The sequence below is a fragment of the Synchiropus splendidus genome, chromosome 13 (genome assembly GCF_027744825.2).
Source record: "Synchiropus splendidus isolate RoL2022-P1 chromosome 13, RoL_Sspl_1.0, whole genome shotgun sequence".
Taxonomy (NCBI): domain Eukaryota; kingdom Metazoa; phylum Chordata; class Actinopteri; order Syngnathiformes; family Callionymidae; genus Synchiropus; species Synchiropus splendidus.
This window is the reverse complement of record NC_071346.1, coordinates 7,734,888-7,879,066: the sequence shown is the minus strand read 5'-3', so window position 1 is coordinate 7,879,066 and position 144,179 is coordinate 7,734,888. Positions and strand designations below refer to the sequence as shown.

Genomic DNA, 144,179 nt, shown 5'->3' with positions numbered 1-144,179 from the left:
CTGAGCCATGAAATGTTTTTATCAGCGCACCACTGTGCACATATTTGAAACAGTTCCATCAAATTAATACAATATACAATACAATTGTATCATAAATAATAGCAATGTTAATGCAGATAAACTGTTAATAGCTGCGTCTTGCGACATGTAAGATGAAAATATTTCATATTTCAAACGTGCCGGCTCTGTTTTTAAGTCAAATGAATGGATGTTTGTTTTGTACTTGCTGAAAAAAAAACATTATTTATCATGACATGAATTAATGAAAACATCAAATGAAGTTATTAATCCCTTCATAGAGATGTTGGGTTCAGTTTTGTGCCTCAGCAGAGCGATTAATAGAGCCAGAGAGTATAAGTGGCCTCATTGGCTGTTTGACCTTTACAGTGTAATTGGCACTTTACACAGGGAATTAAAAAAAAAAAGGTCCAGCTGAATAGAAACCCATTTCCTTGTTACAAGAAACAATAACCTCAGATAGTGTCTCTGACAAGAAATCAAAACCCCCACGTTTGGAAAATGGATTGATATCCGAGCCTATTTTCTTTTTCGGATATGAGCTCAGTGAGAGAACATTGCAGATGGTTCCCAAGCTTTTTGGTGAGTCATCCTGTTTGTATTAAAAAAAAGACAATGGTGCATGTGACATGGCTAAAGCATGTTACCTCCTGCAGCCATGCTGAACTAACAAATGCAATATTGCTGTGTTTGGCCAAAAATCTGCAGTAAGAGCTTCGGACTGGTGAAAACTGTCTGTGATCCACTCATCCACTTTATTTCTCAGAAGCGGCATTACCTACTGTACACTGTATAAAACACACGGAAGAGGAAAATAGAGAGTGAACTCACCACTGGATTCCTGTCTGTATTCTGTAGTTGTTTCCATTGAGTTACACTTTGTGACTGCACGCTGTAATAGCATGTTTTTATGCATGAATGCATTCACTTAAAAAGTCAGGGTGTATTTTAAGGCGTGACTGTCCACTGCTTGCAAACCTTTAACCGTGGGCCTGTGCCGGCACTGTTATCACCAGTTAAATGTTTCTCCCTAAATATGCCCATGACAAACATCATCAGCATCACTGACACCACCATCACCAGAGTAAGTGCAAGACACCCAATGGGTGTGATTCAACATCATTAGAGAACATGAGGGCATTAGACACGGGACATTACACTGCACCATGCCGCCTACAAATGATCCGGAAAACTAGATACCATCTCTTGACTTGTCATCTCTCACTTACCAAATCCTGTGGAAAAAAAAGGGTGGTAATGGCAAGAGAGTGTGTGTGTGTGTGTGTGTGTGAGATGTGAACCGGTGCTGTTGGGCGGCAGATGATTTGATTCCAGATGGACATGGTGCTACCCTGAGGTATCAGCTCATCAGATTATAGTGAAGAAAAAATATGGCAGATTGATCAACATTCATAATTATGAGTGTGTTCAGTCTGAGGGGAACATTTCTAGACATGTTTCCCTGAAAGCTGAAGGGCAAGTCCCTGTCCTGCCTCATTGAAATTGGAGTGTTAGAAAAAAAAAAAAATAATAAATTAAAAAAAAAAAAAAAAAAAAAAAAAAAAAAAAAAAAAAAATATATATATATATATATATATATATATATATATATATATATATATATATATATATATATTTTTTTTTTTTTTTTTTCTTTTTTCTAATACTCCAATTTCAATTTCAATTTGGAAAACAAAATGAATAATACGACTGTTGCTTCAAAGAGTACATGTGGACATGACTAACCCCTGCTGCCTCTTGTTCCAGACTGAATTTAGTGTTGTCAAAAAAACAGAGGTAAAAAAAAATAAAAAAAAAAAAAAAATAAAATATATATATATATATATATTTTTTTTTCTTTTTTTTTTTTTCTTTTTTTACAGAGGTAAAAAAAAAAAAATATATATATATATATATATATATATTTTTTTACCTCTGTTTTTTTGACAACACTAAATTCAGTCTGGAACAAGAGGCAGCAGGGGTTACTCATGTCCACATGCACTCTTTGAAGCAACAGTCTTATCCTTCATTTTGTTTTCCATCAAAAAATATCCCACACAGCTTTTGCCAGAGGTGTTTTGTGTCTTAAAAGACTGTAGTAACTGTGCTCAGGGTCTTAAACGCTGACCCGCCCTCCCACTGGATGCGACGCCTTTGAAATCGACGAAATGTTGGAGATTGTTATTTTCAGAAAGGCTTTATCTAGGGGGCAGGGTTCTCTGTGTGAACTGATCCAGCTCAGGCAGTCAAACGTGCATGAGCGGTGCTTATGTGAGCGTGACTGTGTGCGTGTGTGAACAGTGGCTTTTAAATTCTGCGACGACATACTAAAGTATGTAACCCCTCTCTGACCGACCATATCAAGGTGATGGTCATATCCCATCCTGCTAGTATCATCACCTCTTGTGACCCACTTCTGGCTGGATGAATTCACTTCTCTTTGTGCCTCCTTTACATATCTCCCCTACATTTTTCTCTTTCTTTCCTCCTCTTGCTTGCGTCTCTCAGCTTCTGTCAAAGCTTCGCCCTTTTTAAAAAAAAAAAATCCCACATTTCCATTAACACCTTCTCAGTGGTTGTTCTGCCACATTGAGATGTGTCCATTTCCACACTTTAGACGGCGGAACACAATAATGGACAGTTTCAAAAAATCAGAAATTGAGTGAAAAATTGGAAGAGGAGCAGCGATTGTTTGGGACCCATTTGGTCGTATCGGCTTCACTTAAATCCATTTGCACATCATTTCTACTTAAAAGCTGGAGACAACATCACTGAAGGCGCCACACCGACTGGAGCTGCTATAATTTACATGTTTCTTGGATGTTGTTGGATATATATATATATATATATATATATATATATATATATATATAACCAATTGACTCTTATGTAACTGTTGACTGGATTCACGGTATTTTTTGTTAATGCTGCCCAGCTCTGCTGTTTAGATCTACTTTGTTGGACGAGATATTGATCTTGCCTCAGGCGATGGTGAAGTCAGCTGAGTGACTGCCTCCTCTGGACACCCTCCATTCTTGATATTTGGCTGATAGGCCATGGTATCTCCAGAGGGATCAACGGTCCCCTGAACTCATTTGAAGGCCCAGGTAGTGTCCTTTCTTGTTGTCGGCAGCCACTGACTTCCATTTTCCGCACCTTTGGAGAGGCCTTTGATTGCCTGTCTATGTGCCTTCGCTCACACTCCCATCTCTCTGAGTGGCCTGGATATTGAGCTGGTTACAAATCCACCTGCAGCCGATTTCACTGGCCTTATTCTTTGCATCCTTGATGTTGTTCTTTAGTGGTGGATTGGCGTGCTTCAGTTTCCTGGGGCTCACAGTGCTCCTCCTTTGCAACCTCCCAAAGGCACAATGCTGTGAACGGGCCTGAGGGAGGTTTGTCTGTCTGCATAGTCCAAACTGTGTGCTGGCAACCTGTCCAGGGTGTCCCCCATCTCTTTCCCTGAGTAGATGGGATGGGACCTTTGTAAGTGCAGGAGTTCCTGCTCCACTGATCACACTGATGCACAAGACACGTGGCAGCTAGGATGATAACAACAACAACAAACATGGAGGAATCCCTGAACAAAAGCAAAGAAAAGCTTCTGTTTGCTTTTCTTCATGGATGTTTTTCACTACACAATGGCCAGGGTTTCCACTACTCTGAATGGACTTGAAATTCTTATAAAATTGAAATTCTGAAACAAATATTTTCAAGACATTAAAAGAGCTTCTGTTTAAATAAAAACTTGAATATAGCCACCATCGTTGTTTAAATGTTTGTATGGGTCCATCATTTGATTCAGAATTATACCAAATGTATTCAAATTGAAAAATGTGGCTTCTTGTGGCAAATATTCTTATACCATTAAACTGTGATTAATTGAGATTAATTCATCACAAATTCTCTTAGATTTTTTTAAAATCAAATCTCACCCCTAGTAAATATCCAAAAAGGTTTGAGGTAGCATTTTAAACCAACTCCTAAATCAGTCCAAATTCTGGCAGCCTGTTTCTCTTTTCCACAGTACACATATTTGTAACTGCCATGTTTTCTTTGGAGAAAAAGTACGATAAACAGAATAGTCCAATGCACAAGGTGGCAGGAATCATTTAATGGAATTTACAGATGCAGTACAACAGTACCATTACAATGCTGTCACACCCGAACGTTCGGTGGTAAAATATTACATGAAAATAAATATGTTATTATCACAAAATGGGATATAGTACATACGATTGTGTATAAATAGTCGCAGTAATAACTACTTAAAGATTTTAAAGCTTCGTAATAACTGGGTTTTGAGTGAAATATTCTTTCCTGACTAAAACACACTATTATTTATATATATATATATATATATATATATATATATATATATATATATATATATATATATATATATATATATATATATATATATATACTGCATCTCTTTTCATACATTTTATTTTGCCTCATTTTGTTAATTCGAAGTACCTTAATTTCAAACAAAATCTTAAACCTGAAAATCTTTTGCGTTAAACTTTTCATAAAAACAAATATTCTTATTTCCCACAACAAAAATTAAAATATAAATAATAATAATACAGACAGGATGTAACATAATTGAATCTTACAGTCTTTCCTGAGGGAAAATTCCTCATGTAATTGTTTCTCTTTGGTTGACCATCCAGTTGAAAACAGTTGGAGCGTAGCATTGAACGCACAACAGCACTCTGCAGTGGGATGAATTAACCTTTCAGAGTAATAGAACCATTACAAGCATGGATGGGTTCTATGCCTGCGCTGTCCAGAGACTGTTTGCGTGCCTTCACAGACACGAAGACTCCTTGGGGTAAACATGGAGGCTTCCCTTTGGTTAGCTCTTGTTCCAGATTACTGGGTGTTTTATTAATGCTATGGTAATCTGGTTTTCCATCCGCTCGGTCCCCTGTCCCTCCTGAAAAAGAGAAATGTTCAAAAATACACCCATTGATTTACATGGCTCCAGAGACCTGCAGACGGCTTCTGCTGCATCTTCTGAATATGTAGAAATCGAAACGGAAACTGTGTTTAGAACTAAGATGAAGCACTCTTTGAGGGCATAGTCGTCATTCATGAAGCTACTTTTGGTTTTGGATGAATGTGTTTCCATTATTTCAGTACATAGAGCATGTGTCAAACTGAAGGCCAGGGGGCCAACCGAAGCTCACCAGGTCATTTTATGCGGCCTGCTGGAGTTTTAAACACTGGGTAGCTCAAAATAAATTCAATTCTGATCTAAAGCACGTTGAATAGTTTGTCTTTCGACAGGAGGTTTTCTAGCTTGTGGAGATCTTACATTGATCTTAAACTTATGGAATACTTGTAATTTCCAACCTCCTTAGTAGACGTCGCTGTTACTGAAATGCACGGTTTGAGGAGCTCTGTTTTGCAATTCACACGTTGTTGCGTGTAGAACGAAAGGAAGGCCAGGCCATGGCTTACCTAACCCCAACCTCTGTCTTACGTGACTGGCGTCAGGATATGCGACGGAAACATTTGAAAAATATACTTAAAGCATCCGCACAACTTTAACAAATGAGTCACTTACAACTCTCCATGTTGGAGAGAGATGGATAATCTGCTGAAACACTGCTGACCGAAAACTAGCTTGTGTTGAACTGCTCAATAGCCCAAGGTTATAAAGAATTGAATTCCCCATCGCAGCACTTGGATGATACCATATTTTGCCAAGCATTCTACCATCAAATATAAAAAGCCTGACACTTTGCTGCCTTGTTTTCATTCAGGCTGAAAAAAATAACGCTCAAATTAAACATTCTCTTTGTGGCCCTCTGTAATATGTTATCTTCCTCTTATTACGTCTAACTCTACTCCTCAGTTGCCTTCACCTGAAGGAGACGGCCCATGAAATATTAATTCGCATGCGTCCCTGTGAGTATGTGCTCAGCATTCTCACAAGCGCCCGCGTGTACTTGTGTGCTCTGCCTGCTAATGACTCATGTTTTCCTGACCTTCTGGTCTTCTCTGACTCGTATTTGTTTTGTCTACCAGCACATACCATCCCGATCCCTTTCATATATTTATACACCTCCCGGCAAATTGAAAATTTGAATCATCCCTTTCTATTTCTCTTTTCACCGCCTACTAGAAGTGATGCGGATCATTCTGTCGCAGTTTTTCATTCAAAATTACTTACTACTTATTACTTATTCGGCTGCTCATGAGGTGATTGAGTGGTCAAGTTGTGATGGGCGGGTGGAGCATCATGAAACCTCATTTTGGGAGTTCGGTACGGGACGCTCTTGGTTTAAAAATTGTGAGGTTTAAAGCTCAAAGCCAGTGATTACGAAGCAGAGAGAGCCACAGAGTTGGCTCTGAATATTGCGCACAAAGCTTCATGAAGCTTCATGATTAGGGTGCTTTCACACTGGGGGTTCTGTCTCGAGACAAGGCTCTTTCGGCTCAGAAGTCCAAGATGTGAACACAAGCCAGTCGGGTTTTGGCTGCGGACCTGATCCCCGCTGGAGAGCTGCACCTCGTCTCCGGAAACTCTCAGCGGGTTGCTCAGCGGGTGGTGAGCTTCTTGTCTCAGGTGACTCGGTGCTAGACGCCGGAAACTAGGTGTACAGTGCGACTCCACACAAACAAGCTAACAAGCCGGGCAGTAAAGGGTCTGATCGCTGTCAGACTCAGACCACCCGAGACAGAACCCATAGTGTGAAAAGCCCCTTAGACAACGGATGAGTAAAAATGGCTTTGGTATGTATCTTGTTGCAGCTGTTTGTATTTCCATTCCCCACATCTGCATCACCAAATCGATATCGGGGTTCTGCCCTGTGCTTCAGCAGCATTGGGTCCCACCTGGATTTAGACCCCAAGTGCTGGGATTTCAGCTGTTTTTGTCGACTTCATTTACAATGATTTAGCATAGATCGCATAAAATATTAGCTTCTGCTGTGATGCGACCAAAAGAAGCTGACATCTAGTCCAAACCACATGTACACAGAACTAGACAATATTTAAAACTAAAGCAGGAAGTCATTAGAAGCCAGTCAAGTGTTCCTTCGACCTTATAGAACGACTGCGAGCAGATGCTCATTCTCGGTGCAAAGAAAATGGCATTGTGAGCAGCATTACATTATCATGCCGTAGCATCTCCACCAAGAGACCAGTGCAGCATTGGAGAAAATGTCACCTGTCACATTAGATGATAATTGTGCCAAGATGCAGGCGGTGAAGGCAGAGGCCCCGCTAAGCTTTAGCACTCTAATCTCCAATGTGGCTCTATTAGATATGCACAAATTGCTCGGAACATTTTGGAAATGTCCCCCCCTGCATGAAACATGAAGCCATTACTTTACGCAGTTCAACACTGAATCGAAGGATATTTCTTGGCAGTTGCACTCTTTCTGTTTATTTGTGACGTTTGTATTATTCAAAATAGAAATTATAATCTTTTGTTTGCGGCCAAAAGCAGCTGAGCATGAAATGCAAACTGTTTCTGGTTTGTCTTCCTTGTTAGACAAACACTGTTTTGGAAACACCTGCAATTTAAACAGCAGTTGTTAACCTGAAGCTCGCCACAAGTCCGTGTCATTTTCACAAGGCAGTCCGACCTTTAGAGGATGACAGCTGAACTAACAATGCTGGTGGGACTGGGAGTGTGTGCTCCTTCATGCTCTGCACTTGTGTTCCTTTGATTCTATGTTAGCTTCCTCCTTTTATGTCTTTTCCCTCTTCTTGTTGTAACACACTGGATATAAGTGAAAGCCAAATCTTATAGAGCCCGCGAAACCCAAAACAGCATATAAAGCACACTATTCTACAAAGTCATCAGGAGAGTAAGAAATATTTGACAGATATTGTTTGTTTCATTCCAAACCAACAATTCTATATGAATCTGCAAAAACACCCTGAAGGTGTTTAGTATTCACAGCTCCCTGTACAGTAACTTTGGCTGCTTGTATTGAATAGACAAATTTCCAATTTGCTTCCCGTCTTCCTCGAAACACAACTCTTTATGAAATTGGCTTTTATGCAGTTGGCTGTATGCATGTGTCTTCCAAGTGCTTTATTGAGTAACAACAAGAGACTCTATCGAAGGGGAAAGTTTTAGTTTATGACCAGATGGGTTTTAATCGAGTAATTCTTCAGTTGCAATTTTCATAATGACCTTGAAGTTATAGAACTGACTTACAGAAAGAGTCTTTCTTCTCTCCACTTCTGCTCAATTTTTATTACTTTTTATTTATATTTTATTGATAACCTCGACAATTTGTACAAAGGGTAGTTTTTTTTTTTTTAAATACTTGCACATTGTTGTGGGTCTTTATTTGGAAGGTCAACACGAAGAAGCATTGGAAATGAACAATGAATCAGAGATGTGACAGTTTCATTCCTGGCGCTGTCAGGTTGCTGAACGTTGGACAATAGCTGCAATACTGTTTTGTATTTGTATTTGTTTATATTTAGTATATATATATATATATATATATATATATATACCTCGTCTCGGGAAACTCTCAGCGGGTTGCTCAGCGGGTGGTGAGCTTCTCATCTCAGGTGACTCGGCGCTAGATGCCGGAAACTAGGTGTACAGTGCGACTACACACAGTAAAGGGTCTGATCGCTGTCTGGGCGAACAACATCGTTCAAAAACAACTTCTCAAACTCCCAGAACACTGAGGTGTGCAAATGGGAGCTTCTGGGAAATTGCGCTCCGGTGTATATGTATATATATATACATATATATATATATATATAATATTTAAATTATATTTATGTACATTATATTTCTTATTTATTTATTTATTTTTATTTATCTGATATTTATTTATTTTGGACATATTGTTTTTGTTTTTGGAAACCGGAGGCCTCAGACTGAAATTTCATTACCATAATGCAGCGATATGTTTTTGTGCAATGACAATAAAGAAAGTCTAAGTCTCTAAGTCTAAGTCTAATGTACTTGGATAATTCATTTTGGAGTTCATTTTGAACTATTAAACCCAATGTTATGGACATGTATCTATGCCGTAGATACTTTTAGATAAGGCTCTATAACAGGAAAATGTGGCTGATAATAATATTAATGCTACCTGGTTCTAATCCTTGACAAACAGACAGTGAATGCAAATCAAAAGCAAAGAAATGCAAGTGTGGAGGTTCAGATAAGGACAGTCAATGTTGGTCAAATATGAAGTGATTTGCTGAACGTCCTCCTGCCTTTATCTGCATTGGCAGTTTGTGACGCGCTTCTCTGATAGCGCATTTATCATCCTTTCTAATCTGTCTTTCACTCGAACACGAACATACTTACTCTTCTTTTTTTCCACCACTGTAAGAGCATTTCAACATTTTGAATGAGCTGTTTAGTGTCGAACAAGCAGGGTTAAATCTTTAGCACCGGGTCCATCCTGTCTTCCACATAGGAAGTTCCAGGGGAGCATTTTCCCAGGTTCAAATGTCTATTTGTCTGCAGGAAGTGCTATTCCACAGCTGTTTCTAGTGAGAGAGTATTGGGCAAACAGGGTCATTTCTCTCCTGCACCCTATTGCTCAGGTTGATTCATGAGTGGAAAACCTCAGACCAATGCTCCATATTTAATGCCCCTGAACACCTCCATATCCTCCCTCCTCTCCCACATTATCCCGCATCTGATCCCTCTTAATATCCAATGAATTACCACTTTTACAGCGAGTTCACTTGTGATAGAGTGTATGGGGCGGAGACAGCAGGGTGTGAGGCAGCGAGGAGGAAGGTGCTCATGAATTATGGATACAAATGGAGTGGCCATGCAAGGCTTGAATATGAATCGTCTCCCCTGCAGTCACCTGGCTTGATCTGGGCTCATACTAATACCCCAGAGAGGTGCTCTGAATTTAAACTCTTTCCACTTTCCAGCAGGACATTCATTCTGACCCTGCTAACTCATTGTAGGTCACTTCCCGCCCGTCCTTAAAGTCTGTGTAACCGCTATAGACATAGCTCTAGCCTATGTATTGTACCATGACAAAGCAGGTTTCAAAGACTTGCATGCTTCGCCAGTGTTCTGTTCCATGCAAGGACACTTGTCTTCCTGCTTGTGCAAGGCTGAGAGAATTGGTTGCTTCGAAAATGGAATTTTATACAACAAGATCACGTTACATATTCTGCCATACAGACAGAAACATATTCAAGGACAGGAAAAATGGGTGTTTCCATACATATCAAGCCAAGAGTCCATTTATCCTGCTGTCTCACGGACGTGCTTTCCAAAGACTTTGTTGATCACATACTGGGTGTGCTGATACTGCAGCAAACTATTATGGCGAACGGAAGAAACACCCTCTATAGTGCCGATAATAACAGGAAAAAAAAGATTTGTTCTATACCTTCACACTGACAGTTCTGTTTCTTCAGCATCGTGTTTAGTTTTAATGTTAACAGTCCAAAGCTAGTATGTAAAGGGTGTGAAGATAACCCATTGGTGAGGTGGAGTAGCCTAAAAGTGTTCTGTTAATATCAGAAATATCATGTAAAATGTATAATATGTGCTGCACTGTGGCGTCCTCAGTGGAGCTGAGAATAGCTACTGCAGCAGTAGGTCATCAACTAGAAGAAACATTTCTTTCACCGCTGTAATTGATCTTCCCTTTTGTTCTTGGATATTTTTTTTAGAGAGGGGAATGAGTCACTTCAACAGTTTCAGTCGCTGCTAACCAATATACTGCTCAACCCATACACATACACAGACAAGCTGCTTGTGTACTTCGGAGTTCGGATTAAAAATTGATCTGCAATCTGTTGTGTCTCTGTCGCCGCGGAATTTATTACCGCCAGCCTGCCATGCCAGTGATCTCGACCTGTCGCATAAAACAACAAGCCTTTGTTTGGAGGAGATGGTATGTAAGCAAACAAACGTGCACTCAGCTTCAATATGGGAAGACTCAAAGCAAATATGTAAAGAAATCCAAAGACGAAAAGGACCATGGGATTGATGTCAAAAAGAGTGAGTACAGAGGAAGATGAGGAAATATTCACCTATTGTCAGATGGGAGCTCATGGGAAGCCATTTCTTGTCATAGATGCCACCCCCTTTTTTCCCCTTCTTTCGCCATCCATTCATCCTCCCAAAGCCCTCTGCAAACCTGTCATTTGCCATCAACCGCTTTTAGTCTCAGGCTGTTTCCTCCGACTACAAAGATGCCTACTCCTTCATCGATAACTATATTTAAGACACGTACTGCAGAAGCACAATCAAGTGTTAATGCTATGGAATTGTAATGAAATGAGGTGGATCATATGGTCTTTTCGATGGATTTTACAGGACGAAAAAAACCCTTGGAGTGCTGTTTATTCCCTACTTTCTTTCTTTAATAATTGTAGCCTTCATATGTATTCTACTGAAATCACATTCTCTCTTTAAACAATGCGCTGACCTACATTACATTTTTCTCTTGCTGTCCTAAAAAGCTTATTGTTCATGTCACAAAAGGCCCTTCAATCGCAATAAATGTGTATTTACTTTACCTAATATCTTGTAGTTCTCTGGTGAGTAAAGGGAAAAGGTTACACTGCATTAATCCCATAATGAGAATATTCTATCAAGACTGCCGGGGGACATTAACCGGATCATTGTCTTGCTCAAGGACGTCACGGAAGGGCTGGGGGAATCTGTGACCTCCCTGTTGTTTCACAGCGATTCGAGTTTAAGTTGTTGCATTTGAAATTTTGAAAGGTAATAAAGAAAATGCATACAGCCACACAAACTGATACCTTGTGCTGTCTGCATCTCAAATTGAGCACAGCATATATCCTCTGATCCCTTCCTGCCTAAAAGTGAAGCTATGCAACATACGAAAATGTATTTGGAATTATTATAGTCAAACATTGCCTGAACCACCGGTTTCCAACATATTACAAATAATTTTCAAGTGAAGCTTGAACACGTCTCGCCCTCTCCACATCTAAAACATACTCTTTCTTCTTGACTTCCATTTCATTTTCAATATGTATTTTGTTTTCAGGCAAGAAAATGCACATTTTTAAGGCCAAGAATTATTGGAAAAAACTGCATCCCGCAATCTCGTGACAATGCCTTCTGTTTTAAATATTGCAAAGGTGCCACTTACAAAGTAGCATTGTTGAAATATATTTTCTAGTTCCAGTAGATGTGTGTGGTTTGCAGGTCAGTAGATATTGACCCCCACGCAGGAATATTTTAGCGTGCTCTGTTCTGGTAATTTAGCCAAGATAATGATATCAGACAAAACATTTATTTCTCTTGGTTGTGTTACACAAACAGTCAACACTCATTTTGTGGATAATTACTTTTGCCTACACTCATAAGAGCGTGTACGTGCTGAAAATAAAGGGTCGGCAGGAGACAATGCTGCCACACAGAACGCTCTAAAATACCTTGAAAATACAGAAACAATGGAAGCAAACTAGACTGGTGCACATTGCTCTGGTTTGTAATTTTTCCTGGCATTTCAGTTCTACTTGCATTTGTTCTCTTGACTATTGTGTTTTAAGCTGTAATAACTGGTGAGTCTTTTTGTGGCTTGCTTTGAAAATATTCAACCCAGTTCAGGAAATCTTAATCTCAAGTGAATATTTATATATATATTTATATACGTGTCTTACAGTGTGTTTTGGTAAATATGTCACTCGCTTCAACAAGTGTCAGCCACTATCGATGAGCGACTGCAGAATGTTCCTGAGTCTCTTAGATCTGCTTTTGCAATAAAAGTGCGTCACAAATGTATGTTGACATGGAATAATCTTCATCACAAGCATTTTCCACGCTCCCAGCGGATCGCCTGGGCATGCTTTTGATTTCTTTGATGAAAAGATTGGAGCTCTTTTGGTTTGTATTGTTGTGACAAATCGATCTGCCGCGGCTTGCTGCCTTACATCTGTTGCTTATCTCCTAAAACAAGGGCGTGGGGAAATGTGATCATGCGCTAATATGTATTAACGCATGGAAATGTTATGGGATTATTTGCAAACTCATTGGTCGACTTTTATTATGGCTGTATCGCGTCTATGGAGCAAATAAACACACATATATATATGACTCACGTGCTGAATGGTGGCTTATTATATTTGAACTTTCACTCATAGCATTGATCTACACCTTCATCCTATTACATATCCATATGACTTTCACACTCCTGTATACTGCATTATGTAATAAACACAAAGAGCTTGCCCCTAACCATGTTTCTGGTCCCTCCATGTCTTGTCAATAAAGGTTATTAATTCAAATCTCCCAGCTCTAGTCACCAAACTGTCTGAACAAATTGTCGGCTTGCCACAACAAAAGCTTCCAAGCGATGTGTGTGTGGTTGAATTCTACACTTTCGGGAAGACGACTGCGCTGGAAAATGGAGGAAATATATTTGGCACTCAACAGGCACAGCAAGTGTAGGGAAAGGGCATTCTGTTGGGAGGGTTTTAATAATATATGAACAAAAGATTTCCCCCTACTTTTTGGTTTATTTGACGTGAAAGCTGATAGTTGTTCTTAATATTCATAGGAACTGAGCAGAAATCACAACTAAACCTGGGTTTTCATAAGTGCAGGCGATATTTATTTTTCATAAAGAGAAGAACTACTATACAAATTGGTCCATGTTTTGCTTTGAAAGCAAACATCATGCAACTCTTTTCTACTCAATTCATTTCAGCTTGTGAAAGAAAGACTTATATAATATATCTTTTTCAATAAGCAAAAAAAATGATATTGATCCTGTTCTGTGAAGATCAAAAACCTGGCACAGTAATAGAATCCCATCTTCTTTAGTCCTCGCCAGAGCTGAACCTGCTGCACTAAACACTTCTCTCTTTCCTCCTCATGAAATATGGATCTGTGTACAGGCGAGCACAAATGCTAATCTCCTTGCATATATGTAAGTGTGTGTGAATTTGGGCGCACGTTTTTTTTTTCTTTTTAATTCGAGTGACTTTGCCCGCGAGTGTTTATGTCGTCCTGGCCGAATTAGATTTGGGTTCCGAGGCGAGAAAGGGAAGAGACGCATGGAGGAATTTTGCTGTGAGGCTCATAAATAGTTTAGCCACCCAGAGCAGATTCATCAAGTAGCATAAGGGATAAATCATATTCCTCCCCTTATTCCTCTCCTCCTCCCCCATCTCTCACCCTGAAGAGAAGGATAGATTTAAAGCAGCTGGATGATAATCCTACGACTTCAGAAAACCTAATACCTTGTGACAATCTTGCATTATTTAATATACACCTGTAACTTAGCAATGCACACAGTGTGGCGATGCTATGCATTTTTGTCAGATAATAATGAAATATACTCTGTTCGATGTAGAGAAAATAATACCACCGAATGTTTAGGAGAAGAATAACACTGCCAGATATCTTTTTGGCTGTTTAATTTCCTTTACTTGGCTTTCATTTGATTTTTATTTACTCATTTGCTTTCCTTTGATCTGTTTGTAGGAGGTAATTTGCCGGAAAAATGTACAATGCTGACCTATAATAATGGATGTTGGCCTCTGCCAGGGCTGCTCTTTGTCACCGGTTCTGTTCATTACTTTTATGGACAGAGTTTCTAGGCGCAGCCAGGCGTCGGAGGGGATCCGGTTCGGGAACCACAGAATCTCATCTCTGCTATTTGCGGACGACGTTGTTCTGCTGGCCTCATCGGACCGGGACCTTCAGCATGCGCTGGGGCGGTTTGCAGCCGAGTGTGAAGCGGCCGGGATGAGGATCAGCACCTCCAAATCTGAGGCCATGGTTCTCGACCGGAATAAGGTGGTTTGCTCTCTCCGGGTTGGTGGAGAGTTCTTGCCCCAAGTGGTGGAGTTTAAGTATCTCGGGGTCTCGTTCTGATGCGGTCGCTGGATCAGACCGTCGTGGTGAAGAGGGAGCTGAGTCACAAGACGAAGCTCTCGATTTACCGAACGATCTACATTCCCACCTTCACCTATGGTCACAAGCTTTGGGTCATGACTGAAAGGATGAGATCGCGGATACAAGCGGCTGAGATGAGTTTCCTCCGCAGGGTGGCTGGGCGCACCCTTAGAGATAGGGTGAGGAGTTGGGTCATCCGGGAGGAGCTCGGGGTGGAGCCGCTGCTCCTCCACATCGAGAGGAACCAGCTGAGGTGGCTCGGGCATCTGATCCGGATGCCCCCTGGACGCCTCCCTGGGGAGGTGTTCTGGGCATGTCCTACCAGGAGGAGACCCCGGGGAAGACCCAGGACTCGCTGGAGAGATGATGTCTCTGATCGGGAAGTTTTGGGCTTCCTTGCTCCGAATGCTGCCTCCGCGACCCGACCCCGGATAAGAAGATAAGAAGGCAGAAGAAGGAAGGAAGGGAGGAACATTAAATGTAGTCATGTATTTAAGACTTACTGTTGTCATCACTCGTGTTGTTCTTCCCAAACAAGACTGTGGGACGACATTGCATCTTCTCACATCGACACCCTCTGATGAATGCTCTCACAAAAACCTGCCCAGTTCAGAAGATTGTGATCTGTTTCTATGGATCTTTGGTTGATGTGACAAATATCCTCGTAGGCAGCCACAAGCAACAATTTCCTCCGAATTGAAAGACCCTAAGGCCTTGTCGGCACTGGTGTTATTTGGCTGCTGTGTCCCCCCTCTTGGCCATCCATGAAGGATGAACCTCTCCATATATCAGGCCTGTCTCTTTGGATGGAGCCGGAGCTCCATCACCATGGCAATGGCCGTTTATCCTACACCCCAAGAGACACAGACATTCCTCAGATTGCCTCAGAGAATGGGGTTGTGCGCACGGCAGCGGACTTTAAGGGTTTCAAAGTGTGCATGCTTGTGCGTGTATATGTGCGGTGCCTTGTTCCGCTCGTTGTCGCCTCCATTTGTTGGAATGAATTATAGATCAGGGTCACCATGGGATTTATGATAAAGGCTGAAGAGTCGTCTGGTCACACACCTGAGCCCTATTTTGAAGCGAGAGCAAACAAGTTTCAAACAAAATGATCAGACCACGGCAAGAAAACAAGCCGGGCGTCTTGTGCACATGTCACATGCATTTGAATATCTTTCATCAGTTGGATTTGAAAACCACTTGTCTTCCATCCCAGGTTCTTTTTTTCCCCAAAGCCCCGGTCCTTCATTACCTCACTAGGCTACGTCTCCTATCTTCCTCTCTCGGAGGAGACCTGCCGTGGGTTTTCATTACTCAACAAGTCAATCTTTATCAAGGCATCTGCAGACTCGCACTGTTTTCAATGCACACATACGGCACACAATGTCGTCATCACTGACGCAGTGCCTCAAGATTCTTGGAGAGGGAGCACTGGGTTTCACTTCAGTACTGCCTTTACCTTTCTTTATTCACCTGCTGTCTCTTGAGAATTTACAATGCTGAGTCTTCCTAGGCTTGTAGAAGGATACTGCACTGCTAAGAATGGTTACCACTTAAATGTATTCCCGAGCATTTTTTCCCTTATTTTGGTTATAATATTGTCGTACCTGTGAATTCCCGTTCATGCTCAGCGTTATGTACAGATCCATAACGCTGCACTACGTTCATTTTGTCCTTGTTTCTTCTTGTTTCCACAAAGGTTACGGCCCAAATGGAGCAGTATCACCGGACACTGTGGTGGCAGTGTTGCTGTTACTATCCGATATGTCGCTCATGTGACACAAACAACACGTAACAATGGTGGAAATTCTCCATACTCCAGTTGCGATATATTTAACTGCCTCGCCGGCCCTGCCCCCAATTCGTCTGTCGTGCAAGAGGTACTTTATCAATACTTCTTCCATATTCGCGATGTTTATTTTGTCGTTGTCATAGAATTTTCACGCTAGGCTTCTCCCCCCGGTGGATATAATGTGAACAGCAATACCAACGCAATGAACACACGGAAGTATGGGATCAGGGGGCGGTTTTAAATTGTTTAAAATACATGATTTCGTAAGTAGAAGGAACATAAATGGGCCATTAGAATGAAAACATATACGTGTGATGTGATGTGAAAACAGTATGACTTCAGTTTATTCTGTCCAATTGTATTGGATTAGATTAGATGTCCTTTATATGACGGTTTGCTTGGCTGCACTCGTCCTCGCTGGAGCCTCTGTGGAAGCCAGGGTTGAGTCGGCATCAAAAAAGCAAGTGTGCTTGTGGCTCCGACACAGTCAGGCGGTCACATAGTCGACGTAATGAGTAACAACAAGGTCAAAACCCTGAGCAGAGGGAAGATGTCAAGACTCCTTTTTATGGTGCCACTGCAAGTGACGTGTCGTGTCACCAGACACACACTCTGCGACCTCAGGTTAGTTAGTGTGACCCTCATGGCCCAGTTGTGAGAAAGAAACAGAATATATACATGCATATATCAGAGTGAAAAGATAAATAATATTTTATGTCTTGTCCATTTTATATACACTAACCCTTTGGCAATATAAATATTCATGGATGCCATATACCAGCGATGGTTTTTCTCCAAACCCTTCTGCCATTTATTGATGGAGCGCATCATCATTTAATGCCCACATTATCCTTGACAGTTTTGCCCCCCACAGCTATTACCTCCCTTCCAAGGCGAAATTGTCCTCACTAGTTTTTCCAAACATGAATTGTGCTGCTACTTTCACAAGGGCCAAAAATCCACCCAAGCACTCATCAATTTCCTGTGGCCTTGTTGAATGTCTCTGGAGAAATTGGTGTGCAGCAATGCTGGTGGTTCCCACCGTCGACAGGTTCTTGTTTAGCATTTAGATTGGCTTGATCAACCAGTTAGCCGATACATCCACGCGCGAGTGTGGCTCCGTGCACGTGTGATTCTCATTCTTTCCACATGTGGATGTAGACGCCTGGGTGCACTGGGCAGTTGTTTAAGCCTGTGCACTGGGTGTGTTCTCCTCAGCTTTGTTCTTCGGTCACCGGTCTGGTGTGTGTCCGTGTGTGTGTGAGTGTGTGTTCACGTGTGTGTGATGAGCCATGGCTAACCACTCTTGGTGAATACTTCTGGGCCAAGGTTGGCAATTAGATTTACTGAGGCAGTGAGCCAGGGTCACACAAAGTTAGACGTAAATCATTTAAAAAGAGCCACCGCCATGACAATACCGGTACCACCAGACTCCACCGGGTTCCCCCTCGACATGAGTCATTCATGCATCATTTCTTGCAGCACCATACAATAATACAATGTCATGCAAGAGATATGGATGTGTCTGACCTAAATGTTTTTGTTTGTGTCGGACCTGCACTCCCCCCCCCTCCAGCACTGATGTTAAATAATTCATACTGCCGAGCCAGTAACGCCCAAAATATTTGAAAGAGACTTGCTAAAATTCAGATTGTATTTTCATGACTTCAGTGTACTGTAAAGCACTGTCAGCTTCACCATGGTCCAAAGGTATTTTTATTTCTTAGTTCACATTGTGACGTACAGTTGCAGTAAAACAGTACTAGTTTGTGTGCATGTGCTCATTCATCCTGGCATGTGCAAGTGCATGCGTGAGTTTGAAACGTGCACTGCTTTTCACCTCTCTTTCACCCCGGGTTCAAACAGAGTTCACAGTCTCCCCTACTTCCATTTAATGTGTGTGTGTTAGAGGAAGTGAATGAGAGACACAGGGAGAGTCTCATCCCTTTGCTGCCTACAGTCATCCCAAAAGCTACTTAAGTGCTTACAGAGGTTTGTCTATTCAGAGGCTATTAATGAGCGTGAGTTTGCTTGTGTTGGCAGTTATATTTATGTCTCACTGAATTTTTATGTGTAGGCATATGTACGTAAAACTCCCTAACTGTCTACACTGAGAACTTTGGGGTGATGTTGTTTCCCTGAAGGGTCTGTTGAATAGCCTGCCTCGAATAAAGCCCTTTTTTCCTGTTTCTTTTTACACACTACACATTAAACTTGCCATCTACTCACCATCTGCTATCAGTGTTGAATCCTATTCTGTTTTATCATCAAATTACTGTAAATTAAATCTCAAAGAGTCCTAGACATAGATTTAACCACTACAACTATTTCTACTTACTAAGCATCTATAGCTGCTGGGGTGTGTTCACACGCTTTGATCCCGGGTTAAAACATTCAACATTACGCGGACTGTTTATTGGGTGAGTTTTCGCACTGTTGAACTCTTCGTCATTAATATCAGGTGACTTTTCAAAACTGTCAACAATGCTATGAGCGAAGAGGGTGTTCCTACCTACTTGTCCCTTGATCCCTGAACTTGCTTCACCCATTTTTTTTCAGGTTTACATGTTCACTGGCGCTATTAGAAAACGTTTTGGCTGAGAAGCGTGTTTACTGTACCTTGACACCTCATGGATCAGCAACCAAAATGACACACATTTTCTCAAATGTACGGTGACAGCATGAGAATTAATGCTCTTGTTTGAGTTATGACTGTTTTATTTAGATTTTACGGTAGATATTTAGCATTTGTCTTAATAGTAGATTCACGGTTCAATGAACCTGGTGTTAACATTAGACTTTTCTGATGCTGGTTTGCTTGTGAGAAGTGCTCAGTCATGGACAGTAACTGTCCAAATGTCCACCAGTGTCCACCAATGCCTGTCCAGCGCTGTGATGTACTTACTGTCTCAATGATGGTTACAAAAGCTCTTTGTTCTCACCAACTGGTGCATCAGCTCTTGAAAATAAACGGTGAAATAAATTCACCTTTCATTTGGGCAGTGTTATATACAATCGAATCCGTAGGTGGTGCGCTTACTATTCGAACCGCAGAGCTAAAAATCCATTGTCGTCAGACCCGCAGAGTTGTGTGGAAGTGCTTTGCAGGCAGGATGGGAAAGTAAAGCAGACCTGACAGGCCGTCCTTGGCACTAATGCTACAAATGGCTGCCTTTCTGGAAATATCTTCATCACCACCAAACAAATCTGCTGTCACTCAGCTCCACAAATCTCCTCTTCACTGCCATCTGCACTTCTTCTCCACCTTCATCACGCATCCGCCGACGGTTGAGCTTTTCTTTTGCTCGCTTGTTCTCTTTCAACCGCTGTGCGTGACTGTGCGTACGTGGCCGTGTTTGCCTTCCCATGGTATAAGAGATCATAAATGAGGCTGACGCGTGGCCTTTGCTTGAATTATGAAACTGCTCTCAGCTGTATAATATCACGGCAATAGAACAGAAATCAAACATTAATTGAATCTGGGTTATGACTTTTCCGTGCGCTCACCCTGCTGTCTCTCACTTTCGCTGTCTGTTTCCGCCACTTCTATTTCCTTCTCGTGTCCCTAATGTTTCCTACTTTGGTCCAAATGAAGCACTGCATCTCCCTGTGCCGTCGTGGGGTTCCAAATTCACACATTTCATCTCAGTCACAGGACGTAAAACGCTCTCTCTGCCTCATGTGCACTAGTCTCATCTCATTAATGGACCCTCGGGTGAAATGTCACCTTTTTAACCAGCGTTCTACATGGGCCACTGAATTCCAAATGTTGAAATGCGATTTGCATACAAACGAGTGCCCTTGTGTGACATTAAATGTGGAATTGTAAATGGCTGTCTGACTCTATACAGCTGTGTGAGAACTGACTTTGCAGTACGAGATTTTCCTGAGCTAAATAATAAACCTGGCTGAGTTGTGATCATCATCCTGGTTTTTTAAATGTATTTTTCAGTGACATAAACTCGTAATGGCTATCAAAAATTCAGCAGCAGTGAAGTCATATGTATTTAATAATAGATTGGTCCTCACAAAACGCTGCCGCACACTGGCGCCCGGATATGTAGGTAAAAGGGGGCCATTTTTCTACACTGACCTTTTCCGTGAATACTCGGTGTGGGTCCCGTCTGTGCTCATTTTTAGCAACAGCATTCTCTGGGAAGCCACCGCTGACTGTCAATGAACTCACACGTTTGACCGATACAATAACAACATGTTTGTGTGCATTGTTTGAAACAATAAAGCCAATTTTTGGGGTTGTTCTCACTCACCATGACATATGTGGACACATCATTTTTCTGAGCCTTGTTACTCTCACATCTCGATCACGTGGTTATTCAGAATGCGCCTTGTTATCGTTCACCCATTTGCGCTGTGGAAGAACTCAATTGCTTGTGAACTGTTCTCTCTTTTTTTAAGTGTGCAGTGTGCACTCAAACAGCATGACCACATTTTCAGCAATGGTTCCACTGAATCAGAAATACATTTTTTTCCACTGTTTTATTTGTATTGACTAGAGACTTTCTATGGCTGCAAAGCTTCCCAACATCTCCCACGGCTTCCGAAGTTGCTTGTCTCTTCCTGTCAATTGACTGTCAGACTATCAGACCTTCTTTCTCATGTGCCTGGTTTTTCTTCCTGCCGGGTTCTCTGGAGACGTCTGCTCCCCCGCCTCACTTCTCCAAGTGTCATTTTACACAAAAGACTCTGCGTTTATAAAGAATGTGACTTTGGTATTCAAGTACAAAATTACCCCTTCAGTCATAATCCATTTTTTTATTTTATCAGCCAAGAGATGATGGTATTTAGTGAAGCTAAACATTTAAACATGATGCCCAAAAACAGATGGCGTTCTGTCAAGAAAGTGACAGAATTATATACAGCATGAGTGAATCAATCCGCACATTCTTAACTTCAACTTTTGATGTGTTTCGTAATAAAGAAATGTTTTTTTTTTCACACTAAGACAGATAGTGTACGGTTTGTACTCAGCAGATTTGCTCCTTCATGCTGGCTTCTGGAACATAATCTCTGGATTGATGGCGGGATTTACTGTATATGCTACAGCTGAATTTCAATCTATACCACTCCATCGCACTAGTCTGTTCATGTGACATGACTTTATTACTCATATTTGTCCTGCTTTCAGCCAGAAACATGACATTTAGAAGATTTGTCCTTTCCAATTCTGTAACACACTAACACAAACAGACGCACAATATTGCATCCGCTGTCCAAAGAAGGGGTTTATTTATGTCCCCTCACCGAAGCGATATTTTAAAGACTAATAAAAACAGACTAAGAGACTAATAGAAGCACTTCAAACAAAGAAAGTGCAGATTTAAAGTCGTAGACAGACTGTTCTCCTCAGCAGTACAGCTTGCTACAATCTGTTGTTTTGCCACAGGGATGTTGAGTACAGTTGTCAAGTGAGTAAAATAAATGTACCTGTAGTGTATAAGGTATGAATTTGATCTTTGGAGATTTTATATTCATCTGAAACCCAGTCATATAGTAATAGTAATATAGTGCCTTGATATAAAATGTCAGTTAAGAAAACTATTTAAAAACTAAAATAAGCGTATTTTTTTCATTGTGACGCATTTTTTTTTTACTGTAAGTGTAACAGAAATTCTTTTAGAGTGAAGTTAATATATCCGCTGTAGAAGAGTGAGTGGATTTTCAAGTAGCAAATAGTGATTCACTGATATAGTGAAGTGGTGTCTTGGTCTATTTTTCCTTGAAATACTTGGGTAACAGATTTGCTGAAGCGGCTTTATTTGTGAGGGGAATTGGGGCAAATGTTTCCCTCACACCGCGAAGAGGAGTAGATTAGTGGGGTGTTAACCGCTTAGTTAGCAGCAGTCGTGCTGCTCGGAAGAATGTGTTGGAAACAATTGAGCGGGCTTGTGGGAGAGATTGGGAACAGATTAGAAGGTGACTGGGAAGCAATTTGGAACAGGCAATTTTAGTCCGCAGCAAAGGAAGCGAGGGCACAGTCAAGGTCCCATTGTTTACAGGAAGCCTTTTCAGGGACGATCTGTTATTTTTATTACACTCATACTCATTAGCAGCTTCATTTAAATGCTGGCTTTCTGTCTGTCTTGAAGGGAGCAAACTGAAACTACCAGTTTTTTTGGAACCCCGCAGCTATGGCAGCTTCCTGCGTGCACCATAGTCACTCCTGTGATTACCCCCTAATGTTTTGCCTGCAACGTGATTTTCGTTCTGCAGCTACATCCCAGTGATTATACTTACTGTATATTAAGAGGGTTCTGATTATTATGGAGCTGCAACAACTCTGCTTGTTGTTCTTCTGGCAGCAGGATATGTCAGGCAAATCTGAGTATCATGAAATACTGGGTGCCCGGGTGTGTGAAGCTTGGAACAATGACATCCTTCCAGATCATTTATCCATTGGGCTGTGACATTTTGTGGCCGGACTGGGACAGTGAAGATGAATCGTCCCACAACTACCTACATCCCTGGATGTTGCAGGAGGAGTCAAAGATGAGGAGTGCAGGGGTGAGCCAAATGAATCCCAAAAGGGGAGTGTGTGCAGTTCTAACTTAAAAAAAAAAAAAAAATAAATAAATAAAAAAAAAAAAAAAAAAAAAATATATATATATATATATATATATATATATATAGTAAAAATAGTAAAAATAAATGTTGGGTAATAACACAGAGTATTGATGAGCCAGTGAGGTTTCATGAAACATCGTCCTGATTCTGTGAGGCCACCAAAGAAGAGGAGTGCTGGGGTGAGCCAAATGAATCCCAAAAGGGGAGTGTGAATACAGTGGGTGCAGTTCTAAAAAAAAAAAAAAAAAAAAAAATAGCCGGTAAGGTTTCATGAAACATTGTCCTGATTCTATGAGGCCACAAGATGGCACTGTCTGCTGTAAAATGTTTGTACTAACTCAGTGAAACCTCACATCATGTCCACCACGTGAGGCCCAACATTCATGTCAGGGTTCATGAGTAAGACGATACGTCCGTAAGAGGTAAGACCTGAGTTGAACAAAGTGAAACAGAAGTGAAACAGTAGGTCCCAAGAGAAATTATTTCCCGCCCCCACAGGGGTCAGAGACTATTATAGTTATACTCCATAAATTATATTGCAAAATGTAATAGTTGGTTAACTTTGGAAATGAATTGCGACAACACAAATTTGAGCCGTCTCATCCCCCACAAATGTTGACCATGAATTCGGTTGACATTGTGGGAAGCTTTAAAAGGGCATCTTAGCAGCGACTCACCTGTAATGTCCATCACTATCTTGCCTCTTTCTCTGTCTGGCTGGTGGTATAATTGTCATGTGGGCATCCTCTGCTGCATGGATTTAGTGTCGCGCTTGCCTTAATTTAATTGAAAAGCTGTGAAGGGAAAGGAGGAGGAAAAGGAGCGGGGGGATGAAAAACAGATAAATAAAAAGTGGAACCAATCTTTGCTGGCTGCGCAGAGCGGTGAAATAGCCGTGTGTGGTGAATAATGCATGGGGGAGATGGATAGGTCTGCATGGTTAGAGCCCCAGTCTGCTGCCGCTTCATTACCAAGGTGTTTGTATGCTGATGCAGTGATGTGGGCGCCGCAGCTCTGTGACAGAAAAGTGGCTGCAGAGGCGGCACCCCCTTAAGCATCTCATTGTTTGTCATTAAATGTTTCACTTTTTTCCCCTGTCTTCACCTTAGGCACACGCTTTTGATTTAGAAAATGAAAGCCATAACTAACTCAGCCTTAAACCATCTTCAAAACGTTTTGTCTAAAATACTGCAGACGGGACTCAAAAACTCTCAGACTTTTTTTGAACTCACTGAAATCCACCTGCCGAGTAGGTTTCTGTGGTCCGTGATGAAATGCGCTAAACAATGAACCAGTTTTGTCCTGGTCCAGGAAAATATTTAGAACACTTTTAATCATTGCAAAATAAACCTTTTTCTCATGGTAAGTGGGCTCAGGAGATGAATCCCATTGGTTGACATGGAGATGTTTACAATGCTGTCATGTTTCATTTATACTGTGCAAGCTTTGTTTGTCTGTATGTTGTGCAACATTCCTGTCTTTCTCACCATTCGTTTCTTGACTATACAGCTGAATCCGTTTCAGTTTTGAGGGACACACCTGCCCTTCGAAATTAAGCAATGACTTGAATTAAAATAAATTGGTTTTTGCAAGTCTAGATGATCTTAAAGCAATACAGTGGTGCCTCGGTTCTCGAACGTCTCGGAAATCAAACAAAAATTTCTTTCAAAAATTTTTTTGCTTTGGATTTCGAACGAAAATCCAGAACTGGAAAGCTCCCGAAAAAAGCCGGAAAAAACATAACTGACTTTACTGACTGTTTTTTCTTCATACTGAGATGTAAAACCTTTCCTGTCTCCGCACTGGACCGTGGTAGAGTGTCACAGGGGAGGTGCTGGCTCTCCACACCTCCGAGGCTCCACTCCAGGGTTTGATGTCCTGTTGTGGGCTGGAGCTGGGACAGGGATGAGGCGAGTCTGGGACAGAGCGTGACTTGGTTTATGACTTTGTCACAGCCAAACTGCACAGAAGCGCACATTCAGAGCTGGACACGCACCGGGCACCTCTTCCCTTCTGGAGAGACGTCACTCACTCGGCAACCCCTCCCACATGCAGCGGCCACACACATAGAGGAACAGCGCACCTGCAGCAGACACTCTACATTCACTCCTACAAAAGACTATTTTAAGGCTTGGAACGCATCATTTCTTTTTCCATTCATTGTAATGGGAAAAATCGATTCAGATTTCGAACAATTCACTTCTCGAACGGCCGTCTGGAATGGATTGTGGTCGAGAACTGAGGTACCACTGTACTAGCGATTCAAAAAACAAATCAATATTTGTTATAAATGTCTATATCTCTGTTATATTAAACAGGTATTAGCAAATAAAATACATTTCATTTATGCGTAACATATGGATCTGGATACTTCTTCCCGTTTCCACCAAGCTTACTGATGTGGACCAAACGGAGCAGTATCTCCAGAAAGCGTGGCGGCACTGTTGCGGCTACCAACCGATACAAAGCTGAAATATGTAGTCATACGTTGTCGAAATTCTACGTTCCAGTTGCAATATATTCAATGGCCTCCTCAACCACTGCCTCCCACAACGCTGCCTCTTTTGCCGAAGAAGTATATGATGAATACTTTTTCGTTTTTGAACTGCTCTCCCTGGTGGATACATAGCTTAACAGCAATACCAACATAACATTGTTTGAAACGGATGGGTACAATTTCATAAATAAAGGGAGCATAAATGGGAAGTATTTTATTTCATTATTCTTTCACCATTTTTTTAAGCTAAATGAATGCTGGAATGCTGCTCTGCACAAATCCTATTAGATTCTAGGTTTCTAATAAACTGTCATACACTTTGGAATCATCCCGAATATATTCATGTGGATTAAAAACGAAAGCTCTTTATCTTCGCGTCTCCTCCTTCATCATCATTCAGGTGTCATAACATTCCATGATTTGACTGAAAAAATAGCTGCAACGCATTTGTTAAAAAAACAAAACACCATGAGAACGTACTCTCTGTGGAGTCTTCTGCATATGAAAATACGTGAGGGGGCTGCGATATTGTCACTGTTACAAAAGCCCTCACACCTGCCTACTTCCTCTCACATGAAAGGATATTACAAGCATCTGAATGCAAATTTATGACTCACATCATGGTTGTTTTAATCACCATGGGTGCGAGATCATGCGTTGTGTCTGTCATTCACCATAAACAGAATGATTTTCCCCTAAGAGACTAGTCTGGAAGCAGAAAGTAGGGGTGATGCTAACATGGCGGAGTGGGAAAAGAGCATTGAAGGAAAATTGTGAAGAGCAAGGCCAGTCTTTCATGTGGTGCTGAAAGTGTACGTGACGCTCAGAGTGTATAACACTGGAGCAGCAGGTCTCTTGAAGGCGAGGCCAGTGGCACGCAGCCTCCCGTAATGCATTCCATTTCATTATATTCCACCTCCCAGCCTGCTCTCATCAGTGAATCTGGAGTGCGCTGTCTTCCAGGCTCAACAAGATATAATTACTTTCCTCAACTTGAAGAGCAGAGAGAGAGAGATGGTGGAGGAACCCATGAGGATGGCTAATTATATTTCATTTCAACAGTTGCATGAGTGAAAACAGAAAATCAATAGATTGTTTTTCTCATTGTGATCCGTCAATGCAGATAAAGAGGATGTTTTTCACAAGAAAGGAAAACATTCGCCTCGCCTGGAGAGCTTTTGTGATATGGAGCAAACACTGGAGTCCTTAAATTACGTTCACATCTCTTGGAGTAAAGTGCGTTTTTTCATGTGTAGCAGTATCTGACTGTGGCCTTGAGAGTATGCAGTTTTGGACCACAGTTTCAGGTGGTAAGAGCTAGGAAACACAAGGCTCATGTAGCGCAACTACAGGGGTTGGACAAAATAATGGTAACACCTTAAAGCTTTTCTTTACAGTGTTTCCATTATTTTGTCCAAATGCTTCGGCAAGACTTGCTTCACTTACAGGGTATTCCACCATTTTTTTGTAGAGGACTTCAGTCAGTTTGCAGAGACATTGAGTGAGGATGATCTCTGCCAAGTTTGTGGGTGTGGTTGTTAGCTGGAAAGTGCATCCACAACCTTTACTAATGGCCTCAACTAGTCAAGGGTGGTGACTGAAACAAGTCATGTGTCAACAACAGCTGGGTTTTAAATGTTGGTTGGTTGACGCGTAGAACTACTTTTTCTTATCAGATCTGAGGATTCCCAGTTTCTGCTGAAGTGTCCTTGTACATGAAGCCTAAGCCACATTGTATGATTGTGTATGTATTAATGGTGGGACTTTAGCGCGTTAATTACGATTAATTACAATATTATTACAATTTATTAATTACAACCAAAAACATAATTTAATTTAACAGTTAACTCTCCAGACAACACGGAACCTTAGTAAGTGCAGGAGTTCCTGTCCACGGATCACACTGATGCACAAGACACGTGGCAGCTAGGACGATAACAACAACAACAAACATGGAGGAATCCCTGAACAAAAGCAAACAAAGGCTTCTGTTTCTGTTTCTTTGGGGATGTTTTTCACTACACAATGACCAGGGTTTCCACTACTCTGAATGGACTTGAAATTCTTATAAAATTGAAATTCTTATATAAATATTTTCAAGACATTAAAAGAGCTTTTGTTTCAATATGGTGATATAAAAACTTGAACATAGCCACCATCGTATATTTATTGTGCCGTTGTCAAACGGATGCAAAATGAACAATATCTTGTTGTTTAAATGCATTGTAATATCCAGAAGGATTCCACACCAGCGAGAGTAGGATGTATTCCAACGGGTCTTTAATTCACCACAACACTGAAGATAACTTCTTCACACTTGTTGTACCCCGCGCTCTCACCTCCCACAACCCCTGGCTGACACACCTCTGCAACAACATAGCCAAACAGAACATTGCAGATCAACAATAAAACAAACCATTTAACAGGTATTACAGTATGTATGGGTCCATTTTGATTCACTTTTTAAATCGGATCCCACCCCTTGTATGTACTGAAGTTTAGCACTTTGCCTTTTGGCTCTGCTCCGTATTCCCCACCATAGCTTTAGCGTCGCTCTCTTGTCAACCAAGAAACACAACCTGTTGGATTTCGCTGACAGACAATGGAGATCACCTTTATCCTCCACTGACTCCACTTGTATTGTGTTAACCTAGTGAGTTGCCCCTGTTTTGCTGAAGACGCCTGATGATAAGCTGACGTTCCGTTTCCTACGACTAACTTGGAGCGTGTCGACATCAGGCAGATCAGCGGTCTGTTTATCATGCGGCGCCAGCAGCGATATTCCTGCTCACACACACACACTGGCGCGCACGCACACACACGCACGACCTCAATCAAGGCAAGATTAATTAAAGGCAACATTCTAATTAACGCCATTAAGGAAAGAATAATAGAGAGGCTTGTACACAGGGAGAAGATCTGAGGCGTCCCGTCTGTATGTTTACACGCACGCCAGCCAGTAGGCACTTCACAAAAGGCCAGTCTTTTAATGTAGGCGGCAGGCTGAGTCAATATTCCAGCGTGGAGCACCTTACTTCCGACACTCTTTCTCTCACCACTCGACTCGTGATGACGCCTTTCTGAAGTCGGCGAGTAGCAGACAAAAATGGAGCCAGCTGAGTTGCCATGAGCAACGAGCCCTCATGGTAACCTGGAGTGACTCCATCACCAATAAAATAATGCCTTGGGTGGAGTGTTCAACATGGAGGCCAAGAGGGGAAGCAGCTTTAAAGACAAAACATGCACACCCACACACACACGCACACGCTCCCTATCTGGGATTACAATGTGCTGGGATACCCGGGAGCCAGAGAAACGCTCTCTTCCTTTGATACACTTCTTCACTGAGGTAGGTGCAGGGAGCTCAAACACATATATGCTGACACACACCTGATTTTCTGCTCAGGGCTGCATAAATACGAATCAGGGGTGACAATGGCACGCAGAGTGAAGCACTGTGAATCCTATTTTCATCGTTTACCTGAGGCTAAATGGATTTGGAACACTGTCGGACGGCGGCTCAATCACATGGCTGTGCCCACTTATATGTGAAAAATGATTGAGTTCCAAGTCAGTGTTGCATTCTCTCCACTCCCCACCGCTGACACATGCTCACTTGCTCCCGCTCCCCATCCACTCCAGTCTCCCCAGTCTCCATGGATGCTTTCAAAATATATTGAAAATTCAAATGTTGCATTGACACATTTGCAAAGTTTACATGTTAATTCAGGGCATGCAATGTGTGACCTTCAGTTGTTATTGCTCTTTAATCCCCTTGGAAATGTCAGGTGACGTGTTCCACCACACACTTTTTGTACCACGTTTTAGAGTGTTATCTAACTGTTGATCTTTCAAATAATTTGGACATGTTTTTGAATCCTGACGTTGAAATCACTTGTTCGCAACTAGTGGGTTGTGGTTTAGAATCCAACTTGAGTCAGCTCCGGGTTAGAAATCAACTGAGGTACCGTCTGTGTGGAGTTTCTCCTCGGGCTTCTGCGGGTCTCCGCTGGGCTTTCTGGTTTCCTCCCACAGTATATACGGAGGTGAACTGGTTGTTTCTAGGTGGGAATGGACATCTTAGCTCATCCGTCACTATCTTTCAGTCTGTCAAGCAGCAGCCTGTTCTTACCCCAGAGCAGGTTTACAAACACACTTCTGAGACCATTCCTGGTTTTGGACTGGAATCAGGAAACCTCCTCTGTAAGGTTCTTTTACAGCTGACCCTATTTCATATGTATATAGAAATATGTTATCGTTTCTACCCCTGAAAAAGAGCCATTTGCAGTGAGGTCAGATCAACCAGGTAGCTCTTGACTTACATTATCATCCACAACCTTGTGTGCCATACAGGGCTATGAAGTGAGTGGGAGAGCAAGGTCACTGAGAGAAGTCTGTGTATTAAACTTAAGATGGGTTTACTAAAAAAATGACATTTTTCATAACATTTTAAACTAAAAAACAAAAGACATAATCCTTGACTGTATTTTTTTGTGTGAATGTTCCTTCATTTCTTATGAATACATAACAGGTATTTCAGAATTTCAACCTTACGCTCTCACATCTCATCCATTCTCACACGCTTCTGAAACCGTCTTCAACAAATGTAGTCTGCCACGTGAATGCCTCAACAATAATAGATTTAATAATCACGTCAATATTTCCTCTTCATCAGCCGTAGTGCTCCTGCTTGAAAACCCATTATACGGTGTTTGGTGACTACTGAAGCAGCAGCGTAATCATTTTCAAGCGTTTATTAAGGTTATAAGTCTGAAGCCAGATGCATTAGCCTCTATTTTAATGGCACCTTTTACAGCACAAACAACAAAGTATTGAACGCTGGCCTCACTGAAGCGGTACAGTGTGAGCTGCTCAGTCTGGATCGAAGGTAAGTGTCCAGATTGTTGCAGTTCCAACTTGTCACAGAGAAACACAAATATCTTATCGACTGCTATGTATGTATTTAATAGTGTTTATCCTCAATGTTTTGAGTGTCTTTTTAAAGACTAGTTTATTTTGCGAAGATCTACTAAAGATCTACAAAGTCTGGAATGAAGCTGAATGAAAACAACCACATTTTCACCGCCTGCCTGTTGCTGGATATGTCATTCCCTGCCCCATCCTGTCCTTTGTCATTTCTCTTTCCCCCTTCCTCCTGGGTTCTCTCTCCTGCGTCACGCCCTCTCTTCCTTCAGTCCTCCCTGATGGCTACATGTTTATCCATTATTGATATTCTGACTGGGCTCACTTCCCGCCCCTTTGTCGGCCCACTTTCCCTGAGCCTGCCCTACTTCACCGGAGACCTCATGAGACCCCCGTATAGAAATACAGATGCACGTTTGTGTTTGGTCTGGACAAAAAGTTGTAACATCCTGGAATGTTTATCGAGTTAAGTGTGTATTTGTGAGGGGAAAAGAAAGAAGCAGTGACTGTCCATTGGGAAGCGGTTTTATTCGGAGCACTGACCTGTTTATATTGCATAGATCTCTGAGGAATCAGTTGACTTGCATTCATGTACTCTTTATTGTCATCTCCTCGCTGTGGTTTTCAAAGGTCCGTTTGCCTGTAATTTGTGGTGTTTTGTGATTTCATTCTTATATTCCACACGCACTAAAGTCGCAAAATTGCGTCACGACTTTCATACAAGCCCAGCTGCAAATATGGTGCCCGATGTAGTTACGACTTTACACAAGCAGATGGACGGCAACTTTAACTTCAATCTGAGCAACAACTGCTTCCATCGCACTTTTGGAGTATAAACAGTTTGAAAACCGGTCGCATATACGGCTGTGTTACGTATCACGCAGAGAGCAGGACAGCGAATTTGATTCTGATGATTTTCAGTTATATATGTTGTGAGTCAAGACGCGGAGTGGGACCCAAATGGAGTAATGAAAGTCACAGGAGGCTGGAGCGAGTCAAATACAATAGTTTATTCGCAACAATAAAACCAGAACAGAAAGTGTCACTGAACCAGGCAGAATCAAACAAACTTAAATCTGTAAACAGAGAGACAAAAGCACAATGAACACATATAGTCAATCACAAAACAAACCAAGAAACACGTGGAAACAGATAGAGAAACAAAACACTAACTCAGGCACCAGGGTTTCAGACAGAGTAACCAAAATAAGCAAACAAGCGCACAGAAAGCAAGAACGAACAAAGGAGAGCCAATTTACCACGGGAACAAGAGGAGACAATCTGGCACACGTTGCTGGAGTCCAGGTGTTCTTATACACAAGTGATCAGGGGTCGATTGGCTGCAGCTGTGTGCCACAGGAACAGGAAGAAAGGAGGGAGAAAGCAAAACAGGACTCACGTGACCAAAATAAAAGCGGAATCATGACAGTATACTTTGACAGAGAGTGCTGCTGCTACTGCGTGTAGTGACAGTCCGCCATGGGTCCACAGTCCATGCATACTGGAGCCAATGCTTGGTTGCATAGTGGGAATCAGAAGAAAAAAAAAATAGCAGCAGCTGCGAGAGAGGACACTGAATTCTGAATGTCTGAAACAGTTTCTAATTTCCTTTCCTTGTTGCTCCCGTGTGGTACATGAGTGGAGAATGATGCTGGAGAGACTATCTACATGGCAGATTTAACAATAAAACTGCTATACAGTATGAAGCCGTGTGTCGTGTAAAATTCTGCTTCCAACTGTAAACAAACCAACGGCACTCCGGTGAGTCACTCTGGGAACCACTCGCCGCTTTATTTTTAAAACTGCCATCAACAGACCAGAAATAGAATATCCTCGATTAAGCTGACGTTATTTCATCATTCTAAATGTATTAGAGCAGAGATGAGGCATCACCCAATGAATCATTGTATAATTTAAGTGCCCCTTTATTCAGAAGATTATTTGAGACCTTCACACCCTAAAGTCAGGAGAGCAAACTATTTCCTCGGCTGCATGTGACTGGACGTCATCGATCCAAATATCGATGGCTTCGAGACCGGGGTTTGCGTTGATATCAGATTGATACTGGCAGGATGATATCAGTTCTATAAGTTCAATATTTGACTCATTTTAAACCAGAACCAAACAGAACTTGGGTCAACTGGATACCAACAGCATGCACTGTCTTGCTGGTAGCTGCTTATCCTGTTAGCACTTTCTGCTAAATATGAATAATCTGATGCTAAAGCCGCCCGATGTCGCTGGGTTAATGCTGCCAACGCAACCGAATGTCGTGCTGGACTGTAGACGTAGGACACAGGGAGACATAATATCTATTTGGTCGATGCTTTCGTCTGCGTTGTTTCGACCTGCAAAACCACTTAGCACACTCAGACACACTCTGTCTCACGTTACCCACACCGTTTAACTCCAAAATAAAACACAAAAGCAAGGTTTGAGTGCCAGGATCATTCCTTCTTCTCTGTTCTTTTATGGGAGGTGACAGTGCCACATACAGACCAGGCATGTGTACCACCCCGTCAGAGCTCAACCAACACACTGCACATCCCATATAACACCTTCCATAGTCCTAGCCCTCAAACATTTCAGTGGTTAACACATTCTGTGTAAATATACTGTTTATATCCTAGAACTGTTTTGCCAAGGAACACCAGGATTTAGGCGACGTGCCAGTAGGTATTTTAATAATTATCATTTTAATAATTGATCAATTCAAGCACCACAAAATTAAATTCAGTGTATTAAATCGACGACACCCATCTGCCATTTCCAGCCATGATATTGCGAGTGTGTATTGTCGCTGCCGGCCCATTATTCTGTCAAATTAGAAAAAGTCTTCTCTCATATGCTGGTTGTTCATTAGCACCAGATGCGAGCGAATCTGTGATCCATTCAACAAGAGACATTCCAGTGGAAATGGAGGGCCAGAGACAAACAGACATGCATCCGAGTTATCGGGGCTAACAAGTACAAGGCAGCGGCGGGCTCCCAGCAGTGCTGCCGCCTTTGGAAAATCATTTACGCTCATTGTTATTTCTCCGTCTGCGGAGAGCGAACGTCCTTTCAACCTGCAGCCCAACATCCACATTTGAGCTGATACAAATCTAATAGATAAAGCAGTGAATGGACTCACTCCTATCAAAGTGATGATGCTCTTTCCCCATCCTTCGCACAGCCATCCATACACCTGCAGGAGTGAGCACAATTTATAAGCAAACACACCTCCAAACACCATCCGTTACTCGGAGAGACTAGCAAATAGCTTTGTCGTTGTAAATGTATCATCTTTTTTTTCTCTCTCTCCCTTTACACACCCACAAAAAGATTACATCTGAATGTGAGTGCAGATAAAACTTGGAAAGGAGGGGAAGGGAAGGGAAGATGGGGAAAAGCGACAGCCACCAAAATGAAAACAGGAGATTGCTGATCAACTGGTAACACAGGATGAATATTTAATTCAATCTTTTGTGATGTTTTCTTATCTGAAAACATAACGCTGGTGAGTTAAGAACAGCCACAGTCACAGGGTGTGAGGCAGACTGGAAGGGATTATTGAGAGATGGGACACAAAGGCAGGCAAATCTTAACACCGCAGTATCACAGGAGAGGCTGAAATTACATTTTATCTCGCAGAGATTTACGTTGGAACTGTTGTTTGGACGAAAGAAAGCCTTTTGGCTGCTTCTGTCACTTCAGTATTGATTCTTCTCAACCATCTTTGGAGCGTCGGGCTGTAGATGACCTGCAAGACTGTGAGGGAATCTTGAGTAATCCAAATCATCGCTGCTCCAGGTGAAATGTCCCGCCATTATTATGCCTGTCCTTTCATTGTGTTTGGATTAGGATTGAATAAGGATTATGTCCTCGTGTTAAAGATCATCAGGAGGCAGCAGAGCGTGTCCGAAAGCTGATAACACATTGATGTGCTTTGAAAATAGCACATTAGGAGTTTATTGGCTTTGAGGGCTCAATGCTGGCAGGTGTGTTGCTGTGCACATCTGAACACACACGCCATCTACACCGCCCTGTCTTTGTAATTGCTCCTCTCATTGCCCCAAGCCAGCAGGAGCCAGTGCATAAGCAATATAATAAAGCGTATTATCCCGAATGGTAATGCATCCTGCCTCCTCCAGCTTGATGACAGCTGGAATTGAGCTCGGCATGTTGCAGGACGTGCTACAAACTAAATTCCTCTAGGCAGTTGGGAGTTGTGTGTCACGCCGCTGACCTTCTTCTGACAACTTGTATAATGAGTTCGAGGAAATAGTAACGCGAACGGGTGTTGCTTAGGTTTAGACAATTAGACAATGCGGATGGCATTTCAATGAGTGAACGACTCGGTTCACCTGGCACACTCATTCCTTAATCCGGTGGTCAAACAATGCATACTATGAAAGATGACATTCCATTTATGGTTGTCTTTTATGTGTGTAGTTACACGCTGAAACAGTGCAGCGCAGACCTCCACCAAGCAGCTCATTTAGTAAACGCAATATACAATGAAATATCAGAATCAGAATTTAATTTCCTAGTTGGTGGGGCGCCCACTGACAAATAAATAAATAAATAGAATAACAACAAGACTGTTCACAAATTCAACAGTCTGACGGCCGAGGGGAAGAAGCTGTTCCTGTGACGGGAGGTTCTGGTCTGGATGGACCGTAGCCTCCTGCCAGAGGGAAGAGGAACAAACAGTCCATGACCAGGTTGAGAAGGGTCGGCTCTGATCCCACCTGCACGTCTCTGGGTCCTGGAGACATACAGGTCCTGAAGAGGTGGCAGGCTGCAACCGATCACCTTCTCAGCAGAACGTACGATGCGCTGCAGTCTGCTCTTGTCCCTGGAGGTGGCGCTGTTGTACCAGACAGTGATGGAGGAGGTGAGGATGGACTGGATGATGGCCGTGTAGAACTCCACCAGCAACTTCGTTGGCAGTCGTAGTTTTCGTAGCTGCCTCAGGAAGAACATTCTTTGCTGGGCCTTCCTGATGAGGGACCTGATGGTTGGCTCCCATTTGAGGTCCTCAGTGATGGTGGTTCCTAGGAAGCAGAAGGAGTCTACAATGGAAATAAATGGGTAAACCAGCCAACATGAGAGGGGACGGAGAAACTGTGACTCTCCTGAAGTCTATGACCATCTCCAGAATCTCAACGCTAGCTCATGTGTGAGGTTAGCTCTCTTATAGCAACACATTTTGTCTGTGAAATCACATGAAGTTTGATTTGTTTTCGTGATTTGCTTATGAGGTGTGTAGTGTGAAGCAGCAGCAGTTACTGTAGAAGCCATAAAAATGAATAACAAATCATTAAGAAGCTCTTAATCCAGGTCTGTTCCTGGCCTTCAAATTTTATTTAAACTTTTTTGGAGTCATTCGGCAAACACAAAAACATTATTTCCTTGGCGTGAGCAACTATAGAGCTGCACAATATTATGCAGATGTTGACGCTAGATGAGCTCACATTTTCTCCCCCCCCAAAAATAGCGTCTTCTTTATATCCGTAAAAATTCAAAGAGATCAGCACTTGCATAACTAATGAGTTCACCGCCTGAAAAGTACAATTTGTTTGGGAAATTGCCAGACGTTGCAGATAACTTCACAAGAGATGGAACAAATCAAATGTGGCAAATGAAAGTGCGTGTGAGCGAACGGGGATTATTTAATGATGAGAGCGCTGCAATTACCTCCCATTGAGGTTTAGCCTGTTAGAGGGATAATTATTCAATGAGAATCTCATTTGCATCTCGCGCAGTAATATGTACAAATGTTCACTTCAGAAAATGAAATTGATTTTTCTCCCCGTCCTCACTAAAAGTGCATCCCTGTCCTCTGCGGCAAAATGATGGGTCTGCACGCGGATGGATATATTTGGGTGAATGGATGAGACTCACTCCTGCGGTTCTGGAGCAGAGTTGAACAGTAGCTTTGCTCCGGAGTGTGAGAAGAGAGAGAGACCTCAGTTTGCATTGCAGCACATGGCCGCAGGTGTTTCTGCATGAGCACCACGTATAGCCACATACTTGCAACACATGGATTCGTGTGACTAACCTGAACGCTGAGTTTTTGTTCCATGATAAATCCTATTGAAATTCAACTCGCACACGTCCACACCTGCCCTCTCCCTCGGTTGCTATCTTCAACGTATGAAATCAAGGACCCTGCTTTCATTCACAGTCCCTCCAATTACTGTGGGAGTGAAATAGCATGAAGTGAGTTTAATGACTGCAATCTGAGGGGTGCGGGGGAGAGTGGAGAGCCAGGCTGAGATTGGTTCACATGTGCTGCACAACTGAGCAAATGAAAGGACAAAATAAAGACACGACTGAATCGAAGCAGGACCACAGTTAAAACCAAGGTATATAAAAGACAAAAAAAGACAAAGCCATGAAAGCTATGAGACAGTTTTGGCATGACACTGAATCTGGTTTTCACTCCCATGTTTTCTGTTTTTCATTTTATATTCTCTGAAATAGACAAAAAGAAAATCAAGAACCTCAGTCAAGTGCTGCTGCTCCATTTAAATGCATGGGATCTGGATTAGTAATGTTTCTTCCAACTCCCGTATGAATTTTGTTTTACAATTCTTTTTTTTTTTACATGTCTTTTAAATGCATCTCATCATCACGATTAAATTCTTTCATTTTGTTGCCTTACATACAGTGCGATACATTCTTAATTTAATGTTGTATTTCCTTTTCAATGTGTATTTTACTCTTGTGCCTGTTCAATAGCTTTTATGATCAGTCAGTGTTTGAAGTATGATGATGCTGAACCATTATTCTGCAATGTTCCTTATCAAGGAATAGTTAGAATATATTTTTTTGGGTTGAAAAAAAAAGTTATATATAGTTAGTCGGGAGCATCACAGCATTGCATTCACTTGTGTACATTCTCCTTATTGTTGTTTTTAATGAACTATTTCACTACTCACTAAAAATGGATCATATTGTTTAATAAAAGTCCAGAATGTAGTGAATTCATTTGTATTTCCCACTGTTGCTCGCATCCCATCACACATTTACGGTGTGTCCTTCACTGCCTTGAGTTTATCATTCAGCTGTTTCTTGCACCTCTTTAAAGTCCATAAGACTTGGACATGTTTTTTCAGAGCATGAGCAGAATCAATAAACAACCAGAAGAGTAGAAAGAGTGAGCAACACAGCAGCACAGTTAGTGTGAACATGCACATTGAATATGTGAGCATCAAATGACACTGTACCGACAGTAAAACAGGTGGTTTCATTCTTGCTATACAGTGACTCATTTTCTTTTCCTGGTCAGTGCGAATTGACATGGCATTCAAGCGACCGCCTCATGAACTTGTCAACGTGAACTTATACTCGACAAGGGTGGGAATTTTGAGATCTTCGAGGGGAATATTGAGGACTATCAGCTGATCTCTCTCAAGCTTTTTCTAATGCAGAGCTTAACTGCTTGTGAGCAAAGGTTCGAACCAAGACCTGTTGGGCTCGGCTTGTTGTTGCCTTTTTCATTCATTCACATGCATGTATAGCTAGTGTCATATTCTGACCCGAATCTCTTTAAAACCCCACAAAAGCAGAGGGTGGACTTTTGATTGACGGGGAAGCATCAGTTGATCTTCAAGCATATTTGTGTTGCCTGCAGCTTTCTCCTACCTACCTTGCCAGGCTGACTGGGGGTCAGCTGTGACTGATAGTGCTTGTTCCTGTTTTCGCCTGACAGATGGGCACACGGACCGACTCTGGTGCAGCCTGGAAATGGATTCTTCATGGCTCTGCGTGCTGCCAGAGCCGTTTTTCCCAGCTGTCAGTCACAGGCAGCAAGGCTGACACTATCAGCTGTACCGCTCTCAGCGGTGGTGGTCTTCATTGAACCTCTGCTGGGTCGGAGTCACAGAGGAGAACAGAGTGGTATCACCATGTAGTGGGTGCAGGCGAGAAAATGATGGCAGGGTTTCCGGATATACTTGCAGATTACATTTTATTGAACCTAAATGAAGCAGGGAGGGAGAAATATCCTTGTTTTTTTTTTTTTTGCACAGAGAAGCTGAGCGTTATAAGGCAACATACCGTTATAGTGTGAAGGATTTTGCCTGGTTGGCCGTCCAGGGTAATTAAAATGGCATCAGTCCGAGACCTCTGAGGCACTGACTGTTTCTCTAGATGGCAACATTATGAAAATGGCTTCTGCAGCCTTTGGCCGCGCACCAAGCGCTAAAGATGAAGTACAAAAAGATAATCAATTCTCTTTTGGTCGCGCTCATCTTCCACTCAGGGAGAGGCTTCCCAGCCAAGTTATGACAGCACACAATATTGACGGCCATCTTTCACTCCGCCAGACCAAACTCCTGGCTTGGATCATAAAAGCTTCATTTTTTTCCATGTGTATCCAACGTCTTGTGATGGAGTTTCAACCTGTAAAGCCCCTTATAATGCAATCATAACGTAAAGCTTACTGTTTTTTTGGTGTGGCAGGTTTAAATCTTTGAGCAGAAACAAAAAAAAAAATGATGGGCCGAGAAACCAAAAAAAAACCTGCAGGACAGTGAGTAATACTTGAGTGGTGTTAGTGCCGGAGGAGACAGAATAATTGTGACTCTAAACTTAGTAAATGTGTGCGAGGATCAATGCTTATGCAAACAGAGACTTTTAAACAAGACTGCTCTCAGATTCTGTTTCACAAAGAAACTAAAACTGCTGCGATCAATATCGCGCCCGTCTCTTTGGCCCCTGGTCCTGTTCTGACTCTCGCTGGTGGCTCTCCTTGTGAGGCTCCGTCTGCTTCTCTGCGTGTCTTTGTTGGCTGCACTTGACACCCACTCGCACTCTTTATCGCTGCAGCCGCCGGCTCTCAGCATTTATAGCACCAATGCCAGTTAACATCTTGTCTCTGTCTCCAAGATAAATAAAGGTTCACCTTGGTTAATTATCATCCTTTCTCGTTCCCTCTTAAAACGGTGTGACCACGTCACCGGTTGTTCTGATCAGATGGGCTTGGTTTTACGTGCCTGCGAAATGTAAACACTGAGAAATAATCCTATTTATCATAAACAGTTTCTTTTAAAAGCATGGAAAAGAGACACAAATGAGAGAATGTTAGTAACTGAATAATGTATTCAATGTGTATCCTGTTGACTGCAGTATATGTCCTTGAGTTTGGTTAGTTGAATGAAAGCTACCTTTATAAATAATGACTCCTGAGCGTAGTTTTACACAGTTTCATTGTACCTCAATAATTCTGTCTTGAATAAATATAGTGCAATGATACCAAACACCAAAATAAAGATAAAAATCTCTTACGAAGAGGGACCAATATATATGAAATTCAAGTGATCTATTTTATTTCATGTCTCTGTCTAACTGTACATTTATGTGGTCATATAGCAGGATAGAAAAAGGGGGTAAAGCCCATGTGACATATATATATATATATATATATATATATATATATATATATATATATATATATATATATATATATATATATATATATATATATATATAAAATAAGGTCCTTTATTGCACTCGTATTTATTTCGCGTTAAACCGTGATTTATTAAGATTATTTTTGATAAAATGCAGTTCCTCATATCTGATTTGCCACCACTGTTTTGCGATTACCGTCCATGAGTGGCATTGGGAAACAAAATCCTACTGTCACCAAGTTCCCACGAGTATTGCGCTCATAGTTTGTCCGCCAGAGGGCACTAAATATGCTGCTTTCTCGTCGTCGCCCATCACCACCCAGTGGGAATCATAGTAGTGACAGTGAGGGACCACTTTCATGATTCCTAGGAATCCCTGTGGACACTAGCAGCCAATGTTGCTTTGAATAAAGGACCAGATTGTTCATGCTAAACACAAATTCTTATTCATTCTTATGAGCCCCTGTCCTTCTGAGTGACTCTGCAGAGATGTAGAAAGAGCGGTGTGATGTTTGACTCTGGAGTAAACACTGGTCCAATTTAAAAAAAAAAAACGAAACCAAAAAACTCACCATCTGTGAAAGAAAAAGTGCTGTATTACGCTTTAATGTGTGCTGCTGTACAGTCTGGGTCTTGCTCACATTCTCCTTGGGCTTCTCATTAGCGCCCACTGGCCTCGATCCTCATTATGCTGTGGAGGTCGAACCCCACTGAGACAAAGTCGCCCGAGTCCTTTGTCTGTGCCGCCCCATGCCTGCGTCCTGTTGTCACCTCCGACACTGACGAGAGGTCCTGCGCTCTTTTGTCTGACCAGAAACGCTGATGAAGCCCTCTGCAACACACTCAGTGACTGATCATATATGAAAGCTACTGAAACACACAGCAAGAATCTTCAAGTTTTAAACTAGTCTTGTGGCTCAACTGGACATGTTTGACTAACTAGGGTGAAGTGAGCTGCGTGTTCAATGAGGCAAAAAGGACTTAAGAGCTTAACCAAAAGATCAAACTCCACAGTCCAAAGATCACATTCTATAGTTCTTGTCAACTTTGTTTCCAGTCTGATGCAGCTGGACAGTCACCCTGAGTTGTGAAGGAAATAATAGGGCTGCACATTTTTCCTTGAAGACCATTATTATTCATACAAATGCATCTGAAGCTCTCGCATGTTGGTGATGCATCTTTAAGTGTATATATTATGTATCTCAAATGATAGTTTGGCTCACTAAAATCACGATGATGATGGTATTATGATTTTTTCGGCAGGCTTCCCTCAGTGTCTACATCAGAGCTTTTGGAATGTGAATCATATATGCGAACAAGATCTAATATACTGCAGCAATACATCTCTCTTTGACAACATTTCATAATAGCAAAGCAACTCAGTGCACCACTGTAAAACTGACATTGTTATGAACTCAACAAGCGCGTGATTTATTGGACTGTGTCGCCGGTCTGGTGCTCACACAAACATCTCGCTCAGCTTTGCAGGATCATTTAGGAAGTGCTCCACAGCTATACGCTCGCTCCATTATATGGTACAGACAGACACCTTGACTGCTTTCTGGTGTGTGATGCAGCGCCACATCTGCATTCATCTGCTCTGAAGGAGTAATCAGAGAAGCACTGTTTAGCGTACAAGTACTGCATATGAAATGCTACTTGAAAAAGGAAAAACTCACTTAGCGACGCCTTTAATTTGTAAAGTGCTGGCGTGAGATGGATGCGCTTCCTTCAAGCAGCCTTGTTGTTGTATTCGTCTGAATGGCAGAAAGAGAGTCAGAAGAAAAACACCGTTGTTTTTAAAGTTGTGTTATTTGCTGCCAAGTATGTCCTCGGTTTGAGTGTGTTAAACTACAGTGGAAAAATGCTTCTTAAACATATATAGCATATGGCGAATTGCAAAATTCCATTTAGCAAATTCTCTTCTTCTTTCTCTTTCGGCTTCTCCCTTGAGCGGTCGCCACAGCGGATCATCTTCCTCCATCTCACCCTCTGTTTCCTCTTCTCTCAAATCTACAGACCTCATATCCTCCTTCACCACCTCCATAAATCTCCTCTTTGGTCTTCCTCTCCACCTTCTGCCTGGCAGTTCCAACCTCAACATCTTCCTACCAATGTACTGGCTCTATCTCCTCTGTACATGTCCAAACCATCTCCATCTAGCCTCTCTGACTTGGTCTCCTAAACACCTGACATGTGCTGTCCCTCTGATCTACTGCTTCCTGATCCTATCCTTCCTGCTCACTCCCAGAGAGAACCTCAATCTTTTCCTCAGTGCCACTGTTTCCAAACCATACAACATTGCTGACCTGAAAACCGTTTTGTACACCTTCGCTTTCATCCTTGCTGACAGCCTTTTCTCACACATCACACCTGACACTTTTCTCCAGTTATTCCACCCTGTCTGCACCCGCTTCTTCACCTCTTTGTCACACTCTCCATCGTCCTGGACAGTTGAGCCTCAGAACTCCACCTACTTTATCTCTGCATCCTGTAACTTCACCTGTCCACATACCTCCACCTCTCTAGCTGATCTTCCACTTGCTCCCTGCTCTAACCACAGACCACAATGTCATCTGCAAACATCATAGTCCAAAGGGCTTCTTGTCCAAACTCATCTGTCAACCTGTCCATCACCATGGCAAACAGGAAGGGGCTCAGAGCTGAGCCTTGGTGCAGTCCCACCTCCACCTTGAACCCCACCTGCAGCACACCTCACCACTACATTTAGCATTAGTATGTTGTGCTATTATGAAGACAATGCAAAATTTTCAACAAAAAATTGTGTTTGATGGTAGAGGACAAAAACAAAACAAACAAGAAATTCAAGAAAGTCTGGAAACCTCTTGTCCAGTAGACATGATGATAGATGTTATCATCATTGTGAACTGCAGTAATAACAGCACAGTGGAAATTATGTTGCAAGGAATTGAACAAAACGACTAAATAGATGTGACAAAAGGCAAAGCTCTCAGTTCACCATTTGACCCAACACTCACGGCAAACTTCGGGTAGTGACGGAAAGAACAATCTCCTGGATGCAAGTGAGCGAAATGAGTTTACTCTGCGGAGACTCTCAGTTGGCCTGGGAAGGGCTCTAGGGAGAGTCCCAGAAGAGCTGGAGGAGGTGTCTTCGCTGCAGCTGCTGCGCCTGTGACCCGACTTCACATCAGCAGTGGAAAATGGATGGATTTTTATAAAATAGATTTATTTATTTATTTATTTCACATTGTCCCAAGAAGCCAATTATTTGTTGTGGGTAACAAAACAAGCTTCTTTAAAATCAAAATAGGATTTGTGAGTCTGGCCAAAAACAACCCAAACAAGAGAACCAACAAGCAAGCTAATAAAGCACCAAATAAGCCAAGAGCTTATTTGGTGGCTTGAATCTCTTGAATCTCTTGGCTGGAAATCGTACTTCTTTACCACAGTTTGTCGGGGATAAGCTACACCTCACCTGAGTCGTCCTACTCTGGTTGCTATTGGAGATAAGTGTGTTTGGCAGTGAGAGTTGATCAAAGTCTGGCTCGGGGCAGATTGTCGACTACTACTGCCCTCGCTGTAGCGTGCAGTGTCTGACTGTCTCCATTGCTGCCGCTTTGTGCTCAACATAGATGTCAAGAGAGCCGCAGGTGGGGGGTACGGCCTGCAGTGAGCTGCCAGAGGGGAAATTTAGATATCAGGTGATGAGGTGTTCTTTGAAGAGGAAGAGAGGGTTTTTTTTCCCCCTGAACAAATGATGTCATGTACTGTACTGACTGATTCTATTCCATGTGTTATACACACTACAGTCTCTCTTGAAACTGTTTCATGATGAAAATTATTACTGGAGTTTGTCTCCAGCATCATTATTTGTTTATGTCTAAAAAATAAAAGTTAACCAAGTGTAGAGATGAGAAGTTCAATGTTTCATGTTGTCTCGTAGAACCCGGTCGTTTTATTTAGGGGTTAAATTGAGCTGTCTGTCTGCTGCATCTCACATTACAATCTCAAAATCATGATACAAACTGTCAGTCTTTTATCTTGTGTGATGAAAAACATTTTCGCAATTCTCTCTCCTAAAACGGTTGTTTTTCTTTGCCTTGTTTAATATTTCACGAATACTTTGACGGTTTTAGAATTTGTTGATGGTCCCTAACTGATGCCAGGCCGTAGCATTAGCGCTGCCTGTGAGAGTGTGTCTCCACGATCAGTGAGCCCCAATGGGGACGCGGAACAACCAAAGTCCACCACACTCTCCACAGCTGTCACACACCAGTGTCGGCTGTCAAACACCACGGAGCTGGAGAGTGCGGCGCATGTCCAATGCAGCGAGTGTGTCACGCGTTTATCGAATTTAACGTGAGATGCAGAAATGTCATCAAGGAGATTGTGTTTGGCGGTATATGGTGTACGATAAGTTATCGCCCATCCCTCCTGCTCAGTCATCGCCAATTCTGCTGTGGTTGTTGAAGATGTTTTGGGGGCGTTATCTGTATTACAGTTCATTTAAATAGTCCCATTTGTTTCTTACTTTTTAGTTAGTTCCTGGGTTTCTGCTCCCAAAATGCCTTCAGAATTATCATCATGCCAGAAAAGAGGCCCAAGAAATCCAGCATTGAGAAGCTGAGGTTATAAAATTCACTTAAATACACTTAACATTCAGAGAGGCCCTGGGGCCGATTCAATTCAATCCAACCAGATTCATATTTGTGGCCCCCAAAGTTTGGAGTGCGTGGTTGAAAAAATAAACAGCGGCATCTTAAGAATGTCAAGAATAAATGAAAGACTAGGGAGACAAATTTAAACATGAATAGGGGTTTATACTTCAGATAATTTCGGTGTTCTGCCATGTGTCCTCTGAAATGGAAGCCAATTCTGTTTCAATTTCCCTGCTTTGCTGACAGTAACTGCTGTTCAGTGAACAGTACTTCTGTCCTTGTGTTGTTAGAGAGACAGAAGGAAATAATAGCTACAAGATGGAAACATCGCCGTGACTACCGAGAAAGAAAGAGGAAGAATGGGATAATTGAAGCTCAAAGACTCAATTAGGTTCTTGAACAATGACTTCACGGGAAGAAAGGAACATGTTCAGCACAATAGCACATCTGGGGCATTTAACCTTTCACCCAGGGCAATTCTGAATTTTCCTCCCCGGTCTAATCGATGCAATTGATCCGCCTTGTTACGTTGTTATGAATCAGACTTGTCTATAGTCATAATCGAGTGGCCGCGTCGGTGAAGGAGAGGTTATCTTCGGGGATCGGAACTCAATGGTGATGAGGCTGTATGGACCTGGAGATAAAGGCCAAGTGTGTTTCCTCTCTGGGCTCGTAAATCCTGGCGGTTTCGTATGCAAATGTGTCATTTACATATCAGTCTTTATCATGAATTGTCCCATCGTCCTATCAGGGGGAGCCACGGCGAGTCAACCCCCTTCACCATAACTTATCTGGCACTGCCTTCCTCCCAGTAAACACAATATAAGACGATGTGAGCAGCTGCGTTTGAAGGTGTTTTTCGCTTCACACTTTCAATTCCAATCTGATCGATGATGAAAGACTGTTGTCGGATTATTAAGCTTCCACTTGTGAGACAGAACTTCAGGACTCGTGACTTGCTTCTCTTTGGAATGAAGTGAACAGGAGATAAACACTTGAATAAAAGGCCAATTAAGTTTCACGTCGGTTTGCTTCTTTTACTAATGAAAACCAACGGCCCTGTGAAAACTATTCAAGGTCACAGAGCTAAGAACATACAAGAAAAGGAATAAACACTTGAGGGTTAAATAACTGTCACACAGGCAGGAGAGCTTCGACAATAGCGAAGGCAGTCGCCAATTTGTTTAACTTAAAATACACATTATGCATTACTCTGATATGATTTTCAAACAAACATGGTCTTTTGAATTATTATTGCTCAATACGCTCGTAATGCAGGGTTTAAAATGCTCAGTTCACTGACTCTACATCTAGTTTTAAAGACTGTCTAAGAGTCTTTGACCCTGGGTTGCTGGCATGTTGTGCAAGAAAACAGATGAAGAACAGATGCGTCTTATTACAAGATAATAAAGGCATGATTTATTGCAGTGATGTTTTATTTATTAACTTCTTTCAAGTCCATCTTTGATGTTTTTGCATTGCTAAGAATTGGTCCAAAATCATTGATCACATTCATGAACGTTCAACATTGCAGATATTGTATTGAAGCACTGCATCCATCTGGATAATTTTTTTTTTTTTGAATTTTTTAAAGGATTTTAGTTTGTTTATAGTGGGTTTTGCAATGAAATATCAGGAAATTCTCATGAACTGCAGTGGGGTACACACAAAATTAGTTTCCAAATCTTTTTTTTTAATCTGTTAGAGATTCCACATGAGGGTAAAATAAATAAATAAAATGGTGTTCATGGTTTTGCTGCTATAATGTCCGCACAGCACACCACCCAGAAGCTCAGGATCACACATGATAAAATGAAGATCAACATCCAAAAACAGAACATGGAAGGCGGATAAGACAATGGTGGTCTTTGGTGTTTTTCTTGAACATAAAAATCCCGAAAGAAATAGGACCTGAATTACAGTAATATGACAGCTGTTTATCAAACGAAAGCAGAAGTTGTGGATGGACCAGGTGAAGAAGGTCAAAGATGGCTCAGGATAGTCTCGTACTCGATAAAACAACCTGGTGTTTGCCATGCTTGGCGAGGATGGGACAAAACCTGGCTGATAATCGATCCGTGTGTAGCCTGCTTTAGCACTGTGAAGCTGCTGTGCTAACCAGTGCTTATTTCCCACAACAGCATAGTTGTTTGAGTCTTTGTCCTGACACAACACAACAACATTCGTACTCAGTCGTGCATGCATCTTAATGAAATTTGATCCGGCGTCCTTTCACCCTCGCCTTGGCTCCAGGGCCCTAAAATCTGCCTCGACCATCCATCATGTCTGGAGTGCACATCACACACACTCAGATTGAGGGAGATTTGGGGATCCATAAGAAGGCGTTGTGTATTCAAAGCAAGGAGCGGCGGGGTGGAGAGAGAGGGATGACTGCGGCGATGTAAACAGAGCCTCAGCTTTTTTTAAATCAATATCCATTTCCCTGGGCTGTCATGTTGCTGCAAGAGTGGCTGTTGCATTACCAAACAGAAAGCGCCTGATCCTAAATAAAATATCACCTTCAGTACAAACCCAGCCATTCATCTTCATCGAACAAACATTTAGCTTTTGGCAAAACCTCTTATACGCCCTTGTTGCTTCACTCAGAATGTATGTGTCGGCTTGATCCTGCCTGGCACCCAAATATTACTCTCCACACAGTCTCTTCCAGTCAAACATCCACAAGGATAGATTGTGTTTGAAATGAGGGTTTGTGACTTGCAGGAGGCAAAAGCATGACGCAAGTCATTCAAGTATGTGCTCGGTCAAAGCTGGTTTTGTGGATGCTATTGCCATTACATTTATGCATGTGTTGTTGTGCTGTAGGTGTCATGGATGTAAACAGTTTAACATTTATCTGCATGTATGTCATGAATATCCACGTTTTAAGTGACAGTAGATGATGATCACTCACAGTTGCTTCTCCTATTTTCCTCATCTGATACTAGCAAGTAGGATACAAGGCGGTTACAGGGCGGCTCTCTGTTGGGGTCTGACCCTGACAAAAGTCTGTCGGTGGGATCAGGATCACTGTAGACTTGGTCTCTTGGTTGTGCTGTGCTCCTCAAGTGTTTGAGTGTTGTAGCCCACTATCATCCAACAAGGTTGCACCAATCCTTCAGGTTCATCTATCTGCTCTATGGCTAACAGTCGTGGTACTTTCAAATTGATTCGAATTTTTTTGATTATCTCAAGATAGTGAGGTACAGAATGACCAACCATCATTTTACATGGTGCCCCCCCGAAAAATTTATGACGTTTTGGCCCCCTTTTTTGGAAACTGTGATCCTTCTGGAGTGAGAAACGCAACAATCCAAGTTGGATGATTTAAAAGAAGTGAGCAGATGCTCAAAGGGGGGTTGTGCTGACCAATGTCTCACCCCTGGTTTCCTCATGTCAAGTGCAGCGCTACTGAAGCACCACAACGCTGCGCCACTTGTGCCTAGCAGGCCCTCACCTAGTTGTCTGAGGCCGTGAGAGAAGCATGATCCTCAAAGTTCTTCCCTCCACTTTAAACCGATCCGAACCACCTGCTGCTCTGGATGTCTTTATGAGTCCTTTCAGATTTCAGATTTCTCCCACCACCTCCGAACACTTCACTGCAGTGCTAGCCCGGGGCCCCTTGGCCCTCCAGACATGTAATAATGATCACTGTGCTTTAGTTGTCACCCCTTCTCTCACACTGTCAGGCACCTGCTCCTGAGCTCCAGTCCATCTGCACACACTTGTGAGTCTCTAATGGAGGACATTGTGGCACATTTGCAACTTTGCAAATCCAGCATCCATTAACGCCATGTTTACTGCCGCCGTGTCATTACGCAGTGTGAGCGTACGTCCTAGTAAAATCTCCTGACATAAACTGCGGCCGTCACATTATTCTCAGCTCGGCGTCCTGAGCTGCCTGGGAGCCTAAAAGCCGTCATAAATTACTCTCTTATTTGGGTCAAACCTCTTTTAGAAAGCGTGAGGCTGAGTTAGCTGCACTTAGCTCTGTGTTTAAACTTAGAGTATTCATGTGTCTTGGTAAATGCAAATTCAAATTGACTACATAGTTACATATATGTGGAAAATAGAATGTGATTTTGCGATTATTATTTTCCAAATAAGGAAAAAAAAAATGGAAAAAATTGAGAAGCTGGAATGGTGCACTCACTTTAACTGCTGTATTGTCTATTGAATGCGAGGCAGGTCATAGTGCTTGCTGATATTTGCTGACTCATCCAGCTCATCTACTGTACTACTATAGTAGAAATATGAGTGCGATTCTTTCTCTCTTATACACCATGTTTAACATCCTCTTTGTTGGCGGAAATCAACATCCACTCGCTTGAACTCACCTTAGTTATTTAGCTCTCAGTTACTGTAGAAATACAATTTATGTAGAGACTATTGCTGCCATTTGTAAGAGCTAATCCGCTGCAGTGTATTTTGGGACTAACATAGTGACTTGTGGTCAAGCTACCTGTTACCATGCACCCTGCATGGGTCCCTCGGAGCGGAATATGACTTGTAACATGGCTTTAAACTGCAGAACACGCATGTAACACTTCCTTCTTCTGGTGACCTAAAACCAGTAATGTGTGATACGTCACTCCAGTTTTCAAACAGTGACTCACTCCATCATCCCCAGCTGCTCTTTAAAATCTCGATCTTCATGTGCCCATAATACACCAGAAGACTCTGAATTGCTTGTTGACCCTTTGACCTCTGTGAAGCCTCCTCATCAGCCTCCATTCATTGACCAGTTTGTCAGCCTGCAACCCTTTTGCTGCGTTGCCACGTAGCATTCGTGTCATAATAGACTGGCTCATTCAGCCATTGTTCTGCTCCGCCGTCGTCTTTCAGCGTTCTTCTTCGCACTATATAATATTAACCGTGTCCCTCGGTGACTGTTTGAGTGAAGCGGTCCTTCAATCATTTGAGGCCATCACTGATCAATGCCACGTGGACTCGCCCACCTGTCAATCGAGGCCGTTGAATAGACCGTGTCCTGCGGTAGTTGGGGATTGAGGAAACAAAGGACTCCATTATACTGTACTTTATCTCAACTTGAATGTGTGGCTAAAAGGCAATTCTGGGTTATAACTCATTCACCAGCCAAAAGAAAGATGCGACGAAGTCAAAGACCATATATATAAAGTTGAGATTAATCTAATATTTTTCCACTTTGGACTCATAACCCAATAGTGCGATGTTACATTGTAATAGGCTTAAGTTGTTACTTAGTTGCATATTATTCCAATGCATAGCCATTTAGTTAAACAAACAAACTTTGGACAACTCATATAATGTGATACATGTAACATCGGATTTACGACCAGGATCGGTTCCGACAAACTGGTCGTAAGTCAGATTGGACGTAAGTCAAATGCCATTCAAAATGGCCGACGCGAGGGTTGTAGCTACTACTGTAGTGGTAGATCACTGTGTGAGAGTGAGATGCTGGGATACTGTGCTGCCGTAGCAATGCTGGGCTGCTACGTGCTGCGGTGACAGACGTTGAAAAAAATAAAAAGCATCCGCTGGCCGTGGTTATAAGTACGGGTGGACGTAAGTCGAGCAGGTCGTAAGTCGGATGTCACTTGTACTATACTGTACAGGAGCAGTTAGGTTCAAATAAACTTCACTTTCTATCAATTTGTGTTGGACAAGAAATGCACAGATTAAAAAATAGGATAATAATAATACTTCTCAAATGATAAACAATTATATTGGGAGTTGAACTAGTAAAGAAAAATCATTTAATATAACTATTATGTCAGGAACATTTCTACATGAAATGATTCATAGCTTAATGTGGCTGGTTGAATACAGTGAAGGAGCCAGATGTGAGTCCAAACAACAAATCTGTCTTAAAGGATGTCTTTTATCTGAATTTTAAGCATTTGATGTCCTTTTTTTTTTTTTTTTTTTGTGGGAACTCACGACACAAGATCATCAAGTGCGTTCAGGGTTATAAACCCTCTCCTGGGATTTTTCATTTGACTTTCCATATCAAACAAACACTGCGAACTTTGGGAGGACGGAGGGTCGTGAGAGACGCCGAGTTCCGACATCACCACGTAACATGAAAGCTTTGATTGACGACACTTGAGGAGCGGTGCTTGATGATGCTGGATGGAAAACAAACATCGACATGTGGCGTGTACCGAAGTGTGCGCTGGTATCCCCCGGGACTCCGGCACATGGACTGTACACAAACAAACAACGTGCAGGGGAAATCATGCAACATCTTGCAGTCAGCTGTCACACAGAGTTCATGAAGGGATTTCACAAACAAACGCCTCGGTGCCGGATGTTATTAGCATCGCATTTGCGCTCTGTAGTTTTTTTCCAACAGGTTTTTTCAGGACTATTCCTTGAACACAGATACAGAGGGCTGGAGCCCAGCCTAGCTACTTAGGGCAACAGCCAGGAGGCACCCCGGACTGACAGTCACAGGCAGCCAGGTCGGTAAGGAGCATGGACTCTGGGAGGAAATCGGAGTGCCTGAAGGAAGCCCATGTAAGTTAGGGGACAAAAGACACAAGCAAGTTTTGCACTACACTTGTTATTGGTAATTTCAACACACAAGATCAGCAAATAAAATCCACAAAACAGCCACACAACCAGAAACTCATGATGTAACTGTGAATGAAGGCTGGAATTGTGAAGTAATTTTGGTACACCTTCATACGCCAGAATATTAGCATGAAAACTGATCTGTGTTCACTTTAGTTTTGAGCCAACTGTCGTGTGGGCCTCAATAAATAACCAAATTTGGCCCCCGGGCCTTAAGTTTGACTCAGAGTTGATAGCTAAACTTGATCTGATGTTAAGTTTTTTGGGTACAGAAGGATATATTTGTACATCAAACAAGGCCATTTCTTTGGCCAAATGTTTGGAGACAGCACCAGAACCGTTGCCTTGGTGCTTGCCAAGTGGCTAAGCACTTGAGGAGCAGATGAAAAGCTCTACATCCAATTGACATTTTTTCATATCCTGCTGTGAATTGAGCGTTGGGTGAGTTTGCTTTTATGAGGTGTTATCTCCTGAGTTTTTCCTGTTGCAGCCCGGTGCGTCTGAACTGCGATTTCCACATCTGTAAAGGATTCGTGCTCTATATTATCTCCCTCCTTTCAATGTTTCCCCCATTTCCTTTCAGCTGAACGATTACTTAATCCCTTTTTTCCTATTATCCAGTCCATCCTTCTAATTTTTAAGCTGGTTTGAATAAGAGGCAGATGTCCCACACGGCGCGTGTTATTGCTGCGTTTCTTTATGTGGATTTCTGTCACGAGACGTGTTGGCTCAGCAAAAGGGAAGAGAATAATGTCAAATGCGCTGGTCATACAATACTCTGGGTTGGTGACCTGTCTGTTGTATTAGATTGAAATTTGTGCTATTGTTTTTGGACTCAGCCGCACACACAGCGTGGTGTCTGGTTCCGTGGCTGATGAGAAGATGCATGATGGGATGGAGGCATGTATGTGATTTATTGAGCTGGCTCACTTTTCAAATTCAATCAGGAACTTTGATTGCTGATGAAAATTTGAGACAGGAAATCACTTTGATAGCAAACTCAAACCTCCCGAGACAGCACAGCGCTGCTGTGTGTGTGAATGTAAAACCCGGTATGAGTGCATCTGTAACGTATTTGACACAAGAGCTCCGGTAAATGTGACTGTTGTGTAATGCAGCGGGGGCTTTTTATTTCCCTGGAGGGGAAATAACAAACTGGGAATGGTGGTGGACGTCCGCCAGATACTGTATGTTACAAGCAAGAGGATGAAACAAAACACAAATGACTTAATACGAACAAACTGTTTAAGGTGTGTCAATCTTAAACAGTATTATTATTTATTTACCATAGAAAAAGATCCACAACTAACAAAGAGTTGAAATGGTTCTTTAAAATAATGTATTGAAAAAAAAAAAAAAAAAAAAAAAAAAAAATATATATATATATATATATATATATATATATATATATATATATATATATATAGAGAGAGAGAGAGAGAGAGAGATATGTGTGTGTGTGTGTGTGTGTGTATTCAAATGATATCGATTAGCCATGCCAAAATAAATGAAATATTTTTGTAAAATATTTTTCAAAACTCAAGGATATACATTTGGAGTTAAACCACTTGAAAATAAGCATAGTACAAGTAGTCTTTTTTAAAAATGACGACATTGGTTAAAAAATAAACAAAGCAAAACCATCCAATGGCAAAAATAATAATAATAATAATGTGTCGTATTTAACAGTATTTAATGTAGCATTTTACAATAGATGTATACGCAGTTAATGTGGAACCTGCTAAAACTTTTCCATGAAAGTTTTGTGTACTTAATTTTTTTTTTTTTTCACATCCCGTTGTGGTCTGTGTCAAAATAATAATGTGTACATTACAATACAATTAATAGTAATTAAATGCATTTATGAAATTATGTTATTCTTTTTTTGTAAAAAAAAAAAAAAAAGAGGCAAAATAATATTACTATAAAAGTTAAGTTATTCAACATGAATTGATATCTTGATATGTTAAATGGGAGCTCAGCTTACAATGACAACTAGCAGACCTACACAATGAGGTCTGAAGTAATGAAGCAGTGCAGCTTATTGACATTAAAGATGGGGTCAGCTAAAGGGTCAAATGAAGGGCTGGTAAGATTCTCGATTCAAGATTTCATTCACATTTCTATTCAAGGTGATTACCCCTGCCTTGGACCAAGGGTCAGTTTTGGTCCCCCGTGTGTGGAAGGCACACATGAAGCCGTACGGCCCACCCCACAGAGGTCATGGTGGATCCATGCTTGTTTGGTCTCCAGTGTTTTTTGAATGTCTGTTGTTGCTCACCAGGGGACACTGGAGCCCACACCTGACAGCATGACGGAGGGTCCCAATTACCGATTCTGTGGGAGAGTGCGTGTGTGTCGCACCGAGGCGTGCAGAAAGAAAAGCCAGGGAGCGCTGCTGGTGCACATATGTGATATAAACATGACAGGCTCATCAGTCACCCATGGCCTTTTAAAGTCTTCTCCATAGGGACCCCCGACCTTTTCACATGATGCCAATAGCAGCTGTATGATGAATCAATTGCCTTCGGCTCCCGCCGGCTTCTGTGTGATCCTGAGTAAATATGTGGTATGGCAGACAAAAAGCTCAGCCCTATGGATCTGCCAGTCTCTTGTCCCACCTACTACAGCAGCGACATCGGCGAGACACAAAGAGGGATTTGACCTTAAATGGATGACGGCGCGCAGCGAGAACTAACATTGAATTGTAATGTCACTTTATGTGATAAAGACGTGGTTGCTTAAATGTCCTCTGCCTCAACATTATTTGTGGCTTTTAAGGAGGTGAGAAACAATCATTTAAGTTGATAGATGAACAGCAAAAAGGCGTTCGAAAACATTAGTTACCAATACGTGAGCTGGAGATCCAACGCATACTGGTGTGTCCAAGGAATGAAAATATTAGTTCTGAGTCAGAGCTGAACTAAGTAGTCTTCATTTTGGACTCACATAAGGTCACACTCATTTGTTTGTTTGTTTTTTACCATGGTGTTAAATGATGTGGTAAACTGCGTGTGAGCGTGTGAAATATACAGCCTGTCTATTTCCTTGGGATGCATCCATGAAATATTTTGCATTACATTACTTAAAAGTTGCTTCCATATTAAGGTCAATACAAGGCTTTTTCCATGCCCTTTTCCTATTCTGACACCTCCGCAGCAGTAAGAGTCTTTTTCTCCAGTTCCCTAACACTTGACAAAGGGGAATGTTTGTCATTGTAGGGCTTTGAACAGACTTCACACAGCGATAACACATGGATGCAAGCTGACTGAGATGGGTCACTGACTGCTCAGCTTGTTGGTGCTGACAGGCTCTCATTGTCCTCCATCGCCCTTAACTATAGGAAGAAGTCATGAATAAATAAATAAATACATGAAGTTTATAAACACCCCATAATCTTACGACGTAGTGAAAAATTATGATTAATATATTCAAGTTAGAAAAGGTCACTGTACGAAGGAGAAAGCTGAAGTGTCGCAGTCTCAGCCAGCTTTGAGTGGAGAAAGTGCCAAAGGTTTCCTATGGTCTTCAGTGAGCTTTAGCTAGAAAAGGTATTTCAGTGAGACAAAGCTATGGTTGGATCAACTGAAAAAGATGAGTGGCATGCTGCGTCGTTGTTTCTGGGAGCTGGGAATAAACGCTTCCCAGTCACGTGCTCTCACCTGCTTCACATTTGCTTGCTGTTGTTTAGAAATGAACAGCATCATTTGATAGAGCAGGTGAAGGAGAAAGGACAATCTCATGAAAATGATGTAAATGGGGAAAAAAAATAGCAAGCAGTTGTGAGACGGTTGGACGGAAAGGTGAACAAAGAAAGCTGTGGGTCTGCAGTGGAATGAGAAACATGGGGGAAGCAGAGAGATTAGGAGGAGGGCAGTAACCGAGCAGTAGATACTGAGAAAATATGGCAGGAAATTGGAGTTTTACATGTATATTTATACTCCTTGTTTGTGTGCCTCACACACAGGAAGCGGTGGGGGAATATGGCGCCTGATATGATGGGCTAAATGAGGTGTAATGGCGGTAACATAGAGTGACAGCAGCGGGGTTAGTGCATTAAGGGGTTAACCAAGGCCAGGAGTCACTGACCTCCCTCCTCCCCTGAGACAAAATTATCTCCCAGCAAGAAGCGCTCGCACATGACACACTCACATACTGATAATGAAGACGCTATTCCTGCATAGCTCACCAGAAAACACTTCCAATTCCGTGAATCTGCTTGGACAGGTTTGTTTCATGAGTTGTGAACCACAGCGCGGGGGACATGAAAGAAAGACGGGGAGCCTTTGTGTGAGAAATTAGAAATATTAGCATATTTATTACAGCGACATGAAAGACATTAGAATGCCCGTACCCTTCACAACAAGCAACACATCGGAAACCGGTGTAAATAAGCGACGCCGTGTGGTCAAAGAAGAATAGAGAGACATCTGAAATAAGAGCACTCGATAACATTCACAATACAGAGATGGTGAGGAACTAACACTGTCCTTAGACCAACACACATGACTTTGTGTGAGGTGTGGCCTGAGAGGGTTGTTCACCTGGCCTTTTCATACCACTATTTCCTGTGTGTGGGTGACAACAAAGGTCATGGGTTATTGTTTTTCTCAATATCTGTGCATTTTCTTGGACAAGAGTGTGTTCTCTTATTTGAATAAATAACAGTTCCGCTTCTCTATTTAAACTCCTGAGGGCATTTCGGTCAAGTTGAGAACTGAAGGGAGTGTCTCGCACAAAGTGTAGATGTGAAGTCATCTTAGGAACACAGATAAATAATACCTGTACATATAGTAAACACTTGTCAAATAATCACCTCAGGGTAACAACAAAAAAAGAGAGCTTGGTAAATAAGGCATCTAAAAAGCCAGCAGTCAAGGGGCTTCCACTAGACTGATTCATGGAGTCAGAAAGGGTAGGATGAACATAGCTTGACTGGAAATAGAGGGGTAATAACGGAGAAAAACTAGCACTCGGAAGAGAGATAACATTGCTCGGACGGTTCCGTGGTACCAAATTGTATTGAGCAGCGTCAACTTCAGGGAATATAACACGACATTGTCTTTAAATAAAGGCGGTTTGAGGTGCGTCAGTAGATCTGAGCGGGTGACTCAGGCTTGCTGAAGCACTTCAGAGCCAGGAAGTCTCTGCTTTAATGCCTTAAGGAGACAAGCAACACATTTGAGTTGCCAACCGGCTTGACCTAGTTTATGCTGCGACGCTACTATTTATCGCTTCCTGGATAATACATGTTCAGTCGAACCAGTGCATCTTTAGGTCGACAAGTTCATCCCACTCTTTCTGACTCGACACAACAAACTGCAGTCACTGTCACCTGCCAATCAAAGCTGGCGCTTTGCAAACTGAATACATTCCTTGTTTTTCATCGCGTCCTTTCCCTCCACCACGCCTTGAATGAATCACCACAAATCTCTTTTTCACAAGTAAAGTACATCGTAGTCATTATCATTACACACATTCTAACATTGTAAATCAACACTGTACAGTATTTACACTATGATACAATCATATATACTGTTTGCCACGGTTGGTTCTATAGAGTACCACATGGATTATTCTAGAAGCAGCGCTGTTAAAGAAGTGAACCTAAAGAGTCAGAAATGAATGCGGTAAGCAGCGGTTTCCAGTCTGTCGGAGTTCACCGATGCTCGGAGTGATACGCTTTCGTGAGGACTAACAAGAAAGTGCGACATTACAAGACACATGATCATCTTTTTTTAATTGAAAGCCCACGACTTATTGAATCCACATCACCACTGCGTAAACTCTTCCCAGTAATCTCTGCCCTTCTACCTTGACAAAACACTATCATTACTGCGGCCGGCTCTGTGCAGCGAAAGGACGAGTAAATAACTGGTGGACATCCAGCCCAGATTAATGGTTCAAAATTACTCTACACATGACGCAACACCGGGAAAACATTGTCCGGAACACCGTCCACAATACCATAGCTGCAGCGTTTCACTTGAATTAAAAGTCAATAATCCCCAACAACAATATCTGACAACAGCTGAGTGGATGTTATTCGAAGCCCTGCACGTCTTTGGGGAAAAAAATATTTTTGGCTGAACGCAACTTCAGCTGGTTTTCTTTTTGCACTCACTTACATCAGAAGTGCCAGTGGTTCTGTCTGTGCGCCTGAGGTCTGGTTGCTATGGAAGTGTCTCTGCTAGTGGTCGCTAGGGAAGCCCGTGTCCTTTTCAGTTTAGCAAATCTCCCATCTCCCAGTCCACACGTACACTGGGACACATGAAAGCAGTGTTTGCTTGTCTTTTAGCCGCAATAGAAGTTTCAGAAGTTAATCTGCTGGGTAAAAAGTTTTTGCAGCATAAAAACACTTTTGCGTTCCGAAGGCAAACTTAGCAGAGTTTGTGTTTGGAAATAAATTATTGTAAAATAAAAAAAATAATGTAAGAACCAAGGTTTGGATCTTCAAAGTCTCATATTAAGATTTGAAAGACTTTTTTTCCAGGAAAATATTGTGGAATTTTACAGTCATTTTCAGTTGAAGCGGATGGTTTGGCTCCGCCCCTTAGGTCAAGGCAACGCCTCTGATGTTGTGATTGGTCAAAGGCAGAAAGCGTGGATTGAAAATTATTATCGGCTTTACATATTGTGGACCCTTTAAAGACTACTTTCCAAGACAATCATAAATACTGATCATTTAATTTATAGGTTTTATTTAGTAACCTAAAACGCTGCGCTTCTTGAAAACCCCACTATGTGGACTAGAGGTGTTTTTCTAAGTGTCATAGTGTACATGTGACTCAACTGTGTCCTCTCTTTGTCTTCTCACAGGTCCATACTTTCACTACCCTGACATCACCCCCCAACTTTCATGTTATTCACACTCTAGAATGAAAGTGGCTGGACAGATAAAAACTCCTACAGCGCAGCATTATAAACACCGATACAAACGTTAGGTCCATCTCTACAGGTGTGGGACACAAAGTCCCTATAAACACGTATCTACACATTTACAGTTTGCTGTACTCCCTCCCACTCCTCGCAGTGTGATTCGGAGACAAGATAAGAGTAGAAAACAGACTGCAGACCTCACAGACAGTGATGATAATCGAGTCCTCTTTCATTCAGTTGTCAAAAAATCTTTCTGATATGTTGTAAAGTAGCCGGGGATGATCTTGATGTTTGCGGCACGTCACGTGTCTCTTTGTAGCTCTGGTAAAGCTGGTCGTGCCCACCAAGAATATCAGAATGAATGAAAACTGCGTGAAGGTGAACGAGTCAAGAGTCCGTGGTGGTCACATCTCTGTGGAACTCGGGAGTTAATGGCGCAGCATTCATAGCAAATCTGTAGAGGAGCATCTGTTTGGTTCTGCCTCAGCATGTCTTCGTGGAAGCTGTTATACTTGGACATGCGACCCCTGGGTCTGGAGGCTCTGCACGCCTGATAAGATTTTCTTCTGGTGGCCGGCCAAGGTAACACCCATCTTTGCTAATTCACTGCAAGAAAATGAAAGCGACATTTGTTCAAGTGAAAGCGGTAAAGACGCTGAGCAGTATTTGAGGTGTGCGTACCAGACACTGATGTAGAGGATGGAGTCCAAACTGACATATCCGGAGCTGGCAAAGTTCTCCTTATACTGGCCCATCTTGATGGCCTCCAACCACTCATCCACCGTGCTCACGCTGAACTCGGGGGTGGTGGGCTCGTCCCTGCTGGGGTGCAAATCACTGAGTTTTAATACGGCCCTTTGTTAGCATTAGCAATCTGGCAGAAGATTGAAATATAGTGCTCACCATCCTGGGCTGTTGGCCAGCTCTCTCAGGCTTGAAGGATTCCGGATAAGCTTGTCCAGAATTGTGACAATCTGTCCAAACTTTGGCCTTTCACTCCGTCCTTTCTCCCAACAATCCAGCATGAGTTGGTGCAAGACCACGGGACAGTCCATCGGCGCAGGAAGACGGTAGCCCTCATCTATTGCTTTGATGACCTAGAAGGAGAAAATCCACCATTTACCAAGTCTTAAGATTCAGGAGTCTGACTTTGTATTGCACACTGTAACTTCATCTATTGTCAGACTAGCAGGAATGCTGTGCAAGTGTTTCTGACTCACATCCTGGTTCGACATCTCCCAGTAGGGTCTCTCTCCGTATGAAATCACCTCCCACATGACGATTCCGTAACTCCACACGTCACTTGCTGAGGTGAACTTCCGGTAAGCTATTGCCTCCGGAGCTGTCCATCTTATGGGGATCTTCCCGCCCTGTAACAAGCAACACACCGTAAATGTAAAACGTTTCTCATACTTGAGTTCCTTTTCTTAACCAAACACTCTTATGCAAGAATGAATCCTGTACTTCAGCATGGAGATGCACAATGGTGCTTTACTGAAACAAGTAAAACTGAAAATATTATCCATGTTTGGCTTGTGAAAGGCGCCTTATTTTAGTCATGATCAAGATAATTGTTTATGATATAAATTCTGTATACTGACTTAGTTGGAAAATCTGAATCTCAGGGGACATTTTAATGGGTGGGGGGGATCATTTCCAGACATTGCACATATCACAAATGTCCCCCTGGTTTTAAATCTCACTTCTGCAGAGGTTGCCACAGAAAGTCAGCCATTTATTGAATGGAAACGCCTTGAATTCCGGGGGTTTACGGCTTCTTTGCTTTAAACTACACGGGTCGGACGCAGTGCTCAGTTCCTGGTGTTTTCACATTTCTTTGAAGTCATGTGAAAACACAAGAGACAGAATGTTTTCAGGTATCACTAACACGGTGTCTCTATCCAATACTCTCCTCTCCTTATCTCTCCAGCATGACAAAGCAGCTTTCAAAACCAGCGCTCGTATTGATCTAATAACCCAGTAGAGGGGAATGAAAGCCTTCAATCCCTTTGTCCAAAAACAATTTCCTTTAAAAAGTTACGACACATTCCGTTATATCATCAAGTCCTTGTGTTTCTCCCATAAAAAAAGTCTAGATCAAGGGTGGAGGGTGTAAATGACAGCACTAGACGCTGTGATAAATCAAGTCTATATTGCAGAACAAAACAGATTTCGTGACTGCGCTGAAGCTTGTGCCATCATGACCAAAGCTGTTGAGATTAAACACAAACTTCCCAGCGTGTCTTGCCACCGCTTTTCTTTCCTCTCTTTCATGCTGCCTGTTCTGGGCCTTTGTTGTTGACGCTCAGATCAAACGGTTTCAAATGAAATCTCCGATATCGATACAACAGGCGGCAAGAGACCCCCGTCCTCCCTCATCGCCGCCTGGTGTAACACTCACAAACACACGCCGCACTTACATTATATATGACTGAATCCATTAAGATGCTGTGGTTGCCACTGCGGCGTTCAGCTCGGCGTTCTGCACTTGCTCAAAGTCAAATAAAAGACATGGCTTCCGACTTGCTCAGCAGAGTATTTTTGTTTTCAGCACCCATGCGTCTGCCACTGCCGCCTCCTCTTTTATCTCATAACTCTCAGTGAATGCTCACTATATGTCTTTCATCCTCTTCTTTCCCACCCCCTCTTTCAGTCTCACTCTCATTCCGCACCCTCTGTCTCTTCTCAGCTCCACCTTGGCCGGGTGTGTTCTCTGCAGCGGTTGATCGCAATAGAGCAGTCAGCGGCTGATTCGCTCCTCCTCGGGGCAATGCTAATGCCATATTAAAAATAACATCTTCTCTCTCTTCTCTCATCTCTGACATTGCACCTAGTATGTCTTGCAAAACTATTCAGGATTGGTCAATAAAACGCTACCCAATGGTTTTGATGTAAATGCCCTAGCTGCAGATGGTCCCTGTTGTGGTTTGGTTGGTGAACAAATAACTTGAATCAAGTCTTCCTCTTTGACAGATGGAGTGTTCTCCAGTTTTCCAGTGAAAGCTTTATACTGACTACAGTCACTGTAAACAGAGAATGAATTCCTGATGTGTCTTGGTAGGAAACACAGTACTGGTCTCCCTGTAGCTTTAATAAATACAGTTCAGTATAAGTGATATGAAACTCCTCATACTTTTTAATGCAAACTATTCCTCAGTGGAAGTCATGTGAAAATTTCCTCCTCTCCAAATTTGTCTCCGGTGAATCTGAAAGGTTTCATAATCTAGCTTTGGAGCTCACAAACATAGGTCCACATGAATAAATCATCACTGGATCTGGAAATGCTTACCCTTGTAGTGTACGCCGCCTCAGGGTCGTCCTCCAAAACTCGGCTGAGGCCGAAGTCTGACACCTTACACACCAGGTTGCTGTTGACCAGGATGTTCCTGGCCGCCAGGTCTCGGTGCACGTAGCTCATGTCTGACAGATACTTCATACCGGAGGCGATGCCGCGCAGCATGCCGACCAGCTGGATCACTGTGAACTGGCCGTCATGTTTCTGCGTGCAGAGAAAAGGAGAAAATTAAATTAAAGTTGCTGAACGCTGCTAAATTATAAATCCCTCAGTGACTACAGAAATCGAATCAGTCCAAAATACCGGGATTGTTACACCGTACAAAAGGTTTCTTCAAAACCTCAAAAGAAAAAAGTATTAAGTATGAGTCACAAGACGAAGCTCTCAATTTACTGATCGATCTACGTTCCCACCTTCACCTATGGTCACAAGCTTTGGGTCATGACCGAAAGGATGAGATCGCGGATACAAGCGGCTGAGATGAGTTTCCTCCGCAGGGTGGCTGGGCGCACCCTTAGAGATAGGGTGAGGAGTTCGGTCATCTGGGAGGAGCTCGGGGTGGAGCCTCCACATCGAGAGGAACCAGCTGAGGTGGCTCGGGCATCTGATCCGGATGCCCCTGGACGCCTCCCTGAGGAGGGGTTCCGGGCATGTCCTACCAGGAGGAGACCCCGGGGAAGACCCAGGACTCGCTGGAGAGATTCTGTCTCCAGTCTGGCCTGGGAACACCTCGGGATCCCCCGGGAAGAGCTGGAGGAGGTTTGTGTGGATCGGGAAGTTTTGGCTTCCTTGCTCCGAATGCTGCCTCCACGACCTGACTCCGGATAAGCAGCAGAAGAAGGTGAAGGTGAAGGTGAAGGAGTATTAAGTATGACTAATGTTCCTCCACTTCCCCAAGGTCAGGCCGTGGCAGCAGTGGTTTAAGTAAAGAGGAGAGAAAACTAACTTGCTTACTACCTACAGCGCTTTCATGAACTCGCATTTTCAAGCCATAACCATCTAGCTGCGCCTCGACCTTCCATATGATCATATCCAAATATCACCGGTGGATGTCAAGCCAACTATAACCCTCTCTACTAACCTCACTATGAAAACTGCCCAAGCAAAAGATGAGTTTTACTGTCTCAGAGAGAGCTCAGACAGATGACAGAACTCTGCTCTCAAATGTTGACCGCATGGATTTGGAAGACAGCGGTGCCATTTGATCAATGTCGGTCCGAATCACCTTGCAGAGCCTGTTATTGCCGGAGTGGGTCAGCGGCACCCGTTAAAACCTCATCCATGTCATCGGTCAACCCCCCTTTTTTGTACATTTGACTCTGCTTCGCATCCGTTTCTTTGTTTTTCCCATCTCTCCAGGAGAAAACTGCCTCTTCATCTATCTATCACCCAGCATCTGCCTGCATTGAGCACCTACTTCCCTGGTGGATCCTTCTTTCTTTCTGTCGCTCCCTCTCTCTCTCCCCCTCGACAGCTGCAGAGTAAGTTAATTAGCTGGTGGTTTTGCGAGATGCTGATTGATTGGAGTGTCTAACAAACCTACAGACTTCCTCTATCAATCTGCCCACCACATTGTATTGCCAGGAAGGAGGGAGGGAGGGGGGCGGGCGGTCCGAGCACAGACGTGGAGAGGAGACAAGCGCAGGGCAGGGAGATGAGAAGGAGCGGACGAATGAGCCGCGTGTTGCGAGCGTGGCAAATGATTTCTGACAAATCTCCTCGCATGACTCGGGTGTTGTCTGCCAAACTAAAGAGGAACTCGATCACATGTTTTGAAGGGAGAGCCAAGCGAGGAGGACGAGAGCCAGTGAACTTTTGTTAGTTCTCGGGGAGAGCTGCTTAATAAAAAAATAATTAAAGACACATATTGATTCCGGCAGCGCAGCTCAGCTGTAAAAGTAAATAAAACTGCATTCCATTATTTTATGGGGGCGCAGCGGACCCCCTTTATGACCCTCTATTAGAAAACACAGTTCAGCTGATGTGTGACTTGTGGAGTCAGTCTGAGACAATTTCTGGCTTTAATTGTCGTGAAGGATGAGTTTGTTTAAACTGTGAAATAGTTCTGGCTGTTTGTCGACCAATGATACAGAAAAAAATCTTATTTCATTAAGCAAAAGCTGCACTGGCCAAGGTTTCATTCCTGAACTTGAAAAGTTCCACCATGAAGCTGCACTTTTTGATTTCCTGTGGAAATTCATATTCTGTGTCTCTTCACCTTCTTCTGCCGCTTATCCTGGGTCGGGTCGCGGAGGCAGCATTCGGAGCAAGGAAGCCTAAACTTCCCGATCCACACAAACCTCCTCCAGCTCTTATCGGGAACACCTCCCCAGGGAGGCCTCCAGGGGGGATCCGGATCAGATGCCCGAGGCACCTCAGCTGGTTCCTCTCGATGTGGAGGAGGAAAAGCTACCCTTTTCCCTCACTCGAGAACAAGACCCCGAGATACTTCAACTCCACCACTTGGGGCAAACCACCTTATTCCGGTCGAGAACCATGGCCTCAGACTTGGAGGTGCTGATCCTCATCCCGGCCGCTTCACACTCGACTCCCGGTCCGATGAGGCCAGCAGAACAACATCGTAGCAACATTTTACCAAACTACCCGCCCGATAACTCGCCTCACATTTGAACCCCATAATAAACCTTGACACCATACCTGCCGTCTAATGCAAATGATCGTCTTAAAAAGTCAATGTAATAACACACTGAGTGACAGACTCCACCAACTCCAGTCAGTTTGTCAATGTTAATAGCATAGAATTACCGCCACACTTTTTTATTGATTAAAAAAAACGGGCTCCCTGATAATAGGTTTACCAGTGATGAGAGTCAGCACAATTCCTTTTTACCTTCAACAAAAGGAGGGATCATTAAAACTTTAATTGTAAAATACATTTTTGGAACATTAATGTTTAGAGTTTGGTTCTCCTGAACTGTGATGCACATTATCTGTGCTAACATTGAGACCAAACTGACATCGTTCTGGAAGGTTCATTTTGAGATACGCACCCTGTGAATGATTCAGTCATGCAGTAATCCCTTCATTATAACAGGGATTACGCTCCACTCTTTTATTTTTCTTTGCATTGCCATTTATTTTTTATTCAATCTTCATCTCATTTTTAGGTGTGAAATTTCTACCCCTCTGAAAACGTATGGATTCCGTGACTCACCTTGAGGAACGTGTCCAGAGATCCGTTCTCCATGAACTCCGTGATGATCATCACCGGTTTACCTGAAGAAAACACACAAAAAGTTGCTTTTAGTATCAAAAGGACCAGGCCTGACACATGTCCGGGGTCCTCAGCTGTGACTCCCCCAGCCCCTCACCCTCCCTCTGGGGGATAACATGTCGTCATCAGTCACAATGACAGCCTTCTCCATAAACGCTCGGAGATAATTGGGACGGACCAATCCAGCAGAATACTTGTGTGTTCCTCCTGAGATCCCATGAATACTAATCATCCTCAAGGGGAAAGGGGGTGGGATCGCCGTGCACCTGCATGTGTGTGTGACGGAGGGCGGGGTGATTGACAGGCCCCAGTGCACCCCGCTCCCCAGCACGACATCTGGTGAAGTTTACAAATGACTAACAAAGTACCGCAAATCACACGCTCCCATATACAGGCACCGACGCTATCACGGTCGCAGGGGAAAGTTTTGCCAAGTGCAAACAAAGCAAGTGTGTGAATATTTGTATTTAAATCTCTCTCATTGAGCGTTCCGTCTTGTTGGCTGTTAGAGAATTCTCCATGACACTCCTTTTTTCTATACCTGTCTTCTTCTGTGTGGACAATACTCTCAACAGATGTCTGTATTTGTTCTCGCCGTCCTATGGCGGAGGAAGAAAGCTGCGAGTTTACCGATATGAGAAGAGGCGGTCAAAGCCTGTCAAAAGCAGGGGGCGACACCACCGAGGCCTACTGTGAGATTGCAGGTAAAGACAGCAATGTATCACCTTAAATGAATTCCCTATCTGGCTGCAGGAAAACATACACACACACACGCAGGCACACACACACGCACACACACAACAGAATGGCCAGGTCTCTTGTGGTGGTGTAGTCTTTGACAGTAACATTAGTCTCTGGGATAAAAGTGAAAGAGAATTGGATTTTCTTCTGCTGGGGGTGAGGACTGCTGGTTACATTTATCTCCACACGAGGCCTGTGTGGGTGACGATGTGTGTGTGTGTGTGTGTGTGTGTCGGTTAGAGACCTGCTTTGAGGGCACAGCGTGCGGGAAGGGCATGATGACAGCGGCTTGATCCGGTTAAGATACGAGTGGACTGTGTCGCAGCATTGTGTGTGATCCTTCCAGAAAGTTGCGACTCTCAATTTTCCACTTAGTCTCTCTGTGGAGAAACCATCTGATGATCTGTCTAACACAGACAAGGTCAAGTTCACCTTGGCGGGAACTGCTCATCAGTCACCACTGAATTGCAAAAACGGACAGTTGAATCATTTTAAAACGGTTATTGGAGGAGCATCAACTGCTGCAGTGCATATGGAAGTTGTCTTATGAAGGTTGGGGGTCGACGAGCATGACGGCAACAGATAAAGAAATGTAATTCAGTTTGGCATGTCTGTGCTCATGTGACATATTTCAGCTTGTTTCCTCAATAGATTTTGCAAAAGCACACACACCCTTGAGCTTATTTGGAGGTTCCATTTCCCCCCAAAAGCTGAGTGGCACTTTTAAATTTCTCCCTGAAAGAGCCTCATTAACTAATCACATTCATATTCACAACAGTCTATTGCCGTTTCACCGCTTTCAGGAGCGATGCAGCAACTCCGTTCCAAACACCTCCTGGTGTACGGATGTGTGTGCAAATTGGGTATTGATGCTCTGCCAGTTGGAGTATGTAATGGAGTAGATCAGGGGCGAGTTTGATCTCCTTTCCAGCTCTTCATTAAATGAATGTAGGAAGTGTTGTCGCTCCTCTTCTGAGGTTTATCACACTTGGAGTATGAAAGTTGTCGGAACAACATCCATACAGTGCACCTGCGAAAAGACATTTGGAGGGCCGCCGCTGTGTGGGTGAAAATGAAGGGATCTGAATATGTGGGCTCTTACATTACTAGAGGCTGGGTGTGTGTGTATGCGCCAGTGGCCAACACGGCCACATTATTGAATGAGGCAGCCCAAGGTACAAACTAGAAAATGAAATAACTGCTGTATTGATTAATGTTAAGGTCCTGAACTAAATGATAAAATGCTTTTAACGCGGGACAGATCTCTGTTCGGGGGAAGCACCGTGCCAGTGCGCGGGGCCTGCGCCGAAAGGGAGACAGAAACTCAATAAGCTTATCTCTTCACCTCTCCTCCCCTCTTTGCCTCCTCATCTCCTCTCATTTCCTCACGTTTCTCTCGCCGCCGTTTCTCCTCTCGACAACCTCCTGAAATCTCCTCGTGCATCGACTGGGTGGCCCTCATTTGTTTCAAGTCCCATGCCTCATTTCCTTACCCTTGTGCCCTATCTTCCTGTCTGCCCTCCACCTCTCCCACGTGTCTCTGTGCTTGAATCACTGACTCTCAAACCTCTTGTTTCTTCAAATAAGTACAACTGGTCACACAATATCCATAGTTTCAGCCGCACCTCTATCAGCAGCTGGGGGTGCGTGAGGGAGCGCTGGTGAGGTGGGCAGATGAGATGGAGCCCGGTAATTGAGGGTTTTCCAAATGAGCCGATTGTTGCAGCGATTGTAAAACACATCAACGACGGATGGCTAAAACGGGAGACGGGGGAGATAAAGGCGAGATAAGGGGATGGGGAGGGGACGGATTGCTGCACGTTCCTCAGAAAGAAGGACCTTTTTTTTCCTGTCTACTCCAGCATGTGGCGCTGGAATTAGCATGACAATAGTGACAATCAGGTTCAGGCAGCGGAGTAGGTTATTAAAGTGGCACATTGAGAGCTTACAAGGTTTAGAGCTGATAGGATATACTCACAGAAAATAACGAAAAGCGGGAGCCTTTTGTCGCAGAATTAGAAAAAAATACAACCTTCCCCTGCCGACATTATCAACTGTCATTTTATAAATTGCAGATTAAAAAAAAAGTGCTTGTATCCCATTTATAAATGAAATGAATTATTAATATATTACCCAGCATATCCTTACTTCCTCTTTAAAGACCAGATTTGATCTGTAATGTGACATTTTCTTTCTGTTTTTTGCTTCCATTGCTCCACTGTGCTGCCACAAAATTGGTTAAAGAGTCGAACAATATCCTCAGTGCGCTGTTGTTTTCCTCCTTAAAGAGGTTTCCTCGACCACTTGCCACAGCTTCAGGGGCTTTGTAAAACAGTGAGTGTCCTCCTTTAAACCCATTTCTAATGATATCTTCTTGTTGTGGATAAACAATAAAGCAATAGCGTGAACTTTTGTGTGTTACCAGAAAACATGTCACTGTATCATAGTGCAATTCTATGAGGCAATACTCACACAAATTCATACGCATCTATTTCCTAGTCTTCATTCGGAAGAGATATTTATTGTCTTGCTATATAAACTGGTACCAAGTCCACCATCTTTAAGCTATGTAATAATAATGGATCCCCTTATAAATGCATACAACACCTGGCCTGTTTTCATTTGTAAACACAACGGCTCCATCGTACAGAAAAGCAGAGGCGAAGGATTGTATGGAGGTCAGCATTCTTACAGCATTTTCCAGATGCAGGTATTTTCTGCCAACGTTTCTGAACCACTGGCTGGTGGGAGTGATGCATTGTTGTGAATTCTAAGGATTGGCCTTGTCGTTTTCCTTATACTGCTGCCCATGAGTTTGGTATCATTGCGATGGTGTTATGCATTATATTCCGATAGGTTGATGTCCACAACATTTTTATGAGGATGTGCGAATGAAGGCATTGAACTTGAAAAAAACTCGATTTTGGAAAAAAACATGACGCCCTCCTTGAGGTCATTTCCTAAACTGATATACAGTAATAGGATAAGATAATCCTTGTTAATGTTTTCTCGCTTCTTGAAACAGTTTTATAGCTCCTACTGCACAATAACAGCTTAAAATCGCATTTTTTTTCCGATCTTGAATGTTTTCTAAAATTACATAGATTTTGATCAGTGGCATCTTCTGCAATTGTGATTTAAGAGTTTGATGAATGTCTTGGCAGAAAACACAACTTCGAGTCCGCGCCCTTTTCCACCCACACAAACCACTCCGCCACACCTGAGCCCCAATCCAACGGGGTCATCCTGTCTGATTAGACCGAGTCTGGTGTGAAGGGACCAGCTGGTGCGGTTGAAAAAAAGGCCTGAAGGAGTTATTGACCCATCTCAACTCTCACCCCCTCGCTCTCTGGCACACACCCTGGGCTGTGACCTGTGAAATAACTGCTACACTGGTGAGATTTGTTTCCGAGGGGCTCTATCAGCTCCTCAATGTGCCGTGAAGACAGGTGGGGATAATGACACGAGCAAAACAAAGCTATGGATTATATGCTGAAGCGCAATAAAGCGCAAAGTTTTTAACTCCCAATCTTATAGTTTTGGCTTCAGATCATTGTCAAGCAAATGGAGGGAGGAAGGCTTTGCTCCTGTCAAACGTAAAGAGGCACGTTTTTATTCAGTTTGCTGTTGTTGTTGAACAAACTGCTTCAGTCCTGAAATCAAAGGTCACCACGTTTCTTACAAGCGTTACAAGCGGGAAGAAATGAATTAGAGATGCAAGGAGGTCTCACTCTTAATAGGCACGCTGCTGAATATTCATGACGCTAAAAACACATCCAATTAACTTTATGAATTATTAATATTCATGATAAAAGCTGATGCATATGCATTTGCTCTTTTTGTTGGTGGCGTAAGTGCCACCGAGCGCGGTGGGCGCCACATCGGAAATCTTTCATGTCCCAGAAAGGCTGGAGGAGCACGGTTGTGTTTGTCCGCCTGCATGTTTACAACTCTCTTTCTGTCATCCATTTGCTTTTCTCTATCCCTCGTGTAATCTGCACCACGAGGTGCGAGCGGAGACATTAACTCGGAGCAGAAGCGTCTAGTGCAACAACTGGGAAACAAAATAGTGGGGTACATGCATAGAGATTTATATTTGGATGTGGGGTGGGTTAGTTTCTCCCCTCTCTCTCTCTCTATCTATCTATCTACCTATCTATCTATCTATCTATCTATCTATCTATCTATCTATCTATCTATCTATATATATATATATATATATATATATATATATAGAGAGAGAGAGAGAGAGAGAGAGAGAGAGATATGCTATTATTTATCAGTGTTGGGTTCTTCAGAGGATAGATAGATAGATAGATAGATAGATAGATAGATAGATAGATAGATAGATAGATGGATGATGGATGGATGGATGGATGGATAGATAGATAGATAGACAGACAGACAGACAGACAGGTAGGTAGGTAGGTAGGTAGGTAGATAGATAGATAGATAGATAGACGGATGGATGGATGGATGGATAGATAGATAGATAGATAGATAGATAGACAGACAGACAGACAGACAGACAGACAGACAGGTAGACAGACAGACAGACAGACAGACAGGTAGATAGACAGGTAGATAGACAGACAGACAGACAGACAGACAGGTAGGTAGGTAGGTAGGTAGGTAGATAGATAGATAGATAGATAGACGGATGGATGGATGGATGGATAGATAGATAGATAGATAGATAGATAGACAGACAGACAGACAGACAGACAGACAGGTAGACAGACAGACAGACAGACAGACAGGTAGATAGACAGGTAGATAGACAGACAGACAGACAGACAGACAGACAGACAGGTAGATAGACAGACAGACAGACAGACAGACAGACAGACAGACAGACTGACAGACAGACAGACAGACAGACAGACATACAGATAGATAGATAGATAGATAGATAGACAGATATATAGATAGATAGATAGACATCACATGCAATGAGAGTCACCCAATAACTACTAGAGGAGGAAACCGGAGTGCACAGGCAACACATTAATGCGTAGAAACTATAAAACTCCACTTTGAAAATGGCTGGGGATCTACTTGCTGCGAAGCTGAATCAGCAAACACTGACTTTATGATGCAGTTTTAGCAGTTTACTGCTTACTAAGTCATATGACAACTTTATTATTAGTCGGCCGGTCGCCTTATCATCGCTCTCTCTTAATACCAATTAGTTGAACTTCAACTTCGGCACAAACACTCGGTTATCTGCACTGTAATTATCTTCCCGCTGAATCCTTCAAGCTGACAACAGTGTTTTTGGCGAGGGAGAAGAAAGGAACCGGGGAGAAGGACGAGCAGAGCGGGCGGAGATCGAATGAGAAGATTAGATGGACACCGAGAGTGAAGGCAGGAGTGTGAGACAAGGGAGAGATAGATGAAGAGGGAGAGAGGGAGCGTGTTCCAGCGGCGAGCAGCGATAACAAATCGGCTATCTTGTTGAACCAGGCCATTGTCTACCTCACCTTAATGAACACACACACACACACACACACACGCTGGCTCTCTAACCACCTCACACAATCATGGGAAGTTAACAAGAGTCTGCTCGAGGGGAGACGGTCGCCGTGCGTCAGTAACACGTTACCATGGTAATGGACCTTTGATCTGATCCATGCTCACCTCCAACAGCTCTCCTGACTGCCACACACACACACACACACATATATATATGCATGCTTATTCCTTCTCAGAGGTGTGCAATGACACCAACCTGAAGGACATGAAATGGTTGTTCACTCACATTTGGTGACCACCCCCTCCAGTCGGATGATGTTTGGATGGTCGAACTGGCCCATGATTGACGCCTCAGACAGGAAGTCTCTTCTCTGTTTGTCAGAGTATCCGGCCTTCAAGCTCTTGATAGCGACGTAGATCTCCCGTTTTCCTTGAACACGCAGCCGACCACTGCACACCTCGCCAAACTCGCCTACACACACATTTACATACACATGAAAATTTTTCTTTTTTGGTCTGCTTTGCTTTCTGTGATGTACTTTAGTTGAATATATCATTTGGGTTTGACCCAGTCGGCTTAATAATTTTAAATTTGAGGACATTTCTTTGGAAGCATGCACGAATGCATTCTCTTCGCCAACTCACCCGCTCCAATGACTCGCTCGATTCGAATGTTGGAAGCGTCGATTTCCTTGGCGAAGTCTCTGACAGCCTGGTTGGGGTCTTCATAGGTGTGAGGATGGATGTAGGTTCTGCTGCCAGGAAGTTTGACTGTGAATATGGAGATTTAAGGAGTTTAAAGACTCGTTGGAATGAGAGGAAGGCGTACAAGTTTCGAGGTGTTTTTGTCCTAAGTTCGCCGTCGTACAATGTTTGAGAAAACTGTCACATCTTGCGGTGTGAAAATACGGTGAAAAGCGTGGGTATGAGAATGATTATATAATCAAACACATAACTTGTTTGCAATGGTGTTATAATGACTCACAGTTTTAACAGGAACCCATAAGGAGCTCGGATCAGCCAGCAAATATTATGCAAAAAATGGGAAGCAAATTGGTTTTCCTCCAATCGCATTTCCACCCAGACGGATGTCTGCGCAATGTATGTGCAGCGGATTATTTTATGAACTGGTTAGAGGACTACATCAAAGGTACTTTTGCTCCAGTGACGCAAGACATTTGCCTTGTTGAGAAGTCAATATTGTTTGTGGGGTTTATTGGTCTTCACCTCGGCCATGCTGGAACTGCATCTTCTCTTCATCTGGGTCCTGCTTGGCTTTGATGTATCCACAGTGCCTGGAAAAGGAAGTACAGACGGTCAACAATCCACACGTAAACACACGCAGACTGAGCAGATCACTGTTGATTCTGCGCGTTGGCTTTACTTTTTCAGCAGTTCCCGATTACTTAGATCAGGGAGTAACATCAGTCGACTGAAAAAACTCTAGATTTTTTTTCCTCCTATCCCCTGTGGTCATCACCACGTCCTCATAGTTTTGCACACATCAATGCCCCTCTCTACCCTTTGCCTCATACTACGGTTGGTGAGCTTAAAGATCGAGGCCAAGTATTGACAAATTGATCGAGTCACTGCTGGTGCCCAGCTGTGAGGCCTTGTTTAAGTTGCTCTGTTTCACAAACCAGATGATGAACCCGTGTACACCTTAGAGCGCGTATTCCTTGATGTGTTTATGTGTGTGGCTCGGAAAAAAAACAATATTTATTTTAAAAAGATGTTTGGTTTTAGATGTTAAACACAATTTATTGAGTTTTGAAATAATAGCTGTGTCACTCGACAAAAGGTACGATTCACTAATGTTGCTGTTTATTGCAGATTTTATTTATGAAAAGGTTTGCAAATTTCTAATGTAATAATGTAAAAGTTTATGATAATAAATACACGAAGGTAAGGAGAGAAGGTTTTCCAATGCTACCTGCGCTGCATGTGTGTAGCTTTGCCGCTACTTTTCATATACACACTTTGTGTTGTGTTTTATCAGGAAAAAAGCGGGAGTAAGCGCAGTCAAAAAAAAGTCTATTATAAATCATACGCAACAGCAAACCTTGAGAGCTAAAATAACTTTATGGTCTTAAATAGACTTATCTGAGCAGATAGCACATCAAGCAGAGTGCCTTGTTTCTATCGTCAAAAGCATCTATCCTCCCTAACAGACTTATCTAAACTGGCTTTATATATATGTTGGATAGAAGAGTCAATGCTCTGTTTCTTAAGAACAGTGCACATAACAGGTCAGTTGCTTTCAGAAGTCATTTTTTAGACTCTGGATTAGAGAGGACTAGAAAGAGAGGTGGTCTTGTTTGGCTCTTTAATCCTTGTGTTGATGTTACACAGCTGAACGCTCGACGGAACCCAGACATCAATAGCTCGTCCGGGGAATAACACCCATGGGGACACATAAGAGGTACAGACCGGACACTGGTATTCGGGGATAAAAGGGAGGAGGCATAATTATCTCAACAGCATCTGGGGGGGGAAAGGGGTGTCACCTGGTTATCAGCTGGGATCACGCCAGTTGAACACCAAGGGACCATCATTACCCCCATGACACACTCTGCGCTTTAGGGCATGTGTTGGGAACATATGGGCAACGGGGTCTGGGGTCACACCTCTGCTCCCGCTGTGATAATCCCACGGGTGCCACCGACCAAAAGCAGACTTAAAAGCAGATCTCCATCGCTGCTGCCTGTGTGTATCTGGGTGCGTGGCTGCGGATACAAGCCCCGGCGTCTGATGGGAAATGAACACATTTCCATAGTAATTACAGAGCGACTCCTTTCTCCTCTCCAGTTAGAGGTGTCATGAATCATTAGCTCCGCCGTCTTAAACATTGCACAAAACCTGACGCGGCCGCGGCTCCTGATTTGTTTCCCGTCCTGTTTCCGCCGTCAGACAAATACAAGTGACCACTGACGTGACTCATCACGCGGTGAATGAGCCAGGTTTTTACATCTGGTGCAACACAAGTTTAATAAAGCTAGACTGAAGGAACAACATCGCCATCACCACACGTAACAGAATCTTAAATGTCTTTCATTTACCATTTGTCTGAGCCGTTTCTAACCTTTTATTTCTCCGTGAACGACCTTAGCTATTTAAATAAGCCTCCTCAAGGTTCCTTTCCGGACGTGAAGGATGAGCTGAGCAAAATAATAAAAGCAGTTCTTTGACATCAACGACACGTTTCCCATGATAGATTACACCCTTCTTCATGTATGTCAAACTTGATTCATTCCCCTCGCTCGCTGTCCACATCAGATACTTCAGCTTGAAAGCAGAAACAGCACAGGTGTAATTACCATTAGCGAAACTGAACCTGCGTGTGAGAGTTTCCAGTTCTGGCACGAAATAACAGGCGCCTAATGAAGAGCACTGCTGCTGTTGATGTTGGTGATTACGCCGCTGTTTTCCTGCTGGGAAATGTCCAAATGTGTTGTCAGTGAACAATCGCCACGTCATTCCGTCCAACTTCCTTGAAAATCCAGCGGCTTATTTACCGGCTTCCAACTGCACGCCTTCTTCATAAATAAACCCAAAGCAAGCGGTTATACTGACAGGTTAAACCTTAAATTGGGATATTTTAAAATACTTTTATTTACAACATGGCTCAAGATATCATCAGCAGCAAGCACTTTCTTTACCAAACGGAAAGCCACTGTCTTTTGTTGAAGGTTTTCCAAGCAACTGTAGTTCGTAAAAGATTGTCAACACTATGGATGCGACCGCGATGTGTCTGGATAGGATTTAGCAGGCAGATCGCAACATTGACCTTCATGAAAAATTCTGACATGTCAGTAAAGCTATTTAGTTTGTTTTTTTATTTATTTATTTCCATGTGAAAATGTGGCCATCTTGTATTTTTATTTATTTATTTCTTTTGTGAGCGTTACATTATTTACTCAGTCTTACTGGGCATCAAAATCAAGTTTGCAGTTTTAGTTTAATGCTAGTGTGAGATCACAAGCCCCAACTGTAGCATCAACTTGACTATGGTTTTGGACAGAGCTGAAGTGGCAGTAAGAACTGAAGAAAGATGTGCACCTTTTTCACAATTGCGACTCATATGTCTCCAGTGTTGGTATGTCGAATGTCTTTCATAAGCCGCTTCATACGTTGTCACGGTGTGAGCTATTGCTGCTCCATTTTGCTCTCAACGCAACACGCGCTCCGATAACTGTACATGTAAGTACACACTCCCGCACAAATCACACAGACAGACACACACTAATGGACTCTGATATCACCATCACCCCCGAGCCTTCACCTTTCTCTCTGTTCCACTCCGGCGGGGACAACAGGCTCTCCCTGTCCTCCAAAGCCACACACTCCACATTTGCATATCAATTTACTTTTTAATATAATACTCTGTCACTCGAGACCCATTTGTCATCCGGCTCGCAAGCCTCCACCTTCATAAAGCGCCATCCATTTATTATAGTTGGCCGAGTCCCTCCCCGATTTTGCTCTCTTTTCCTGTCATTCTCTCCTTTGCCTCCCTTTGTCTCTCCTGTGTATTCTTTTATTTCACCAACTCTTCCATTAAGTTTAGACGTTCCTTTCTTCCAATAAACCGCAGTTTGTCTCCTGTCTAATGTTTCCATCCATTTAGCCGACATTTTCTTTACTCGCTTTGTTTTTTTTTTTTTGTGTCCTCTAAGAGAAGGAAGAGTCGACACAAGGGGCTGGAAAGAGAAATGAAGGGAGAGAGAAAGAGAGAGTTGGAGATGGGAAAAAAGAGTGCTGACAGGCAAGAGCGAACAATGGGGGTTCGAGCCTGCATACCAAGTAACATGCAATCACATGGAGGGGAGGCACAGCCATAGGAACAGAAACCCACCGGGTAACATAACGCATGTGGACAGGCGGCGTTTGTGCAGCGGGAAGACGGACGAAACATAAAGAAGCGTCGAGTAACGGTACTTTTTGTAAGGGGCTGGATCAAAAGAAAGAAAACAGTCAAGGTTACTTCTTCTCCTGTTGGACGAGGAAGCAGGTCTATTGTGCTTTAAAGAAGCAGCAGATGGAGAAGTGCATGGAAAGGTGCCTTCTAATCTGCAGGTGAAGCTCACATCTAAAGAGAGTCTGCTCCGTGACACCCATGGTATTTTGCGATACAGGAGTGGTGATACGACACATTGCGATACTGTCTCAACAATGCACTGTAAGTAGTGCCACCTTTCTGAGGGGAAAACTCAGATAATGCAGTACAATATGTGCATGAAAACAAGCTTTTTGTTGTGACGTCAGTCCACTCACAGTTAAATTTCACCCGAAACAAAATAACCTGTCACAGCAGCAGCAGCGTATCCAGGTGCGAATGTATGAAATAAAATATAATGTAGCCGACTTTAAAAAAATATTGTAAAAGTATTGTGATATTTAATGTGAATGTAATATTGTGCACTCAAGTATTGTGATATTGGAGTGTGTTGATATTTTCTTACACCCCTATTGTGTATTGGTGTAAAGAGATCTCTATTCTTGACCCCAAAGGATGAAATGGGACCATGGTGCGAGCCAAAAAACCATGTGCTGGCGCCTTCCTTGCATGATCCAGTGAGAGGCTCCGCTACACTCCTGGCACGACCGGGTGCATAGTAGCTAGTCATTAAGTCCAAGTCGCCCTCACTTTGCGTGGACCAAGTGGCTGGGATGAGTTTCATCTTCAACTGCAGCAGCAACCTTTTCTATGTTCTCTACCGTCCCTCATCATTAAGCAATGTGCTTTCACGCTCAATTACATTTACAGCCCGACAGCTCGGTGCACAACCGCACAAACCCTCGGTGATAAGCTTCTGATAATCACTCGCTCCGCCGTAGTCTCATAAGTATATTAGCGCAACAGCAAAGTTCTTATCAGAATTGTCAGCGGAGCTATTAGGGAGCCATTTTAAGACGAGGGAAGCATTTAAGCAAGCGAATGTAAGTTGGTTTGGAGTCAGAGCAGGGAGTACCTAAAGTGATGAACATAATAGCAACCTTAATGTGTGCTTTAAATTCAGGCACGCGACAAGTCAAGTGACAATTGGCACGGGAGAGTAGAAAGTTTTGGGACTCACATACCGCGAGGTCAGTTTGAGGTCTCACAATGAAATTTGTATTTTTGGTGATGATGATGATGGTGAGTCAAGCATAAGCAAGAACCTTATACAAAAACAAATATATATATATATATATATATATATATATATATATATATATATATATATATATATATATATATATATGTTATTTTGAGTTTTTTTTTTCAGGAAACTGTCAAAAAAACCTCATATCATATTCTGTAAAAAAAAAAAATATATATATATATATATATCATGATATAATGAGTATCACTTTTGGGAGCAGTGGATGTGAATTTGTAGGTCCATCACCAATAAGATGAGAAAAAATGGAAAAAAAAAAAAAAATATATAGAAGCTAAGTCCGTGGTTAGAACACTGGTCCTGACAATGACCGGGCATATTTCTAGTTGAAAATATTTATATTCGCGTCTATGTAGATGGAGCTAGGTGCCACTTACGCTGTCAAATTCCGCATACATATTTTCTGATGTTGTTTACTGTAAATGTGTCTGTAGTAAGCAGAAATTTGTTGGAAAAAGGCAGATAAATGGTGAATCTAGAGTTGTTATAAAGTTTGAGCATCTTTAAAATTACTCTTTTTTATTTTGCAGTTCTCTATACTTTCATATGCTGATAGAAGTGGGCAGCGATAGAATGTCTTGAGCTGGAATCAAACCAGCAACCTACATGCTATGCTGACTTGACATCGAAACATTAGACTAGTAGAGTGATATATTTCTGTCGGGCCCAGACAGGGGGTGTCAAAAGTCCGCTGATGGCCCACTGGCCTCCCAGTGAACCTCAAGACTCATGACGCACAGATAAACCCCTGATACTGTCAGGCGGAGCAGCCTTTAATAGCTCCAACCTTTAAAACTGCAAGTGAACAACGCTGTTATGAAGAATAACCTTGGACTTGCTTCAACCTGAGACATGGCGCTGAAGTAGTCGCCTTTCATTTGGAACATGGACGGTCACTCTTTATAAGATGAACTGCTGGAGGACAGGCGGGGAATCTCATACATTCTCGGACATGGAAGGGTCAGACAGGATCCGATGCTGCCGCACACTCATTCACAAACATATTATCCTCAGTTTTTCATTTCCTGCCTCGCCACATTATTTTCCCTCCGCTAATCAAAAAGACTAGAAAAATGAAATCAGTAAAACATTAGTCACCCCTTCAGCATGACACAATGAAATAACACATCTATCCTCCCTTTGCACACTGTCTCATTTCCCCCCGGTACCACACACATGGACACACACAGCCCCGCTCCGGGCGTCTGCCGCCATCATTACTCATGATAATGGTGATTCCATTTAATATCAAGCTATTAAATGAAATATTATCACTGGGAGCGAAATCAATGAATTCAATTCACTCATTATTTCACAACAAAATGGTGCGGCGCTTTCCTCCCGAAGATGCGTTGGCCGCCCGCCTGCTAATAAACCCTACCGTTTAAAATTCTGATGCTGGATAATTCATTAAGAGCCGAAAGAGCATGGAAACAACAAGCCGAGGCTCTCGCGCCATCGACCCGACACTCTCTGACCGCACTGTAAAAAGATTTACTCGGCGCCGGCTAATTGTTCCAATGATTAGCGGGAGAGTTATGACCACTAAATCTGTCGGTTTCATTAACGCTCAGTTCGGAAACGTTGGTAACGGTATGCAGACCGAAAATAGCAACACCTGCGACGAAGTGTACCTTGACGTGGCTAATGCTGCGCCGCCGGATTAGCTCATGCTTGTACCATCCAATAAATGTATTTCAATGAGCTATAAACCGGTTTGAATGTGTCTAACGTTTATGGGACATTCGGTCAATCTCAATAAAACATCTGCTCATTTGCATTTGCACCTGTGGCGACACGTGTTCCGGACTTTCTGCAGACGACGCGGTATCCAGTTTAGCAGCATTAATTCACCTCTTCCCAGCAACACGTACAAATCTGTTTAATAACCGCACACACGCGTCATCGCACATATGCACGCACACCTTCCCACACTTGGTCTGTTTTGTATTGTGCGCCAGCTGCCAAATCGTCGTCGGCGTGTTTGTCATTCAGACAATAGCACCCACGACAGGGACACTTATTTGGAAGATTTTTCGTGTTGTCAATTTCACACATTTTGGCAGACGTGGTTGTGTTATTGTGTCTTAGCTTCTGTTTTAATTTAAAAACAACAGTTTCTGATGTTCTCCCAAGTGTTTCTGGGCGTTAAACAGGACTAGGAATGTGAAGTCATTTTTAAGATAATACACTGAAACTACATGAAAACATGACCTGTGAGTTTATTGAACTACGAAGGGCAAGTACGAGTGAAGACCTTGGTGGAAATATAAGACGGAAAGAGATCTGAATAACAGGAAACAGGAGGAAAGAAAGAAGTCATTAGAAAAGACATTATGTATAATGATATGATTTTCCAAGGGAGATATGATAGACAAAAATGTTTAAAGAATTGGTTGGACTTGATTTAAAAAACCTGAATAATTTGAGAATTTTCTGACAAATGAGATTAGATTTTAATATTTGATATGAGAGGATGAAGGTGGATGATATTTTTTGTGCGTCTTTTATAAAGTTTTATATATACATATATATACATATACATATATACATATATATATATATATATATATATATATATATATATATATATATATATATATATATATATATATATATATATATATATATATATATATATATATATATATATATATATATATATATATATCTCCCGTCCACTTATTATGAATATTTTGGTTATGACGTGACTGAGTGAGTAAATCAGTATATAAATTTAAAGTTATTAAAAATATTAAAATGCTAAAAGCAACAAACAAAAAAACTCAAAAAGAAAAAAAAAAAAATTAAAATAGCACTTGAAAGAGAAGATTCAGATTGAGATTTCTGGTTTGACGTTGTGCATACCGGGTCACACACTGCCTGTTTAGGGGCCGCACAAAGCCAAGGTCCATCTCTGATAGCTCAGATCCTGTTTAGATAATATCTTGCAGCACTCTTGGCTGAAAAGCTGGAGAAACTCACCAGAGAAAACCTTCTTTTCACCACCGCGGTGTGATAATGTCTCACCTCTCGGAGCAGCCCTGAACAATTCTGTTTATAATATTTCATCCCTGGCAGTTACCTCACAGCTTTGTTCCACAAGATTTTCCATCCAGGACAAAACAAGGACTTCAAGTAAAGTAGGTCAGTGATAAGGAAAAGGAAGATATCCTGTAAGAAAGGAACCCTTTCCTTCCGTTACTGTACTCGCCTGATTTGTGGGAGAACTTATCACGGTTCCATTATATTTTGAAAGTAGAGTTCTCCTGCCAGCATGAGGAGAGCTGCTGTCAAATCCAAAAAGCTTTCACAATACTCAAGAGGTAGAGATGGAGCGATTCCCTCTCTCTAGCAGAAACCTGAAAAACTCTTTCTGTACACACCCACGGAGTAAAATAAGAGCTTGTCATGCTCTCCAATGTCCCGCTGTTTAACATCTGTTTTTTGTCTGTAATAACTTGATACGCAGCTTTCCACATTTTTGTACATTATTGTTGTGATGGAAAGATGTAGTGCGCATTTTACTGCAATATACGTACAATAAGCGGCTACTTTTTTCTCGCGGTCTGAACCCTGCGAGTATTTTTTCATCATTCAGTCTCCATTCCCTGTTTTCAAAACTAGTTCAGAAGTGATCCTCATGCATTTTTAAGCACCACTGACCTCTCTACGGTGCTGACAGCACCACTGCACCCGCGGTTTATGTTTGAGCAAGATCTATTTTCCTTCTTAAATTTTGTGGGTGTGGCTAATATACCTGTGCGCTCTATAATCCAGAATTTACGGTACTTCAGTTGATAAAGTGATTTGAAACCACAAATCTTATCTTTTGCAGTCATTCGTCTTGAACTTCCTATTCATTTTCACTGTGAATAGTATTATATGTTTTGTAAAATCGCTGTAGAGCAATTGAGTTTTGATGTAACTTTATAAGATCTTGACGCTCCAACGACTATTGTGAGGCAAAAGGGACGACGTTATTGGAACAAAAAAGCCATCTGCTGAATCCACTGTTATGCCAGTGACTTTGCTTTTCCCCATCACTCGCACCTGCCAGCCTGCAAAATCACCGCCTGGAGAACCAGATCAGCAACTTTGCACTGCCGAACGTGCACTTGTGGAACTGTAATGGCAGTCGCACAACAATAACCGCTGCGATTTGTCAGTGCCGCGCCGTGTCTGAGGAGCGTTTGTCGCTTTTTCATGTTTCCCCTCCTGTGGTAACAATAGCATAACAGTGGCATGCTAAATGTGACAGAACACAATGACCTGCAAATCAGCCGGTTTATGAGGCAGCGCTGTTTAGGGTGCTGCCAACGACGGCTGCGAGGGTTGTTTATGTGGCCGAACGCGCGTTGCAATTTTATAGAACGGTGGTTGAAAAGGTGGTCTGGATTGTGCGGTGAATGGGAGTGATGCCTTTTGGGAAGAATGGAGCCAACAGTTTGGCATTAAGTGAACAGTTAAAAGAAAACCCTCGATGTGACGTTGAGTAGTTGACTGGGCTTTACCCCAATTTTATGCAACGGAACAGGAAATGAGCAGCAGGAAGTCAGAGGAGCATTGAAATTGAACGTGATGGAGTGGTGAGAAATCTAAGAAGGGACCAGCAGTGAAAGGGATCTGAGGCTGATTCACAGGAAGAAATGAGAGGTTTAATCGAAGAGATGAGAAGAACATGGAGTCCTGATTTATTTATTTTTTTCAGATGCTCTCACCACGCTTGTTATTACGATGCGACCATTCCACGCTCCGGAGATGAAGCTTGAAAGCGTGAGCTCAATATCTAACTTTGTGTTGAGGTGAACCAGCATAAAAGTTACTTGTCAGAATATATTAAACTACATTGCAAAATGTTCATTATCACCGCACACAACGCTCAGGTTCGCTCATCCAAAGCTTATCCACTAGGTGTTCGCTTCTCCACTTGGGTGGGAGCATTCCAGCTGAGAATCCCCACCTCTGACCCACATGTGAAGATCCTCCTCCATCCTTCTTTATTGCTCGGTGACTTAGAAAGATCAGAAGGTTGCAGGCGGTTGAACCAATGCTGCGTCGAGTTCTGACGCCCCCATTAACCAACAGTGAGCTGGAATACTATACACACTAGTTCAGAAGTAAAACTCACATCTCGCCCTTCATCCAGTCATGTTCCTCCAGCCCCACACATTCTCCCAGGCAGTGAAGATGTACTTCTCTCTCCGCTGTTTTCTATCACCCCACTTCCGAGCTAATACGTTCTCATTTCATCCTCCGCTTCTGTCGCTCCGTCGCCACTCTTCTGTCCATCTTTCAGCCCCCTCCAGCTCCACTTTTGTCTCTGGAGTGACGCTGCTTTGATCTCCGCGCGGCTGCGCGCACGCCGCTCTTCCACACATGACAGATGTGCAGATGTTATTTAATAGAAAGCAGCAATCAACACGACTTCCTCTTAAGTGGCCTCACATCTAAATGGAGGAAAGATAGATGGGGGGGGGGCGAACGCGGGGCGTGAAATTGATGGCGGAGCATCGACCCCTCTGTAAAACCTAGTTAACACCTCGCAGCCTGTGAAGCTGATTAGTACGTGACATCATATGTTCCGCCGCACCATTTTAGCAGCTTGTTTTCTTCCCTATAATTAAAAACACACACTTGTGAGTTTGCTGTTTTACACATGTTTTGGGAGGCGTGTCGGCTTCTCTTCCACAGATGAGACTCTAACTGATTACATTCTACTGGTCAATAGTGAATAGAGCACTCAGCCTGAGAAGCAATCACCTGAATCAATACTAATCTTTTTAGTGTGCTTTTCTTATTTTAACTGAAGGCTGATCAAGTCCAGCTCATCGAGTACAAACACCAAGTTATAGGGAGGTTAAATCACATGAATCAGCAGGCACTGCGGCGGTTTGCAGCCGAGTGTGAAGCGGCCGGGATGAGGATCAGCACCTCCAAGTCTGAGGCCATGGTTCTCCACCGGAATAAGGTGGTTTGCTCTCTCCAGGTCGGTGGAGAGTTTTCTTGCCCCAAGTGGTGGAGTTTAAGTATCAGGGTCTTGTTCTTGAGTGAGGGAAAAGGGGAGCGTGAGATTGATAGACGGGTTGGTGCAGCAGCAGTGATGCGGTCGCTGTCGTGGTGAAGAGGGAGCTGAGTCACAAGATGAAGCTCTCGATTTACTGATCGATCAACGTTCCCACCTTCACCTATGGTCACAAGCTTTGGGTCATGACCGAAAGGATGAGATCGCGGATACAAGCGGCTGAGATGAGTTTCCTCCGCAGGGTGGCTGGGCGCACGCTTAGAGATAGGGTGAGGAGTTCAGTCATCCAGGAGGAGCTCGGGGTGGAGCCGCTGCTCCTCCACATCGAGAGGAACCAGCTGAGGTGGCTCGGGCATCTGATCCAGATGCCCCCTGGACGCCTCCCTGGGGAGGTGTTCCGGGCATGTCCTACCGGGAGGAGACCCCGGGGAAGACCCAGGACTCGCTGGAGAGATTCTGTCTCCGGTCTGGCCTGGGAACACCTCGGGATCCCCCGGGAAGAGCTGGAGGAGGTTTGTGTGGATCGGGAAGTTCGGGCTTCCTTGCTCTAAATGCTGCCTCCGCGACCCCCTGTATTCCTTTCTTCCCTCTCCTTTTGTTTCTGGTCCCACAGAGCAGTCCTCCAACTCCTTTCATCTTCGAGCCTCGCACCAATTGGCATTCTTTTATTTTCCCTTGCTGCCTCTCATCTCCTCCTCCTGCTTCTCTTTGAGATGGAGTATTAACAGCAGCCTAACCTTCAAAGAGAGTGATCATAGAAGGTCTGAGCTGCTCACATGCAGTCTTCGCTACGGCTTTGGCGGCACTATAAATGTCATAGTTGAAGTATCTGCTTCAGCTTGGGGAGCGAGGGGGATACTGCAGAGTAAGTAGGAGGTTTTGCCGGTGTTGCATGTGTGTTTAACCCAGTGTGTGCTTGTTTTAGGGGGGAAAACGTTACTTACCTCCCACTGACAACGAAACAAGTCACCAAAAAGATCAGGAGGATGATGCCACCCGCGATAGACACGGCCAATATAGTCGATTGGTTGGGGTCTCCGATTGCCAAAACATCTACGAACAGGACAGTACAAAGAAACACATGAGCACTTTTTAAAATCTTTTTCTTTCTTTGGTTCATATACAGCATCCTTGAAGTCCATTGGTTGTCTTCCTCTACTCTTTTGAACTAGTATCAAACGGTCCTTTCTCAACACATCGTCTGTCTATGCTGACCATGAAATATGATGGAAAAAAATCAGGTGGTGATTCTTGTGGTGCAGATGATGATAGAGTGTTGAAACTGAAAAATCCTGAAACTAAATGATGCAACTAAAAGTTCATTCAGCTCGCCTCCTGCATCACCACAACCATGCAACAAATTCTTACTCCCAAGGTGTCACACATTGGCTTTTTCTTAGGTTTCACTTTTGAAATTCAATGTGAAATTGGTATGAATGGCACCGGATACAATCATCAGCTGCACTGACAGTGCGAACCTGCTGACATCATGAGTGAAGCGCATAGCCTTATCAGCTGCGTTATACCATCTAAAGTCAATGTTTTTGAACTGCATGTAGGAGGGGAAACATTCAGGTCAATATGCACTGGCAGATTTATGTGTGTGGATGCCAAAGTACACTTTACAATCATGATTTTTGAAGCCTTGTGAGAGAGAATTTGTTGTTTTCATCCCCAATTTTCCAGGCAAATTCACTCTCAACGCACCATAGACCACTGGATTGTCTTACAGCACAATCTTATAACAGACAGGTGTTTGCCGTAGCAAAACCAGGACAAAAACAGTCAGATCATTGGTATGTGTTGCCCGCTTTAGTCACTCCCAATGAGACTGGGGATCCACTTATCTGCCCCTCGCTCTGCTTCCGGCCTTTGTGTCAGATTCTATACCATACATCATGGCAGGGCTCCAAACACTGCAGTAAAGCTTCTTTCTGATGCTCTTCAGTCGCAGAACAGTGCGACATTTATTGTCGAATTTCGGTAAAGTGAAAGCTTCCAGCAATAAAATATTAATTTAGAGAGAGAGAAAAATAAACCGCTGTGTGGTTAAAAACTCTCCTCCTCTTTGGCACAGCAGCGACAACATTGGACATTAAAGTCCGCAGCTATCAGAAATAAAACGTTGCACACAGAAAACTCTTTATAAAGAGGCATCGATTTCACGTCGCAAACGTCACCATCCTTGCTCAGAAATAAATGCCCCATTAATATGGCTTAGCGAAGCACGGCCGGATTTGTAAAACTCTCTGCGCCAAACTGTGTCTGTGTGCGTGCTGAGGAAGCAAACGGACGCCCGAGGCAGGCATGCGGAAGCATTGATCTTCCATTACAGTCACTGGCACGCGCTCAAATGCATACACACATCTTCAGTGATCAATAGCATTGATGTGATCAGCTAATGTTGATATGAATGATCGGGGGTCGCCTGCCTCACTGTTTCACAGCACTGAACTTGACTTTGAAGTTTAGAGAAACTACCCAATTGCTCTCCGACACACGAGTGGCATTCAGATCAATGGATGTGATGCAGAACTGTTAAACAGAAACAGCCCTGCAATATGAACGCTCTTTTTTTCAAAAGCGCTCGGCCAATATGGAGGCGTTAACCAGCTTTATTCTGCATACTACAGAGCTATACATCCACCCATTGATCCGTCTTTCTGTCAGGGAATCAATGCCAGCTTTGAAGAGCACATTACCGGGTCGCATGCAGCCGAAAACCCCTCATGCTTGTACGGTAATGAAGTGATAATGAAAGTGGATGACGGTGAACAAAAGAAAGAAGGGTGAGTCAGAGAGTTTGAAAACAAGATGACAGAGATGCTAATAGAAAGCCGGCAGCCAGACAGGAGCCACGGCAGGCGCGGTCGAACAGAGTTTGCTCTGTAACTCATAATTCTTTTCAAGCATAAAAGGTGGGAATATTGCTTGTTTCTGAAGTTGAAGAAGTGAATCAAGCCTAGTGTTGGTTCAGTTTTCAGTTTTATACTCATTGATTCCACAGAAAAGATTGTATGGAGCTTGAAGGACTTTGAAGGACGAGAGAGAATGAAGTCGATAAATAGAGCTGTGAATGGAAAGATTATGTGTTATGGTAAATGCATGGTGGCCATACCTTTTCTTCTTGAATTCTCCTTACTGTTACTGAATAAAACTGATTTATTTCACCATGTCTTTTGGTGTCCTCGAATTGTTCAATCAAAGGCATAATAAATGGACTGAATTGTCCTCCATCCATGAACCTCACTGGTGCTTTCACATTTTTTTTATACCATGTTATTATTTAAATTAATTACTATCATATTGTGCATTTTTTTATTCCAATTCCAATTACTTACTTTTTGTAATAAACTCTTTTTTTTATTATGTAGTCACTATCACTTTAAAAACTATTTTTTTGTCGTCAGCTTTTCATTTCCCAAAAATATTTGGTGTGTTACAATAATTTAATATGTTTAATAGGTCAAAATGGCTCACGTTGGCCTTGTCAGACATAAAAAATCAAATTTCAGTTTAAATATTATTTATCTGTTGCTTTATTTCAGAAGACAGAGCGGAAAACACTTCTTTACCTTCGTGGCTAGTCTCCAGTTCGATCTCCCCACCGTAGCTCCCATAGCCTCCGTCCGTCTTCGCCCGCACCAGGAACACATAGGTGGTGCCAGGTTTCAAACCATCAACCGTCATCATGTTGGAGCGAGTCTTCAAGACAGTGTAGTTCTGCTCTCGCTGGTTCTGCAGAGAAGACAGGATGCTGTGTATTACTAAGATATTACACTCACACAGATGAAAACATTAAAATGTAAAACGGAAAGTTTGCCCGATTTATACTGCAATAGGCCGGTGTATTGAGCGAGGCGACAGAAGTAATAGAGGAGATACCTCAAATTCAATAGAAACGTCTCCCGAGAAGAATGAATACCTTTGAATTTGTTCATCTCCATTTAGCCACAATTATAGTTGAATGACGTCAAGCCCCAAATCTTATCGCTTCTCCACTCGGGGACCATAAGCAGTTACTTACCACGACTCTAGTTCATTGACTTCTTATGGTATTGACTGCATTATGAGTGTTGTGTGTGTGTGTGTGCGTGCGTCGAGGAGGAACAAAGTGTGTGGAGCAGTAAGCCGACTCCCTGCAGCGAGTAATGGAAGACAATGCAACATGGATTAGTGCTATTTTACTGCTAATGCCTGACAACACACAGACATGGAGGCTTAATTTCATCACCTTAACCGTGCTTTACGAGCTTTGTTAGACAGATGTGTGCTTAATTGGCTTGGTGTGAGCAGTGGGGGAGATGGGAAAGTGAGAGCGTGAAGGAGAGGATAACATCATCAAAGACATGTTGCCCGCGGTAGTAACATGGTCAGGTTCAGGCTTCTGAAGTAGACGCCGTCGACTTGTTGGGAACTGCGAATGTTAACCAGGGAAGCTCTCACTCATTAAAAATATCTAGACTGCGGTCGAAAAATCGGACTATTATTATTCTTTCTGGATTATTATTATTATTTTATTACTATGTAGCAGTTTGAGTAAGTAAGTAAGTGTATCGAGTGGTCTCACAACACCACTTCATTTCCACTATTTACACACATGTTCTGGCCATATACATTAACCAGTGACTGCTACTGTAGCCATAACCTGTTCCAAAGTAGCTAACAAAGTAAAATAACTTCCACCCATTGACAGATAGTTTCACTGTTATGCAGTTTTCAGATGGATTAAATAAGGTCCCAACTGAAACCAAAATTGGGCCCAATCTAAGGCCCACATCGGCAGCATTCATCGCAGAAATTTGACCAATAAAATGCAACTCTCGCATTAAGCAAAGCGTCTGCTAGAAGAGTTGACTTTGCAAAACATTTTTTTATACCTCAGTAACGTAACCATGAAAAACAGTGGTAGGAAATTTGGGCTTTTCTGCCTTAAAGTAGGGTAGCTCTATTGCACAGCTCAGACGCCCAGCAAGCAAGTGTTCGTATTTTCAAGTTTTTTTAATGTAGGGCATGGGGGCCACATGCGATCCTGTGCCTGTATCCATCCGGCCCTCATGAGCTCAGAAAGAAACTATGAAACTACTCATTTATATATGGCCACCGCGAGTGCATTTTAACAGGATTTTCCTTGTCGACCAATGTCACTCACAGATTATATATTGTACTGTTTACCTTCTTTATCATCGTCGGAGGGCTGCATGTAGCCCTGGAGCCACACTATCTGTTCTACATTTATTTTGATATAAGATTCTAGGCTTAACTTTATGCTTGTTGTACTCCATTAAGTTTTGTAACATGAAAGAATCCATGTTTCTCACTTTTTCATAGTAGGTGACCTCATACTCGACAATCGCACCGATGGGCCTCTCTGGTCCCTGCCAGGCCAAGGTCACGCTGTCCTTGCTCCTTCGCTCCTTCAGCACCACATTTACTGTGGACACACACAAAGTAAAAATGAGCCTCACGAAAGAAAGATCAAACAGCGAGATGACATTGAGAAGATCAATGTGTGTTATATACTGTGTGACAGTGTGTGACTGTGGATGTTGAGCTTCACAACTTGCATGCGTATTTCCAGATAATTCACTCAGCCAACAAACATCCGCGACGAAAACACTGGAGTGAAAGTGATGCGGCACAGCTGCGGTTTTACATTTTACATAATGCTGCCTGTTTTATTCCTCTTGTTTCTGTGTTGAAGGTCAACAACCTCATCAATCTCAGTGCCCCAGAATACATGTTTCATAAATACTCTCTTCAAGTCAATGAACTCTCATTCAACCTCAAATGACCCTTCCTACATGCCAGTGGTATTTATGAGATCGCCAATAACAAGCGCTGGATCTGAGATTGGTTGTCTCGTCCTGCGAACATTTTTAATCCGTTGGGTCCCTTAGGCAGGAAAGCAGTGGGAAGCAGCAGGAGAGCTCACTTTTCTAGCTCCATTGACCCAAGAAGCTACATATTACAGACTTATATAGATATTTCTTGGGCAGAGGTTGAGGACCTGGAAGGTTAGTTTGATATGCTATTGAAGGACTGTTTTATATTGTTGTTATTGTGTTGTAAAACGTGGTGTAGTACACATCCCTGGCCTATGGGTGGCGTTGTAAATAGCATAAAGACATTTATGTGGACCATTGACAAGGATGGTGAACTATAAAACCTGGCTTGAAGTGTACCCTTTAATTCATTACCATCTGTGCCTATTGTTTTGGACATTTTAAGGTTCACAATCCATCCAGAACCATTTAATTTAAATACTAGTATTAAGGTTAATGTGCGCCTGACCCAGTTGTTGGTTGACCACTGTTCTCTCTACACCTCATTAGAGCAGTGCAGCGGAGTCTATAGAATATAAGAGAGTCAAGTCATAACATAAGAGCTGATCATTAGTGTGTTTTAATGATCTGCTCCGACACGGACCTGTCTGTGAGGTGGTGACATTCACCACAGCTGTTCCTCTGGGCGAAGCACTCAAGTCGGAAACGCCGTTCTGGCTCTCGATGGTGAAGCTGTAGTTGGAGTCCGGCTGCAGGTCTGTGACCAGCACGGTGGCCGACAACAAGCCGAACTGCCTCGGCACGAAATGGACGCTGCTTCCACACGGGGTGCATTTCTTGCCGTCGCCCATGCACCTCCTGCAGTGGATGCTGTAGGTGATGTCGCCACGGCCGCCCGTGTCCCGCGGGGGAGACCACTCCAGCGTGGCACACGTCTCGTTCACTGTGGAGATGGGATTTTCCGGAGCAGACGGAGGACCTGCGGGAACAAAGGGAGCTCGGCTAAATCTAAAATAGTTATCTTAAATATGCCCATCAACATTGTGTCATAGCATCCATTGTCAAATGACCAGGAAGAAAGTACCTTCCCAAAACGCACTGCCTCAGTTGAATCTCATATAACAGATACCGTATAAGAGTGTAGGGTTGTCAGAAAATACATATTTTCCTGTTTCTCCTCAGGCTAGTAATATACAGTTCTCGACCACAATATGTTCCAGACGGCCGTTCGAGAAGCGATTTGTTCGAAATCTCAATCGATTTTTTCCCATTACAAAGAATGGAAAAAGAAATAATGGGTTCCAAGCCTTAAAATAGTCTTTTGTAGGAGTGAATGTAGAGTGTCTGCTGCAGGTGCGCTGTTCCTCTATGTGTGTGGCCGCTGCATGTGGGAGGGGTTGCCGAGTGAGTGACGTCTCTCCAGAAGTGAAGAGGTGCCCGGTGCGTGTCCAGCTCTGAATGTGCGCTTCTGTGCAGTTTGGCTGTGGCAAAGTCATAAACCAAGTCACGCTCTGTCCCAGACTCGCCTCATCCCTGTCCCAGCTCCAGCCCACAACAGGACATCAAACCCTGGAGTGGAGGTGTGGAGAGCGAGCACCTCCCCTGTGACACTCTACCACGGTCCAGTGTGGAGACAGGAAAGGTTTTACACCTCAATATGAAGAAAAAACTGTCAGTAAATGGAGCTAACACGACACGTCTGCATACAGAGGCTGCGTTATACACAATAACAAAGCGCGTCGTGGGTCAGCTGATCGGTCTGCGCACGTTTTTTCCAGCTTTCTTCGGGGGCGTTCGAGTTCTGGATTTCCGTTCGAAATCCAAAGCAAAAAAATCTCAGAATTTTTGTTCAAACTCCGATTTCTGAGAATTCCGGGACGTTCGAAAACTGAGGTACCACTGTACAACATTTGAGAGAAATTGAGAATTTGGAGAGAAGGATGCTCCTGAAACTAAGGAGCATCCTGGACAACATCACCCAGCCCCTCCATGAGCTCCTGGTCCAATACAAAAGCACATGGACCAATAGACTAAGACTACCCATCTCAAAGACCGAGCACCTGAGGCGATAAAAACATACAATTCATCCCTGAAAAAATACAATGAAAGTTTTTTGGCACATTTTTCTGTTCTTCAACTACATTTTTATTGCACATTGTTTTCTAAGCTCTTTTGTACCGCTTTTTTGCACTTTAATTTATTGTGATATGTTGTGTACAGAGCATGTTCCGAATACAATTTTTGAAATCGACTGAAAATAAATTCTCTATAATTTCCGCAAATAAAGGCCTGTTCCTGTGATGGGGCAAGCTGCTGATCATGGCTGTCAAAAAGCCAGCGTGCAGCAGGTTTGTCAGCCATATGGAATCTAAACAGTCAATGACCATTCAGCCAGACATCTCATTAGCTGGCGGCTAAGCAGTGGCCCTCGTGGGACCCCTATTGGGACCTGGGGACCCTCCTGATTAGCCTCCGCAGTTGCGAGATTCCCTAAAGTGCAGGAGGCGTCGCAAAAGCAGCGGAGAGCCGGGCATCAGAGATGGAGGCCATGCCGGGGATAATTGTGGCTCTCTGTCATAAATCTCCTGGAAGGGTGCGCTGACTGATCCCGCTAATTCTGCCCCCCCCCAAGCCCCCTCATCCCACCTCTTCACTGTCCATCATCATAGCTACACTGACCAGTCTCGATGACATTTAGATTATATCCCCCTGCACTTCCTGTGGTTCTATTCTTTCACCATGTCCAAAAACTCATTTGAGACTCATTTTCTCCTCATTCTTCCGGAGCTCCACTCCGCGAGTGTGTGCGCTCATACATATTTGAGCGAGGCGTTACTCATTTCCAGCTGATCACACCTGTCACATCTCACCTGCGACAACGATTAATGAATGTAATCTAGCATAACCCGATAATGGCTTTCAGCAAGTGTGTGTTTGCTCATTGGTTTCCGAGCGCGTGCGCTTCAGACCCAGACTCCCTTTGTCCTCACTCATCTCATTTTTGTCAATCCAGCCCTTCATTTGTCACAGTGTGAATCCTAAGGCACCTCAAGGTTGGATTTAATTGTGATGCAAGGGTCGGTGGGTTTGAGTTTGAACACAGATATTCATGCTATTCAAAAAATTTCAGCACCATAGATGACTCTATGTGAAGGACAGTTTGTCTATACTGTATCAAGCAACATGCTGAGGGTTTCACCCCAAATAGCTGTGCTAGGCTTCATCCCCTTCTTCTTTTCCTTTCGGCTTCTTCCTTCAGAGGTCACCACAGCGGATCATCTCCTTCCATCTGACCCTGTCCTCTGCTTCCTCATCTCTCAAACCTACACACTCATGTCCTCCTTCACCACCTCCATCAATCTCCTCTTTGACCTTCCTCTCCACCTTCTGCCTGGCAGTTCCAACCTCAGGAGCTAGGCTTCATCTCCAATTGTGTTAAAAGTGAAAGGCAATTTTCGTTGAATATATTTGTTTGTATTTTCCCCAGTGTAATAAACAATAGTCATTTCTTGTTTGTTTTTTTTACTGTTCATTGGTATTAAAGAAGAGGAATAACAGATGGTGTATCAAACAGTATTCTTCAAATGAACACAAATCACTTTATCTGGCTTCAGACAACTGACAACTATAAGAATGTTCCTCCTTTAATTCAATTAATTTAATCTTTAGTCTTCTCTAACTTTTGAATTTGAAATCCATATTTTCAAATTTTGTGCGTCATAAAAGCTCATGTAGAAAAAAATAATTTCCCATGATATTCCATCTTTCTTCTATGGCTCTTACTAAACGGTAATTGTTTAATCCATCATGAAAAAATGTATTTATATTGGCCACTTGGTGGTGCTTATCTTTGTCAATGGCCTCGCTTCCTTTCCTTCATCTTCCTCAGAAATAAAACCAGCCTTTTAGCAGAGACTCATCAACACCAGACGCGTGTGTCAGCACTTTAAAACTGAGGTGAGTGAGAGCTGCAACACAAGGCTATGAATAACTGGAAGCCGTTCACGCAGTGTAAAGCCCCGGCAGTATACATTGCAAGTTAATGTAATCTAGAATAATCCAATATTTATAACCTAAAGCTGCTGTAGGATTTAAAGGTCTGGGGCAACATGGTGTGAAATTAACTTTTCATTCGTGTAACTGCGGTCAATATGAGGACGGTCGCGGCATCACTCACGTGTGCAGGGCATGGATCGTGGGTCGGTGTCTGCACGGTGGAAGCCCCTCTCGCAGATGCATTCTGTGGCCTGCTCCTGCGGGGACGAGCTGTGAGGAGGACACTTGGTGCAGTAGGCGTCTGTGGCCAAGGCCTTGTATGTTCCGGGTCTGCACGCTGGATCGAGAGAGAGGACGTACAGGGTTAATAATTTGATGCATTCTTACTTGCTTAATACTTGAAATATTGTTCTTAGGACTGAAAGATATTGTTCACCAGAAACACTTAAAACAAAGTTAGCTGCCTGATATTCAGTCAAGAAGATGAAGCATGGTCCACGGTTTTTTTCCTCAAGTCAGTGCACCATTTAACATGTTTTATATTCTGCAGATCATTTAAAAAAGATTTGCCTGTAATGTGATGTATTGCGAAAGGACACCAGTGACGGCCTGAAGCCCTGAATGGTGAACTGACCATAAATTTATCACTGGACTTCTGCCAGAAATCTTTCTGCTGCCAAAGACGGAGGGGGGCAATCATTTTATTTTATTGGAAGTCGGCGCCCTGTTTCTGTACTTCGCATCATTCTTTTCACCGAGTCCATTCTAACTTGAGTTTCATCGATGTTATACGAAAGTACAGAAGCGGCTTCGCAATCGAAAGAATACAGCGACGATTTTCCTTCAAGATAACATCCCGGGAAAGGTGAAATTATAATTAGATTTCTTATGGTACGTTGCCTGAAAAGCTGCTTTGACATTATCTCTTGACATCCTAAACACTGCATATCACCAAATCTCTGGGTTTTAACATGGAATTCTGATGTTTTGAATATTAAATGTCATGTCAATGTGAAAATGTAAACACTGGTGAAACATTTTATTTATGAAATAAAGTCATGCTGTTGAAGTTATTACTGAGTTATTATCAGGTTATTATCATTTATAAATATTATGAGAAAAAAGATGATTAAAAAATAATTGTCATGATGTGCAATAATAAAACAAAAATTAAACAAATGAAACCAAATCACAGCTATAATTAAGTCACACTTGAGTTCAGAATACGCATGATCAACCAAAGAAAAACATATAACGTATCAGGGTTTTTTTTTTCACTAATAAAGACAATAAATTTTTCCCCATCACTGGAGTGAGATACATACCTGAAACCACACAAATGTTGAACAATATTTAATTCATTCTCTTAGGGGCCAGACAGGAGGAGTCCAAGGGCCTCAGTTGGTCCCCGAGCCTCACTTTGCTACATGCCTAGTTTACCCTTGAAATGACTACATTAAGGCTCAGTTTTATGTTTATTCCAAGCACGCAATTGATTCCGCAAACAGGATTTTCTAGATCATATGTGAAACATAAAGATTTTTCTCCCAAAACGCAGTAGGTCACAAGCCGTTGCGTGCACCAGCTAACAAGGTTTGATGTGATATTCTTTGACATTCAGTCTACGTGAGTCCCCTTTTTGCATCCGTCTGTAGTGCTGTGCACCCGCCGGGTCGCACACCACAATAAACTGTCATTTTTGTTATATAAGCGTGGAGTCCTCGGGCGCACACAGCCGCAGCAGCGCTCACAATATCATCATATGACTATTGCTACGGCTGTTACGGCGCCTGCATATTAGTCATTACGCGGAGCCATAAAAGCAGGGAGGGTGCTACTGAGCAGGCTGCGGAAATAGATTGGGGACTTGAATGATTTCCCTTTTGCATCCGAGGCAGTAAAGCGCAATTCCTGGCCTTTCCTTTGGTAATCTGAATATAGATTACACATGTATTTATTTATACATTCATGGGCCTCGTGTTTGGCGGCAAGGGTAAATAGCTTTACGGTTCTGCGAAAGGAAAATGAGGGTGTCGGCGCTGCACATGCCCAGTGTGTGTGTTTTTGAACCTGGGTGTTGGTGTGAATAGGTTGGATCAATGACGTGACAGAATCCTGCAGGTGCTGATTGCATGTTGGTGCGTCGGCCTGTGTGTGTGTGTGTGTAAAGCCAGAGAGAGTTTGTGTTGTGTGAAGGTCACAGATTTAATCAAGCTGCGCGCCACTCGTCCCAGAAAAGCTGTAAATTATCACACAAATTCACACCTCTTCACACACACACGCAGGTACGTTCAATGTGGCCGTAAACAGCCAAATAGAGGATGAGAAAAGTGGCCTAAAAGTACAGTGATTTCTCACAGTTGAGGTAAGTTCTTCCACCTGGATGCTGCGCCCGCTTGCATACGGACAGTATTTTTAGGCAAATCATTCATCATATGGGAGCAAAGTCCACTAGCACAATCCCCCAAGGACTCCCAAGAACATTGAGAAAGGATGTGCACGGATGAGAGAGCGGGAAAATGAAAGGAAGGTGAGCTAAGGTACGAAAAGAAGGAATGATTATTCCCATGGGGTTTTCTTCTCGCGCTCCACCGTCCTGTCAGCTCGCCAGGTAATGGGTGCTCTCGCGTATATGTGTGTGTTCCTGCTGGCTGTGCTGAAGAGGCAGTGTGGAAAAGCAGCTTTTCACCGGGGACGTTTCATCCGGAGAGTCCTGGCGGCGGGAGCCGGCCGGCCACAGAGGCCTCTGTGGACGCACAGGGGGCGCCATGCCAGCCGGGCCTGGCGTTCAAACAACTGCCGAAGCTAAAACTTAGTGCAAAAACCTGCTTGGCTGCGACAAGTAGAGCTTCAATCTCCACTTTTTGTTTTCCGCTCCCCTGTTCCATCTGGTTCCCACTACCCAGCCGCTCTCTTTTACCCGCTCACTGCCGCCTCTAGTCAGTGTCCCATGGGCGGCATGCTGGTGGACTGGGTTCCCTTCAGATGAATGCCTCGGTAAGAACACAAGGAGAAAGACTGCGCTCATGTAAAACAGATAAGGCGCCATGATGCGCAGCTCCTGAAGACGCCAGCGGGTTAGTTTGCACTGAACACAACTGTTTTCATGGAGGACAGGTTGGAAGAAATTACGGAGGTATCCAAACTTAATTGCATTTTAGCGGCGCAGGCTGATGAATTACTCGCCAGCACGCCTCATTAGACAGTGATGGCACAATTAGAACACAAGCTAAGTTTATGTGCCAGGAAATGATGGCGACGACAGTCAGTACATGAAGTTTGGGGCATCAAACTACAATGACTAATAATACATCACAAGACAGACACAAGTGGATGATCTATGTCTCAAACTGGAACAACATTTCTCAGACATTATACGTACAGAGGCTGATCTGGTTGTTATGTTGCTATGCGTTTTTATTGCTGGAGTAGATGTACTGGAAAAGTGCTAGTCATGGGTGTTGAGGTTGACAGCCAATACTTCAGAGTCACCCCTCTTCCACTGCACTTTCAACCAGTGGCGAAGACACAAGGACTAAAGCAGCTCAGAGATATGTGAATTTTAAAATGGACAAGTACAATTTCTCCATTGACTTTGGGTCAAATCTGTTACAAAGGTGAGAAGTTGGACTTGTCCTCCACTGTTTTCCACGGTTACTTTGTTACAGCTCCTTCTTCTTGTTCTTTGACCAGTCAAATCTTGCAAGTCGCATTTCAGTGGTCAAAACTCTGTCGTACTGGAGCTAAAAGCCGATTTCCTCGAGATTCAAATTCCAAAATTACATCAACAATTTTAACTTTGGAACACTAAAACGTCTTTTAATGCTTGATAATCATTCATATTTTTTATCTATTTAGATGTTCAAAAAGCTCCTTTTAATCACTGCTGAAGTACCTTATAAATGCGCTCCAAATTTTGTTTGCTGCTCTCAGTTTGGTGGTTTCAAATTCATTTTCAGAGTCATTGGAACTGTTAAAGCCACTGAGTCATAGTAAGCGCTTGGATGCCAACCTGCCCATCGTGATTTCACACTGTGCAAATGCTAATACTAACCAGAATCTCACTCCCTGTTCACAGCAACAGTTGACGCCAAAGGCTGTTTTAATAGGCAGGGTGTGTCTGGTGCCTCCAAAAACAAAGATTGGCTTCAGTTTCAGTGTCCCATTAAATATTCATGCGCTGAAGAGAGAGACTGTGTGTTGGTGCCAATCGATAGCTCTTAGATATGATATAGTACTGCAACTCAACACACACTGATTGGTGAGGGAATAGTCCTGCTGTCAATTTTGCCCGCTTGTTGAGTTTTATTTAAAAATGTCTGAGAGTCAGTCACCACCATTTTTTTCCCTTCATTATATCAGCTGCCTAAATGTGTTAGACAATTTATATATATATATATATATATATATATATATATAGAGAGAGAGAGAGAGAGCATTGTTTTATTAAACGATCAGTGTGTTGTGTTGAAAAGTTTTATTTTCGGCCATGGATGAAACCATTTAAGCTTAAGCGTGCTCCAGGTAACTGCATGCAATACAGACATATGTGCCGAGTCAGGCTACCCAGCAAGTGATCCTGTCAGTCTCTCACTGCAGAGAAGAGGTGGACAGTTGACTGACAGTCTGACCTTTGTGGCGCTAGAACAGATCGTTGAATATGATCGGTTTTACATAAACCCCTGGTTTGTAACCTGTGTACAGCCTACAATACTGTCATGCATGACCACAACAACCTATTATATTGTTATCAATCCCCCATGAGTAAAGAGCACTCGCTTAAAGTCCCATTATGCACTGCAACAATTCAAGCCCTAATTTGTACCCAGCTGTTTGGAGTGGTAAAAGTCACCAGAGCTTCACTGCCACATTAAGAAAATCCCCATTTGAAGCTAACTTAAATTACTGTTTGGTCAGTGCAAGAGAAGCACCACCAGCTGTAGCAATAAAGAGGATAAAACGCAGAGTGAGTTGGTGAGTGAACGGGGGGTAGATTGAGTATTTGTTCGAGCGCATGTGTGTGTTCCTTTGTGGAGGAAGATGTGTAAAGCTTGCTGGCTCCTGGGAGATGAGCTCCATAATGGTGACCATGGCAACGGGCTTTCAAGATGGAACCCTCTTCGTACCCCTTGAGTGCCACCGCTCCTGAAGCACAGTAGCAGCCTGTGTGTGTGTGTGTGTGTTGTCTGTGTGTGTGTGAGGCCGGCTATCCAGGCATTAGTTGAGGCCAGCTACTTAAAAATTGATACATCAAGCGTCAGTGGAGAAATGTGACGAGATTGAATCTGATGGTCTTCGCGGCCACCAGGGTCACATCTGTAGCCTACTGGTGTGTTTGTGCTTGTGTGTATGCACCCGTGAAACATGCTTGCAGTTGACTTGACATGTCCTAATGCCAAACAAACTCATGGAAAATGAATTGTGGAACTGCGTGTCTTCAGTCTTAGATGTATCGGGAAGAGTGGACTGAAGTCAGTATAGCGCCGTGGACTGTTTATAAATGGATGGTGTGTGTCGGCAAACCTGTGGAATACTAGTCATAATATTGAAGACTGGATAAAATAAACAAGATTCACGCCAGCAGCAACATTTTTCATTGCTCTCAATTGTCTTTCATTTTCCTTGAACGAATCGTGTCAAATTGTATCTCTATGTCTGGAAAGTGAGCCACAAGAACAGGAAAACTTCAATGTTTCCACAGTTTACATGTGGGTGTGTGTGGTTTGTGTGAAAGTGAGATGTCAGCACCAGAGTCCAGCCCCCTGCAGAGACCCTCTAATCCCTAATCTGAGCTCAAAACGATCTTTATCGCTTTAATACAGCCATTATGTTTAATCCTGTCTTTCTGCCATGAAATATTCTGTTTTGCTCCCCCACTATTTCGGATTTCCGGTGGCACTTGATGGGACGAAATGTTGGCAGACACTGATGTTAAAGAATAATTGGGGGGGGTCTACTACAGTGTACTACAAAGTACTACAATGGTTTTAAATATGTATAGTTAGCTCCGTGATACCAGCAGATTTTCTTTGAAAGTAGAGACTATGAATGACTGGAAACCAAACTACAAACCAAACTACTGCTTGGACAGACGTGGGCTGTGTTTAGGAGGAACAGGTTTAGCCCATCTAGCGCCTTTTCATTTCACTGCTCGGATGTGAGTCCGGAAAGCAGGACGTGGTCATGCAGTCTTCGCTGCTTGTAGGGAAAAGTCAAGTAAAAAGCGAAAATCAATGGGAGGGAGGCATATAAGTTTTTATAATTGACACCTCTGGACAGACACCCCTCTGGGTTTCTGTCATCTTTGCGACTTCTCACACACACACACATGGACCCGCCGAAATGGTTTATGATGTCCAGTACATGAAGCACATGAGTAGACTCAGTCTGCTTTCTGATCTACTCTGTCCTCTGGACGCCAGCCAATTACTGTGATCGGCCAAGAGGAACCGCAGGATGGATCAGCTCCTCTTCCTTGTTCTGTCGATCTCTGTCTTCCCCTCCGCTGTTCTGTCCCTCATCTATCACTTTGTTTGCCCTTCCGTCTTGTCGTCTCCCATTTTTCTGTCCGTCTCACTTTATGTCTGCTTATGTATGTGTGAGTGTGTCTCTGTATGTGCGTCTTATTTCCCAGTGGGCTGTCTGTCATATGTTGACCCTGACCTTCTCCAGAGCTCCTGCACAAATATTTACTCTCTAGCTGGCAGACGCGCGTGCTCGCGCGCACACGCGGGCACTCATCACGTTGAAGACAGAGAGCTCAATTTCGGCGCAATTAACACAAATACGCTTTTCTGCCGGTAACCCAAGCTCATGACTCTCTCATTGTGCGCCGAGGTGTTTATCCTGGAGACTAAAAAAAGAATAAATGGACACCAGGTGCTTGTCAGAGTCTGTGTAAGGGGTCATAGGTGAGGGACAGCCGAAGAGAGAAGAGGGCTGCGACAGGTCTAGGAGGAGTCTTCTGGGAGTTTGTTTCACTGTCTGAATAAGTTATTCCTCCGTTCTGTCCGTCTTCCTTTCAAAATAAAAGAGGAAAACAACATGAAAATGCTCTGCACGGGTGGAGGGAGTTGTGATGCCTCAGACGATAACAACATTAAAAACAAATTCCAAGTCAATGAAATGCAATGATGTTGCAATTGAGCAGCTGTCTGAAGAAATTAAATATTTCCCGTGTATAGTCTGTAATTCTTCATTCAGCTAACTATTTAAAGTGGCTGTTTGCAATGCTATGTTATGCTACTAAGTGAGCAACACTTCTCTGACAAATGAGCATCAAACCGAACTGAATAAGCTCCATCCTCATATGTGTTTCCTGCTGTCACGATTACCCAAGTAATGTTTGTGTCGGGCAGCTGGCTATTTTTGCATCCACTCCAGTTTATTTTATTTTATAAACAAGTGGACTATTATTTGGACTTCTGTTTGTCTGCTGGTGTCCAAACTTTCTACAGCTGTCTGTGTAACAAGCGTGCAATTACTGTCGGACCGGAGGAGAAAGTTTGGAGGCCCAAGGGTATTTTTATACCCAACTTCATCTCGCACTTTATATATATCATGAATTATAGATGGAAGAACAACAACTCTTGAGACATTTTTGCTTAAATTGTCGTCCTTTGAGGATTGTTGGAGTAAATTTAAGTGGCGTAGCTCTTCAGTTAGCAATAAGCTATGGTGGGAATCATGTAGAATCTGTGAACTCAACTCAATACGGAATTGTTTTTCACATTCTACCTGTAGTGCGGAGGAGTTCTTGGACCATAGATGGAGTTTTTCCAACCCAGCAGAAACAGAAACCTTGCATCACTTAATGCAGTCACACACTGCTCATTTTCATTACTATTGAAGGGTAACGTTCAGAAGGAATTACTCTTTATTTTCTCTTGTCCCTTTGTTTGCCTTACATTACCATGCTAATGCAACATTGTGCAGTGGGCCACCCCTCACACTTATGCCCCACCACGTGTTGGGTCCCTTTCAAAGAGGTTGATCTATCCGTGGATAACATATGTTTCAAGTGGACTTTTGCATCCCACAGTGACGTAGAAATGAACCTTCTGCAGTGCATGTTGACTTGAATTGAATCATGCTCCCTATCCATGGCATATCCTGATGCCGTAGGCTGAGATTTCACCCATGGAGTGGTGCTCCGTAAACTCCTGAAATATGACTTTATGATACCTGGTGTGAATAGGACCTCTTATGATCATGAGCTTCCGCATTTGTCCTCACTGCAAGTGAAGCGCGTGGCCACGTAAGGGACTATACATACCAACACAACTTCTGTTTTTGAACATCACATAATGGTGCAGGAGAGCTAGCAATGGATTCCCTTGAAAAGTCAGGATGCAACACAGAAGGGGTGTCATTGGATGCAAAATATATGCAATGTGTTTAATGGGTACACGACCAATGGCCCCACCTGACCACACAGTGGAGTGGGGAATGTCTAGTGGGGACGTTGTCAACCTCCACATCGCATTTTCAACATCACCCCTCACTTTTCCATAGCGCAACAGGAATTATACCCTTGCTTGGCTTGTGCATCCTTTATAGAACTCCATCTAAACCCCCATCCAACACGAAGCGCAAACGCTGTCCACACATGTGATGATGCCCCCGGCACACACAAACATACTGAGGAAGTTAAGTGCCGGGCCGCGTGACCAGCATCCTGTATGAAGCTGGAGCAGCGCACGTCCCTTCCTCGCCCACGTTATTTTCAGTTCATCACCTTCAATAATTCATCCTCACGGGGGCGGAGGAGGATAAGAGCGCCCCCGTGCCTTATTCTTGGTGTCATTCAGACATAAACACACACGCTTGCGCAGATGGACCTGTCAAGTGGAAGGCCATGTTCTCACTCCGCGGGAGGGCGGTGACCAACTTTGTCACAACAAATTGATTGCTGCAGTGAAATCCGCGCTTCCTCTCAATCCTCCACGAAGAAATGGATGTCATAAAACAATCTTTGCAACTAGACGTGTCAAAAAATAATAGACGGGACATAAATGCGTGTTGTGATTCGTGTCCCCGAACGCCTCTTCATTTGCAGAATCGAATATTTTGCCCTTGTGTTCCTTCTTGACACCTCCTGTGTGGGAGGTCAGGGATGAACACAGATGAGGAAATTGCTACTGTGGCTGCGGATGACAGTAGCTTTTCATCTAAAATACAAAGATCAATGAAACAATTCAAGCCATTAGGGCCCTTTTTTATAGCGCAGCCTTGAGAGACAATGGCAGTCGCAGACCCCAGTGGCAGTACTTTGTATGCTGCTGAGTGGCAGCCACCAATAAAGACCCTAATTTATTTTCTGCTGCATTTCAGCAAGGAAGAACATGTTTAGATGTAGAGATTTGTTAACTCACTTCAGTGCCCCCTAAAACAATGAGCAATTTTGCAATTTAATATGGCTGGGATTTAATAATGCTGTGGCAAATGAATGAACAAATATATCAATAATTTACTTATATTCTCAATTTCATGATGGTTTTGACATTTTTGGATTTTACAGAACGGCTTGCGAGCATATTTAATATTTCAAGTTCACTTACTGTGTGACCAATGTGAGGCTCACTGGTTTCATTTAACCTGAAATAGACATTTAAATTGCCGACTGCAGTATGTTGATGTCTCATAGTGCACTGCAGCAGTTGAGGCGCTTTTCACATTTACACCTTAATTTGTACTCTGAATGAAGCTATGTACTTTTTAGAAAATTCAATAGCAAATTCCATTTTGTTTTGCTTGACTCAGTTTAAAGCAAGAAAAGCCATCAGATATCATACCTCAACAAATGTGCCTTCTCCAGTCTCCAAGCAGCGGTGGAATTTCGAATTTCACACTGTGGATTGTGCCTCAGTCAATGTGAATGCAAGCAAACTGGGTTTTGGCCCCGGACTTCAGTCCGCATGGAGAGGTGGATATGATCTCTGATTTCCCGAGCAAGTGCATAGCAGGGGCGTAAAACAACTTTATAAAGGACACTATAACGTTCAGGTTTGAGCTGCATCAATATTTGATACTAAAAAAATATACCATTTCACTCATCAACTGAACAAGGTACGTCAGCACCATGTCTATCCTAAAACCCGAGTTATGTGTTTACATCAAAGCACATTCAATATCACCAGTTCAGACTTGGAATGACCTGGTTTACAGGTGAAACAACATCCTACGTCCCGACCACCCTCCCTTCACCAAAGTCCTGTCAGAATCTGTCAAAGTGTCTCAATGTTTCTTTTTGGCAGCGGAACAACAGCGCAGCTGTTCTGCATAAGAAAGTATCTACAAATTGGACTTTGACCGTGACTACACGGGTACGTCATGTTTGGAGCGGAGCACTAGCGCCTGTGCAATAGCGGGCCAATCAGCCTGACAGAATGATCGTGCATCTGGAAGCCATCCACGGAGTCAAAGGAGGGATGGGGAGGGTTATAAGTGGAAGGGTCAATGGCTGTTTTCCTGTTCCTGTGTTTCCTGCAGACCTGCTGGCTGCCTGCGTTCTGCTTCCACACACGCTTGAGATCTCAACACTCGATATTAGAAAGACCGGCGCATAATGCACACCAACTTTCCCATAGTTGCGCGAATGTTTATCCCAAAATGGAACCACGCAGAGTACGAAACAGCCAATTAATGTCAAGCGTACCCAAAGGAGACACCCCACCGCACCTCTCTGTCTGTTGGGAATAGCGCTATATAAGGAGTCTTGAAACGCACATTAACAGCTTCTCAGCTCTGGCCTGCTTTTGCCTTTTCCCCTCCGTGCATTGTTCACAGACCCAACAAACCACTGGTCCTCTGGCCCGAGGTGATGCGGTGGCTAGCACCTCCTTTGTGCAAACATCACGTCGTGGAGCTAACGTTGCTTTTGGCGTCTCAGCCGGTGATTCGCTCTGGCTACGTGCTAGCAGTGTAAAAAGACATTATCTGGGTCAGTGCTGTGTGCAGTGTCGACAGGGACGGTAGTGTCTGAGGACTGCGATTCCGCGTGTAATTTATTCACAAAAGACGGGAAATGAGAGAGAGAATTACAGTAAAGGTGAATAAAGGACACATTTTAATAACAGATGAAGCACTCTGAACTGTGCTATTAACTACACTAGCTAGTGATAATGTCCGAGTAGATGGGCTCACATACATTCTTGACTTGTACTTCCATGAAGGAAGGTAGGTGAGTTTCATGTGCTGTGAGAAGGACCAACCAAATAAGAAATACAGCAGATGAAAACAGGTAGTTTCGCTACTCAAAGGTTGTTAGAAACAGCTACAAGGACAGATGACTTGTCCTTGTCTTGTTGGCTGGTGTATCCATCCTTAAGGAACAGGTAATAACAACCCACTGCCTGATACTTCCACAGCTTCTCTTTCTAATACCCGCAAGCAAACACGCACCAAAATGTCTTCTCTTCATGTCCAAACTACCCTCACGTCCACGCTCACAAGCTCCCTCAGTTGCCACTTATAAAGCGCCTGGATATCTACATGTTTGTGTGTGTGAGCGCTACATGGAGCAAGGGAGCCCTTGACCTTCAGAAGTCTGTATGCGATCAACATAGAAATGCATCGGCAGTCCGCACTACACGCACGCTCCTCTGGTGGACAGCAGCAGAGACCTGGCTTTGTGCTCTGAGAGAATACCAAGAGGGCTTCAACACACACACACACTTGCTTGTAAATGAGCTCAATCTCTTCCACAGGTGTGAAGATTAGCATTACCCTACATCTGTTCCCTGTTCTAACCTTTCATTATGAACGGAGGCTGGAATCCTCTTATGTGATATTAAGCGCCATGAGTCACACACACACACACACGTACATACATTCCCACTTGAGATGTTGCTCCAGTGAATTACACACTCCCCTGTCTTGCTTCAGAACAGCCAGTCGCGCATCATAAAACTTTCCCGCGACAGAATGGCTCTTTTCTTAGGCAGAATAAACATGCCTCTGCGAAGAAAAAAAAAACCTCCCCCGCTGGGTTGTGGTCACAGCCAGGTCTGATCGCCTCAACAGCTGAGCAGCAGGTCTTTGATCAGGAAGCAGCATTCACAGCTTGATCTATTATTACTATTAAACTGCTCTGAGAGGGACATTACACAGGCCGGTTAGCCCCTCACAAACGTTATGATCTCACATTCACAGGCTTTGGAGAGTTTGAAAGGGACCTGAGCTGCTGACGTGTGTCCGGCTTTGTGCTCGGCTTTACAGCATGTTCAGCTGGTGCACATGATGCCAGATACTTGTGGGAATCAGGAGCAGTAATACCAAACCAAAGAGCCTGACTGTGCTAAAAGTATTTGCACATTGCCTTATGAATCTGCTTGAATGACTTGAAACTGTTTGCTTAAATCCTTTTTTCAAGAAATATTTCCGGATTGGAATGAATCGACCTCTATTTTAGCTATCTGGATACGCCGTAAACTTTCATATTTGAACATTTCAGATGAATAAAGGTGTGAAAGGCACGCTTCGAAAGCTGTCAATCTCCCTCTTGGTCGAGTGAGATACATTTCAGAAAGAAGTGTGGCTAACAGATCTCCCAGCCTGATTTAAATGGAGACCTCAACAGGTTGGCAATGAGACTCGCTTCTCCTTGAGGAGAGTATGATGCTCCCATTCCGAAATACATGGGCAAAATTCATAGCAGCACCCGGCTGTTCACCCATGACAACCCCTTCCCCAGAGGACAGCAAGCACCCACGTTCTGTGCTCTACTTTCCTGTTGTGAACAACCTAGAAACGTTTAGAGATGAGGGCGTTTTTGCCCTTAATAGCAGTGTGTGGAATACAGTAAGTGAGACAAAGACCTGTAACTATAACAATGGCCTGGTGAGACGCAGCAATGCAACTTGTGTTGAGGTGGCAGGTGTCTGTCCTTCTCCACTCCTCCATCCCAAAGACATCTGAGGCAGTAATTGGTGCTGTCAGACTCAGAGAAGGAGAGCGCGCACTTGCACACACACTTGATTCTGCCCTTCAGCCTGTGCCGCTGGGGTTTCAAACAGGAAAAAGGTTTGAGAGGAGAATTCTCCACATTCCCTCTCAGCTGTGAGACAAAGACAGCAGGAGAGGGCAGAGGAGGTAGAAAATAGAGAAACACAGTGACAGAGAAAACACAGGCAGAATGTACAAGAGACAAAGACACGGAAAGTAAAGGAAGCGAGAGCGAATGTGGCGGGGGGTCGACGACAACAACACGGACTGGGGAGTGCGGATGGGGTGGAAAGAGAAAGAGAGAGAGAGAGAGCGTGTGACAAGAGCGAGCAAATGTATGTGACAGAGGAGCTGGGAAGAAGAGAGGGTCTGTTTGGATAAGACTGAGGGAGAGAGATTATGTAACCGCTCCGGTGACAGAGAAGATGAGTATAATTTCATGGGATTGAACAGCCGAGCCGAGGCCTTTTTGAGCTTCACTGTGTTTCATGCACACTCCAGTGCACCCCAAAGAATAGAGGTGATGTAAGACACAGACAAAGCAGATCAAGTTAATATGTTTATTGGGCATTAAAAATAAATGGAAAAGGAAAGTTAACAAACAACTTTCTATTCATCTGAAATCTAAATTTAGACATTTTTTTTAGACATATTGACAGCTGGTCTTGGACCCTGAGTCCATTTTCCAACACCGCATTGGACGTTTGGGCAAAAGAATGGTATAATGTACTTAAACTTTGTCATTGTTAAGTTGCCTTGACTGACTCAAGAAGAAATGGAGAATGGACCATATACAGTTGCACTCGCCCAAAAAACCTAGTGGGTCTTTGTGGAAAAATATCCACTTGCGATCAGTCTACGCTCTAAAAAACCAGACTTGAAGTGCTGTAGCAAAATCCAGACAGAGAGGACACAACTCAGTCCAACTGCTGACCCTCGCCAGCGAATGTCTATTGAAACAAATGTGACCCGGGTGACCCCATCTCTTGCCCCCTCTGAGGAGGACATGTTTGCAAGCTAAAGTGAAACGGCGCATTCGTGAATTTTGCGATCCACTCCCTCACTTTAGAATCCAGAATACATATCGGGCACGTCCTTATCTGCTCTTCAAGCCAAGTTATTTTCTCAGGAGTGAGCCGATCCAGTAGATATTGTGACATGCTTTTATAGAGATTCATAATCTCGTCTCGGAAAATAGAAAAGAGAGATGAACTCGTGATCTATAAATGTTTAACAAGAGCAGACAGAGTAGATGAGGGCAACGGGGAGAAGGAGGAGGGGTCGAGCCAAGGAGGAAAACGAAGAGGTGAAAAAGGAAGACGCTGTGAAAAGTGATGGCTGAGGAGCAAAATGGGGGCTTGCAATGTGCAGGAGGGAAGAGAATTATTATAGCAGCCGACGGCTGAGTAAGGTTAGGAATGGCGTAGAAAAGGAGGGGAGTTGGAGATTGGAGGGGAAAAAGCTGTAATTGGAGTTGTCTGGTGTTTGTCTAACACAGAAAGGCTAGTAATGATTCCATTAGCGCCTCACACCGAGAGAGAGAGAGAGACGGGAACACAAAGAGCGAGAGAGAGAGATGGAGGGAGAATGGAAGTCAGTGAAACAACAGGAGGAGGCCTGAGGGGCAGGAACACCGGAGGATCCACACACAGCATTAGCAGCAGAAAACAATGAGCATCAGAGCAGCTAAATGGTAAATAAACAAGAGCGAGGTGAGCAAATCGAGGTGAGCATTTCACGCTCACCTGCACGGCGACGATAATCACCCCGGCCCTGCGCGTCTTTGTGCGACAGAGAGAGGGTGATTTCAATGCATCAGCGCAGTATGTTTTCCCTATGGGAGACCTACAGAGTCGCTGGCACAGGCCAGCGAGAGGACGGTTTTAAAAGACTGGCCCTTGTTCCCAAACAGCGCGAGGCACAATATGAGCAGTCGCTTTTCATGTTTTGCTTCAATGGGTGTTTCGGCTAAGTGAAATTATGAAAATGATGTAATTGAAGGAAAATAAACGGCTACGGCAAAACACAGCACTCAACGGTAATGATGCTTGTAATGCCATATTTGTAGAATGGAACCAACTGATTCACAGGACTCAAGTGTAGTAACAGTTTATTCAGCAATACACTCATATCTGGAATATAAAGTCTATGTAAGTATACTGCTGCAGGTATCAACTACAGTTTGTTTATAGGAAATACAAGGAAAATACAGACTTACTAAGAACAATTCAGTCTGAACTTGATGAAAAATTAAATATTTTAAACCTCCTGACTGGTTTTATACGTTATTACCTTTTCACAATCCCAATCCACTTTGCTTCCTGTCAAGGTGCAGACACCTGTTCCACATCAATTCCATCTAATTTTACGTGACATATATGGCTCCTGACCTTTAACCCCGCAGCTTCATTCATTTTCTTTTATTATATCGGCGGACAGCAACAACACAGTCTGCCTGCTCACTTGCAGATGGCAACTAGCTTGTTAAATGGGTGCACACTGCTCTGTTTTAATCTCAGCAAGACATAGGGAGCACAATGATGAGGTCATGGAGGTCATGGGGGTCAACTGCTTTGCTGTGTCATTGAGGCTCTTAATACATTTTAAAAGGCCCATTAAATGCTTTTTGGAACGTATTAGAAACTGACAAAATGAACACAAACAGTATCATTTCTTCAGTTATTTTAAGGCCCGAGTGAAGAAGAATGGGTTAAACCACTTGTGTCAAACTCAAGGCCCAGGTGCCGAATCCGGCCTGCCAAGTCATTGTGTGTGGCCTGTGACAGCTTGGAATATGCAAGGTTTACACCAAAGAGAGAAATGTGATGTATATCCGTCCAGGTTTACTACGAAACTTATTCAGGATTCCAGATAATGTTATGCTGTATGGCAATAAAAGATGGCTAAGACTTTATTTATAAAAGTTTTTATACACTTCAATCTTAATTATTAGAAGTATTACAGCATGCGCCGACACTGACAGCTTTCAGATGAACTGAAAAACTTAATGTCCGACTGAAAATACATGCAACTAATTCACTAGATGTGACTGTAGAAGACACCCAACAGTTGGGCGATGAGCACAAAATCTGTCTGGCATGTCACCTGTCTCGCAGCAGCATGCTGCACCGACAGCTTTTCATGAGACACAGCCGGTGTTGAGGTACAATCTGCCGCCTGCAAATCGCCGAGGACATCCTGTACTCCTTTCCTTTTTCCTTCCCGACAAAGCGATCCCAAGTCCTCGCAATATTTACGATTCCACCTCCCAAGGAAGGGAGTCTGGCGACTTGAGTCACACTTCACACACACACAGAGGCCGCACGTGTGAGGAGGTTTTACGACTCAATAATCGGCTTCCTGGGGCGAAGACTTCCTGTTTTTCTAAATCATATACACCGCTGGAAGTTACTGGCGCATATACATTTGATCAGCCCAGCGGGGAGTGCGAGCGCCGACAGAGACACGCTCTGGGAATGAAGAGATCACTCGAAACTACTTCGGGCAAATCGTTTCTCATGACGTGCCGTATATGAAGCGCTTGAACTCAAACACACTCTACTGCACAGTACATTCGGACTGTTATTGTAGCTCATGTTCCGAGTTCCGTTTCATTTGTATACACTTATTCAAGTCACACCACTGCACCATTCTAGTTTCCTTCAGTAAAAGCACAAACAGAACAACACCTCTGCATCTTCAGCTTGACTCAGTCAGACCCCACACACATGCCCAAGGCCCCCCGGTCCTACTCACGTTGGCAGACGTCCTTGTTCTCCTCAAATCCGGGCTTGCACACACATCTCCCGATGGGAACCAGCCAGCCGCCGTCTGCGCTGCAGTACATCTTGGGAGCCTCAAACTCCTCAGAGGCGTTGACACAGGCACCACGCACCTCCACCAGAGCCGAGTCCCCTCCAGTTATGGTGTCGGGGAACTGGGCCAGGTTGAGCACGGTGACAGGGCACTTCTTATAGAAGACCCTGACAGACACCAGTGCGATACACGCTCCCAGGTCCTGGAAGGCCAGGTAGAAGCCTTTCTTGCTCAAGTTGCTGATGTCCCGGACTTCTGTGTTCAGCTTCATCACACGGTCACCAACATCCACCTGAGGACACATATGAAGCCATTACCAGAGTTCGTCCTTTGTAACTAGTGAGGGATAAAAGTCAAGGGAATATTGCCATATAGCCATGAAAGCAACATGAAAATGCAAGTGCTTTACCTGTGTGAAGCTTTCATCGGCTGCAATCGTATCGATCTTCACGTACTGGCTTTCCTTGATGAACCACAAGTTGGGATTGTTGGACTCGTAGTAGTACATGTTGAAGGTCTGGAAAACAAACAGCAGAAAAAAAAAGTCAATAGGCCGAACAACACGCAGTACAAGGATACACCATGAAACCTAACAAGGTCTCCTTCAGTCTTTGGTTATTCCGCTCCTGTTCCTCAAATCTCATTTCATCTGTCAGCCCGTCGACATCGCTCTCACAACTTTCATGAAAGTGCGGCTCTGTGTCTCCTCATATTCCTCCAGTATTCATTTCAAAGATGGAGTGACAATAAAAGGCTGCTGAAGGCAGACAAAGTGCAGAGGAATGACTGTAGAGCTGCGCCCCTGTTCGAAGAGAGGACGGTCGGCAAATATTAAATCACAAGCTCCAATATATGTGCAGCCTGTAAAGTGTCCTCTGGAGCTTTTCCACTATGAAAGTGACGGAAAGTAAAGAAAACATTTTGCTACAGTGAGAAGTTAAAACATAAAGAACACACAACTGCTTCACAGCAACATGAGGACCAGGCAAGGCTGCATGAAAAATTAAATAGACCAGAAAAGTGGCTTCCTTTTTGTGCAAAACAAACTGCATTACATACATTGAAACAACCTCGATTGTAGCTTGTGTCTTAAATAAAGCTTCCAGTTGCAGTTAATCTCACAAGGAAGGAAGGGAGATGCATTTGTACTTGGGTTGATGCAGCTCTATGAGGCTCCAGCCACCGATTGAGAAAAATAAATCTTCATCATCTTGTCTTTTCGTCTCTTCATATAGCTAGTGATGGAAGGAAGGAGCTTTTACTGATAGATTTCGGGCTTTCCCTTCTGGCTCAGCTCTTTCTTCACCAAAATATGCTTCAAGAGTGAAGGTCCTGCACCATTCTTTCAGTCCCTCTATCCCTCACAAGATGCTTCAACTTGCCCAGGGATCTAAAATAGGTGTTCCACCCTGAGAAGCACAGGAACCCAGGACACAAGCCTGTAAACTCACAGGTGACGCCCTCATTTAGAATGCTCTCTAAGAGACGGTTGGGCTGCTCCAGTGAGGAGCACGTCTCCTGTTCTATAAAAAACTGATGTAACTACACCAAAATTATCATAATTGGACAGGTTCACCTTTCAAATACTCACGTATTCCTCAGTAAAAACATCCTCTGGTGCTCCTTTAATACAGAAATGTATTCAACCAGAGGGTCATAAAAGCAGGGCTTCAATTTGAGGAAGGATGTTAATAAAAAGTATACTATGAAATACATGTTTTCAATGAAACGTCACCCCACAGTTGACAATATTATGCACGATACATCACAGTATAGTGTTGGTTTTACCCCCAGTTGCACAAATAATGCCTGATAGCAAGTTTAAAAACCCTCCTGTTCTCACTGATTCTAAAGACACCGACCTCTGTCTTTTGACTATTTCCTCCTTTTTTTCTGTTTCTGTAGCTTCTGTATCTGTATCTGTATCTGTGACACATCCTTGGCTAGTTCCATGTGTTGCTTTATGAAGAAAAGGTGTTCTTATTGTAGCTGCTTTTCACGTTGGATTGTGCTGTTCCTGAGAAACTGTGCGATCACACAAACAAGACCTGCCAACAGCGGCATCTTTTTCTGTCCTCAAACAACGGCCCTGTTCGTAGCTACTCTGTAAGAGCAAAAGCATGGCTGACTTTCGACGTCTATTATTCTGTGCTGTGTAAAAGCTGTATCTCTTAAATGGCAAAGAACTGCTGGGTTCACCAAATAACACAGCTACAATAAAGATCAATATGTAATAATGTGTCGGGTTGAGAGCAAAATTGAAGTCCTTTCAGTGAACTTACACTCGCATAAAGTCTACATTGTAATTCTCAAGCTGTTTTTGCTAGCGTTATGCGAACCTAGAACAATACCTCGTACGGCCAGAAGTGGAGCAAACATAGCCGTAAAACTCTCCTTATGGAGAAGTCATGTTCACTTTGACAACAACACACACACAGCGTCTTAGACATGATACAGACCTCTTTGCAGGTACCAGGGACCCCGGGCAGGCTGTTACAGTCCCTCAGAGTAAACTTGATCTCAATGTAGACACGCTGCGCTCCTTCACGGCTGATGTGGCGTGTCCTCAGCCAGTTGTTCTGGTTGGCCTCCATGACATTACACACCTGGTAAGTCCTCATCGGGGTGTTCCTCTCATCCATCACGCTGATCTCTTCCCACTGAGGTACGAACAAACGGTGACAAAAGTGACATTTAAATCTCTTTTCTCATGCCAGTTGAGGAGCAGTAGCGAGGGAAGGAAGTCTGCTTTGGGAGTCGAAGTAATGGAGGAAGTAAAATAACAAATTGGGTTGAGAAAGGGGGCTCAGGAAAGCGGTGAGAGACGGGAGGGAATCATGAAGCGATGGGGATAAGGAAATGTAAAATGTGGAAATCCACTTAAGCGAAGCATACGGTTGAAATCAAATAGCATTATTGATCTGAATGCTCAGCAGCACGGGGTCAGCTGCACAACACGCCGCTGTAAAATCCTCTAATTTCATCACCAAAAAAGTCCCGCTGCTCATGGGAAACTGGGCTCAAGCTCAATGCGTTGCGGTCGGACGTAAACCAAGCATACGCCGACATGTTCTGTGTTCATGTCTGGGCCAGTGCGAGTGATGATCTGTGTCAAGATGACTGAAGTGCTGTCTTCATCTGTGGCGCATGTGTGCAACGATCGACCATATTTTTGCTAAAATGAAAGCATGATTTAGTGGTTAAGATGAAGGACTGTGGGTTTGTGTTGGTGGGGCAGTAGGTAGGACAGGGCTACTTTGTCTCCCATCATTTGCTGCCATCTGTTTCCACTTGGAACTCAGGCAGTAATGGAGAACACTTCTCGCATGAGCAAGAAAACATTTCTATCTGCACACACACACACTCGCACATGAACATGTCTACTCCTCAAAGAAAATCTAAATAAACCAGAAGGGGTTTCGGTGGTTTAAGACATTTGATCCACTGAAGGAAAGTGGATTTTGTGTGACACACACCGAGACTCTCAAACGCACCGAGTGCTGTCGGTTTGCGGTGAAGTGCGAGGGGACCACCATATTTGTTCCGAGACCCAAGTTGGGAGTGATGAGTGGCTGTCGCCTTTAAATAATTGACCAACGCCATCATTTTGAACACGGAATAAGAAAGTTGAACTGAAAGTCAGCGTTCCCCAAACTGGAAAACAAGGTTACCGTCGATACAATATAACTAGCAGAGAGCTTTTTCAGGCGTTCGTCTTGACGCTAACCAGATGTGACAACCCAACAAGCCGGCAAAAGCCTGACGCACTTCACCTCTGAGCACTAAAACAGATCCACATAAAAACGCACTTTCCAACATCGACTTGCTCACCGCGCCACATATTCGTGCTTTTCATCCTCACAGCAACAGCACCTGAATATGAATTACAGCTCCAGCGAATTGTGATAATTATATAAAAAACGATGGCTGCCAGAGAAACACAGACCCAAAAGACGCTCACACTTCAGCAACTTCACTTCATCAGAACAGGAGCGCATTGGTTCAGATATCTTTGAATAAAGTGCTCCGGTGAGAACGTGGTTTAATAGAAGGCTTCCTGACTTTGGAGCCAAATTTTAGAGTTAAACCAAAAATATATGTCGAGACAAATGTGTCGGGCTTTTTATTATCGCACATTTATTTGCTCGTATTTATTATCTGCATTTTACATTGCATAGAAACTCATATTAAGAATGTCATTACAGGGTTTTCCCTAGGATTTTTGGAAATTGTGGCGGCGATAGATTTATATTCGATATTTGAGTAAAGAGCTGTGACTCATGGTGAGATAGGTGTGTTTTACTGTAACAAAAACGTGTCAATAATTCTAGTAAATTAAGGGTTAAAGTGACCTGTAGGTTAATTGTGATCCACCTGAAAAGTTGTGGTGGAAATGGTGAGAAGGACATGTTAAAAAGAAAAGCGAAATGTGTCACTTATAGTGGACCCTGATTTTTCTTTTAACATAGTAGACCTCAGATTTACATTCATAACTCACTATCTGTACCATCGGTTTGATCGCTGTAACAGCTCAAAAATGGCTGGTCAATGTTTGACTTCTTTGTTTATCTCTATCAAAAATGTAATATATTTATTTTTTAAACAACAAAACATCCCAAACAACAAGATACCTTTGAGTAGCTTTTATCGCGACCTTCCATGTGCTAAAGAAGAGACAACAAATAAATCACCCGGTCATCGTATCCTAAAGTGCAGAGCAAAGAAGAAAAGAGAATCAGGTCGATTCAGTGAGGTACAGGCGATAAGACTTAAAACAGCCGAGGACAGATACTCACATACACTTTTTTGGAGAGCAACTTACAAAACTGCAGAAAAGAACAAACAACTACTGGAGAGAGAGTGAAAGAAAGGGGAAAAGCGAAGTGAGAATTAGAGAGAGAGATGAATGTTGGTGAATTACAGGCGCGCCTGGCAGCTAAATAGACCCATCTGTGCAGAGCCGAGACCAGTCGGACTTCACAGGACCGTTGTGCACACACACACACACACACACACACACACACACACACACACACACACACACACACACACACACAAAAAAACCTAGTCGCTGGGGAGTGACGATTAAAGCATTTATGGGAATAGTCATTGAGGGATAAAAAGGGCTTTATGATGTCTTTGTTTATTTCTATTTCTGCAGAGTTTGGAGTGGCTGGATTACTGCCACTTCCTGGTGAGCCACTGATTTCCCCAGTTGGCGAGTCTGTTCATCGTCACTTGTAAAGCACAGGTGTGTCTGTGGACCCCCAAAAACAACCTGCTGGAAAACGTACTGCTCATGACCGACAAGCTGCAGGCGGCAAGTCAACGCGGGAAGGGATCGCAACACGTGTCTGAACGCAGATGATCAGATGACGTATACGTCTGTAGGGACGTAATGCGCCCTCAAAGTTCCCGACAAGTCCTTGTTTCGGATCTAAAGGAGGGGCGGGGGATAATGAAGCGGGCCCAGAATAAAGAGCGGGCGACTCAGGAAGGACACGCAGGGTTTCGCCGGGGCCTCCAATTTTCAGGCATCATTACAGTGTATCTGCTTTGTGTCCCTCAGCAGACGCACCCCTGCCTGGTGACAGAAATGGGTCGGTCCGCGTGGTCTCAGAAACATCCGGCTCTGCGCGGCTGGGATTAAAAGTGACCGGCGGAGGTCAAGTGTGGTTTAATTCAGGTAGACGTCGGACTGAGATTACCTCTTGCTGGGACCAATCTGAAGGCTTTAAGGACAAGGGTCAACTGTATAATACTCTGCATACAAAACACAAGACTCTGTCACAGCTCAAGCGCCCAAAAAAGTGTTTCCCACATAATTGAAATAGTTGTATTTAAATTTAGAATAAAGGAGATTAAAAAAAAAAATCCAAGTTCATAAGAGGCAATTCATTGATTCCCTTTTCTTTTGACATTAATGTACATTTATAGGAAAAAAAAAGTTTTTTATGAAACTGTGTTACAAGTTTCTGTTGTGATATTTCATCAGTCCCACAGTAAATTATTGTTTTGTTAATTTTTTTTTTGTTTTTGCCAATTTTATATCAGTACATCTTGCATTATGTTATTATATTATATTATTATACACAGTATGCAAGTGCATAACTTAAATAAATCAACTCATATAGTGGCAAAATGTGACGCTATCCTTCAGCAGACATTCTTTTAGTCTTGCTACGTCAGACTTGTAGGAAGGGTCCGGTGCTCTCAAAGGTCCACTTTCTTTTGCCCGCAGCTGGCACAGTTCTTGAATCATGGTAGTTGCTCTATTGACTTGACTGTATGTTGTGTTTAAGTCAGGTAAAATGAGCTCCTTTGTGGAGATATGCAATCTCTCAGTGCTTATCTTGTCCGACATTTAAAAGTTTAATCGACTTTCGCAACGCTATGCTGAAGATCTGCTGAATATTTCTGGTCCTTCTTCTGTATCTTTTTATTTTGAAATTTTTAGTTGTGATTATATTAGCGTTTTGAGTGAAGTTATTACTTCAAAATACCTTCTCTTTAAATTATTATCCTCTATATTATCCTCATTGTAAAAACCTTACCAGTGGCAGCTAAAGTTGCCACTGTCTTGTTGCAACACATTGCATTGTCGGAATAAATAGAGAAATAAAAACACCACTATTAACCAACAAATTTGAATCTGTTTTTGATGTAACTTAAGGTAAGATTTTATTCACAATGGTGGGCAATGAGGCTTGTAATGTTTTTGAACCTTTTCAGTCGTAGTATCTAGTAGTAGCAAACAACTGTTTGCATTAAGAAAACGTGAGCTCTTTTGTGTCGATAAAAACTTCCTTAAGCTACATTTAGACACAAAATGGTTGATTCATTTGCCATTGATCGCAGTTAACTCAGCTTCGGGGCGATTTATTGAGATTAAAAAATGTATTTACAACACTAGTTTTTCTATTTCTGTACCTCAGACTGAACTACGATTCTGTATTGGCTGATCCTGACTGCTGGAGCGAAGTGACATTATCGCTGCGATGTAGTTCTAGATGCTCAGATTGGCACTGAAGCTTGTGGTCGTTCCACACATGGAACACATTGCGCGCTTAAAGCTCTCACAGACGAACAAATACATGCAAACATAAACAATATGGCCTTGCAATCAATGCAGTTCAAGAACTTGATACCCTCACAAGCATGAAACCGCATGTGGCATCCTGCAATTTAACACACCAACGTTGAATAATGGAAAGGAAGTGTGAATGAAGGGGGAAATAGAATTCATTCAGCGCTATTCACCGCTTCACTCATGAGAGCGACATACGGCACAACTGTAAAAAGCACTCTGTCGAGCTGTGGTTCGGAAGCATGACAGCTGAATATACCTGCGCTCAGACACACAAGGTGCACATGCAAGTCACACCGACTTGTACAGCAGCTTCTCTTACATAAGAAAACGCCCCTTCCAACACATCGCTTCACCCTGTCCCAAAAAATTGCTAAGCGGAAAAAATGGAGGCTCCAGCGCCACAGCGTTTTCAGCGCAGCGGAAATAATTTGTAAATTCCCCCAGCAGACTCCCGATTTAGCAAGAACCCAATGCTCTCTCGAAAACACGCGCTGCAGCCCGGCTGCTCACTTGGAGCTCTCAGTCGCTCCGAAAAAGAAAAAAAAAAACACGTCATCACAACCGCTGTTTATGATCTGATTTGTATGTTTGGTGGCATCGGTGCCATAAACAGATTTTTTTTTTTTATGTGGATGTGTGTTTACAGTACTCACCCCTTCATTTGGGTGAGCCTCCCAGCCCAGGTCGGCCAGCGCCGACATGGAGTCCAGCAACGTAACTGCAAGAAAAACAAGGACAGCATTTTGAGTTCCCGAACACATCCATATATAATGTTTTACTGTATACAGCGCGGCGCTTGAATGCATCACGTAAACGTCCCTATAAAAACCCGCCTTCATGTTTAATGCATGGCTGTTTGATGTGTGGAAGTGAAACAGCAGCAGAAGCACAAAGAGTGGTAAACCTATAATTTCATATGTGGTGGTGCACATGTGATGGTTGAAGGAGCCCAAATGTCTGTCAGCGAAGCTCAGCAGCATCAGGACACAAAGAGAGGAGGTTTCCAGAGATGAGCTCCTTTATACGGGTCTGATGTTGTATTGAGTTTCAGGGATTGGAACCTCGGGGGGATGCAATGAAAGTGTGATCAGTTTCTCATACATGTTGCACACAACACTGTTGGATTGTCTCCGTGCTGCGCCTGAACATCTACAGGTCAGGATTTCAATATCAAAACAAAGAATCTTGTCAAAGCAAATCCATTCCACCACACTCTAATGTGTTTGTTACGGTGAGGGCTGTGGCTCATTTTTGGTTCCAATCTAAGTCACAGTTCAACCCTGATAACAGTCTTTCCTGCTGGTTTTTGCTTGAGTTACAAAGATGTCTTGCGACTCGCCGAGGTTCCTCGGCATAAATAAATGCTACCGTGAAGCAACCACCACCAATAAACGTTCAACTCAAACTCTATTTTTTGGCTAAAAAATATTTTCACTTTGAAAAGCGGCTTTGTTTAGAAGGACGGGGTGACCTACTTTTCCTGCATAAATGTACTACTCTGCCAGTGGAGGATTGTAGTGAATATTAGGTGGCTGCTGAATCATCCTCACCGTCTTCTCTTCCCTGTGTGATCTATTTGGATTCGGCTTGTGACAGCAACACGTTCTCACTCTGAAGGCGTCAAACGTCAGCTAATCTCAAGTGGACTTTTGCGTCCCAGAGTGACGCAAAATTCAGCATCAGGCTGAAGCACGTTTCATTTTCAGTGGCATTTTCTGACACGCGTCATATAAAAGAAAGATGGTGGGCGGGGTTAAGGGTGCCACTTCTTCATATCTCTCGGTTTGGACTTCAAGTGAGCCACGAATGAAGAGCGAAGTGCAGCGTGGCACTTTATATACAGTACCAACCCCAACTCCCGTCACGTGGGAGGTGACATTTGACTCCATTAGAAGGTTGAGGCGTCATCGACGTGCAACACGGAAGGTGATAAATGCAGCATCGACATTGGACACAGAGTCGACTGTCACTGTCACTTATTTACATTGAACATTTAGAACATTTGGAATGACTTCTACAGAAACCGAAGGTAAATTGCTCATGAAAATGCCATTGTCTGTTAGAATATTTTCTTGCATAGTGCACACTGAGAAAGTGAAGCGTGCAACTAAAGATTGTACGTACAAGTCGCCGGTATACAATACATTAGAAAAGTCTAACTTGTTAGTATAGCTGCAGCAGACAATAAGGCTTCTCTGTTCAGGTCCACACACCTTCAGGTTCGACCTTGCTTTAATTCCGAACACACCCTGACCATCGCTGAGAGCTTATGCGCCGCAGATGGCTTCAAATAAATATGGATTTGAAATGCCCCTCTGTTTGTTCAGTCTGATCTAAAGCCTCCAACGGCCTCTTTGTTTAGAAGGACTTTGTCCAGAACCCGGCCGGATGGAGAAGTGGTTTACTCCTGATTATACTGCCGGAGTGGTTTGAGGTCCGAAGACAGGCTGATATGATTTTCCAAAAACAATCCAAACCAAATGCTGACCATAACCTCTGTTTTCTTTCAAGGGGCCACTTCACTCAAATTAGAGAAAGAAATCAAACCCCAAAAAAACAAATGTCAAAGAAGAATTTCCTTAAATATATATATGTTCGATGACTCCGACAGGCTGTTTTGTTTGGCAGCTCCAACCTCAGATACGTTTGATGAACATTACCACAAGGAGCTTATCATTAAACCACAGCTGAAGGGCTACAGCTGCAGGGGGATTTGTGGTCATAATTTAATAATGGAGTGAAGGGCAGCGAGTGGCTGCAGAAGTCAAAAATATGGCAGAACGTATAAATCACAAGTATGTGCTGTGAATCGCTTTTCCACGACCATGTGTGACGGGGACGGTCACAGCCGCGAGCAGCATGGAAGTTTCCCCGCAACTATTTGGGAAAAGATAGTCACTTTTACTTACTCTTTAGAAACGTCCACCTCTTTTAACAGATTAGAGAAACCATTATAGGTTCCCCTCCGTATATGTGGCTCACAAAAGCTTGGCCCTTCAAGTGATGCCTCTAGAGTAGTGGTCCCCAACCTTTTAACAGCAGTGGACCGGTCAACTCTTGACAATTGCAACGTGGCTCGGGGGGAATGAAGTTGCTACTTTGAACCGTTCAGACATGCCTTCAGATACAGCACAAAACCAAATATAAAGCGCAGGTCAATGGGAGTCCTGAGCTTTTTTATATGCAACGAGACAGTCCCATCTAGGAGTGACGGTAGACGGCCGCGATAAATCCATATTTTAAGTACGACTCATGGTATTATTTAAAACTTTCTTCTTCTTGGAAGTCATAGGCTCCTCGGTCTCTTGACTGAGGACTTTTCCCTTCGCAAAGAAACGGTTGTTTCCCACTTTGCGAGCTTGTGGGTTACATTTTGGTTCTCAAGTAAAACGGGCTTTTTTCAAAATCAAAGGTTTTCCAAAACAAAAGATTCTTCATACTCAGCTAATACACAAAACGTAAATAATGAATTATTTCATTCATTATTTCTTGTGCCATTCTCTTCACTCTATACTACATTATTTCTAGTGCCGGTACCAATTGATGCACGGACCGGCACCGGTCCCCGGACCGGGGGTTGGAGACCACTGCTCCTGAGGAAGTTTTCTAACAAGGAGATTACAAATGTTTCCAGTGTATATCATGCTATGACTCAGCTTTTTTGTTCATTAGGCGAACATGCTAAACTAATGGTGAATTGTTCTGCGTCCATATTCATAAATATGCTTCATAAGAAGGAGCACAAAAGTAAGGAAACTCACCAGTGGTCATCTTATTAAAAACTTGCAGTTACAATTCCATTTGATACAAAAACATCAGTTGGCGAGCGAGACAGAAAAGTTTTCCGGAACAGTGAGAGGAGGCAGGTGGCGGGTCGCCGGACCGACTTGTGTGTGTGTGTGTAGCAGTGTGTGCTGTGGTGTGTTGGCTCAGCCTGAGTCAGGACCCTGACCAAGTCTTCAACACCGCTGACCATCAATATTTAAACACCATCCATCTGCAGAGACGGCTGTTTGGCTCTTTCTTCTCCCCCTCGCAGGTTATCTGTCCGGATCATCAGAACTGACACTTCAAACTTTAAAGCAGCCGATTTACCATTCCCTATCATGTTTCGTGGCGCGACAGCGCTGACCTACAGATTGGAGTCGTAACGGAATACTTTTTTTTTTCTATTCCTGAAACCAAATGAGATGACTTCATGATCTGAAAAAGCTGTTTACTCGTCCACGTCGCCTGCAGGTAAAGCAGAGAGACTGTAAAATTGCAAGCAACTGCCTCCTCTTCATTCCTTCCTTCCCTCTCATGCTGCTCATCAGCCATAAATGAATCGCAGCCGTTCCCCTCAGCTCAGGACACCGTGACAACAGGGCGGCGTGTCATGCTGTATTACCGTGTGTGTACATGCGCGAGCGTCTGGCCGCGCGTGTCTGCGTGAGAAAAGGGCCGAGGAGAAAACACCGCTCATGGTATAATGAAGCAGCCAGTGTCACAGAGAAAGAGGGGCTGCATTAAATGGGAGGGATGAGGAGGAGTCGGCCGAGGAGAGGTGCTGAGCAGCAAAAGGTCAGCTGCCACCTGCAGGTCCTGAGTGTATTCAGAGACTGACGACCATTTAGACAGCTTTCTCTCTTCACAGGCTTTTGAGTGGCACACAGGCGGAGAATAATGGGATAATAATGCGTGATTTTGGTTTATTACCACTAATAACGAAAGGCTAACTGTCAGTATGTTTGGGGATACAGTTTCATCCGGAGTAACTGAGCAGCCGATATTACCTGGAGGAGAAAATATTTTGGGTCACGTGACATGACTGGGACTCCCAGGAAGTTGATGGAAGCTATTTTTTTAGATAAATTAAACATAAAAAGGATGAAAATATTGAGTGCCCTGAAGATATGACCTTGAAAAATTCATTCATTTCATGCAGTGGTTGATGAAAACATCGGCAGTTTGAATCCATAAATATGTGGTGGGGGGGGGGCATGTGTTTACAAAGTTATGCTCTTAAAATAAGGTTATTCTCAAGAATATTTTACTCAGAATTTGTTATGTTGGGTTGTCAACAAGTGTTTGCATGAGGGAAGCATTAATGGCCTCTCTTGCGTGGATTTAGAACAGATACAAAGGGGAGATTAATTTGCGATTAATCGCGATTAATCTATTGGTTATTTGCGATTAAAATATGACTGTGTTGTCAGCCCATGCAAATAATAAAATATGAGGGACTAAAATGTCACACAAAGAAATGAACTGAACGGCAGTTTGACAGTAAATACGACAGCTCTGCTCCAGTGTTACTCACACTGGGTCAACATACGGTCAAACCTAAGGGCCACAGGGCCAACAACAACATACAGGGCCACGTTTCCCGGGTCAGTAAGATATTTGAAGGCGTTTATAGAGTAGATTGTGCACTCGTGTTGTACAATTGCCACACAACATCTTGAGTCGCAGAGCCGTTTCATAAGCCAGACTGACGTAAACTCATCTGGATTTTAGTGCACGTAGTCGAAGCTGCTCTTCAAAAAGTCTCTTTCAGACTCATTCATGACTCATTATTTCACCGCCTCACGGCCAGACTCCTCTCATTAGCACACTCATGCAAGAACACCGAACAAAGACTCCACCTGTTCTGAGTCTCAGATCACTGTGAAGTCCACTTGTTTCCTCAGTGGAGTCCACCTCAGGCAGAGGCTCGCGCTGCTCTTTGAGTTAGAATCACAGCTAGAATTTTTCACCTATGAAGTGTCCAGAGCACACACTTAACATGTCGCCTCAACAGACCACGACACAATAAAATGGCTTTGGCTTTGACCCCCCAGCTGAATGGACAAATATCAAGTCAATGACACCATGATCCTTGCACCGTATGACACGTAAAAAAATGTGACTTTAGAAACATCCATGTGTTAATAACAATAAATACATGACACGGTACGACAGATCTCACAGGACATCATTATTTGAAACCCAACATTTTGATAATTTAGAAAGTAATAAAGACCCAATAACTACGCCAGTTAGGGAGCCGTTCTTCCCGCTAAAGATATCTCACGCTGCGAGCCGACATTTATAAGCCGAGCTACTTCCAGCTGCCGTTGATTAACGCGGGCAAGTTTCGGCGAGCAGAAGAGGACTGCGGAGAAATCACTCACCTCCCCGGGGTGTGTTTGTGCGTCTAAACTAGAGCCCAAATGTTGCGTCACATAAAAAGCGAGCAGCCGTAGATTGCTAATTAGTTTGCCGTTAGATGGTGGGCACGCACGCGAGGACGCGCTGTTCAGGGAATCCATAATGAAAAGTGTTCATTACTGACTTGGACTTACTTCATTAAAAGATATTTAAAAAGTTATGACGACTATAGAGGTCGCAATAGGTGAGGCCGCTTGTGAGTGTGTCTCAGTAAAAGCAAAAAAAAGTGGATTTTTTTGTTTTGTTTTTTGCTGTGAACATCATAAAATCCTTTTTTATATATAAATACAGCGAGCAGACAGCTGACAAAAAGCGCAGCAGTTGCAGCTGAGGCTGTTTATTAATGTGCAGCACTTAGCTTTGCGAGATGCACCGACAAAAACTGCCTCTGCAACAGCTATCAAGCATAGTTTTACCGAGATGGGCATCTTATTGCGTCAGGGAAAATGGGCCGGGATTAAAGACATCTCTGCAGTCAGTGAGCCGCTCTAATGAATTTAAGATGTACAGAGACCTCGCTGTGTATGATACACGGTCGAAATATTGAAGCTCCTGCCTCTCTCTCCAGCGTAAGCCGCACTTGAGAATAGAGCGTTATTCAAAGGATTGAGGCGTCATGGTGACAGTGGTATGGGGGATCTGATTTAAGTCCACTTCATTTACATAGACACATTCATCCACCGTGTAGCACGCACCAGTTGATAATCAACTGAGATTATGGGACTTTCTGTATGATGGGATGCTACTCCAGCCAGAGTGTGTCAAACTCCAGGCCTGTGGGCCACATCCAGCCGGCTAAGTCATTTTTACGGGCCCGCAGGAGCTTTATACAGTATACAAGTAACATCGGACTTCGGAATTCGGAATTTGGATTTGACCTAAGTTGAATGCCATTCAAAATAGCCCACACGAGGGTTATAGGTACTACAGTAGTGGTAGATCGCTGTGTGAGAGTGAGATGCTGGGGTACTGTGCTGCCGTAGCTGTCGTACGCAATGCCGGGCTGCTACGTGCTGCAGTGCTAGACGTTGAATGAAAGAAAAAAAAAGCATCTGCTGGCCGTGGTCGGAAGTACGGGTGGACGTGAGTCGAGCAGGTTGTAAGTCGGATGTAACTTGTATTTATAGTTGGGCACCAAATAGTAGCTCAAGCAAGAGGTGTGCAGTATGAACAGTGCATGCATAACCACTACACCATGGTAATGCTGGTGTTTGGCTTGGAAGCCGAGGGAGCGTTGACGTAGAGTCACACTGTAGTTCTTATTGATAAACACAGCAGAAAAACCCCTGTAAGGGCGGATCAAATTCCCAGCCGAGGGAACCAAAAGCCGCTGCTGCTTTCATTGTGCTCCATGGTGCACTGTAACACATAACTTAACAAATATCACTGGTTGATACATTGTCACAAGAATTATTGCAGATAAGATAAGAGATTTTTTTACGACCAAATTAACATGAATGTAATGATATTGTATTTAAAAAAGTAATGCAAGCACAACCGCAAAATGCAATGTTTTTATTTGTCATTGGTATTTCACCATTATAGTCTAAATAAAAATTTTAAAATGCGTCATATTAAAGCTAAATTTAAATATCCTGAATGTAAAAATCTAAATACAATTCAAAGTGTATTCATAGCCTCAGTTAACAAAACCTCAACTTAATAAAACTGCTCTAGTGATAGTGGTTCAGGTGGGCATCCATGTTTGATGTGTTTGCTGTCACCACATTAGAACAAATTTGACTGAAACTGACTGTTTATTATGTCATTAGGTTTGAAGCTATTCCCTGTGGCCTTTGGCGTGGCATCTTGCTAAACTTAGCTTGTTAGAAAAAAAACTTTTTTGTTGCCCCTTACATCATGGAATTCAACTTATACAGCCTACTTCTTAACATCTACATTTTTAAGACAGTTTTATATATATATATATATATATGAACAACAAGTGTTTAATTTGAAATAGTGCTTGATACTTTACCCTGCGTTCCCTGGAGTCGCCAGCATTTTCCTGGTAGGTGAAAAATTGTCTTGTAAGCCGACACGAGACCATTACACCTTCAAAAGCCATTTTACATCCCAGTGGGAGAACACATACACCAAAACTTACACCTCAACACTTCTTCACTCCCCCTCACACCTCCTGCCAATACTACTTATCACCTCTGATCAATAGCTGGAACATCAATTATGTATCAGCCGTGGCTTCCTGTGCGCTGACACCGACAGAACGTATGCGTTTTTGTTACAAAAATGAGCTGATGACACTTAAATGATGGGAAAAAACAACGACAAAAAACACAGCGCCGCAGCACTGTCTGTCCTCCCATCTGTCTCTGAAAGCTCACTCACTCTATTTCTCATTATCTGTGGTCCTCGAGGGATCCGGCTCAATCGTGTCTGTATGTGAAATATAAGCCTGCTTTGGCCTGGAATAAACACAGCGAGCTCATCGCTCAGTCACTCCTGCCAGTGTTCCATCTAATGACCTGGCCCTTTCTACTCCTCACCAAAAAAAAACAAAAAAACAGAGGAGAACCGTCTAAATCGCCAGCACCTCAAGTCCTCATCAAGGAGAGTTAAAAGGGAATGCGATTGAGTTGCACGTGCGTTCTGATAATTGTGAGATTTGTTTTCTCGCGGCGCGCCAAGCTGTCTTATTGATTTCCAGCTATAAACACAGAGGGCTGCATGTACTGAGCAGGTGCTGGGCAGCCGCCATGCCTCGCATCCAAAATTCCAGAAAATTATAGAGTTGTTTCCTCCATTTATTTCTCTTTGTTTCTGGGGGATTTTCAAGCCCCTCGTGACAGTCTGTCTTTCCCTCTGGCCTGCCGCCAATGCTTCAGCTGGCCTTCAAGAAAGTCCACCTGCCAAGACGCAAGTGGCTCTGCCAGCAACCAGACTGCCTGTCACACTGCGAACACACAAACATGCACAAAAATGCATAGAATAAAGTGCCGCGTCTCTAACCAGACCTCACCGCTCCAGTGAATTCCTCTTTTGTCGGCCTCACCTTACATGTTTGTGGTTGTAATTCATTCCACAGCGGACATATCCCCCATTAAAACCCATCTTTTTCCATATGTTTATGAAATTCAAAGTGCATGATTCAATGGAGACAGCAGCTCCAAACCACTTCCCAAATGTAAGTGCTAACAGAGTAGCAGGAAGCTATAAGAAACCCATCTAGTGGTGAGCTGTGGATGGCTTTCGTAAGTTCTCAGACAAAGCTGCACCTCACGGATTATTAACGGTTGCATGTCGAGCTTATCTTCATATAAAGCAAATCCTAAATCTAAGGAAGTGTGGAGCTTAAGAAAAGAGCTATGAAAAGGTGGTGCTGTGAAGCAGTGGGAACTGTCCAGATGAAAGGGGATTATTGAACTCTGAAACAGTAGAAATGAAGCAAGAAAACATGAACACTGTGAGACAAAAATAATGTTCAGCTATAAAATGTGCTTAAAAATGTCATTTTTACCTGCAAGCGCTACACGGTTGTGGGTGGTAAATTGATGAATTTTCTCTTCTCCTGCAAGACAATAATAGCATGCAAGCTAACGCCCTATATTGCGTCTCAATAGATGCTAACGTGCAATGTTGTCTTTTTGAGAGACACAAACCGTTGCCTACAGTCTTGACAAATGTGTTTTTTAGAGCAAACCTTTTATATTCAAGGTGGAATATTTCAAAATACCAAAATGAAAAGGCTAAAATGAGTGTTCACCTGTGACTCTCTGTGTTTATGTATTGCTGTATGTGGAATATTGGTCTCCCTCCATGTTATTTCTATTGTGTGTGTTGTGCAAGCAAGTTCTGGAAGAGTGATGCCACCTTGGGGTCATTGCTATCAACTATCAGTGTTTCTAATGCTACAAAATGGTATGAAATTGTATTCATAAAATGAATTGGGGGCAATAACATAAGGTTAAAAAAAATATTTTCTTGTTTGTGAGTCTTTTTGGTTTAGGTTTTGTCAATTTAACGTAAATATATGAAGAAGTGTTTAAGAATATTGAAGCATTTAAAATGTGCAAGTTATTTACAGTGTTCTATGTAGCTGTAAAGCGCTTCTGGACGAATCAAATCTTTTCCATCTGAACCCCAGTGTCTGACCCGCTCTCACTCCACTGTGGGCTGACTTGCATGTTGTCAGGGCAACAAACAGACGGATGAAGGAGTGAGGAGTGCAGCCCTGAACTCTACAACCATCTGACAGCTCCGACTCTCAGTGTAATCCGCCTCATCAGAAATCACTCCGATGTTTACTAAAGTTTTGAGCGTCCGATAATGAACGCTGCAGCTTGAGGAAGATGCACGAAAACTCTCAGTTGACCTCACTGGCAGAACAGCACATGGCAAAACACAGCTTTATATTTGTTCCAGGATAAATAAACATGTAAACAATAGAACAGTGCAACACTATTTTAGTATTGTTACTACGAAATAAATAAAAATAAGAATGACTTCCACTTAAATTTTACATTTATTACTTAAAAAAAAGTATATAATCTTATAAAATGTTTCAAAATAAATGGCTGAAATTCAAATTGAAATTCTAAATTGTGATAAGCAAGTGTATTTAAATGTCCCAGCAGAGACTTGGAAACTGCTCAGAAGAAAAACGTTTCAGTTGAGGTATGGGCCGAATCATCAAGGGAAAGGGCCGCATGTGGCCCCCAAGCCACACCACCACCGTTTCAAGGTGCGTGTTGGACGTCCGGCTAATTTCCAGATTAGGGCCCATGAAAGATGCAGCTTCTAAAAAAAGTCGGCAGAAAGCGTGTTGATCGTGAGCCGTCATTCAAGGCAGCTGCTTCGGTGGAGTGATTTTTAAAAGGAGTGCACATGGTTTATTAAAAACCTTGCATGGAGCCTTGAACCAGCCAGCAAAGCAGAGAGGAATGTGTTCAGCTGAGATGAACTCTCTATGTTTATGAAAATGTTGCTGTACAAAGCATAGCTGGTTGGTTCCGGGGTCCCTCTGAGTCTGGGGGGGGGGTGTTCGGTTGACTTTGCTGTTTCATGTACAGTGACAGAACACGCGAAACACTGATGATGACGGGCGATGACAGCAGCGGTGCCCTAGTTTGTCACTCAGGGAGCCTCGGGAGTGTGTTAGTGTGTCTCTCAAATATCCGCACGCTTTTGAATTGTGTTGAAACAGTAGTTTGGGAAGCCACGCTGACAAGTGAGCTTTATCGCGGTGAGGTGAATCTGCATGCCCCAAATTCAATTCAATTGAAACTTTTTAAATTTACAATTGTGTGTGCGTGAGTCATGCGTGTAGACCCCAAGATATCCTCAGCACCAGTACTGTTTTTTCCTGCTTCTACAGCCGCGTTTTTTTCCAAGAACTCATGAGGTCACATCAGGCTGAGTCACTCCAGTTTTTCATTCTCCTGTTCACAAGAGCCCAACTGTTAGAAAAAATAATCATCTTAAGGATGTAGTGGACTGGCTCAGTAGCCTTCATTAAACAGAGCTGTGTTTGTATTTCTGTCTTAGTAGGGACCTCTCATTGCCGTAGCCCTTTCCCCAGCCTCTCTCCCTAAACCTAACCATCCAAAACTAATGGCTAACCATAACCAGGACTCTGAACCAGACCTAAACACAATGATAATGACCCAGTGTTTGAAGCCCTCATCCTTAGAATAGAGGCTTAACCTTGTGGGATCTGGCAAAAGGGCCCCACAAACACCCAAGGGCCCCAGAAAGGCGTGTTTCCCCCCCAAATTGGACCTCACCAGGATAGATATGGCTAAAAACATACAACATACAAACTCAAATTTACAAACTCAATTCAATTATAATGACCCAGTTATTTTGAAGTCATAATTCTCAAGCTTGTGGGGACCTTTTGCCGGTCCCCACTAGGAGGTGTGTTCCCAAGAATTGGTCCCGACAAGTATAGTTATACAAGGAACACACACACACACACACACACAGTGCTGTCAAAGAGTGGCTGGTCACAGGAGGGTAAATTGGCCTGGACTCTCAGGAGGACCACAGCAGCACAGACAGATATGAACTCACATGTCAAATGAAAGAGTGTTTAGACAGGTCTCTTCCACTGCTACATACTCACACACACACACGCACACACACACTCAGACACGGACTGACACACACTTTCTATTGTCCGTCACGTCGCGACCAATGGTTATTTGACCCAGAGGCATTTATTAAGTGTCTCACAAAGATGGAAGGAACACAAATAATTCAATTGAGGGACAAGCTTTTCCGCGTTACATAAACTGCCGCGTACGACAGGACACTCTGATGCTACTTCCCGACTCCATTAGTCTGTTTTAAGTGGTTTGAAACTCAGCTTTGTTGATTGGCTCCTCCGAAATTAAGATTCACTTTGTGGAAAATAGATGTATTTTACTGGATAATAAGCCTCCTGGGGAGTGTGCGTGTCAACTTTTCTCGCTTTTATTTATCTTTTTGGCGACGAAAAACTGCAACCACAGCAGAACCCGCCCGAGCACGGGAGATTCATTTCATATTCTTCTGGATTGTGAAGCAGCAATGAAAGCAAAAAAAAACTTTTTTTTTTCACTTGACTCCACTTGCTCGATTCGCATGAAAACATGACAGGCTGTTGTGCAAGACTTTATTGTTCATCCCCGTTTTCCTCATCCATCATGAAACTGTCCTTACTATCAGCATCACTGGCTGCTACACAATAAACTCTCCAAGTCTGATATCTTACTTCAGCTGTGGCTTGCTCACAGTATCCCTAGTTTTTATCTACTCGGACGCAGCGGAAGGAGCTAGGTGCTTGGCTTTAAAGCTTATGATTCATCCGCAGCCATTCGTGAGAGGAGGAAAGATAGGAGGTCTGGTCAGCAAACATTCCGTATCGGACGCTGACCTAAATCCTCCCTTGTTTGTTTGAGGAGCTGGTTAAAGCAGCTTTTCACAGCCGCCGCACGAGTCCAGCCGGCAGAGTAAACAGTAAAAACAGACGAAGAGAAAGGGGAACCAGCCTGATTCCATTTAGCCAAAACAAAGGTCAGAGGTGGCGAAAAGAGTGTGTGACAGAGGGTTAATGAAGGGGAAGGGAAGTGTGTTGGGTAGAGTCGCTAAGGCCCAGTGAGTTTGACCCACAATTAAACACTCGAGCACTTCCAACCAAAGTTCAGGCAAGTCGTCTGGAAATGAAGGAGATTGTATTTGACAGGAACGAACCCTTCATTTACTGAAGCTTGAGGAACCTCTCAGCTGGGTATTAAGTCCCATGGCAACATGTTTGGAATGAACTGCCTCATGTGATAATAGTAAGTCCGTTCTGCCATTTTCCTTCAATACAGACTATCCTCTTCTTCTGGAGGAGAACCAAGGCGCTAACTGAACAACAGATAGCATGTCCTATGTCTGTCCTGGGGCCTCCTCCCAGCTGCCTGGAAGGCGTCCATCTCTGTTGGAGTCCATCTAAAAACTTTGTGACCACAGGTAAGAGTAGGATTGACTGGTGAGGCAGACCGTTCCCTTCAGGCTCACCTCAGTTATCACCAAGACAGAAGCTGCACACATTACCACACAATACAGAGTGCAAGAGAACTGCTGCAGCTCTACTGTAGTCCCCACCAGACACAGGGCGTCACGCAAGCGTTGCCATGTCGCGCAATACTTGCTGCATCTGAAGAGACTGACAACCAGTGAGCAGATGTATGAGTGTACTGTATGAGATCTTTCCTGCCAACTAGTGACTAACAATATGCAACAGATTAAACATGAGAGGGGTTAGTTTTATTTTGGCGAACACGGGAGCTGGCCACTCTCCACCTGCTGTCAGAAGTCTCACTCTTTCCAACAGAACAAGAGGTGTTTGGGCCAGCGAGCATGACATAAACTCCTCCCAAACCACTGCAATATGAAACAAACGGCCTCAAAGATGAGGGCGCACTGCTCACTGGGACGATCCTTTGTTCTTGTCAGTGTCTCTCCTCTCACTCTCATGATTTTGGCTTTTATCAATAATGCCATTCGGTAGCGCAAACACACAAATGGATCCGAGCGGTGCAGTGTTCACGTCTCTGCCACCGAGCCTTGTCTAAAAGCCATCCGTCAGCCAGCTTCAGGAAAATGTGACACTGTTCTCTGGGCCCAAACCGCCATCCTGCCTCCCAGCTATACATTAGGACAGGTGTGTGGCTGTGTGTGTGTGTACATGGTGTCGCACTTGTGTTCCACAGATAAAGGATCACCACCTCATTACTAGTGATGGGTGATCCTGCGCTGGCGTTGTCAGCGGAGGATGGAGAGTGAGACAAAGAGCGGGGAAGCAAAAACAACACTGGCAAGGAGGTATTGGACAGCAGACAGCGACAGGATTAACCGGAATAGGTGGATGATTCCAGTCACTGCCTGCTGTTCGCCGTTAAGAGCAAAGATCTATATTCTCTAGACCAAGGTCACGGTTGTTACATGGGAGCAGCGCAATCGCTCGGACCCACCTGCCGGACGCACACTCCCCGTGAGGTATGGCTCTGCCGATAACTACAAGCAAGCGTTATGGATTAAAGCAATTAAAGCGCAGGGGACCTTTGACCTATCATTATACCGCAGCCTTGTGAATCATTAGGTGTGTGTGGCAGCGCTCATGCTTGCCTCTGCAATAACCGCTCACCCACATGTTCACCTTACGAAGCAATACTGCAATTTCCCCTCAGCACCCAAAGGCCAATCCAATGAGCAGTTTCATGCCGGGGTTAGCTCCGGGCCATTAGAGTAAACCACAACAAGAATATAAACCCCCTGTGAGTTCGCAGGCGCAAATGAGAGGAAACTTACTTAACCATTAGTGTGTTCGGTTTACTCACACCGGCCTTTAAATCACTATCAATCGGGACAAAGCCGAAGTCAACAGTTCAAAAGGGTTTGACGTATTGGATCACAGAGACGTAGAAAATGGAGGAGAATTTTCTATGATGCTGAAAGATGGCTGCCGACTAAACCAATAGGCAAAGCTTTCAATAAACCAGAATGTTTTTCCCCGCCTGGGAAGGTTTTTGGGGCTTATCCAACACCATCCCAGGATGTGCTGGGAATGTCTCAGTATTCTCCGAAAAGAGGTGGTTGCAGGTTCTTTGAAGAGGAAATTCTGGGTGTAGTTGCTGAAGATGCTTCTCTTCAAACTAGACCTTGGAAGATCAGCTGGGTGGATGGAGACAGATGCCATCTTTGTTATGTTGCAGGAGGAACTGTCTACTATAACAGGAGTAAGTGTTATGACCTATCCAATATGGTGATTTAGTTTTTCTCACATCCGTATGACAGGACAACTTGAATACCTGTTCAAGGGTTGTTTCAGAAGCAACTATTAAAAGCTTCCCTACTACTGCAGAATTGTACTCAACAGCGTGTAGAGTTTTGACGGGATCAAGAACGTTTTGACATTTCTTTTAAAGCAATGCTGTGGACGTGAAGTGTGTTGTAGCCTAGCGACAGACTGGCCTCCATCCAGGTCAGGAAAAGATTGTCTGTTCTCCTGATTTCTTTTTGTTTGTGTGTGTATGTACACATGACAAATATGGAATAGCAACAAGGTTTTGACATAGTAACTGAACAAGCCAATAGACTAAGCCCAGAGCAGCCAAATCAGTTGCGGAAAACGTCAGACTGAGGTTGTGATTTCAAAACTGTTGGGTCAAAATCACATTAAAATCGATCAGTCGTAAACATTTAGAAGTAACCCTTGAAGCATCTATTCATCTTTAAAGTGTGTGAGTAATGACTGTTTTTAACAGCAGCTTCAAACCAACTCTTTCAAGTGGTCTTTGCCGTAAGCTAATGCTCTGCAAGGCTTTCTTGTCTTTAAGAAATGATGGACATTTCAGCAAATGGGCTGTGCCAGTTATTTCATATTTTGAGATTAAATCTATACTATCTGAGATGAAAGTATGAACTGTAGCTCACCTTATAGGTCCTATTCTAATGGTATAGACATGTCTAAAACCTGGAATCGACCTCTGAGTGAACAAATTAAAGAAGGGTGAAATAGATTTCCTCCATGTTGTTTGGGAGGACCTCAGAGCAATCTAAAAATAGAAAGCCAGCTTCTTCCCCCGACTGTCAGGAAAGCATCCGTGGAGGAAACAAAGAGTTAGGACGTGCCATTTCCCCATGTAAGAGTAAAGAGCAGCGGGAAGACAGTCAGACCAAAGGAAGACAAGGGAGGGCCTCAGAGCATCCACCCTGTTGTTACATCAGAGCGCCCTCAGGGGCCGAGGTGGGGGAGTCCAGCTCCCTCTGCTGGTGCACCTCACAGCTTCTCACAAGGACCTCTCAGCAGATGACTTCCAGGATCAGGTCTGCTGCTACCCTCCCTGTTGAAATGCCAGCAGTTCTGGATCAGCGATTGAGCTCCTGCAAACACTTTCGATCAAAGAGTCTAAGATTGCGCTTTCTACTCTAATTGGATTTCCTGGAATATTAGGACTCCAGAGATGTGTGGGAGGAGAATATGCAGACTCCTAGACAAACAAAAGATGCCCCCCACACACAGGCTGGCACATAGAAGAGAGCATCTCTCAGCAAAGTGTGTGCCTGCACGGCTAAACAGAGCGCCCGGCACAAAGGTAAGAGGCACGCAGAGTTTCTGACAGAAATGACTCCATTAGATTACTGTCCCGTTGGGGGACACACACGGGCGCCAGAGGCGCAAATTAGGCCAGCGGTCTCGAATGATGGCGACTCCAGGAGCAATCCGTCTGAAACGAAAAGTGTATAAAGCACAAGTCAAAGTGGCCGGCGTCTTAATTCCAGCCGACTAATTCCCAAAGCACCTCTGCCTCTGCGGGCGTTTATCTAAATCAACAGGAGTTCCAGTTATTTTCATCACTCAGGCTCATTTTCATGAATATTTCAGGAGTGTTACAAGCATTGTTAAAATAATTCCCCCCCTCTTCCACTGCTTCTCCATCCTCCAGAGTCTTTGTTCCGCCTGAACTCCTCAGGGCTGTGACATACATTTCCTCCTGATGTATGCAAGGAGATTTTTTATATTTTAATGATCCCAGGTTAAGTCGGGTCAGATGAGTCGGTTAACCAGAATGACACGTCCTCCATCAGACAGCAAGTCTCCTCTGCTTTATGAAACAAATGATGAAGACTCTTCCTCCCCACTTAGTTCATTCTGCCATTAGAAGAGTCCAACTGCCGTGTTTCCAGCAGTAGTTAGTGAGTGAATGTATCGGCTCATTCTGGCCGGGCATCAATGGTAATACAATAAGTGAGAAAGGCTCAGCAGCAGCGTGTGACAAATTTAATGTAATCGCTGCTCCTCATTTGCAGACTGGCATGAACTTGTTCCACAGAGGAGGAGGAATCATTTATCATTTTCTGGATATCATCTAGAGGGATTTGCGCACGCGCTCCAATTGTGGCGCTTCTCTTATAAAGTTCCATCCGCAATATCCGACACAGTTAACGTCCAGGGTGATGAAGATGCGCCGGTGGAGTTTATATAAACCGTGAAAATGCTTCATTGGAGTCGGGGATTCCCATCCGCGGAGCGCGCAATGAACCCGTCACACTCAACCGCGGCACCCACCTTCATTCTCCGGGTAATTCCGTAAGGCTTGACACGGCGACAGGACGAGGAAAAAGAGCCAAAGGAGCGGGGAGGTCAAGTGGGAAAGGGACGGATAGATCCACAGGACGCGTGGTGGTGCCATTCTCAGGCTGCGCTGCGCCCTCGATGCATCCCTGTTGGCGGTGTGGAGTCGCTGAGCGCAGCGCTGCGAGTGTGGAGGAGAGGAGCGAGGGAGAGGGAGAGAGAGAGAGAGGGAGAGGGGGAGGAGGTTTCTCCGAGCAAATCCTGTCATTCAGCTCTGATCTAGCTCAGTCCGAAACATGAGGATTCTTATGTCATGTTTTCATCCCCGTCTTGATCAGCCATAAAGCGGCCAATCCTGTTAGGTCGTTTAAATTTGGGGAATACACGCTTCTACATGTCAACTGGTAAGTCAGTTCAAACAAGGTTTCCGCACGACTTTTGGCTGCATTCAATGACAACAGAATATTAGTTTTATTGTCTTCCCATATAGAGCCTCTGTGACTCCAGTGTCCATTCATCACCAGCGTGTCTCAGGGCTGTGGATGGGGTCAACATACTGCTTTACGATACACCCCAAATTCAAGGCTCGGGGGGCAGATTTGACTCGCCAAGTCAATTTATGTGGTTCAAATTTGGCGCAACAAAAAACACTTATAATATCAAGAGCGCTCAACAGGGTGCCTTGTATCAGTTCAGACTCTGTAACTGCCTTGTCGATAAATGTTCACATTTCTCAGCCCATGACTTGGACTTGGACATTTGAATTTTCGGTCCCACTGACTTTCACACTCCTGTTCTGAAAGAATCAGCCCATTCACAGTGAAGCATAACATACATATTTGACCTTAATGCTTTGTTTTAAAAAGTCATGCTATAGTTCTGATCTCTCTGGTGAGGTGTTTGTGCTATGGCCCCTGAGAACACACCCAGAGAACACAGGAGAGTGATCATGGCAAGGGGGCGTGTTTACGCCTACTGCCTCCACAACTTGACATCGCATTAGCGGAGTGAAATAGATGAAACATTTGAGTCGCATCTCTATGATGCAACCCATCTTTTGAGTCCCCCGCCGCCTCCAGCAGACCACATGACAGTCCGCCGTCTTATTACCGACGCACAGTCGTTGGGGTCCGCAACTGATCGCCAGCGTAAACACTTCCATCTCTCCATCCTGTCAATTACTTTGATAAGCAACATGGCCACATGACAATTACTGGATTAGTGTCAACTTAGGCTCTCCCCTCGCTCGGTCTGCCCTCGATGGTTGATGTGGTTCCTGCTCTTGAATCCTGCCGCACACAGAGCTGACACGCACAGCAGACTCCTGTCAAACACTCTATGGAGATTTACGCCGACAATATTCGACAAATTTGACTGAAGGCGAGTGTGCTTTTGCTGGTGCGTCTGGACCTGAGTCAACATGAATAAATGATGAAAAGAAAGGTGTCAGAAGACGAGTGCAAGGTCAGGTTTTCAATCTGAAACTGCAAAGACACTTTCACACACGCTGATCTTGTGGCAACAAGATCAGTTATAGCCTCATGGTTTATGTATGTGGACTTTACATTTGGCTTATTTCAGGGTGCCCCCTTTGAGCTCGCTGGAAATGAATTTAAACACATTTTAAGTTGAAGAACAAACTTGTAATACCTGTCAGCACTGATACTTACTGCTCAAGGTAGGTGCAAGATTCAGAAGGTGCTGCGTAGTTGCCAACAAATGTTAAAAGTGTATTTCCCTTATAACAACACTTTTACAAGATTCAGAAGGTGCTGCGTAGTTGCCAACAAATGTTAAAATTCTGTTTGCTCATGTTTCACAAAATGTATAGGTTTTAATGTGGGAAGTTTTGGCAAGAATCATAGCTATTTTGTGTTGTGTATATTACATTTCTATAACAATAATGGACCCTTAACAAGAAGAAGACGAGAATTTGAATGGCTGAACAAAGAGAGGTCACAGATAATAACACAATAACAAGCAGTTTTATGATCAATGACTCATCTTAACTCTTTCCTACAACATGAATTAAATTTTAAAGTTATTTTAGAAAAATAATATTGGAGATTTAGCATATAAAATGCGTGAGTGCTAAAGTAGCGTTTCATCACAACTTCCAAAACACTGAGCCTGGATTGTCTTTATTATAGAGCCGTAATCCACGCATTAATATTCTGTATAATTATCAAATTAGAAATTAGTGTTCGACACAGTCAGTGACCAGATGAGCAGGTCAGCCATAGTTGAAGTTCACAACATGTAATGGATGAGTTTACTCTATCTAATGAAGTGGATATAAAGATTTGACTGCACAAATTAAGACCCTGGAGAGAATGAGGCATCGCAGTTTCCCGTCACGACACGTTCTTCATTTCCATACATGAAGCCTCTGTACAATCTTTTACCAGCCGTTTAATCTCCTGCAGGATGAGGTCAAACGCCCACGCCGCCGCCGCGTGGAAATTAAATTTGCTGACAATTAATCGCAGTCATTTCTATTGTTCGCGCTTGAAAAAACTAGGTTTAAGTCTCGCTTTCACCCAGGAATCACTATTGATTTGAGGCAGACAAAGTAAAACCAGGATTTCTGATCTAACATGGTTTTCAATGGGGAAACGATGGGGACCGAAGGCTCCCGTGGGTCACCTGAAGCGCTTGTCATCGCTCCCCGGCAGCTAATGTGATGTGCGGCAACAAGATTTATGTGGAGTTCACGACCACAATTATATATACCAGCGCTAACGCTCCTCTCTCACGCTTCTGTCGCGAGTGAGGCTCCTGCAGAAAAGTATAAATCTGTCCAAGACTGTGATCCATGTCAATATTCCGCCTGTGTGACAATGTGAATGTGCGTGGTTGTGCTTATTTCCAGTGTGTGTGTAGTTAGGGCTCTAGTTATGATGATTTCCCTCTCTTCAATGGCTTTACTTGGATGACCTAATTTTCTTCGAGTGGAGGGGAAAAAAAACATGTCGTGCTTTTTTTCTCTTCATCTCGTTCCCCTCTTTTTTTCCCCCTCTTCTTCTGCTGCCATGACGCTGCATTCATCCTGGTGACTAAACATAGCTGTCATGCATTCCAGCAGTGACAATGTGAGTGGCCCCTTAAACCCATGTCACCCCCACCACACTCAGACACACACCAAGTCAGCAAACGCCATGTTGCATGGGCTACTTTGAAAACCATTTTTATTAATGCGACAGACTAAAAATCCGTGGAGGTGTTTGACTGCAACTCATTTTCCCTCGTACACAAAGCCTTGTTTATGATCTGCTGAAACACTTTTTTTTTCTCGTGGCCACAGATATTTTGACCATTACTTGATCTATTTCCTCCTCTTAAGGTTAAATTGTTTCCACAAATCGAACAGTCTCATGTCTTTTTCCACTGTTGGTGACCTCACACGGCTCACCTCTCACCCCAGTCCTGCCCGGTCACACAGGTCAGCTCATCACTGGCTATCTTTAGATGCACTATTAGCTGAAGCTGGAGGAAAAAAAAAACAATCCTTTTTTTATGTTCTTGCTTCAAAATCTTGATGTTCAGTTGTTAATAAAGTCAGTTGTTTATTCACCTCATCTCACATAAATGCAACGCCATTAAACTGGAATAATAAAATAATAGATTCAAGTTATTAAAAAAAAAATCTGTTTCGTACTATTTAGTCCTGTCTTTTCAATTTCAATTTGAGCTCCATGCTCTGTACATTTTCATCCCTATCTGTGGAACTGTGTTGGTACCAAATGTGTTCACTCTTATTTCCACAAAATACGATGTTTGTCATCGGAACGTGTGCGAAGTTTATGTCTGTTCTTCTCCGCAGTCTGTGTATGTACGGCGGTTTGTTTTTCTATGATTTCCATGATAGCACAAGAAATGACAATAGACTCCACAGTAGGCACTTCTACACACCCAGATACATTTTTATTCATTTGTCAGGGGGAAATATGCATTTCCGTGTTCGCTGGACCATTTGCCGGATGTGATGTCATCATCCCGCGACAGCCTTTTACCTGTTAGCATGATGTTGCAGGAGCTGAAATGCATGATGGAAAAAAAGTCTTCTCCTATAATAAATAAATAGGTGTGTTGTTATTTCATTTTGTGGTGTCAATTATTTTCTTTGTTTAAATGTTACAAAAATAAGAATTAATACTCGGTAATTGTTTAAATGTATGAATAGATATTCTTTTTATAAAACATGTTAATAATAAAATGAAATAAACAAATAATCATGGACCTCAATTTAGCCTTTAAGCTACACTGAAAAGTTGAAATGTCAAATTACTCACTTTTCACCATGAAATTTTGCGATATGCAAATGAATAAAATGCATTGAAAATGAATTTTTACAGATATTGAACATTACAGTTCAGTTGGTGTTTCGTGTTATTTGGTGTCTAGGTTCTGGAATGAAACAGAATTTGGGAAAAGCGTCGCGGCAGGAGTGTGCGCGGCATCTTTCTGTCTTTAGGGGCTATCACTTGTTTGACAAGGGGCAGAGGTGATGACAGGGTCGTCTGCTTTGCCAGTAACTCCCCCCAGCCACCACACTCTGTATACACACAAACCCTCAGTCCTATTCAGAGCCACTCACTCATGTGGTAATGTCTCCATTGTGGCAGCCTGGACGCTTTATGGGCAGCAGCTTGGTGCTGGCATTTGCCGAGAGTCATGTGTGTGTGTATATATCTGTGTTTGTGTAGTGCCTTGCTCATCCGCAGCGAAACTCATTCAGAACTCGGGTTGACTGCTGACACATGAGCGGAGAATTGCACACCAGGAGATGAGACTCGGGGACTTTTGGTGATGCGAAAATTAAAGTGGCAAGTATTAAATAAATCTCGCTCCTACTTCCTCCTGCCGTCCTCTCGGCGAAGCAGGCGGTGCGATTCGTCATGTCAGAGCCGGGGAGCTTCCATACAACTAGAGGTGAAAGGGAGTGTGGGAAAGGGCTGCTGCACAAAGCTGTCCCTGCCCCCGTCTGTCTCTCCTACATACGCTCGCCGATGGCCTCTGCAGTCTCCTCTGACTCACCAGTGTCGCTTCCGAGTCGTCTCCTAAAAACAAAGCCTGTCTAGCTAAGAGCATTTATCTCCCAATCTAACATCCCTCCGAAGACATAAAAAAAATAGAGCCCAAACTTATTTTATGCTCCTTAAAGGGGCCCTATTGTGTTTATTGTTTTTGTCCTCAACAATTGAACGTCGCATACACATATAGTAGCATCAAAATAAAATTTGAAATAGCTTTAGTTTGGCCATCCCACTTAAAATGCTTTGTTCTATTTAGAAAGAGCATGGAGGACAAGAAAAACATTGCCGTTACATCCACAATTTTCCTATCTTGATATTTTTCCAGGCCAAAAAAGTTTTTAAAAAGTGCCAACTGGGAACAATGTAATACACATGCCTGGCCAGTAGATGGAGTAGTAGAAGAAGGTGTTTTTAAGCTATAGGCTACTGTTCTGAATTGGGTAGAGATGAGACAGATATTCTCGACCGGAATAAGGTGGTTTGCTCTCTCCAGGTCAGTGGAGAGTTCTTGCCCCAAGTGGTGGAATTTAAGAATCTCGGGGTCTTATTCTCGAGTGAGGGAAAAGGGGAGCGCGAGATTGATAGACCGGTTGGTGCAGCGGCAGCAGTGATGCGGTCACTGTATCGGACCGTCGTGGTGAAGAGGGAGCTGAGTCACAAGACGAAGCTCTCAATTTACCGATCGATCTACGTTCCCCCCCTCACCTATGGTCACGAGCTTTGGGTCATGACTGAAAGGATGAGATCGCGGATGCAAGCGGCTGAGATGAGTTTCCTCCGCAGGGTGGCTGGTCGCTAGAGATAGGGTGAGGAGTTCGGTCATCCGGGAGGAGCTCGGGGTGGAGCCGCTGCTCCTCCACATCGAGAGGAACCAGCTGAGGTGGCTCGGGCATCTGATCCGGATGCCCCCTGGATGCCTCCCTGGGGAGGTGTTCCGGGCATGTCCTACCAGGAGGAGACCCCGGGGAAGACCCAGGACTCGCTGGAGAGATTATGTCTCCAGTCTGGCCTGGGAACACCTCGGGATCCCCCGGGAAGAGCTGGAGGAGGTTTGTGCGGACCGGGAAGTTTGGGCTTCCTTGCTTCGAATGCTGCCTCCGCGACCCAACCCCGGATAAGAGGTAGAAGAAGGTGAAGGTGAAGGTGAGACAGATAAGACAGTGACATCACTGTTTTCTAAAGGTTGCAGCTCTGCTGTGAAGACAGGGAGACAGATCCGCCAATTGAAGATGCATCTGCACAGGGGACTGATCCCAAAAACACACTGGATCCAGTGACTGGTGACTGAGGCCTTTATGATGGAGGACTCGCCTGGATGTGGCCGACTTCTGCTCCCTGCGGCCAGGGCCTTAGCTGGTGTTTCAGCTTTGGAAAAGTCTCAGCACGTGGAAAAGCTTAGGGCGCCTTTAATCTTACTTGGGTTGAAAATGATATCAAACCAGGAATAGTGTGCACATCTTCGCCTCGCCTGCCGTATTCCTCTCCTGCTTCTCCAAGCTTTGACCTCACATAGTCTCATTCATTTAGATTCAACAGCTTGCCATGGTGAGCCAGGGTAGCAGGTTGCTGGAGCCAATCCCAGAGTGCAGAGGCTGGTTGCCGACCCGCCATAGGGAACGCAGTAAGAGCCAACCACTCCTGCAAACACTGACTTGCATGGACAATTCCAAGTATTCGCCCTGGATCAGACTGGACCGGACACCGTGGTGCTGCTGGAGATTCTTCACAATCATAATTAAATCGTGAGTCGACAACTGTGTCTAAAACATTTCCAACGAGTCTCTTGAGCCTCCAACTCAGTGCAGAAAAAACATAAAACAACTAGTCAGGAACGGAGCTTCTGCCAGCTCATTGCACAAAAGGAAAGGAGAAGAAGAAGAGAGGAGAAGGAGGATGTGCTAAAGACTGACGCCAGCTCCACAGACAGAGCGGAGCAAACAAACAGACGCACATTCACACTCTTCCAAGTGTCTTCTCAGAGTCTGATTTGTGCACCTGAATTCCTTGGCAAGTAAGACTGAGGCTGCGCTGAGTAACTGCTGACTTGTAGCTGAAGTGAAGGCTGTCTGGCAGATTGCTGAGCCCAGAGGAACGAGGCATACCGTAAGGCCGCGGGGGGAAGAGCAGTCAGTGTCTTTACCGTCTCAGTCGCGTCCTTCTGAGGCAACGGAATGATTTAACAATCAATGGAGGCTGACCTTCCGGTGTCACGTTCCATCCTGAGCTGGAGACTGGAACATGCAGATTCACGGGAGGGAATAGATGTGTATGGTAGGGTGTCTTGACGCTCACAAATCAGTTCAAAATCTGGATTACAGCACTGCGAGAATGGTGTTCTCACATTTGTGTGTGAAAGAAAACTCAACAAAGATTAATGGATGAAGCAGACAAGAACATTTCCGACATATTTAAAACGTCTCAGTAGGTAAGAAGGGTGAAGACAGCCAGGTTCATAGATGTGGCGTGGATAGGGAGTGAGGCGAAGGTGGAGGAGGGAGGCGCATAATGGTGATTTATTCAAAATAAATGCCATGAGGACATGTGCACCTCCAAGAAGCTTCCCCCCATTATCTTCAGAAAAGCTCCGCCTTTTCTAAAAGTGTTGTTTTGGCAGGTAAACAAACTTGAAATATGAGCTGATAGTTCCTGTTGGTTGCTGACTGCTGAAGATTGGAGCTGAGGTTTGTGCATGTGTGAGAAAACGCTTGCGATTTTTCTGACTAAAAAAAGTGCACCATCTGTATTAGGTTGTGGGCATACAAACAAAAACATCTTTTTGTGTTCTCAGTTTTCAACAGAAAGTTTTTGCTGTCTTCTAATGCAGCCTTGGAAACAGTTAACTCTGCAGAGTAAGATGGAATTTGGCACTTGTGGTGAACAGGAAAAAGTAATAGGAAGTGACTGAATATGCTGATTTAAGGGGGTTGTTTTAGGAGACATTAACGTGCTAAAACGCAAGGCTTGGGGGCAAATCTAGGCCGCACAGTCATTCTATTGGGCCCTCTAGAGTATTTTTCTCACTCAGACTGAGTCTGAAATTGTGTGTGATTGGGTTTGACATTGTGAAACAACACATCCTCACTGACTGTAGTCAAGTGGAAGTTGCCACAGGCTTCAGCCTTCTGTGTCGCATGCTGACACTGGTGTTTCCATGGCATCCAGTGTTTCCCCTTCAGTGGCGTTTCTTGACGTTCTTCGAAAAAAGGATGGAGTTAAGATGAAGACGCGAGGGGTGACAATCTTGTGCTCTTATCGTCGTGATTTTACTTGGTATAAAAGTGTTGGGTCAATGAGGTAGATGAGGCTTCGTGAAACAGTGTCCTTATTTTAAGAGGCCGCCATGTATGGACTTTAACAACTAATTCAATGAATCCTCACATCAAAGCTAAACCAAGAGCGCCACCTAGAGATCTCTGAAACTCAGGACACTGTTTCATCAACCCTGCAATACTGTTTCATGATACCTCATCTACACATCACTATGCCAACAGTCCAGCTCATGATCGTACTACATATGTACAACAAATACATTTCAGTTTTAAGAGTACCACCTTTAGGAGCTTCACCCCAAAGGTTATCCCTTTAGGAAAACCTTTAAACCTCCTTGGAATCTAAAGGTTAATGCTTAAGGTTGACTTCTGCGTGAACATTGGTCCAAAATCCACATGAAGGCTGCCAGTAGCTGCGCCTTATGAGTGAGAATGTGTTTCCTGAAACTCCAACAAAGGACTCGATCACCACTCAGTCATGCTGCAGAGAGAAGTCAGAATCACTCAACAGCTACTATCACAGTATATGCAGTATTTTCCGTTGCCAAATGACTTGAATTTAGGTTAAAGACAAGCAGGTGGAAGTAGGGGACACATGTAATACAGAAATTGAACTGGAGTGTCTGAGAGCTGCGAGATTCTTCACCCAACAACAGAAGTTAAAGTCGTCACACGCATGTTGGTGTAGTTTGTCACAATCCTTCCTGGCATGGACAAACCCTCACTAATGGACAAACACTTTCCCTGCTAAACAAATGATCCCCATTAGCAGAGCCGCTCGGCGAGAGTGAGACAGGCACGTAGAGACCCGGAGGTTTAAGATAAGTGTGGTAAACATGACGAGGATCAGAGGAGAGATGTACGTACCAAACAGTGATGAAGAGCGTTCGTCTTATCGTCTGGAGGGCTGAGTCTGGCGAGACAGCCAAGTGCTGCGGAGCCTGCTGAGAGAGAGCAAATGTGCATTATCATCCATCCATCACTCACTCATCACTCAGTGGCTTACTTACTCCCAGACACACGCGGCTCAAACATGGATGCTGATACAACCTAATACGCGCACTTAACACCAGGCTGGATGCGAGCGAGACACATTTATCTCCATGCAAGTGTGTGGAAACCATCCTGAGTGCATCAGTGTGTGTGTGTGTGCGCGGTGGGGAGGGGGAGAGAACGTGATCCGCCGGGTTTCAGGTCAAAGCCATTCTGTATCAAATGATTGGCTCATAATCTGATTGACAGACAGACTCCCGCCACCCGTCTCCCTCCGCACGTTTATCTTCCTTTTGGCCTCAGTCTCATTTTACTTCCCGCTCACCTCTTGTTTGGCCGACGTCACCTTTGCAGCGCTGCGTTTCTGTCTCGCCGCTAATGATGCAAACACAGCATCTGTTT

General features: G+C 43.4%; 1 protein-coding gene across 2 annotated transcripts; it reads right to left on the bottom strand.

Annotated features, from left to right (window-relative positions):
- Positions 1-55,572: 55,572 nt before the first annotated feature.
- On the bottom strand, positions 55,573-134,647 carry epha4b (eph receptor A4b). Of its 2 annotated transcripts, none has more exons than XM_053884434.1 (19): positions 134,474-134,647; positions 117,375-117,439; positions 112,091-112,291; positions 110,041-110,148; positions 109,572-109,923; positions 93,052-93,207; positions 89,518-89,853; positions 88,410-88,522; positions 86,664-86,826; positions 84,033-84,141; positions 72,127-72,194; positions 71,545-71,670; positions 71,186-71,371; positions 64,624-64,685; positions 61,443-61,652; positions 59,374-59,523; positions 59,057-59,250; positions 58,835-58,975; positions 55,573-58,759 (listed from the first exon to the last, which is right to left on the bottom strand). In XM_053884434.1, the coding sequence occupies exons 1-19, from the start codon at positions 134,595-134,597 to the stop codon at positions 58,660-58,662; spliced, it is 2,964 nt and encodes a 987-aa protein (XP_053740409.1). In that variant the 5' UTR covers positions 134,598-134,647; the 3' UTR covers positions 55,573-58,659. The 2 variants fall into 2 exon arrangements, with proteins under 2 accessions (XP_053740409.1, XP_053740410.1); XM_053884435.1 differs by having other exon boundaries at positions 58,835-58,972.
- Between the last annotated feature and the right edge of the window lie 9,532 nt (positions 134,648-144,179).

Coding starts and splice junctions, on each gene's coding strand:
- epha4b (XM_053884434.1), bottom strand. CDS start 134,597: ATGGCACCACCACGCGTCCTGTGGATCTATCCGTCCCTTTCCCACTTG. Junction 71,372..71,544: donor CGAGCGAGTCATTGGAGCGG/GTGAGTTGGCGA, acceptor ATGTGTGTGTAG/GCGAGTTTGGCGAGGTGTGC. Junction 59,251..59,373: donor GGGAGATGTCGAACCAGGAT/GTGAGTCAGAAA, acceptor TTCTCCTTCTAG/GTCATCAAAGCAATAGATGA.